Source organism: Equus asinus, chromosome 25 (assembly GCF_041296235.1).
Source record: "Equus asinus isolate D_3611 breed Donkey chromosome 25, EquAss-T2T_v2, whole genome shotgun sequence".
Lineage (NCBI taxonomy): Eukaryota > Metazoa > Chordata > Mammalia > Perissodactyla > Equidae > Equus > Equus asinus.
The window spans coordinates 35577960-35722138 of NC_091814.1; the positions used below are offsets into that span (position 1 = coordinate 35577960).

Sequence of the window (144179 nt, forward strand, 5' to 3'; positions counted from 1 at the left end):
TGAATTTTCATCTGTGACCATGGTTTCTACCTAGTTTAATTTTACCCATTTAAATTTTGCAGATCTAAACTTAGTCAAGAAGATTCTATTCTTCCGCCAAGTTTTAGGCTCTAATATATTTTACCAAATACAGTTTTAGAATCTGTAATTTTTACTTTGTAATCATTATTTTTACCAGGAATATCTACTATAAACTCAGGACTGATGATATTATAAACTCAAAAGACTGATGAAATGTACTTAAGTCTTATTTAATCTCTAAGAAAATTGTGGCAAATTCTCCTCAGATATTCCAGAATCTTTCAGTGTCCTGAATTAGTCTATTGCGTTTTTAACAAATTTCTTCTACAAGTCTCTAATCTATATAATACAAGTGTCCAGTGTTGGAAAAGCAAAGAGCAAAATGATAAAACTGGAGTGGTAGGCTTGTCATGGCAAGATCAACATACCTTGTGTCATCATTGGAACACAACGACCCTGGGAACTGAAACAGCTCTAAGGAATGGGAGTTGACTGCATCTCAACTTGCTTTGTCCTTGCTTCTCTCTGTGCTCCTGTTCTTGCCTCCTTGCTCTACAGAAATCTTCCTGTGATCAATCACGATTGTTCTACTCCCTCATAACCTCAGACCTCCCAGAGTCCAGTATGGCTGACCTGGCCCCTCTGTCTGTATCAGGACCTTTCAACTTTAATCCCCTCACCTTTTTTGATATAAAGTCTGGGTTCAAATTACCAAGGGAAAGAAGGTGAATAATCCATCATAATATGAAAGCTACAAGGGACCAAGTTCAGGGAATCTTGCTCAGGAATCTCTCTAACCCAGTATTTCTCGAAGTGTGATCTGCAGATCGCCTTCTGGTCTACATTCCACAGCCCTGGGTCTTTCCCCTGAGATACGTTTCCCTCGGCCATAAGGGAAACCAGGCAAGAGACTGCCAGGGCTCCCTGTAGCCCTTACCCACCCTGTACCACGGGAAAGCATCCTGGAATAGCTGAAAAAGCTCCAGTGTCAGATCAGTCTGGGTTCAAAACCCACTTCTACTGCCCATAAACTGATCCTGAGTGAGTTCCTAAATTCTCTGAGTCTTAGTTTCCTTATCTGTAAAATGAGGGTTCTATCTGCCTTACAGAAAAACATCACATAATATAGACAAAGAGCCTGACAGAAAGAGTACTCAACAAATATTAGTTCCTTTTCTTTTGAGGGCAAGTCTTGGGTGTCACCTTCAGACACAGAGAGGATAGCACAGTAATAGTGCGTGGCCGGAACCAAGCAAAACACATGAGATGAACCCAGGAAATAAATGAATGGATTTGCCAGCAAGAGACGTTGTTATTTGTTCTCCCTGCCAAGAATGATTTTCCCAGAGATACTGCATTTCTTTGGATAACTCAGCAACCACTCAATCCAGATATAGTCTCTCAGGCAGGCAACATGTTTACACTCAAAATGCTCACTTCCACTTCAAGTTTCCATCCCCTGCTGCTACTTTCGGCAAACTTAATTAATTAGTTGCAGCTAACATTTGTTCAACCTCATGCAGCAATGGGAGACTGAAGGAAACAGCCTCTCAAATTAAAACATTTCAAAATATTGCCTTCTCCCAAGAAAACATTTCTTTCCTTTTTTTTTTTTTCAAATTAACACTCCATTTGGATAACTTCAAGGTTTCAAAAGAAAACAAACAAAGGAGTTCCAATTAATCTTGATTGTCTTTAACTATTTCCCTGCCATCCGTCCAGGCTACCACTCTTATTTTTCTAAGCATTGTCATCCCCTTAACAGAAAAGCAATGGGTCTTCTCCCTATATCCTTTGTGATGCTTAGGTAATTATATCACATACAGTCCTGGTGTGAAAATGCCTGCCATACACTCTATCAGTGAGCAGATTAAGATGTGCCTAAATCCTAAGTGATAGTGTTGTCTTAGAAAATGAAAAGCTCAAGTGCCATATTGAAGGCAATGGTATGTATCAAGAGAGTACAGTAAATTTTTGTCCCTCTTATTGATTTGGCTGTTTCACTATCAAGACATAATTACATTGGCAAAGACTTAACAAGTTAGAAAATTGCCCTGCAAGCAAACGTCACCTCACCCCAACAGATTAATCCAAGGAGTTCAGACTGGGCATTCTAATCTGTTGGCCTGGTTGGTAGCTACTAGTTGAGTATGTGTAATCTGTGGGGAAAGCTTCTGCAATGACCAATGAGGATGAGATGGTGTCTCAAAGGCTGCTTTTCCACTACCTGCCGTGACTTTTGTATCGTGTTTCCTTACTTAAAAAAGATCAATGATATTTGCTCTGTCTTTAGTGCAGGATGGGTGAGGCACTCTGTCCAATTCTATAAGAATTTAAATTGCTGTTGTTGTTGCTGTTGTTAGGAATAACATAGCAGAAAGAGCTTTGAATCAGGAGTTAAGCGGCCTGAGTCCTAATCACAGCTCTGCTCACAAAATGATGGAGTCACAGCCTTAGGATACATGAGAGGACACAGTCGGGGGATGAACAGTGACATAGTATGAACAGCACCAAGTGGAAGGTATAATATTTGGGGATGCTTCTATAGGCTCTGTGAGACTCTGTTATAATGGTCGTGACTGTGGAGTTATCACTGACTTCTTTTTAGTTCATTTGGGTTTATTTTCATCTTTTCATATGTGTTGATAATAGTTATAAAATTCAAAAATATGTCATAAATACAGTTTAAGGATCACTGGTTTTATCATGGAAGTGGAAGGAAACAAAAGAGGAAACTTAAGAATGCAGAAACTAAACCCTTAATTACTGATTCTATACCTTTAACTTCTTAGAAATGTTAGGGTATGAAGGCTTAAAAGCCTTCAATTCCTATCAATGGTGTTGTTGACTATGGGCACAAAACTAATCAAAGCTACTATAACAATAGAAAAACACTTGGTTTACTTTTGCACAAATAATACAAATAGTTATATATTTAAAAATATCTCCACTTGTACCTAACTACAATAAGCATGGTGATTAGCACGATATTTAATTCATCAGATTATTTTTATTATAATCTTTATTTGGTTTTGCTCAGTTTTAACAATGTCTGGCTCATGGGTTTATGTATGTGTGTGTGTGCTCAAGTAGAGAGAGACAGAGGTAGCAAATCTCTCTCTGTCTATATACATACACGCATATAAATATATGTATAATATATATTCATTTATGTTTATATATATTATTCAAATAGAAAGATAGAGAGATATAGAATAATGTATCTCTCTCCGTGTGTGTATCTGTATCTGAACGAGAATTCATATATGTAGAGAGAGACAGACAGAGACAGAGCACAGGCAATTAGTTGCCTACAAGTTATCAATAGCACTTCTCTTCACTAAAATAACCTAGATTTTGTTGGGTATGGCAATACGTCCAACTAAAAAACCCATAATGGCAGCATTACTTGCAAATAGAAATGGCTATCTATCTAACTGCTGACCAAGGAAACGTAAGCAGAACTTACTTGTGGGGGGAGCTTGGGCAGCCCAAGAAAAGCAGGGCTGATTAGGTTGGCAAGTCTGCTCGCCCCTCGCAAGTCTCTCTGGAGCACAGATGCTCTTCTTGACCAGCCAGCTCGTGATTCGGAATTGACAAACCCATGCTAAGGATGGCTAAGGGAAAAGGTAGAGGGAGGCTGGGTCTCTGCTCTTGACAAGATTTGCCAGATCAAGTTTGCATTACCTGACTCCATACTTCTTATATATGAGAAAAATCAAACTCCTAGTTTTTTAAAGCCACTGTTTAGGAGCTTCTGTTCTTAGAAGTCAAATATAATTCCTAACTGATGCAAGGGGAACATTGGTCCTTACCCCCAAGGCATTTCTAGTTCTACTGACAAAATAAGATAGGCGTTCATGTTTGACCCGATTAAATAAGAACGTAGACATGTATATGATTGAGTGCTTTACAAATACTGCAAACTGTAAATGCTACAGGAGTTCAAAAAAGAGAAAGAAGGATGTGCCCTGGAGTTTTTGAAAAACATCTTCACGTGGAAAGGACCTGAGCTGGCCCTAATGCACAGAGAGATGTTAATAAATAGAGATTTAGAGAGTGGGTTCCAGACATGGAAAATAGTGAGAATTTAGACACAAAGACCAAAAAAAAGCATAATTTGCTGACTGACTGGACCAGAAGGAGGGGTACAGACTGTGGGGTAGCTGAAGATGCATTTGAATAAGTAGGATTGGGCTAGGTGACAGCAGCCTTGAAAATCAGGTTGTGGAATCTGAATTTACAGGCAGTGTGTAGCTGTTAGTCATCAATTCTTCATGTCTTTTCCTGGCCCCTTGGCTACTCACTAGTCTCATGTTTATAATTACCTATAAGATAGTTCCACTGACATCCCATTGACCCCAGATATAACCTGACTAAAAGTAGAACTCACCATTTTCCTTAATCAACAGATCAGTGGTGTTGTCAATCATCCAGCCTTCTAGAATAAAAATTCTGAAGCTATCTTTGACTTATTTTTCCTTTCCCAACCCCTATGTCCAATGCCACCTAGTCCCATCCATCCTTCCTTCAAAATGTCTTTTGAATTCATTTCTCTCTATCCATTTCCACCATCACCATCTGGGGTTGCCTTTCAACGCTGTCTCCTGCAAGAGCCTCTAACAAATTTCCCTTCTGACAGCCTTTGCCGGCTGTAGTCATCCTATAAATCACTGCCAGAAAAATCTTCCTAAATTACTATTTAAAGCACATTACCCCGCCCCCACCTCGAACTTCAAAATCTAAATTCCTCTGCTGAGCTCACAAGATCTTTCATATTATTGCCACTGGACCCATCTACCTTATTTGCCACCATACAGGAACCTGCAACCAGTGCTGTAGTCATCTGGACCTCCTCAAAGGACCTACTCACTCTAAACCCATTCCTGGTTCCCACTCATTTAAAATGTCCACTGTTTTCCCTTTTGGTTGTCTAAATATTATTCATTCTTAAGATTCAGTGAACTAACCTCTCTCTCAAAGGTCATTTCAATAAGCATCGATCTCCCTTTTTCTGAACTCCCACCCTATTTACAGTTTATATTACACAATGGATTATTTCTAATTGTTCTAATTATTTCTAATTGTTTCAAGTTTGCCAGCCAGGTAGACTGTAAAAGAGTGTAAGATCTCTGGAAAGTCGAACCATTTGCCACCAACCCTTAGGGTTGAGGGACCCCTATGCAACGCATCCTTAGTATTCCTTCTGTGGAAGTCTTCAGTCTTTGCCAGGACAAATCCAATTATATACTCTTCGATAGAGTAGACATTCAACAAATATGTATTCAATTAATAATTTGTGAAACTTTTCTGATACTATGTTAGGCCAATAAAAACTCAATAAATACTTGTTGATCATTTGATGACAATTAACCGATTGAGGTTTACAAGTGATAACACCATGAATGTATGCTTTAGGGAGATTAATCATTCTTGTTTTCCATATCCATGAATATTGACTCTACCGTAAGAGTTTTAGATACACTAAGCCAATATAGTTTACATTAATTCTAAAAACTAAAACAAGTTCCATTGTTATGTAGAATTTACTATGGTTTAATGACCACTGATTACAGTTTGGTTAATCTCCATTCATGGACAAATTTACCTTGAATTGCTGGACAATTAACCGTACCATTGTTCAAAAGGCAGTAATTATTTCTAGCTGAAAATTGAGAGGTATGGAACTGAACCAGCTGTGCCTATCCAAAATTCCAAATGAATTCTGAAAACCCATATCATCCTTTTGCATTTATCAGATCCACTTGATATTGTTGTAGTTTTCCCTTTTGATTCAAAGGAAACAATTCTATTAGCAGACACAAAGAGAGTACCTATTTGCAGGTGAATTTGAGCAAGAAGAATTATATCCTTAAAGAAACAATTCATTTTCTTCTTATAAATAATTGATGCCTTTGCTAATTTCTTAAAAACAGGAAAACTAAACATTCCATCAATAAATATATATCCTTGAAATGTATTATTACTAAATCAACTACATTGCTTTGTTTTAATAGGTCATATGATACATCAGAAAAAACTCTGGATAATGTGTTTTTAAAATTTTCCTTTTATCTTGACATCACTAAATGATTGGGAGTATTCACCATTAAGTTCTTTAATGACAATATCCTTTCTCTTACAAACGGCTTTGAAGTCTTCTACCGCCTATTGCAAGTATTTGGATACTTCCCCAGCAAGGGTGGGCAGGAAGCCAACACAAGCCACCAGGTGCCAATACTACACCTGACAAATTAGCCACACGACTGGAAAAGGGTGGGTCCATCCTCCTGTTAGAGGTTCATTTCCTCTCATTTTCCCATGAACAGGAAGTCATTGGAATGGGGAAAAAAACTTTCCTTAAAGACCAATATGACCAAAGGTCTGAACTTGTTAACTCCTTGCTAACAAACAACTTGGGAAGCAAGTTCAAACTAATCACAAGACTTAATTTATGTTGACTTGTTTAACCCCGTTGATAGCCTGGGTTCCAGAATGCTGTGATTTAGCGTTAACTCAGAGTGTTCATGGAGCAGGTAGGGAATGCCCTTGGATGTCATATAGAATAATCACAGCTGACAGAGAAGGCAGATCTACCTCAGCCATTGCAGAAACTCAGGAAAATCAAGACTGAAAGGGTCCAGACAAGATCCAACCGTAGCCATGGGTTAGGGCCAGACTGACCCAATTCAACAAGACTGATTTGAAGAATTTCATCAGAGTTGACTGAGATTCCATAAAATACTGCACTATATTCATATAATACTCAATTCAATTACACCCCCTGAACCAATGACTTGTAACTGCCTCCTAAAGATGAGTTATTCAGGTTGAGGAGTGTTAAATAAAGCATAACAAAAGGAACATTTTCCATCTGAAAAGTAATCCAAAGAATAGCGATGCATACTTATACTCATCCTAGTGCTATCCCAAGAGAGAACTACTGTCATGTATTTGTAATGCATACGTAATTATTAAATAACTATTAAAATATATCTTATATTCATATGCTTTTTAAAAAGTATTACAAAAACGATATAAGATAATGTACAATGTTCTACAACTTGCCTCTTCACCTAACATGTTACTGACATCTATCCTTGACAGTCTGTATTGTATATTTACTCATTTTAAGTGATATATGCAATCAACTCTCTTAATTTTTGGTCAATCTGATAGGTAGAAAAGGATAACATACTCTTTTATTGTACATTTCTTTTACCATTAATAAGGTTGAGCATATTTTCCAAATATTCACTAAATATTTGCAATTTCTCCAGAGAATTGCTTATTTTATATCTTTTGCCCATTTTTAAGTGGATTGTTTATATTTTTCTCATTAACTTCTCGGTGTTCTTTGAATAATGGGTAGTAACCCTTTTTTCTGTAATGTATAATTCAAATATTTTGCCCCAATCTGTCATTTGTCTATTAACTTTGTTTATGATATTTTTGTCAGGTTTTTATGTTTATGATATTTCATCAGGAAAATCTGTCAGGTTTTCCTAAATGACCTCTGGATTTCCCATCTTGTTTACAAAGACTTTCTAACCCAAGATTATTTTTTTTAAAAAGGTTCATTCATATTTCCTTCCAATACTTGTATAGATTTGATTTTTATGTTTAGAGCTTTACTCCATCTGGAATTTACTTTTGTGTATGGTGTGAGTCCAGATGGATAGACAGTTGTCCCAATACCATTTACTGAACAGTCTAGTCTTTAGCCACTGATTCAAAACGCCTCCACAGTATCTGTCAAATTCCTCTATATTCTTAGGTCCGCTTCTGGACTCTAATTTTTTTGGTTAGTTGATTTCTCTCTCACTACGCTTGTGTATTAATTGTATCATTACAATTTGTATTGCTTAAGATGTATAGTTCATTTGATAACTACTAGGGTAAATCCCCACTCATTTTAACTTTTTTGCTTGTTTGTTTTTCATGGCTATTGTCATGCACTGCTCTTCCAAAGGAACTTTAGAATAGGCTGCTCAAGTTCCATTAAAAATCCCATTGGAAATGGGATTGCATTTTAATTTATGGAAAAACTGAGTGAAATTTTACATCTTAAATGCATCTGATTTAAAGTACAACAAGAGTTTCAAAAAATAAAATATTTCATAATACTTTTAAAGATTAAACCATTATAAATAAATGGGATGTTTTGTCATTATTTTTGTTATGTCATGTCAAGACTTTCCTTTTGATTGGCTGCTTCATCAACCAAACAGCTATTCTATGCTAGGAAACTATAGTATATGTTATGAGTATACAGAGATGTATGCAATGTGGTCTCTGTCTGTGGAAACTTATAACCTAGTTAACCAGAGACATATATACAGGCACATATAAGACATACCGATATACACAATATACACATTGCTATAAGGTGCTTATATTAAGAAACAAATGCGTTACTGTAGACAATAAGAGCACCAAAAGTTCAAAGGCAGGAGATTCATGATGGGAAAGCTTAGAGGCTCTCTCTCATCTTACAGAAGAGAACATTAAGGCCCAGTCAGGTTAAGTCATCAAGCTAAGCAGTAACAAAAAACATCAGATCTGCTAATTTCTATTCCAGGGACCAGTCCACAGCATCAAGCTGTCACTCCCTTACACATTTATTTGTAGACCATTTTAGAATGATCTAGAAATCTGTATTGTGAAGCAGAAGAGTCCTGTGGAAAACTTACATTTATAACTGTGTCAATACCCACAAACTAGTTTCCCAAAATCAGTTAAAAAATGAAAAGGTTGCATTCAAACAACTCTATTACAGGGATTTCTCTTGATCTATATGACATCAAATAACAGATATTAATGATGTTTCACTTTTCAACTAGTGGTTTTGACATTAGAACACACAGCCTGTGTCTAGGTAACAAAGTGGGAGGAATTTTTTTGCCCCTTTAGGCAATTCATCCCCTTGTCACATTTGAAAGCCCTCAGGTAACAAACCCTAAGACCCACAGGAATCTTTACACCTGCGGAGAAGAGGTTTCTAAAACTCAACATCAAATCCACTTTTGATTTTCCCTTGAGTTTGTTTCTGTCAATGTTAGGCAGGTAACACATTTCAGCTTTTAAGCCATGAAGTGATCTTTTTTTAGAAAAAAAAAATTGCATTCACAGCTTTAATCTTATATTTCCATGCGTATTGAGTTAAATGTTGTAAAACTATCAATTCTGTCAAAACCTAGCAAAGAGAAAGCAGGACACCATGCAATCTTAATGTCCAAACTGACTAGTGATTATCAGGAATTAAATGTGCAGGAATTCCAAATCTTTTTTGATCTGAGATGTCTAGATAACTTTTGTTTTTCCATAATTGTATGAGCTTTCTACATAGTATTTAAGAATCAATTATATTGCAATTGATGTAATTAACTCTAATAATCCATTAAAAGTCAGTAGGAGGGCTATTCAAGTCAATAGAAAAGAAGGAGTATATTATGAAGGTGTTATTAACCTATACAGAATTTTACCAGACATTTTCTTTTCTTACATAATAAATACACAGTGGTTAGGAAGGCTGTCATTATAATTTAATGTGAACAATAGTCCATCACTCCTTTTCCTATGCAACCCTTAACTAATTCCATGTACAGTGCACAAGTAAAATGAAACCTTTTCTAATCAGGGTACAGTCATATCAATCATCTATTACTCCATGATTAAAGAAGAGGTCCTTCCCCAGCTAAGTGGAACAGAATTTGGTACTAGCAGAAGTGTCAAACCCACCTTCCCTTTTAGTTGACAAGTCTCAGTTTCTGATGGCTGTCTGTAGATTGCAACTAATCAAAGAGTAAACAGCCATCCAGAAAGCTCTGTTTAGAATACTCTAGCAACCACTAAATTGCCATGGAAAGCATGGCTACACGTTCCCTTGAGCATCAAGTGAACTTTGGAGCATTCTGAACCATTTGAATTAAATGAGAGGAGAACTACTCACCTTCACAGCATCCTACATGTCCACGCTACCGTGGACCTCACAGATATCTAAAACAACCAAACTCAGCAGAGCTGGCCTGGTCATCTCTGGGACTCCAGGTCACACAGCAAGTCCTCGGGGCTCAGCCTGCTTCCCATCCCCTCTCCATTCCCAGAAAAATGAAGTCAAGAGAGCACAGTTTAAAGCACAGGTCACCAAACAAACCCACGTCCTTCTTTGCAAGGACTCTCACCTCTCACCAGATACCAGTTCTGCTTTTCCAATTTGATAATGAACAAAACTGCTGTACTCCAATATTTTCATGAAAGGACACTTCGTTATTACTCTTATTCGTTTAACCTACTGTAGACTTCAGTAGGAATCCAGACTGTGTTAGCTTGGCTGGCTTCACCTACATATCACAGCAACTGTCCTCAGTTATGTGGGCAGGCATTATTAGGAAGAACACCTTCCGTACAAAGAACAGTAATGCCCATAAAAGTCTAGAGCCACAGGGCTTCTGGGGGAAAGAGGGCAGCACCTGGAATCACGAGACTTGGGATGGATAGAGGCTGTGCCACGAATTGGCTATGTGATCCAAAGACTATCACTCCTTGGTCTCCTCATCCGTAAAGTGAGTGGGAAAAGAACCCACATCATAGGGCTATTATTAAATTAGTCCCATTACACTAGGATTAAATTAGACAAGCACGTAAAATCAGCCTCGTGAATCAGAAAACACTACACGAATGTGAGATTGCGTTTATGCTTATAGCATTGTTCAAAGTCACCAAGAGTTCTCAAAGCCAAGGAGAAAAGGGATAAAACAATAATTCTCAAACTTTGGTGCACATGAGATTCATCTCGGGACTTATTTCAAAGTACATGTGCCTGTTTCCCAGGTGATTCTGATTCAAACTACAGGCTGAGAGACACTGGGATAAGGGGTTGGCTGAAAATGGATTCCCATTCATTCATCAGATATTTTAAGCACTAGGAAGCCTTAGAGGATACAAATAATTACAAGATATGGCTCAATGTCAAGCAACTTCAGCTCTACATGTAGAAAGAAGACAAACATCCAGAAATAGATAAAATAAAAGGCACTGTGTGTTAAAGCAGAAAGGCAGCCCGTAAGTAAGACCTCTTTGAGTTTCTCCCTGGAGCCCTGACAAGCATAAATTCATATTCCCTGGAAGGAAATTCTGGTTGTCTCTGACTCCTCAAGTGCACACTGTTAGTGCCCTGTGTCCCCTTCTGCACGAACTCACTCCTAGGCCCCAAGAGTCAACATGATTCTCAGCCAGGAATCAAGGAGAGAGTGTGGGTCCCATGTCCTCTCCTGGAAAGCCAGGCCTCCCTGTGAAGTGGTAGCTCCTACTCAAAGGGTTCATCTCAGAGGTGGAACAAAGAACCCTTTTCATTCTGGAGAACTCCTGTTTTATGTGGTATAGGCAAAGATTGAACAAACCCACCAGAGGCATGGGCAGCCACAGTGACTAGAATAGGAGACTTCCCCTCTGAAGGTTTCACTTTGACTCTCCTCCCTAAGGCCAGTCCTGGAGAGAGCATTTGGACACAGCAAAGCAGTGGCTTCAAAGTCACAGCGACTTTCTACGTGCCTGGGAGGAGATGGAGAATGTCACCTTCCTTTTTTCTGAAACTCCCATCGTCACTTTGTACAGGTCCCAAGAACACAGAGAAAAGAGACCTGGTCCAGGAGTCAAGAGACCTGGGCTGTCATTCTGCCCCTGCCAGTAACAAGCTAGGAAACCCTCTCTTTCTTTGGCCACATCCTTTTCCAAAGAGGAAAATTCAGAAGACTGACATCTACACTAGCTACTTCACAGGGTTAATGTGAGGGCTAGATGAAAAACTTCTTTGAAAAGTAAAAAGTGTCCTGGAAATATAAGAAATTAATATTAAATCCCCAAAGTAAAATTTCCAATCTCTGAATTATCTAATTTGATTACGAACATTGTCCCCCCGTTCACTAAGGTTCTCTCTGCTGCTTTGCTTTGAAGGTATAAGCCGGTCCTCCGAAAAGTCACCACCATTGATTCCTTTGCAGATAAAGACTTGCAAGACTAGCTTGCCAGTCCCACTGAATTCCCTCTGACTCTCGCAGGTGTGCTTTTGCTCTCTCTAGGCCTACAGAAGCTTGAAATGCCCTCACTCTGTGCGGTGCTCTCCCAACCCCAGCCTCAACCTGAACACAAGACCTGGAGGTACCCGAGAACATCTGACCCCCATCGCATTCATGTGACACCTTTGTTCAATGCTAAATTCACTTGAGAGGGGAAAAAAATACCTCAACCAGGAAATAAATCTTTTACGGCTATTTCATCCTCCCCTCACGTGGCGCTGGAATATCGCTTTAAAGAACATTCTTGTGGCCTTTCCAGTTCTTTTCCTTTAGGTCTGCAAACAGGAGTAGCCCGTCCAAGGGGAAACTACTCCCCAGCAGAGCAGTTCTTCAAAGGGGACTTCTTCGGGCAGGAAAAGGGAACGTCTGATACTGTGGCTGAATAAACAGACTCATCAAGCCCAGTGCCAGATTGGAAAACCAGGCCCTCCGAGCTTGCAGCCCGCCAGCAACGCACCTCATGTGCGCCCTCACTCTGGCTTTCTCGTCTCTCTCTGTCCTTCTGTCTCTGTTTTTTCTTTTCCATTCTGTCGTCTTCTTCACCAAATGCCTTAGTGTTCCTGGGTATATAACTATTGTTTTTATTATTATTAATTGACTAATCTAATAGGCTCCGCAGGTTTCAAAGCCCATTTTTAATCATAAACTCTTCCATCATCTCTACTCAAGTTCACTTTGCCTGTCAACATTCACATATTCCCGCAGTCACCACCAACCTTCCTCACAAAGCAGCTCCTTTTAAAGGCAGAATAGACGATTCACACACTTAATGTTGTAAACCTTGGATGGGCGGCTGATAGAATCGTAGAGCTTAATGGATCCTCCAAAAGTCATTAATTTCAGGAAAACCCTCAAATTTACAGATTCAGAAAGATAATTGTTTACTCTTGACTTTGAAAGAGTCCAGAATCTACCCACCCCATTCACGACTCAGTTCAGTGTCTCATAGTCTATAGTAGAAGTATTTCCAAATATTGAAGCTAAATTTATACTATAATTAGTTTTTCCACTTGAGTAGCTGGTCATAAGTGAAATTCCAAACCACAGGTCATAGCAGGGCATAGGCTTAGAAATTGGAATTTGTCTTTTCCATACTGGAAAATTGGGGTCTTTTTCTTTTTAAACAATTATACCACTAAATGTTATGGTTATTCAGATAATGTGGACACTAACTAGTTTTAGTTGTTATCTCTATATCTATGTATACTCACATAGACAGAGACAATTCTCTGTGAATTTCCCACAACATGTTATCAATCCTATCAGGAGTTTTTTCAACCATCCAAAAATTAGGCAGAGGGTCTCACTCTGATGGCTTTGTTCTTAATGTCTACACTCTTTCTTAAATATCTCTTTGAGAAAATAATTCTTGGGTGATAAATGTACTTGGAAAGAGTATATAAAACTTTCCAGTAGCTAATTTTAAAATGAGAGGTCAACTCTTTACTTAGCTTCTATCCATAATTGGCTTCTGGCTCATTCAATATCATACTTCATGACTGTCTTATATAAAATGCCACTTTACAAAAACAACAACAATAAAGGGTCAAAATAAAGAGAATGGTTAAATATCTGGTCAGTAAAAATCTCTGAGACCCAAAGCATTGTTAATTTTTTTCCCAATAAGTTCTTAACCTCAACCACTCAATCCCATCCCACTCTCCCACCAACATTTATGCCTAGGAAGTTATCTCCTAAAAGACTAGTTGAGCCCCACACTCTATGTTTGTCCATTCTGAACACTTGTCAGTAATTACTATAGAATAATCACAAGAACAATCCAATTGTCCTTGATGTCATTAATCACCACCAACCACAAAAGTCCAGATTAGCCATGAATTAGTAAACTTATTTTAGCATTTGCCTAGAGCTGTGTTGTATCTACCTTTGGGAAAGGAGAAAAAAATTCTAGGTCAGCCACTCAGATGCTGTCTGACAAACAACACCTGGATATTTAGAAATATCTCATCAACAAATAGATTTTTCATTTTTAAGTCATATTTTTAAAGGTATCACTATCAACTGCCTATCAAACTAAGAATAATAAAAGGCAGTTATTTTTATTCAGTAGGAGTCTGAAATGTACCTCCTGTCCATTTGACGTGCACAGATTAGGTTCTCAGTTATGCAATCATCGGTGCAAACATCCCCTTAGACATGCTGAAGGCACAAGGTGGGAGACATTCATTTCAGTTACCTTTGCCCAGGCTTTATTTGTTCTGCAGATAATAAACTTTGGACTTCTTTACCCAACCAGTCATCTTGCACAAACAGTAAACTACCTCAAAACTTTCTGTTCACATGGGATCCTTGAGAAAACAAAATGAAAAAAAGCATGATTAAAATCTACTTTCTTTGGTCAACATGCTAAAGTTGAGCAATTTCTCGACATCTTAAAAGGGACTGCCCTGGCGTCAGATTGAGAATTAGTAAACTCCCTATTGATCAAATAACTGAAATCAGTAATAACTGGAGTCAGAATTCTGAGATCACAAAAGCTTGTTCTGTAACTATTTCCTGTTCCTCTATGTGGCATCATGAAGACCTTATCCACAGTCATCCTTTGTAACCAGTGGTTTCTAAGCTTCTGATCTAAAGTTTTGATAGAGGTCACACTCCTCTATCAATAAAAACATTTGAGGCATATCCAATCTAGGTATTTCTACTTATAAATTACCCATGCATTATTGTATTGTGTGCATCAAAAATACACACACCAAAAAATTCTTTATTTAAGATGAAATAAAAAATTAAAATAAATAGAAGGTTTAATATCTTCTCTCTGCACTAGGTCATCTTGGATTCTCTATGGGGTCTGGATATCCTACTTCTGAACCCACTACTTTAAGAATGTAATGACCCACCATCGTCCCAAACTCAATCACCACCTTGCCCTAATCAAAACCTGTTTTCAAGAAATGATCTATGAGTCATTATTGTCTTATGTGAATAAGGATGCATCATTAATGCTTCCCAGAGGATTTTCATTTTAAGTCTATGTCTAATTGTGAGAAGTAAGCTTTATTTCATGTTAATGGAACATAAGGAATATCAAAATAATTCACAATATTTGGAGGATAGAAAATGTTTCCTGGTGGCCTGAAATCAAACAAGTTAGGATACCCCTTATCTAGTGGATATGCAGCTGCAGCACCAAACTTTGTATATGAAAAGGTTTTAGGGACAGCAAATTGGTTAGAAGAGGGAAGAGTAGGGATGATACATTGGCTAGGAGATTTTCCCTGAGGCCAACCCCAAGTTTCTTCTTAAATTGTATGTTCATTTAGGGAGTCAGAGCAGAAGGATACTCAGACAACATAGGTCCTCCAAGCTATGCTTGTGGCTCCCTCATGACCGATAAAAACAAACCTGGATAAACTCCCATAAGGCCGACACGGAAATTCAAAGCCTTGGTTGCCTCAAGTTGAGGAGTTAAAGACTTCTATAATTCATGAAAAAAAGCATTTTGCCCCAAATAATCAATCACAAATACTCGCACAGCTCAAGTATTTATGTTTGTTATAAATTGATGAAAAGAATTCTCCCAGAGGAAAAGATGAGCAATAATCTAAATTATTTTCATCTTTGTGAATATGAAGTTGAAGTGCTTTAAAAATATGAATAATCCATTAGGCATATGTATTGATCTAATTCAACAGGTAATTATAAGATAATCTACTTGATTTTAACCCATAAAAATAGAAGGAAAGTGGAGCATGAAGCACGTCTATTAGCTATGGAGAGAATGTCTCCTGTGTATGCATGTAAACATATACTACACACATAACATGTCTGAATATATATATGCATATATGTGTGTATAGAGAAGCTCCTGCTATTCAGTTTACCATCCAGTTGGGCAAATCAGGTGCCCAAGTTATAAAGCCATATATCTATCAGCAGGCATAAAATAACAATGTAACACAAAACACATCAAATAAGCATGTGTTGGCGGAATGAAGAGTAGGATATAATTAAAATCTATTGTGAATTTCCAGAGAAAATAGGGACAGCCATTTCAGATAAATAAATTGGCATGAGAAATAGAAGTTTAATATAGCAAATCATACCCGGGGAACACAGGATTCACCAGCGTGAGAGCAGTATCCATATTGATGAAGTATGAGCTATGAAGTTAAAGTTAATGGACTGCTAGAGGAGCCTTGTCATATGACAGTGAAACCAAAATTTAGTTTTGCCTGAAACATTCAGGTAATTAAGGTAAAGTACGTCTTATTGTTGTTGTTTTACTTAAAATATCCCCTATAATGTTCCTTCAGGCTACGAGAGATAACCTAGATATGCAGATGTAACATAAGAAGGCACTATATGATACTAGGTCCATAGTGGAGAATTAGACAAGTGTGCACAGGAATCCTGCCTGCTCTTGGACCTTTTCGGGCTTTGACCTTTGTTTCTGAAAGGTCAAGGTATCTCTTGTGTCATCATGAGCCCCCCACCCCCAGCCCTTCACAGCTGTCACCACTGAAATGGACATAAACTATGCCAAAAATGATAAGACCTGAGAATTGCTGAACAGCACCAATTCTTCTGTCAACATTCCTGTCCTGAAATCTCTTTTTACTTAACAAACCCAGATCACCTTCCTTTAATGACAAAAAGGAGAAGAAAACTGAGGCAAATAATCAATTACTTCTCTCCAAAAGATAATTCTCAGGAGGGAAACTGAAAGATACTGCCTATCTAGTTTCTCATATGTTTTCTAGGTTCCCCATCTTGCTTGTTATTGTCACAACTTGCTCCACCTGCACACGATCAGAACTGCTAAAAAGAATGGAAGCTCCTCAGGAGCAAAAGCTGACTTTTCAGCTTCTCTTATATTCCCTGTGACAAGTTCAGAAAGCTACTTGCAGCCTCCACACACAGCAGGAACTCAACATGTTAAGTGACAGACAAATACCCCAGTTTTACTCAGTTTATGTTTTAAAGAATGCCTGGATGAATCAGCTCATCGAGTTGGTCATCAAGTTATGAATTAGATAATCACAGAGTTCATTCAATCTGGTTATTGAGAATGCCAACAGGACCAGACAACAAATTATCAAAATATTGATTTGCCAGTTTCATAACCAAATACACTTGGTGTTGAGATTTACTGTTAGGCAGAGGATGTGAAAACTGTCAAGTTGAACTAAAGTTAATTAAGAAAGATTTTAATCTCCACAAGGGCAGAGACTATGCCTGCTTTGTTCAACACTTTTTCCCCAGTCCCTATCACAGTGCCTGTCACATAGTAGGTACTTGTGGTAGCTTGCCATTTAGATGACCACTATCAATTCTTTCCTTCCTTGAATGCATAAGCCATTCCCCAATTGTGAGGTGGAATCTAGTATTCCTCCAACTCCTAGAATCTGGGTTGGCTGGTGACTGCTTTGACAAACAGAAGATAGAAGTGATCTGCATGACTTCTAAGGCTAGGTCTTAAGAGATTTGCATCTTCCGCCTGGATCTTTTAGAACACTTTCACTGGAGGAAGCTGGTCACAATATAAGAAAGCTGATAACCAAGAGACCAACAGTCTCTGAGGAAGCCCAAGCTAACCACTTGGAAAGAAGGAGATTCCTGACTAGCCCAATGCAGATGTGAGTAAAGAAACCTTTAGATGGGTCTAGCCTAAGCTACTGCAACCTGCAACCATATGAGAAACTCCAAGTAAAACTGCCCAGCCGAGCCCATCAACCTCAAGAACCAACAGTGATGATAAATTGTTGCATTAAGTCACTGGGTTTTGGAACTGTTTATTACAAGCAGTAGATACCTGCAACAGTGTTCAATGTTTATTGAATAAGTAAATTAATTGATAAAAGAAGCCATTTGGAATAAAGGTTCCCAAATGAACCCAATGAAATCCATTAAATAAATTATTAAGGTGATGTCAACAACAGTAAAGACCATCAGAAAATTGGACAACTCTGTGGATAATTAAGGCCAAGAGGAAATCTGCTACAGAGCAGAGAAAGTAATTTTTTTGAGAGTGGAATTTTCCAGATTCACTAACCATCTTGACTGTATTCGTCAGATGATTGCTCAACGCCCTACTTCCCTTTACACAAAGTAAACTCATGATTGTGTTTCAGCCATGATTCTAGGTGCAAAGTAGGAGAAAATATACTAACCAAGAAGGAACATGAGTAAGCTAGGCAAATAGACTTTGTGAAGCCTGACTTTTCTATGAAGACTCTAACTCTTCTCTCTATTCTTTTAATTTTGTAAAGTAGACTTTGGTCCAGGTACACCGTGTAAAACAACTAAATATAGCCAGAGATCAGGGTGGGTGGGAATGGAAAAGAGAGACTAAACGCTGGGCACTAGCAGCTGTTACATCATCACATCCCCCATAATTGTGCTATTATGCACACAGCATTCTTCAGTTCGATATGGTCACCACTTTATAATGATAAGAAGATTAATTAGTGACAATCCATATCTTTCATTTCTTTGATGGTTGTAAATAAGTCTGAGTCATTCTACCATTATTTTTGTCATGGGCACAATAGTCTTACCCTTTTTTTGATGAGGAAAATAAATGTCAGAGGGTGTCTGTAATCTTCTGCAGTCTTAACTTTGTGCCTTTTCAAATGAAATCATACCAGGGTCTGGCCTTCCCTTTCCTGAGTATCCTTTTCTTATGGGTGCACAGGTCCTTTCTAACACCCAAGCCCACCCCACCTCCTCCTCACCTATGGAATACTCCTCACCCTGCCCCAATGTAAACTTATAGACCCCACATTTCCAAAGAGATCCTAACTCTGCAAGAGCACAAAGGTTGGGTTCAGAACAAAATGACTAAAACATAGAAATACTTTGACTAAGTCTACACAACCAACAAAAAAATATATATGATTGAAGGTCTCCATGGGTCCAATAAGCCAGAGTACTGTCAAATCATCCTCCTTTTGGCTACGCAGACAGGACCCAGAGCTCAAACTTAAGGTCATTTGTTGAGAAAGCAGCTCTTCACGGTCTCTCTGAGCAGGTCGGGAAGGAAAATGGTTTAAGTAGGGGCAGAATCTAGGGCAGTCATTAGGGAGAATTATCAGATTCCAGGGATAGGAGATCTTGAAATCTCACTTAAACACACGGGGATAACTTTATTTCCTATTGATTCTGTTGTCATTCCATTCAAATCAATTCAGAACAATTTTTTCTCTGGTATTGTCTGGCACCAGGGGATAGAGAATTTATTAAGATCTGCCCTCAAGAAAGAGTCAAGAGAAAATGGGTAAGGAGGGATGACCAACTTGAATTTCCCACGAGAAGGACAAGGAGCACTGGTACCAGACATTTTTTGAGACTCAGTAAATACCACCTTTGTCTTTCTAAGCTCCCCTCTGTACAACAAGGGCTGAAAGCCTGGAAACTACATTTCCCAGGCTTCCTTGCCAAGAGGGTTCTTGGTACAATCTGCCATTGAGAGGTGCTCTTGCAATCATTGGAAGGCGGAAAGAAAAAGCTATTTTCTTCTATCAGTAGCTACAAGCAGGTGTGTGGGCATTGGCAGACAGCAGACATGTGTCTATGTGTCAGCTTCTGAGCATCATCCTAAGACTCACCCCCTTGAGTGCTGCAGGCAGCTGAAATTATCAGTGGCAACTTGAGTTCCTGGTGATTCCTTCACTTCTGATTTCCTGAAAGTTAGTAACAACCTCCTTGACCTTCACTGCCTAGCTCTCCTAATGATTTGATTCTGTAAACCTCTAATTCCTTACCTTGAATTCCTTCCTTACTGAAATACTTCAAGCATATTATTCATAATGGGATAGGGACGTTTCGGTACTAAACAACCCCCAAAATCTGAATAGTATAACAAAATACAAGTTATTTCCTGTTCAGGATGTAGGCTGAGTGGCTTCTATCTTGTAGCTACACCATCCGGAACACACATCCTCCAAGAGCCCTGTGGAAGAGGAGGAAAGAACATAGAGAAAGCATATTGGCACTCTTAACCTCCTGGACCAAAGGTGGCACAGCACTTCTGTTTACATTCCGTTACAAAGAATTGGTCCTACGGCCCCAATTAAATTGCAAAGGGGAGGGGATTACGATCTTCTCCTGTGCCCAGGAAGAAGAAATGGTTTGGTGAACACATTACATTCTATCTGCCACAAGAGGCTTCTATTTTTCTGACTAAATTTGATTGTTATATTTGGTACCAGATGTGGTGTCCTGTAACAAAACCCTAAAATATGTGGCACTGACTTTGTGGTCAAGTTGCTAGAAGCAGATATATTAGGAGGGATGGCTGGAGATCCATATCACACAGTGGAAAAACACTTGGCAAAACTGTTGCCTTTGGTAACTTCAAAGTTAGACCACGTGACTCTTGAGCTTTTACATGAAAAATAGCACGTGTTGGTTGTTATTGGCTGCTTTTGACAACATAACAGGAGAATAAGAGGATATCAGGAAATAATTAACTGGTTTTTAAGCACAGATAAAAAGAAAAAGCAATTGCTTCTAGAACTCCCTTCTGGTACCAATTTCTGTTTTAGTCAAGGTAAGTAATGCTTGTTGATAAAATAAACAATCCTCAAAAGCTCAGTGGCTTAACATATGAAAGTTTATTTCTTATATGTTACACAAAAAGTGTAATGTGACTATTCCTGGTTGGGCAGCTGTCCCAGGCTGCTCTCCTCCAAGCAGTGAATCAGGAATCCAGATTCTTTCCAGATAATGGCTCTACATCTTCTATATACAGGTGACATCAAGGTTGTCCTGGCATTATCCGGCCAGTAGATAGAGAGAGAGAGAGACAGAGAGAGAACAGCGCAACTATGTACAATCTTAACTGAGAACAAAAGTGACATACACCTCTTCAATTCAGCTCACATTCCACTGATAAGACCTAGTCACCTGGTCCCACAATCACTGCAAGAGAGGCTGGGAAACACAGTCTCTGGCTAAGCCACTGCTTCCCAGAAACAACTTTACACTGTGGAAGGGGAGGATCAATCTTCATTGGTCAGCTAGCCATCACTGTCGCAGTACTAGAAAGTTCTTTTCTTTTTTGCTGCTGTGTAATTTCTTTCCCCCACTTTAATAACATAGCTTCCTCTTGTTTTTTCCAACTTTTCTTTTGACATGTACTCTCTCTCTCTTTTGTCTCTTGTTTGATCTTACTTCCCTCTCTTATTTTACTGTTAATGATAATTAATCATAGCAATCTACTCTCTTCTCTGAGAAATTTCTAAGCATGAGGTCTAGAGTAAAAGATGGGCTGTCATCTCATCAAAACTGCGAAAGGCAGTCATTTCTGTGCCTTTTCCTTCCAACTCATATCCCACCTTACTCTTACTGTTAGAAGTGATAGGCAGTGGAAGGGGGAGGTCAAAACAAATCTAATAGGGCAAACAAGATATCTGCAAGAGTGTTGAGGCTTTCTACACCTCCTGTTCCATGTTCTTCGTCTTTTTCAGGTTTCATGCTGTCTTTGGGGGAAAAGTTCCAAGTGTTCAGTTCTTAAGTTTTTATTCAGTTATTAATAGAGACCACGCATAACTGCTGGATGAGAATGGCAAAAGGGGTGTAGACAGTTGTCAACTGTTCAATAACACAACTATAGTGTTGAGAGGGTTTTCTTTCACTCAGATGCAACTTCCATCCATTTTCAGTTTAAGGGAAGAAATAAATATACATTTTTGAAAATCTGAATCTTTTATTTTTAGTTTTTTGAATATTGAATTTTTAAAATGTGAAAATGACACACTCCTCCATGAGAGGTAACCAGCACAAGTAACTAATTCTTCCCCACAACCTACCTCACTCTATGCCTTATTTTCTGGGCTTAAGACAGAAGAATAAGATTTCAGTTCCAATCCCGATAGATCCTGTTCTTTGAAATAATCCCCAGTGTAATGAGTTGGGACTGGCTTGCTCAGAAATTTGAGTTTTCTAACTTTAACTGAAATCTATATTGAGCAAGCCTCGACTCTCTCAATTCTGTGTCATTATTTGGCAAAGAGTCCCCATAAAGTCATGGCTTCACAGCATCTTTCTATTTCTGTGTCTGCCCTCTTTTCTGGTAGGGGAGCTGACATGAGGCTAGACCCCTGGAGCCTTGACAAGCTTCTAGAGGCACTTTTGAGTATAAGAGCATCATTCAGTATATTTAGGGTAGCAAAAATAATAACAATACATAACATGCTTTATATGCTTGCCAGACATTGTGCAAACATTGTCTCACTTAATCCTCTCAAAAATGTTATGAGGCAGGTACTATTATTATCATCCCCATTTTATAGATGAAGAAACTGAGGCTTGAAGAAATTAAATCCCTTGTTGAGGAGATAGAGCTGTTGAATGTTACTTCAAGAACTTCAGCTTGGCTCTGACTGCAAAGGCCCATAGCTTAACCACTCTACTACCAGTCTATTTCCATAAAAACAATCCAATGAGTTAGCATTATCATGATGGGAGTGGGGCAGGGTCAATCAGCAGAAAATAAGAAAAAAAATGCAAATTTACAGAGAAATTAATCATAACAACCATAACAATTAGTAACATTTCTCGAGCACTTCGTATATGCCAGGCACTGTTCTAAATCCTTTACGTGGATGAACTCATGGCATCTTCTCAACAATCCTAAGAGGTAAGTGTTATTTATTATTATCATCCTAACTTTTTTTTTTTTTTTGCAGAAACCAAGGCACAGAGGGATTAAGTTACAGGATCATACAATTAGCATTTAGCAGGATGTAGAGGAATTAAAATAAGAGCATAATGAATTTATCTGTCTTCCATGGAGAGAATAACGGACAAACTGGAAAGATAACTTTTGAAAGTTCTTCAGCGTAGCTTACCTTCTGTGATTTGCTCTCACAGTCAGAACCGTCCTTAGGTAATGAGAATCCAAAGGCCTGGCCCACCTCTTTCCTCAATCTGAACATAGGAAGTTTTGGATGGCGCCTGTGTATCCTCATTCCTCCCTCACCAGACCAGGAGGGTTCCAGTGCCAAGGAGCTCTTCTGTCCTATTGAAAGCAAAGAATGGTTGCCTCTGAAATAAGTACAAAGAGCAAGCAAATTTAGTCAGTTTATGCAAAACACAAAATGGCATCTGCCATCTGGAAAAATATACCAAAGCCGTGAGCTGTCAAGCCCCTTTCAAGACTTTGGCATGTAAAATCAACATTTTTTTTTTTTTTTAAGTCTGAAAGGTCCATGTGAACTCCCAGCTTCATTAAATGTAATTCCCGTTCATCCATTCCTGTCACTGGTCATCCACTCTCCCATCACACACACAGTTAAAAATATGTATAAATATATAAATATATTTATATGTCATATATTATTCTTTTTCCCTTCTCAGTGGTGCAAAGGTCTCTGAGAACAAGAACTTGACAACAGAGGGTTTTTAAAAAGAAGATAATAAAAAAATCCTTCATAATTATCTTCTTTTTTGCATTTAAAATGGTTTAAACAAACACACTTGCCCTTGTAATGCATACATATATATCTGGAATCTAGTTTGTCATTGACATTCCAGAGGCCCCAAATGGTGGGTTGATGTTGCTGCAGTCTTGATGATCACAAACTCCTAATATTGCCCCCAGCTGCACTCACTTGATGGACTTCAAGAGAGATGAGAACAAGGAGGGCTGCTCAGGCTTTGCCTTGGTGCCAGGCTGGATTAGCAGGGCATCCAGGCAGAAATGTGTCCATCAGACAGGAGTGGAAATAAGATGCTGGCAATGCTTATTGAAGAGTTATGGTTAAATGGACAGGAATTGAGACCTGGAAAATCACTAATGTGGTTTAAAGGGGAGGCTGGTCAAACCAAATGGACTGAAAAGGGACAGAATCAGAGCCAAAGATGAAGTTGTCTATGGTGTTGGAATCAAGGAGGCTGGAACAGGGTCAGGAATAGTAAGACGAGAACACTGGACCAACACATATGTAACAATAACTAAAACACAATAAGTGATTCCCATTAGATCACTAGATCGTTGTCATAACAACTCTATGAGGGAGATACTCTACATAGGAGAGAACTGGGGTCCAGAGAGATTAGGTTACACTGCTCTCTGTATTTAAGAAGACTGCCCAGCACATTATGTATAGCTTAGACTAGAAGGATACAAACCATGAGACTATCAATTTTCCCCTGGTGGTAGAATGAGAGGTGACTTTTATTTAATGTATTGCTCTATATTTCCATATTCTCTATTTTATAATCAAAATGTTTTGAAAGGTTACTGAGAAAAGAAGCTAAAACTTGCTTAATGAAGGAAAGAAACTGAAAATTGGTTAATGAAGAGAACTTGGTTTTCGCAGAAGCAGAAAACTACATGAGGCCAGAGGTGGCGTGAGGATCTGAGTGGCAGCCAGGACCGGTCCTGATGCTGTTCAGACCAGAGTCTACTGCTGTCTGTGACTGATTGGGATACACTTTTCATCTGCAAGCATTCAGCTCTTCCCAAGTCAATCCCCTTCCAAGGCTGAGGATCTGATTCCCAAGGTTAAACCTTGGGGAGAAGGGGATTGTAGGGGGCAGGGATGATGGGCTGGAGAAGAGTTCACATCACCAGGGCTGATCTGATTAGAGCATCAGATTCTCCACTTCCTTTCTTAGCACAATCTATCTATGTCTAGTTGACTCACTCAGTCATCTCCCACCTCCGTTTAGATGCACCTGATGACAAAGTATCTTTAAGTTGCATTAAAATGAAAGCTATTTTGATCATTTCTCTATTCTTTAAATTTAAGGAGACATGCTGAAGTTTCCTGGAAGTTGGTGTGACGTGTGTAGCCTGCTCCAATGGAAAGAGGCATAGGTTAGAGTCTGCCAGACAATTAAAATCCTAGCTCTGCTACTTATCAGCTGTGTGACCCTAGGCAATTTATTTAACTTCTTTGGACCTCAGTTTCCACATCGGTAAAATCCAAGATGCTAGTTAGAAGGATTGGATTGGAACAATAAATTATTATTATCAGCCACAGTGATAACACTAGATGCTATCACACATAAATTCCAGCAGAAGACCTATTCCTGCCACTTCTGAGAAGCTGCCAAGTTGCTAGAGAAATGATGTGACAGTGGACTCCAATATATTATTGAAATGACATTCTCCAACTCCGCGGGCTGAGGAGCTTGTTGCTATCACAGAACCCCCTTTAGGCCAGTCTTTTGAGTGTCACTTACACCAGTTTGGAAGTAATCTGCTTGCTCGCCCTTCCAGCAAAGGATGTCATGATCGGCTAATGGAAAGTGACAAGAAGGGATATAATGAATGAGAGGGAGTTAAAGTTTGGGATAAAAAAAAAAAGAGCCTTGTTCTTTTGGGGAATGCACAATGCTAAGCATACCATGTTAAATCGTGCGTGTCAAATAACGGACTAATTAAGAATCTTCATCCATTTTTTTCACATCTCATTTTTGTTGTCCTTTCAAGATGTATTTTCAAATTAGCTCTTAGCTCTTTAAATAAGTCCCAAGGGGGAAGAAAAAGAAAAAACAAACCTTGTCTATCAGAGAAGCAAAAGATAAATGTAAAAGAAAATACACAGGGAATGGAGATGGGGGCTTTGTGGGAGATGCTGGGAAGTTTCATAATCGTAGCAGCAACTTCTTGAATAATGGAATTTAATAACATATAATAAACTATGATCCAGGAGAACTCTGATTCAATCCCACTAATTGTTTGAGCCAGTGAAATGAAGGCAAAGTTTATCGTGCCAACACGCTGCTAATGCCACTGAACACCGCAGGGAACAGACAATTGTTCCCAGCTGCCTACCTCCTCACACCCAGAGGGCACATGGGCCCTGCCCTCCAAAGACCAGCCTGAATCTCCAACTTTCAATGACAATCCCAGTTCTAGGACTTTAAAGTCACAGAAATGTAATTCTTGCAATCAACAAACTATTGTATTAAGCAGAGAACAGAGGGGTAAGTAGTTACAAAGTCTCCAATTAGGTTATAAAGAATAATAACCAATATGCTTTCATGCTAATGCCAAAAAGTACAAAAACCTATAATAAATCTAATTGAGCACATGATCATAAGCACTGTTTTCCTACCTACATAGTTCTGCTATATTAAGATAGACTCCAAATAGAGAAACACATTCTTTTTCATTGTTATTGAAAGAGCTTTTTTTTTTTTCTTTTTAATTTGGATCATTTTACCAACGTCAAAAAATGGGAAGGTATAATTAAGAAAAAATGATTTTCTCTGTCGTTACTCATTGATTATATCTAAGCATAAAAATGAAGGGAGGAATTGAAGCAATTATCTGGATAATTCAGGTCTCCCCAAAAGATTAGAGGTTTCTAATAAAAACATATTGTTTTTTTACTGAATTATTAAGATAATAGCCTTAGTTTCCACTTTATGTGTGGACCTGTCTATTGATGAAAAGTCTTTTGTAATCATTTAAAAGGAGCTTTTTTTAGGTTTTTCTGACAATGAAGTGTATGATTTTTTTGTACCTAAACTTTAATGTATCTCAAAAACACACAGTCTAAAATTCTCCAGAACCTTTTGCAAAGCAGCTATTTAAATTACTAATCCTAAAAAACTGTTAAGAATAAGTATTACCTTTCCTTTCCCAAGAAGGTCCATGAAATCTTGGTTACAGTTGGGGGCATGAGGGGGAGTGAAATACCTCTGTAAACTGATAGTCTAAAAACAGGAAAATTAGCATTGTGCCACGGCTATGAGCAGCTAATAAAGAGAACATGGTTAAAAGAGATTAAGGTTCAAATTAAGGTCAGAAAAGAGACTGATTGAGGAAAACTGCCATGTTCCGTTGCATGGCAGTTTAAGTGAGACAGTTTCCCCCTGAATCAGTCTTAGGTTGAAAAATTACACTGTTGGGGTTAATAAAGAGGCCAGGCATTTGTTTGGACTGAGACTTCAATTAAAATGTTATTTGGGGCAGCCAGAGCTAATGTCTTGCTTAGAGGTAAACTGAACTGCCTTTTAAGAGGATGAAAAAAAGAAGAAGAAGAAGAAAAAAGACCACCTAATCTGTCAAAGACCCTGAATAACTGGCAGAAAGAATTGTGTTTGCTGGACCTGTGCCCAACTCAGCAGTGAGCATTCTTAAGGGTTTTGTGACATCATCTGAGGCAGCTGAGGTTTTCTGAGTTTTTGATTGTTGTATGAGGGGGAGGAATGTAACATTCAGCTGAGCCTTCTTTGAGACAAAGAAAAAAATCTGGTTGGTGTAATATGCCAAGGCTTTTTTTTTAATGCCACAAAAGGGGTGGGACCAAGAATTCTGGGTCTTACTCTCATGACTGTACCCCAGAGACAAAAATTGATGAATACAGTTAATTGAATTTCTCAGTCCATACCAATTTGCTCACAGTTAAACAAAAACCACCAAAGTTTGCTTTCATTTCACTTCTTTAGGGTGAGCGAAAATCCACCCTGAATAAGCTCCTTCTCCTCTATATTCACTCCTATATTCCACAGAGATTCATTAAACATGTTTATTTTGGCCAGCATTGGGCATAACTTGGTCAACAAAGCAGACACATTTCCCAGCCTTTATGAGGCTTACAGTTCGAGGGAAGGGGGAGCAGTCAATAAGTAAAAAGATAAATAAACACATAATTACAAATTGATAAGATTGAAGGAAACAGTGTGGAGATGAAGATCTATTCCGTTTCTCTCCAATCTTTTTCTTAACCAATCCCATGAGCAACAACTATTTGAAGACCTCATTATGAGTGCATGGGGTGGTTGAGGAAGCTGGGTAATGATAGATATAAAATATGTGATTTTCTGTTGGGGAGTTAGGGATCTGGTCATGGAGATAAACAGGGTGATGCACAGAGAGAGAGGGGTGGGACAGCCAAAAGAGCATGGATTAGAGCCAAAATGAACTTAGAGTCTGGACTTTGATTGGTGTTTCTTGTCCAACGAGTGGTACAAACAAAGCAACAGACTCCCAAAGAACTGCAGAACCAGAAAGGGCCCCTGGGGCAGGGAAAGAGGCTGTGTCATGTGAGAAGTGGGGCCAAGTGACAGCACAAAAGAAAAGGTGCACTAGGGTCCAGGGAAGAGGAAGAGAATGGCTCCTGTGGCTCATTTCCTTCACGCTGTTCAATTTTTTTTTTAAACCAAGTCTAGAGAATGGACCCAATTTGTCTGGATCTCACTGCAAACTGATGCCCGAAGTCCAGTTCTGTCATTCAAACTAAAGAAGATAATTATGAGAGCATGAATTCTCCTTCCCCCCATTCCGCAAAAATTAAAACAAAACAAAGCTAATGGAAGATGTTTCATCTTCAGAATATTCTTTAAGAAGATGTGTGGTTGAAAGAAAAGTGGTAGACAGTGCCTTAAGGCCGAGCCACACAGACGCATAATGCAAAATGGGACAGATAACACTTTGAAAACAAAATGCCAATAATGAGATCATTGCAATAGGAACAAGGGAACCAGCAAGCTGAGAAGTCACACAACATCATGAGTGCAACGTCTGTCCAAGTCGTGGCAAAATCTGCCAGGCCCAGATTGACTTCATTAGTCATTTAGAAGTACACAGATCACAGAAAAAATTATCCTCCTCCTCACTGAGAAATAGTTGATCATCAGTATAAATAGAAACTGATTAGAACACCAATTCTTCAAAGCATAAATATTTCATTCACCGACGAGTCGCAGTTCTGCCCATGGCAATTAAGAAGAAAGTATGCAACAATACCACACAAAAGGTGTGACTGTAATCAACTTTAACAGGGAATTAGGTTTGACGTGGATTCATACTGGACGTGGGGTAAACACACAGACGACATTATCCCAGATGCAGTCAGGGAACTTGGGGAGAAACAAGCATAGCTATATAGCCCCGTTAGTCCTCTTCACTACCCTTAGCTCCTTCGGGTCTTTTGGAACCAATATGCTTCTCATTCAGCAAATATTTGTTACGTACTTTCTAGATGCCAGGTGCTATGTTGGGGATTGGGAATTCTATACTGAACAAGACAACCACAAGCCCTTTCCTCTTATAACCTCCAACTCATTTTCAGTCTCCTTACCCAGCTTAACTTTTTTCCAGAGTATTTGCCACTAGCTGACATTTATCATATCTTTATTTGTTTCTTGTTCATTGCCTCTCTTATGAGCTCCATGGGCAGGGACTTTGACTGTCATACAGTATGGTATCCCTGACATCTAGGCCATATTAGGAGCTCAAAGAATATCTGTTGGATGAATAAGGCTTACGCTCAAATTACTTACTCATTTCACTTATGATAAGTAAAATAAAAGAAAACTATAGGTGGTATAAGCAAGTATCATTAGGGCTTCTAACCCAGGAAATGAGGGAGACCTTTCCTGGGCAAATGTCTTTTAAGTTAGACCCCAAATCAAGAGAGGGGTTTGTCTGGAGAAGGGGTTGGAAAGGCCTTTCAAAGAGAGGCAGCAACATGTATAAAGGTGCTTGTGGTGTTGCGATAACAGGAAAAAGGCCAGTGCCATGGAGCCGTGGACAGGAGGCAGATTATGTAAAATCTTGTAGGGCACATTCAGGATTTTGGACTTTATCCTAAGAGCAATATGAAAAGTTTTAAGCGGTGACATGATCACAATTCCCAATTCATGAATCTCCCTAATAAGCACAAAAGCGAGCATTTTAATCTGAGCATTCTGAAATTGACAGGGTGAAGAAACGGCTGAAATATTTCTGCATGTGGAGAACAGGGAAGTCTGAAGACTTATTTACTGAGTATATAGCAGAGGCATCACTTTATTAAGGCAACATGCAGAGGGTGGTAAGAACAAAAAGATGGGCGTCTCGGTCCCTGAAGAGAATATAACCTACAATGTGCATCCACGGAAAACTTGGAAGTGAGAAACTACAAATGAACATGTCTGCCTCTTTCCTGCTTGGAGGCCATCACTGCCACATAGGGCCCTTCTTGGTCTGCCAGGACAAACCTTTGCTGCCTCTTCCTCCACCAGCCCTGCCCTGGTGCTCTGAACTCCAGCAGGAAGAGTCCACCTCAGGCTCCTCCCGTACAGATGCGGTGTGTCCCCTCCACGCCTCGCACAAGCTGCCTGTCATTCTATCCCTCACTCCACCCTCATGGTGTCTCCTGACAAACTGTTGGTCTCCTGCCCAGGACCCAGCTCTAGGACATGACACACATCGTAGGTGCCCAATAAATATCTGTCGGATTAATGTTACACAGCGTGCTAAAATGTCACCCTTATTACACCTTTATAGCAAACACTAATTGAGTGGCTACTTTGTGCTAAGCACAGTGCTGAGGACTTTTCGTGCATTCTCACTTCATTTTCACAACAATCTGGTGAGGCAGATATTGTTGCTATCTCCAACTTGCAAACAAGGAAACTAAGGCTCAGAAAGGTAGAGTGACTTGCTTAAGATTTCTCTCACCATGCAACAGGGACATCAACTCACTTCTGTTCCTCTCCTAAGCCCATGGTCTGATTAATTACTTGCTGATGCTCACCTCCTCCCTGAAGGCTTCCTTGGTACTCCAAACCACCCCAAAGATAAGCCTCAGGGCTCCTAAAGTATTTTGTGGCAACGTATGATGTTCATAACTATCGTACCTAATGTCTTCCCAACAACACTCACAATCTGAGTGCCTCACATGGGTCTCATTTATCCTGGTATCACCAATGTCGAGAACAGTGTCTGGCACATGACAGGAGGGTAAATTAATATTTGTTGAGGAATAAATGGATGGACGAATAAGCCCAAGGCAATCTAATATAAATTCTAAATGCGCTCTTTGAGAAAACTCATTAAGAAAACACATTATACTCAAATCCAAACAGATAGCAGATAAATTGAAGAATGACCATTCGTATTAACAAAAATTCTACACTCCCCATCCTCTCCTCCATCTCTACCCACCACAATGTTCCTTTACTGGTTTCTCTGGTAAATTGAAAATCCGGCTCATTTTCAAAATGAGAGATACTCATATTGTACCATTGCATAAGGGAGAAAGGGGAATCGTGAAGACTACACATGAGTCATGGATTCCACGCACAAGCTGAGAGGACATGCAGCTGAGGAGCAAGCAGCAAAGGAACTTATTCACTGACACCTGATTGTCCCTTAGAAGCATCAAAAAAGCTATACCTCATTTAAAAAGGCAGAAAGATGAGAGATACTGCTTTTTAAACTCGGAATAAGTCCCATAGAAACATTTAAGACATACAAAAGCTGAAATATTCCAAACCAACCACAATTCAGAAGTTGGAATCTCCCTGATGAGATTACTATACTAGAAACAACATGTTTATTGGCTCATAAAAGACATGTCACCTAACAATTCATAATAGGGGGTCTGAGGGAAATAACTCACCCATGGTGAAGTCAATGTTCAAATCAATATCCCTTGGGGAGAAAAATATTGCCCATTGATGGAGATTGATTTTTCTTTTCCTTAAGAAATTCTCAAAGGGTAAACAACATCTTTTTCATAGTGAATGTAACTAAACATGCCAATGTCTAAGGTCTACATTTCAAAAATTATTAGTGTAATTATAAATACCTTTCAACCTATTACAAAATAGATGACAGTTCCATATTTAAAAATCTCCTCTTAATATCCAAGCAACAGGACCACACAGACAACTTGATGTATGTCCTCTGCTTTATTTACCAGCAGTCTTATTAGTGAGATAATTTGTGATCTTTTAAAAGAATCGAAAATTAGCATAAAAACTAAGAAAACTGGATCCTGGATTTGTTTACCTACAAACTCAATAACGCCTAATTTTTAAAAATTTCTCACTGTTTCTCTCTTAGCTTTCCCAATCCCACCTGGACCCCCAAATGATTACAGCAACATTAAATCTAGCCATTTACCTACTGCCAGAAGTTTTAATGCACAAAGAGAAAAGAAGACTGACTTTAATTGGTTTTATATTTAATATGTTGCTCCAGGCTGGTGAATCTTTTAGACTTGTTTACAAGGCTACAGTAAATTATACTGTCTAAGTCACAGATTATCTTCTTAGGCCAAACATGTGACCGAAAGAAAGCTTGCCTTCTACCTTTTTAAAACTCAAAAGTTGCATGAGAAGGGACAGATGGATGATTTGTGGAAAAAAGAAATGCCACTCAATTAATGTTTGCTGAAAAGGGTGTCAGAGATCATTGGCGGAATTTCTACACACTGGCAACTCCCTCAAGCAGCCAAAGATTAATTGAGCACCAAGACTACTGAGTTCTACGAGGAGAGGAGAATATGTGTTGGTGATTACAGAGACTGAGCTGTGAAACCAACAGAAGTGTAACTGGATGAACTATCTTTGACATGCCGGAGTAACACCACTGTTACCCCAGTAGCCAAACACACGATTTTTATTGTTTTTCTCCTGTGATGGTGATGGATTCATATCAAGCCACACTCTTGTACCCAACTCCTCCCATGTCCAAAAGAACATGTTTTTCAAGTAGCTTGAACATATAAAATTAGGAACAAAGTTCATGGATTGGCATATGGTCATGACCTACAACTTGACCTTAGGAAAAATTCAAACCACACTTAGTATACTGATTTTTCTCATCTAGCAGCATAACTACAAGCTTACGGTAACACACTAAATGCTGTACAGGAAAGTAACAAATCAAAGCAAAACAAAAACAAAAACTTGAAATTTAAAAAAACATGTAAGACCTAAGCTCCCCTTCCTAAAAATTTTCTTCCGCAGGAAGTAAAAAGAACTTGATCCACCAGAAGTACTGAAATCAAATACTTATTAGTCTTTTAATTTCCTGCTTATTTAAAATTCAAAAATTATTTCCATGCTTTGGTAGGGCTATGTGGTTGCTTATCACTTAAACAGCATTTCTGTTTTTATCACAAAGTGAAGAGGAGCCAACACCAAGAAACAAGGAGCAGGAATAGCTGCAGACACTGGGAATAAACTACAAACTAAGATGAGCAAAGGAGGGGAGAGAAAATATGGCCCTCTAGGAAAAATAAAGTAGTAACAATCTGAACACATCTGGGATTTGATTCAAACTGACCTGGAACCAGAATGAATCTCCAAGCTGTTCTGTACACAAAAAACACATACACACACACACACTGTGAGATTTCCAAAAGTGAAATTTCCAGCAGTTTTCCAAAAGAGTTAAGCTAAGCAAAGATTTCACTGGCAGGCACAGGAGTAACTTTACCCCTTTTATGGTGATCCATGAGCGGGGTCTATGGCAGGCTAAAGAGACCTTTCTACCGAAAGGTTCCACCTAACCCTCCCACTAAAGCAGGGTTGTGAAGGTGTCAGCAGGATTTGGCTGACTGGATCATTAATGGAGCTTCGGTTAATTATTGACTGATTAGGGATTTACCTTATCTTTCCATCAGGAGCCAGCTCAAGACTTAACGGTAAGCAATTTAGAGCCAGGGTGAACCTACCCATGTGCCTTTTTCTTCTCCTCCTGTGGGTCACTTTAGCTTGTCCTTCCCCATAATTCACATTCAGGTCAGAACTGCCAGTGTTTACAGTGTTTGGGAGTCCTCAAAAGGACTGGAAATGAGAGGGGCCAGGTGTATGCTAAGAAGAGTCCAGAGACACAGGCCTAGAGAAAGGCTGCCTTTGGCAAAACTTTGCTTATTGGTCCAGGTTTTCCCATTAAGTCTCTGGGAGAAAAGCAATGACTTTTTGTCTCTAAAAGTGTTGGTGAGACCCCCATGGGTGAGACTCAGCCCCCTACCCTGCAAGGCGGCCTCTCTGCTGAAGGCCTCTTGGCAAAGCCAGGGAACCAGCACAGGCAGCTCAGACCCAGCTGCCCCAGATAAGAGGTGGCCCGTGTTAATGTACAGGCTTCCTCTGCACCTCAGCAGGGCCTTCCTTTTCTAAACAGTCTCCCTTTAATGTTGGCGAATGTTGTTTTTCCATTGACTCAACATCTCGCCTCTGGTGGTAAGCCAGTGGGGAAAGTTGGAGCGGGGGAGGGAGGGGGAGAGCGGGAGAGAGCGATGCCAAGGCAAAAGAGAGGGGCACGGGTAGCCACGTTTCCAAACAAGCTAGACACCTGCTTTGGAAAGACAGGGACCAAGCCTAAAATTCTTGCTTCCTCTTGATTTAGATCAGCTTTTTGTTCCCTGTATGTCTGTGATGGGCCCTGGGACCCCTCCCCACGATGCTGCCCCCTGCGCCAGGAGCTAATTCAATGTGGAAACCACGGCCAGGGATTTCTAACTTTTCTGTATAAATATAACGGTCTTATCTGAAGGAAAGAATGAATAAGGGAGTTATTGGAGTATATTAAAGAGGGAAAAGAAATTCTAGGAAAGAGATGAGAGAGAGGATGAGAGGAAAGCAAGAGAGAAGAAGGGAATTAGAGGAAAACAGAGAAGAGGAAAAAGGGGAAAACGAGGGGGAAAAAATAAAGGCATGGAAATGAAAGGCAAAAAGAGAATAAAAGGATAAAACAAAAAATGAAAAGGAAAGAAGGACTGCAGAAAAACGAAATCTGAAATGAGACTTTTTTCCCAGAAGCCGGGTTTCTCAAGACACAGGGACTTTACCGGGTTGAAGACGGAAAGCAGTCGCTGCCCGGGCTTCTCCAGGCAATGCAAGGTCAAGGGGCATCTTCAAAACCAAATCTTGATTAGAGCCAGCTAAATGTTTTGACTTGAAGGAGACACGAAGGATTAAAAAGCGAAATAGACCAGCATGGGTAAGAATGAAACAGGAAAAGAAAGAAAATTAAAAAAAAAAAAAAAAACTCATGGGACACACAAAGGGAGTGATAGAAAACACTTCTGAATCAGCTAGTCATCTACTAACAAGCTGCAAAGATTTCCAATGACAAGTTGTCACATTAGTTTAGTGAAACTGAAGCAATGCTTATCCCCTTTCCTGTGCTTAATCTCTGCCTGCGTGCCACAAAAACATGCTACCACGTTTAATAGGATTAGTTTCGTTCACTTTCTCCCCCCACCCCTTTTATTTTTTACAATTCTATTTTCAGCAATCCAGGGACCCTTGAATTCATCGACTTCCTGCAGTGCACAGCAAAACCTGGCATGCATGGTTTTTACCCTTTAAAGACTTCATTTGAATCTGAAAAATGTAATTTTCTACCTTTTCTCCCCAATGAATTACTTTCTCCTCCTGGAAATCTCTACAGGTTGGGGGGTGAGGGAAGAGGTGTTGATGGTAAAAGGGTCAAGACAGAACCTGGGCTACAAAAATGTTGACAAAGCCCAAACCCTGCAGAGGCTTCGTGCCCTAGGAGAAACCGTCATGGCTCTGGCTGCACACAAACCTGGGTTCCGATTCTAACTGCTATTCACTGGCTTTGTGGCCTTGAGCAAGTGCTGAAACCTTTCCTAGCCTCAGTTTACATCCATACAGGCACCAAGTAGGGATAATTCCTCCCAGGACTGTTGAGAGAACTACATGGAATACACTTCGTTTCCTTACTTCTAAGATTCACTTTTTTCCATATTTTATTAATATTCCTGAAATTAATATGTCTCACAATTGATTGTACATTTACAGTCATAGTGTTTTCCTTTTCTCCCAAAGGCCATCTTTAAATAGATGGTGTGTCTTATAATCTACGGCATTTTAGAATTAAGAAAATGAGATGAGTCTACAGCATCTGGTATAGTTCTGACCTAGGAAGTCCTCAATAAATGCTAGAATTGTCTATCATGACTTATCACCAGGCCTGTTCACCTCCTTCCCATATTCTCACTGAAAGACCACTTTGGAATATGGGAAAAAAGAGGTGTTGGCACTCTTGCCCCTCATCCAGATTCTTCCGGACTAGTGCTCCTAACTGAGGTTTCAGAAACCCAACTACATCAAACAGAGAATAACTGTCCACCGGTGTTGGGTAAGAACCAAAATCATCCAGTTCACTCTGCTCCCTCAACAGGGTCATCAACTGCCATGCTTTGCAGAGTGTCGAAAAGAGTAATTATCTGTTGACTTGACTTACCCCATTTTCTTTGCGTCCACTTTGGGTCATGCACTCCCTCCTGCCCTCTCCCGGCTCCCCGAAGGTACCACCACCAGAAGATTAACATTGAGGAGATAAAGGGGTGGACTCGCCTTATCTAGGAGGGCAAAGGATGGGGCCTAGGAGGACCTGGGGCAGTGAGGGAGCAACACTGGGCCTAGGGTGGGGATGGAGAGGACGTGGAGCTGGGAGAAAGGAGGAAGCTGGCAGCCCGGCCGGTGCAGGCCTCTGCAGGAGAAGGCCCTGCAGGGGGGCGCCAGGGGCCAGGCCCCACAGTCGGAGAGGCGAGCGGGGGAGACGCCGAGTCCTGCGGCCGCCTACACATGCCCACATACGCACACACACAGCGCCCCCGAGAGGAGAACCTGGGATGCTCGCCCCGGGGAGGCAGCGGCCGCGAGCTGGGGTTCCAGGCCGTCCAGCGAGGGCCCGAGGCGCCAAGACGCGGGGCCCTCCCTTCACCCGGGCTGGAGCTGAGGCCAAATTCAGGCTCCCGCCGCGTCCTTTCTCCTCCCTCCCCCTCCGCCCCTCCCACCACCCTTCCTCACCCCGTCTGCCCAGAGGAGCCTCCTCGGGGTAGGGGAAGCGGAGCTCCTCGCCCACTCCCGCTCTCCTGCACGCCCCGCCCCCCATACTCCCCCCATCGCACTCCCACCCCGCCCTCTCACCTTCACTCCCTCGCCCCCCCTACACACTACCCTCATCCCCCACTCACCTTCTGCAGGACATCCACTCCCCTACTCCTGTCCCCTAATCGTACTCTCTCCTCACCCCCACCCAGCACCCGCCCGTCCCACCCCCCCACCTACACTCTACCTCTACCCCTCCCTGCCCCTCCATACTCTGTCCCCCACTCACACTCTTCCCTTCTCAGCCTCTGCCCCTGTCCCCCTCCCCTACAAGTGTTGCCGAAAGAGCCTCTTCCTCCGTGAGAGTGCCTGGGGTAAGAAACCGGAAATTGTTACCTGTCTCCCTACAGCTTGGCCCCAGATGTGTGTTTCTCTGTAGTTGTCTTGAGGTCCTTTGTTTTGTCCCCAAGAGTCACAGCGCACCCCCCCCACACACACACACAGAGTAGCCACAGAGCAGGGATTTTCCACATTTGCCCCAAGATATCCACAAACCCTGGAAGGACAGACATCTAGGGGTGATGCTCAGCCTCCCCCTCATTCAAGGAGTAGCCTGCTCCCAACCCCGGGTTCATTCACTAGAGGCAGGGCCCACAGATGCCCCAAGCCGCTGGCAATCTCTTCCTTACCCCTCCTCAGAAATACACGTGATTACTTATCTCAAGCCTTCCCAGGTACCAGCAAAACGCCTTTCTTGGGATGTTTAATTAGCCACTCACAGCTTTCTCCAGTTCTAAAATTGTCAGCCTTCTTGATCTGTTCTCTGCTGGTTCAGTCTATTCCGTTTCTCTGGCTTTCTTCCCCTCACACTACCGCAGAGTCACTGGCACCTTCTCCCCATCCTTCCTTCCCTTCTCACAGCTGTCTTAGGCTGGGCTCTCCCTTCACCACCTTGTCGTGTGCTTCTATTCACTGGTTTGAACATAATTTTATGAAGGGCTGTATTTTACATAGATTTGGGGGAGTTGTTCATTCAGACATGTAAAAACATATGACTGATGACATACGTTTGTTTTAGTTTTACTTAGGAATGTTGACCTTTTTTTGTCCTTCTTGTTGTTCCTTCCTTGAATAGAACTTTTTGTCCTGTGGTTTCATTGGTCTGATGGGTGGCTTCTGTAGAAAGGTTTGCCATCTATAAAGCAGGGAAGGCGAAAGGACCAAAAACAGAAAGAAAAAAGCAGACTTCAGATTGGTAAACGCCTCTGTCTGCCAGTGGGCCTGATGGACGGCTCTAGGCCCAAGAGCACAGGGCCTAGGTTGCAAACATGCACCAGTTCTATTTTTATGGCCTAAAAGGTGGGAGGTGAGCATATAAATGCCCAAAGTCACAACTATAATGAGCCAAAAAGTGCATACCTGTACATATCAAATGACAATCCAGTTGCCTTCACCAAAATATTGGGGGGAGGCCACCTGTTTAGGAGTACAGGTCTGCACAAATAAGCACACGTTTGTAGACAAAATTGGGTGCAATTATTGAGCACTCAGGTGCTGAGCAATTTTACTTGCGCAAAAAAAAAGTCTCTCAACAACTTTTTGAGTTGGATATTTTCCCCACTTCACAGATGAACAGAACTGAGGCTCAAATAGACAGATTAACACACCCAAGGTCACAGAATCAGTAACTGGCTGGGCAGTAATGGGAAACCCAGTATGACTCCCAGACTCCCAGGCTCTCCCTTGATTGCCTAGCTGGGGTGGGCGCAGGTATCTTTATTTTTTAAAAGTCCCCTTGGTGCTTCTTGAGGATTAGCCAGGTCTTGGGAACCGGTTCTCCACTTCAAACCATCCCGCTAACCCTGTCACCACTCAGTCTTGCCTCTGAACAGTCTTCTTCTCCACGTTGGAGAAAACGCTTAAAACATATTTAAATAGCAATTTCGAAAAACTATGCAGCATATGGATTTTTCCTTTTGATCTCAAAATGATGACAAACAGACACTTAGATACTTCATAAAAGAAATATTACCAGAAAAATTATAGAAATCTGGCTTTCAACTTTGTCTTGCTCTAATTTAAACAAAATGCAACTTTCCAGAGCGACTCTCCTCTCAAATAAATCTAAACTGGGAGCTTCCTTCTCTTTTCCCTCTATGCCTGGCCTACACCTATTTATTTCTACCCCGTTTGTCATCCTGAATAAAAGCAATGTAAGACAGACAGTAGGGCTAACTTAAGTCCTGTCATCAAAGCCCCTGAAAATAGAGCACCTCCTCCGAATTCACATCTTTGACTTGAAAGACCGAAGAAAGGGAAGCTGGGAGCAAGGGCCAAATATCCTTAGACCGACAAAAGAAAGGGGGTGGGCAGCAAGGGAGATTTCCAGCCCTTAAAAGGTCACCGCCCCTCTTTCGGTCCCTGGAGAGCCCCCCGCGCCCAGGTTAAGCGCGTCCCCCTGCTGTGGCTGCGCTGCCGCCGCGGCCCCCGCAGCAACAGGCGCACGGCGGGGAGGGGGCTGCGCGGGCCCGGTGGCGGCGGACCTTCCTCGGCCGCGTCGGACGTTCCCGGCTCCGCACCGTGCGAGGAGCAGGTGGCTGCCCTCTGCGCCCGGCGCACGCTGAGCCCAGGCCGGAGAAGCAGGGCGCTAGCCCCGGGGGGAGGCGAGGACCGCAGGGCCGGGCCGGACGGCCTGGACCCCCACGGGCCGCGCGAGCAGGAGGGGCGCGCCCTCCACCCCGAGCGCGGCGCCACCGCCGCAGCATCTCGCACTCGCGCTCTCTGGGCCGAGAGGCCGCGACACCTAGCGCGGGGCCGAGGCGAGGAAGGAAGGGCTGGGCGGGAGGAGGAGACCGCGAGGAAGCCCCGCTCCCGCCGACTATCAGGAGAGGAGCCTCCCAGTCTTCCCTCCCAACCCGAAACTTTTCCACCGCACGCAGGCGTGTTCCTCGCAGGTTTCGGCGGCCCCGAGTCGCCAGCCGGGAGGAGGCTCGGCCAACCAACACGTCCCCCGGCACCCCGGCGGAGGTACACAGGCACACAGGCGGGGACTGGGCCTCTGGGGAGGGGGCTGAGGGCGTGCAGGCAGCAGGCGGCCCCACAGCCGAAAGGGACTCCCCGCGAGCGAGAACCAGCGCTTCCAAACCTGCGAAAGCTCGGAAGTGTAGCGGTAGCCAGAGGCTTTTGCGTAACTTTGCCCACTGCGCCCCCGCGTGCAGAGGCGTCCCCTCACACTCACGCCCTCACCCTTCCCCGCTCCCCTTCGGCTGCTGCCCGAGCCTGGCTTTGTATTTCAGCGACCGAGAAAGATATGCTAATCTGAGCCAAAGAGGGAGGGGTGTGAATTGCGTGAATTCCACTCCCTGGCACCCCCAGATACGGAGGGAGGGCGCCCTGTTCTCCCCGAAAGTGTCCCCTCAGCTTCCCTCTGCCCTTGAGTCTCCAGCTTCTTCACTACTGTGCACGAAGAAGATACAGCACACCCAGATCGAGGCGTATTTTTTTCTGAAATCACGACCTCTCCAAATCCTAGCCCTCAAAGAGCTGGGTGGGGGTGTGGAAAGACAAGTTATTTCGGGGGGCAACAGCACCCCTCGGAAGGCGCGCCCGCGGCCTGGCGGCGCCTCGCCGAGCTCAGCGCGGCCGGGCGGAGTGGCTGGATTATGTAAGTAACAGCCCTCCATGTGCTCACCGCCATCTGTTAATATCTTGATATTGGAAAGTTCGGTGCCTGAGGCAAAGCCAGGGTTGGCGGCGCAGAGCTCCCAGCCTACTCCTTTCTACTCCAGGGCAGGGAACGTATCTCCCTTTGATTGTTTTCGCCTACTTGCATAAAATCAAGTAGTAGTGTACCCCTTCAATCACTGACAACCAGCCCCCTTCTCCCCGCGGGTGTGTGTTTGTGGGAGAAGAGCGATTTTCTTCGAGGTCACTTTATTGTAATGAATCCTTTCGATGAATTTATATGTTTTATGACAATTCTAGGCTTCTTTATGCCTTGTGGTGGACCCTTACTTGAGGGTGGGGACTTTATTATTTTAAAAAATTATTTTTTCTGCCAGCACCCCTGGCCCCCAATTCTTGTAAGGGTTATATTTCAACTTTTGGAGTGATTCGCTTCTGTTTACTTTGAAAGCTGTTGGTTAAACAAACATCACTCAGAAAGGCTTCTAAGCAGTGGGGTTCCCAGGAGAGAACCGACGCAGCTGCTACTTGCTACTGATCTTGTGGCATTTCACTTCCCCCCCCCCCCCCCATTCAGAACAAATCCAGGTTGGGCTTGGCGTCACACTGGGCACAGGGGATGAGAGAGAGAGAGACAGAATGGCGATCAGTGGCCTCTAGACAGCCTGAAGCAGGCCGGCCTGCACCCTGGAGCTGGTTTTTGTGTCTTTCTCTTCCCCTCTTCGGGGTGGTGGTGGTGGTGGATGGTGGACTGGGGTTATGCGTGTGTCCAGGCAGGATCTCCAGCATCCTCCCCCTGAAATCCACGCCCACGCCTGTCTCCTCACTGGATCTGGTTGAAATTCCCAGAATTGGTTTGTTTAGGATCCGATGATGGCTGTTTGTAAGATTTTTACATTAAGTATATGCAGTCTTCTCTCCTACCCCCACCTAACGGCTTAAGAAAAAACAGGAGGGGGAAAATACACCGAGGAAACATCAAGGCGAAGTGTGTTTAACCCAGAACCAGATGCATAAGTGATAACTGCAAGAGTTTAACTAAGAACGCACAGATCACCCTTTAAACAAATTAGTCAATGCAGCCTGCAAGGATGGGGTTTGTTGGAAGACCGATCAGAACTTCAGTTAAATTTCAAGTTATTGGGGTTGTGTTGGCAATGGGGCGAGGAAGGGACTGACCCTTGGCTTGGCCACTGGTTTCAGAGATGGAGCCAGTATCTAGGCGACTTCTCGTCTCCTGGCTGACTGATCGCTTCTCCCCTATCAGAAAACAAACCCCGAGTAGCCCAAGATAGGGGGCTTGGGCCTCACGCCTTGCTCCAGGGCGGCCCGAGACCCGAGAGCGAGCCACAGCTCTGGCAAGAGAGTTTGCCTGGAGCCTAGGCTGTATGTCGCCCCGACAGTAGGGGACGGGACAGGGCTCCGCGTACTCAGTTCGTGGTGCTGGGCTGCGGACCGAGCTCGCCCGCCCGCCCAACGTCGCGCGCGCTCCTATTTCAACAAGCCGCTCCTGCGCCCTAATGCGGGCTGCGAACTGCCGCGACAGAGCGTGGCGAGCCGCGAGCCTCCGCCGCCGAGACTGGGGGTGGGGGAGCTTCCTTGTTTGCCAAGCGGGTTACCCCGACTTCGACTCGGGCCTGCCTTTCCCCGGGAGTGATAAAGGACTTATTGGGGCTCGCAGGGAACTTTTCCCGCCGCCAGTTCCCGGGCATAGTCTATGCAAAACGTGCATCTGAGCGCTAGGTGCAACTGACATAAACTTGTGGGCTAAAGTTCAAGCCATTTCCTTCCAGAGTCTGAGTCTTTTCTCTCTCTCAGCTTCCTTTTTTCTTCCCCCTTCTCCCCCTCCTCCTTCCCTGCCCTCCTCCCTTTTAAATGTCAAAGTGAGCAGATGGTTTTAAGGTGTGGAGGGCATATATCCTTTACTTCTACCAGTTTATTTGTGGGCTGCCGGCTAACATATGTACAAACTGGGATGCTTAAAGAAAATAATAGGACGAAAAAGGAGGAAGTAGCCCTGATCCTTTCACAGAACCCAAATTTCCCCGCTCGATACACCCGCTTACCTCGAAAGACCCAACCAATAGAAGCATTATTCCATCCTGCTTCTGATGGGCACGTTGACAGATTATTTTTGTTCCCAGCCTAAACTGTCACATCTCGATTAGAACACTTGATACCATAGCCGATCATTGGAAGTGTGAGTGGTGTGTTTGCGCGCGTCTATGTTGTTCTGTAACGGGGTGGAGGGAGTGTCTGGGGGCGGCGAAAGCTGAGAAGTGGAGACTGGGGATGCTCATGCGAGTCCCTTTTCTTATCCTCGACACCTAACCTGGCCAGCCTGATTTTTTTCTTCTTTTTAATGTTTGAATTCTGCGCCAAAAGTTTCCTACAGGGTATAGACTGGGACATATTATCATCGCTATTCTTATTTAAAGAGAAGACTTCTTCACAAGTTGATGAATTCGGGGCTGCAACTGCAAATGTCCTAGGAAAGGTGTGTGTGAGTGTATTGCAGAAGACACGGTGGTAGTGGCCGGCCAGTGTACTTGTAACACACCTCGTAAACACCCTGTTGTCACGACGCAACATGATTCAACCTTTGATCTTATGAAATTCGAGGGGCACGCGAAAAATACTTGTCCCCATCCTACCTAAAAAATGAATGCCTAATCCACTAGGTATGAATATTTCTGCCTCGCAGCCCTTGCACGTCCTAGCCTTTACAGGATCTTTAAGTCATAAACGCCGTGGCTTTATTAAAAGCCGTTTACTGTGCCCGGCGAAAGAAACGTTCTAGCTGCGGCTGGAAGCTCTTTAGCATTTGTAACTTGCAAACCTCAAGGAGCTCTTTAAGAGCCACATTATTTAAAGAAATCTTGCTGGTTATTTTTCATCCAAGAAATGTCAAACCAAAGTGAATTTTCTACGGCTTTACATGGAAGCCCGAAATTCAGAGGTTTGAAATTTCTTACCTAATAAACTTTAAAGTTTGTTACCCAGGCGTCGAAACTGTGTAAATCCTGCATGAACCCTCTCTCTTTGGTCATTCTGGGGTGAGTGAGTGAAAGGTAATGGCGAGGTAGTTAGTAACATGTTTTTTTAAAAAGGCTGCTGTACCTACAATCCAAATAACGTTGTTAGAGGTAACCAAGGACAAGCATTCCTCTTCCTAATAATTTTGACGGGAAGTTGACTGGGACTCAGCCAATACTGGTCTTCTAATACCAGACAGATGCAGCGGAGCCAATGTGAAACCTCTAGCACCCATTCTTTTAATCCCAGACCTACCTGTATTTTATTGTCCACCTCCCCTTTAAAAGAAAGCAAGGGTGACCTGTATTCTCGATAACACCTATGATCATTTTTAAAGTGGAATGATTTGAGGATCCCCACTCCCTCCTCCTATACCACCCCACCCCTAAAGCCCCCACTTTTTCCCCAGTATACTTTTCCATGCCTTCCTTCACTCAAGTCCTAGGAGCGCTCACTCGCTCGGCCACTGGGCGAACTCGATCAGCTGTATCTGGGAAACGAAGGAAGAAAAAAAAAAAAGGACCTGCGTCCTGAAAGAGCGAGTGTGAGCCGAGCGCCGCTCGCGCCGTCGCCCGCTTTGCATAGTGCCCGCAGATGGCTCGCTCGGGCCCCGGCGCGGCGATCCAGTCGCCCCAAAGCAGCGGCTGGGCGGGGGTGGGGGGGGGGGCCGGGGATGGAGGCGGGGGAGGGGGAGCGCGAGGCCCCTCTCCCCTCCTCTCTTCCCAGCCCCTCACCCCCACCCCTTTTATATTTTTTTTTCCTCCCAAGTTCTCTTGCCTCGCTATCCCCCCTTGAATCCGAAGGCGCCTCGCGATTGGGTGCTGGGGCCGGGTACGTCAGTCAGACTGTGACGTGCAGTCTTCCTGTTTCCTTCAGCTGTGTCTTAAAGTAAATCTTGTTGTGGAGCGGAGCCCTCAGCTGAGGGAGCGCTCTGAAATAATACACCATTGCAGCCGGGGAAAGCAGAGCGGCGCAAAAGAGCTCTCGCCGGGTCCGCCTGCTCCCTCTCCGCTTCGCTCCTCTTAGCTCCTCTTCTCTTCTTTCCTCCTCTCCTCTCTTCTCTTCTGCTCTCTTCTCTTCTCCTCTTTTCTCCTCTCTTCTCTTCTCCTCTCTTTTCTTCGCTTTTCCTCTCCTCTCCTTTCTCCTCCCCACCCTCCTCTCTCTCTCCCCTCTCCCTCTCCCACTCGCCCCGCTCGCTCGCTCCCGCACAGACTCACCGTCCCTTGTCCAATTATCATATTCATCACCCGCAAGATATCACCGTGTGTGTGCGCGCGCGTTTTCCTCTCTCTGCCGGCAAAAAAAGGCTCGGTCCCACTGCTCTCTGCACCGCGTAAGTATCTTCTCCCCCTCGCGAGTCCCCTCCCCTTTTCCAGAAGCACTTGTCCTGGCTTGTTCTTGAATGAGAAGAAAAGAAAAGAGACTCCCATTACTCATCCCCGTGTAAACATTTTTTTTTCCAGGAGAAAATGGTGTTATTTAAATGAATCATAATAAAATAGCCTCTAAACAGTTTCTAAGCAGGAGCCTCAGTGGAACTCTGCGCTCCGCTCCTCCCAGTTCCTAAGAGTAAGTGATCCGCTTGGCTTTTATTTCTCTCTCTTTCCTGCTGCTGGCTGGGGGTGGTGTTGGCGATGGGGACAGGCTGTTATTGCTGGACTTGCCGCTGATCTTGTCACCTTTTGTGTACTGTTTCTGGGGTGTGAGGAGGCGTTTGCTTCCTTTCCTTCTTTCCCCTGCCCTCTCTTCTCAGGAGAGAGGACCGCCCGCGAGGGGACTGGGTCGCTTTTTGTTCGTCTGGATCCCCGCTTTCCGCCAAGCCTCATCCTTCCCATCTCCCCGGGTTAAAACTCCTGGGCTAGCCCCCTCGTCCTTTCTCTTTGTCTTGTTTATTATAGCTGCCTTTCTTCCAGGCTCTTCCAATTTGCTTGTCATTTGCATACCTTTCACTTCTCCTTTTTAACCCCAGCAGTGGGCCAGGGAGTGGGGAGAGGGAGGAGGGGGGCGCTCTATTACTTTCCTCTCAAAACGCTGTCGAAGCCGAAATGTTGAAATCGGGGTTGGAGCGCTGGAGAGATGGTCCCAGGAAAGGAGCGCGGCGCCCTTCTCCTGAGCTCCAAGGAACCGGGGCTAGGTCAAGTTGAGGGGGGTAAGGCGTCCCCGGGAGCCTCAGGGGGTCGTGCGGTGGGGGGATTGGGGCGCGAGCGCCGCGAGAGGACGGAAGGATCGCGGTCCGGTGGGGGGTAGGGGCTGTTCTTGGACAGCGGATATGCGAGGCGAAGACTCTTTACAGTCACCGCTGGCTGTGTGTGGTGTCGGGTTGCTTCGATCTTGTCTTTTCTGGGTGGTACCTACAGTTTTGCCCAGTTCGGAGGACTGGGGAGGGAAGAGAGGAGAGGTGAGAGTAATTGTTACTGCGAAGAATAGTGAGGAGGGCGGGAAGAGCTGCTATCTTGCCTGAACAGGCGAGGAGGGGGACGCCGGGGGGGGGGGGGGGGGCGGGGTTGCGGGGGAGACATCACCCAAAGTCCAGTTTAGCAAGTTGTTGGTTCTTCTGGTGTGCCAGCCAGTTACTCTTCTTGCTAAAGTTGAGCGTTGGTGGAGAGTGTGGATTGGGGTGGGGGGCGGGGAGGTCAAGGGGGAGCAGCTTCCAGGAGACTCATAAGTCTCCAGCCTCTTCTTGGCTTCTTGGGAAGTTGGGGGTCCTCAAGGCAGGTGGAGAGAAGGTCTCGGAGGAGGGGTTGGGCGACAGTCTTAAATAACCCAAGGAGGCAGGTTGGAGTGTGAAACTGCTGTTCTTGGCAATACAGAACCCTACTCCGCCTCGGGGAAGGCTGGGCACTCACCTGCTTGTTTTTATTTTTCCAAGAAGGTCTGTGTTGTCTCCTTGAACTTATAAAAACAGGGCAAGCACAGAGTGGCCTTCTCGCAAAGTCAAGGCTAGAAGTCTCTTTTCTTGTTCTCTCTCTCTCCTCCCACCTATACCATCTCTTACAAAAAAAATCATTTCCTTTCCTAAACCGAGTAGGCAGAGGTCTCTTAGCAGAGTGCGCATGGGCAGGGCCTGACAGGTGTGTTGTGTCAAGAAAGACAGGTGCAAATTTCCTCTGTGTCTGTGTGTGTCTGTACAGTTCCAGACCACAATGCGTGCTCCAGGGTTGTAGAGGTTTATGAATTTATGGTTGCCCTGGATAATAGGATTGTCTAGGCTAATGGGAACTGGGCTGTTATTAGGTTTTGAGCCCTGCCATGTGAGTTCTTTGGTTGGGGGTGGGGGATAAGTTGTTATGTGTTTGTTTATTTTTCTTAAGGATGTTGGCAGGCTGCTGCTGAGGCTGTCTCAGGCTCCTGTCTGAGGTGGCTCAAAGTACCCCCACTTCAGGCAGCAGGTGGAGGGAGATTGACCTTCCTTTTGCTTCTCTCCAGTTTATGCTTCTCTCCCAGGTCCATGGTGTTGGGGGTGGTGAGAACCATCTTTTGTGTGTGTGTGTGTGTGTGTGTGTTTTGGACAGCCATGGGTGGTACGTGTAACTGCCAAGAATACCAAAGTCAGTTTGAAAGTGTTACTGTTGTTAAAGCTTATCTTTTTAGCGTGCTTTCTCCCTGCCCAGAAAGAATAGGCATGTGCATAAACTCTTTCAAGTCATATGTTAAATACTCTCATAAAGTAGAATGAGCCTGTCATTGTACCAGACATGTGCCAGATGTCCTAGTTATTACTTTGATGGAGAAGGAAAATCTCAAGTACGTGCGAGGTAACTGTGCTTTTCTATTTGATGCAAGATGTGGGCAGTCAGTTCTATGAAGAGTTTCTTGCAAGAACTTCTGAGTATTTTCAAAATGAAATGGGCTGTGTGTGATGAGGAAGAAAAAGGGGGAGTATTCAGGTTGACCTGTCCATGCGCTACAGCATGGACATGTTTTTGTAAGGGTAAAATAGACCCGGGGAAGGACTCTGGCTTCATGTGTGAGGGAAGAGTTTGAGAATTCAGTGTAAGCACGGTATCTGGATTCTTAAAACTTGACCTTTTAAATTTGTCTTTAAACGGGCTACTTCTTGAGTTGCATAGAATTAGGTTAGATGGTGAATGGCCTTTGTTGGTTGGTTTTGTTGCTTTGGGGATGATCATTGTTTTATGAAAATGAGATAGTATGTGTCATTTATTCTTTAGACTTAAACATCAAAGTCCCTCCCGCCAATCGTCTCCTTGGATGCTTTTGAAGTTCTTTCATAATTAAAATGTCATCTATGGATATGTTCATTTGCTTTATTTGTAGTAGGGGTTATCTGTGCTTGGCACTTATTGATATTTTTAAGTGTCCATTATGCAGAATTCTATTTAGTTTAATCACCACCTTGTGGGAAAAAAAGTCATGCATACATAACATGCATCTTTGTTCTCACTTTATTCATTTCCTAGCATCATCCCTCTTTAAGTAGCGCTTGTAATCTTAAAACATAAGCTAGCTGCCAGGCTTGCTCTTTATTTGTTCAAAGTGCAAGTACATCTTTTTTCATGAATTTCTTGTATCGTTTTAGAGATTGTCTTGCATTTGCAACTGCTAACAGAAGGAATTTTTAGGTTCGGGCTTAACATGAGAAATTATAAAATGTTACTGATTTTATAATATGAAGATGGATTGTGCATGATATGTTATTATTGGATTCTAATTAAGTATTTGTATAAATTGGAAAGGACACATGCATAAGGAATTTCTCAAACCTTATTACCTAGTGTATTCTAAAGCTTCAAACGACATTTACAGTATTTCGGTTTTCTACAAAAAGAAAAAAGTGTAAGTGTTTTTTCTTGAGATTATTTCTGTCTCTTTTATTTGTTAATTTGGTGAATTGTTACTTTTTAAATAAGTAGAAATGAATATTTTAGGCATGTCTCAGAAAATGTTCTGTGTTCATTTCGCGGGTGAAAAATGTATGGGATTTTTGATAGGATGGAGGAATTTTAAATGAAATGGTTATGACTTGAGACCTTCATTATGATAAGAAATTTTAAAACCTAATATAAGATTTTGACAATACAATCTTAGCTCATTGAAGTATTACCTTATTCAAGTGGGTTCTTTAAAATAAACATCAAAGGCTTTCTTAACCTGATAGTAAGCTGAAACATCTCCAGAGGAAAAGTTGCTAATTAGCAGAAATGATCTCCTGAATACAGTAAAGGGGGCAGCTTAGTGATTTGGTTGGGGCGTGGAGAGGGGGTACCTCAATCAAATCATCTCACTTTTCCCCCTCAAATTACTGATTTCCACATGGATTTAAAAGGTTCTTTGTTAATGATATTCCATTTGAAATTTCATAACCCGAGTAGATTAGAGGCCCATCCCATTCACAGGTTGTTTTCTAAAAGAAGTAATGTGTAGGCTTGAGTAATTTTTTCAAATAATTTTATCAACAAAGACAGATAATCTAAATAATCCAAACAGGAAACCATGCCAGCCTTGCACTCCCCCATCTCATAAAAGATTTGTCTGAACTCTTTGGGTAATTACCATAATGAACACCCCTTTGTCCAGAATCTGGACTCCAGATAGACGTGTAAAAGTTGCAAATAACTTCTTTATTAAAGTAGAGCACTTAAGCACTTTCTCCTTCCCACTGCGGTGTTCTTTGAAATTCTTCACTGCAAATTCTTTCCTACTAACATTAAGTGAATAGCTTTCTTAGGCTTCTCCATGTTAAAATATCTGACATTCTTCAGATAATTCAGAATTTAATAAAGAATCTTTTGGAGTAGTTAAAATCTGACTTGATCACACCTGGATATTTGTTCTTATCTTTTGCTGGGACGAGCCTACTATGTTAAGATATCCATTGTATAGGAATTATTAAAGCATTTGTATAGTTAGGGGCCAAATGGTACAACAAAATATTTAATAATAAAAAATATTCTATATAGATTTTCATATTATTTAAAGAGGCGTTTACAGGACTAGACTGTGTATCTGATCAATAATACATTGGGGTTCAGATTCCACATCAGTATTTTTTGGCATACTTGCTGATATTCATGTTCACCAGCGCTGATCAAAAGGCTTTATATTGCCTGGTTAAACTCAAAATTAATGTTAAAATTAAAACATGATAATCAATAGTGACTATAGTTGAAACATTACTGTTTAGTACATATGTTGAGAAATAAAGGCATTTAAAAAAATCCTAATGGACAGGATGATATCAGTGTTAAAGTCATTCCACAACATTGTCTAAATTCTGAATTGGGAAATCACAGAGGCACCTTTGAAAATGTTTTCAAGTGATTTAATTTACATTATGATCATTTAACAATGCATTTTCTTATGTGCTAAAAATAAGTTCACATATGTATCTTGTTTTGGAACATAATGCTAATAAAGTACTGTATCAACCAGTTATAATTATTTAATCTTGCCTATAGCCTCCAGAGGTATGGTCCCGATGTGTACCACTATTATACTTTTATTCCTAAGTTTAGATCTAGGCTATGTGGAGAGAGATATTTATTCGTGCCTATTAATATAATGCCTTGTCTTGCTGGATTATATAATTTTTCCTATTTTTCCCATTTGTTTTGTCCTATCTATGTCTCAGCTGGACATTTTACAACAAGACCTAAAAGTATTTAAATTCTCTTAGCCCAAACCAAAAACAAATCATGATTTAGTCTAAAAATGCTAACCAGTTGAAAGAGAATTGCAAAAATCAGCTTAATTTGTAAATTTGGAGGAAGTTACAGGATATTTTGTTCTTAAAAGACCCAACAAGCATGTTTAGTTCACACTTACTCTCCACTGAAGATGAAAGTATCGTTTCTTTCCACCTTAGGAAGAGCGCAGCCCTCCTCTTGGCTCAGGCATGAGGCAGGGATGCAGCTGTTGGTACCTAGGCTAGATGAGAGGAAGTGCAGTTGACGCAGAGGTAAATGGCAGCTGGGAAAGGAAGGATGCCTGGGGATGACCTTGTGCTCATCTCTTACACCAGTGTGTCATTTCTGAGCCTCTGTTACAGAAATGGTCTTCCCATAGCAGAGAATGGTAGGAGAAAATCGAGATTGGGTGTTAAGATGAACAGGGGAAGGAAAAAATACCTTGGAAAGTTTGTTCAACATTTTGATTGGAGATCCATGTGCTTTTCAGGTGATGTTAAATAGAAAAGGATTTGCACACAAAAAGAAATGAGGTAAAATTTTAAAATAATGGCAATGAATTCTATTTTTGGAAAGCTGATATACGCACAAAATGTCCTCCTTGCAAAGATCTCTCGCCCCCAATATGCAGGTCTTTCTGAGCTTTGAAATAATTCATCCTCTCTCTTCTGTCTCAGTCTCTCCTTTTTCTTTCTCTCACCTGACAGCTACACCTGATTTATCAGATCTAGTGTGTTAGTGAAATATTTGCATTTTCGTATCCCTGAAACCAGTTTTATTATTAATGTGTGAGGGGTCATAATCATTGTGAATTTGATTTTGAACCCTCTATTGAAGTTATTAAGATCTATTTCCATTCCAAGTTCAGGAAATTTTATCCTCAGGCATACAAAAAGTATTTTATCCTCAAGCATACAAAAAATATGTAAAGAGGCATCATATTGTTTTCATACTCTTTTAAAAATGTTGTATCTTTGTGTAGAAACCAGGAGCATGATGAAATCTTTGTCGCTTAAAAAAAAATATGTTACCATCTAAGCATTGAGCATTTTCTTGATTTTTACAGGTTATTTCATGCTGAAATTATGCCTATTTGCATGGATAGTCATTCTTTAAAACTAGCCACAGATGCAGTCCTAGGGAGCACGTAGATGTTTTTACAGGTGAACCGAAAGAGATGGGAGCTGTTCCAAGCACACTGCACGCTGCCTTTGGCAATAGACCCTGTTATTGTGAAGATGTGCTCTGTTAAGCAAACGTGAAGTTTAATATTAGATAAACCCTGTGTGAAAAAAATATTTTCATTTTCTTCATAACATGTTAATTGTAAGCAAAATGATGTCACATCTTATATTTATCCAAAATTTGGGCTTAGCATCACTAGTAAATAAGTCACAAAATATGGCAAGTGCCTTTTATAAAATGCAAGGAAGGATGTTCTCTTTTTACATTGTGTTCCTAAGAAACAATGGAAGTTCATATGCAGAGAAGGTATTTCCCTATCTCACGTATTTCATTGATGTTTTTTCTTTCTTTTTTATTTATCTTCTCTCAGTCTTTTTTTTTCCTTTACTTTGGCATAAAAAATAAGATTCACAAATGGTGTATGTTAAAGAGTGTTAGGCATTGGAAGTATTATTTTGGCAGATTTTAGCAAAAGAAAACTAGTACTGAAGATGTATTTAATCCTTGCCTAACTCAATAATTTATTGTTCCACATATTGATTTCTAAAATGTGACAACGTCCTTCTTTTGCAATGAGTCACACTTTATAATAATTTGTTATCAAAAAGACATCATGAAAATTTATAAATATTCTCATACTTACATTAAAATAGAGCAACAGATACCATCTTCAAATGTGATTTTACTACTAAAAATGCATATCTATGCTAAATAAGCAGACTTGTAAAATGAGTATTTGTGCATTTATTTCAATGTTAAATTGACCATTTATGTTGGAAAGATGTTGATGGGGATGTTCTCCTTCCAATTTCACATATGACAAAAATATTTTAAAATTCAGTGATAAAGGGTGTGTGTTAAATATTTACATTTATTTTAGTCTTTTTTCTCTAGTAGCATTAAAACCACAATAATTTTAATGCAGAAATGGAATTTTTCATCCAAATTTCCTGCAGCCTCAAAATTTAACCTTATTTCTTAAGTATAGATCACTTTCATCTTCTTTTGTAATATGAATCTCAACGCCCAAAATTTAATCAATTGGTTGTCAGAGGCTGTGTTCTTATAATCTACTGTTTCTTCTGAAGATAAACAGTATCATTTTAGGCATTTGTGAAAGAGAATCATATTACTGGTGCTTAAGCAGTTTTTGCTTTTTTTTTTTTAATCTTAATCCATCTTAAACCAGTGGAGCAGAAATATTTAAAAATGTTTCATTTCAAGCAGAGTGCATAATAAATTGCAATAATTGTAATGTGCCATAAATCCCAGAGCCTATGCATTTTGCATTTGATTCAGGATTGAGGTCAGGAAATTTGGAGAAATTTAAAGAAAATGATTCATCAGTCCTTTTGTTCTGTTGGCCAGGGTCCCGGGATTCTTGAGCTGTGCCCAGCTGACGAGCTTTTGAAGATGGCACAATAACTGTCCAGTGATGCCTGACCATGACAGCACAGCCCTCTTAAGCCGGCAAACCAAGAGGAGAAGAGTTGACATTGGAGTGAAAAGGACGGTAGGGACAGCATCTGCATTTTTTGCTAAGGCAAGAGCAACGTTTTTTAGTGCCATGAATCCCCAAGGTTCCGAGCAGGATGTTGAGTATTCAGTGGTGCAGCATGCAGATGGGGAAAAGTCAAATGTACTCCGCAAGCTGCTGAAGAGGGCGAACTCGTATGAAGATGCCATGATGCCTTTTCCAGGAGCAACCATAATTTCCCAGCTGTTGAAAAATAACATGAACAAAAATGGTGGCACGGAGCCCAGTTTCCAAGCCAGCGGTCTCTCTAGTACAGGCTCCGAAGTACATCAGGAGGATATATGCAGCAACTCTTCAAGAGACAGCCCCCCTGAGTGTCTTTCCCCTTTTGGCAGGCCTACTATGAGCCAGTTTGATATGGATCGCTTATGTGACGAGCACCTGAGAGCAAAGCGCGCCCGGGTTGAGAATATAATTCGGGGTATGAGCCATTCCCCCAGTGTGGCATTAAGGGGCAATGAAAATGAAAGAGAGATGGCCCCGCAGTCTGTGAGTCCCCGAGAAAGTTACAGAGAAAACAAACGCAAGCAAAAGCTGCCCCAGCAGCAGCAACAGAGTTTCCAGCAGCTGGTTTCAGCCCGAAAAGAACAGAAGCGAGAGGAGCGCCGACAGCTGAAACAGCAGCTGGAGGACATGCAGAAACAGCTGCGCCAGCTGCAGGAAAAGTTCTACCAAATCTATGATAGCACTGATTCTGAAAATGATGAAGATGGTAACCTGTCTGAAGACAGCATGCGCTCGGAGATCCTGGAGGCGAGGGCCCAGGACTCCGTGGGGAGGTCAGATAATGAGATGTGCGAGCTAGACCCGGGACAGTTCATTGACCGAGCTCGAGCCCTGATCAGGGAGCAGGAAATGGCTGAAAACAAGCCGAAGCGAGAAGGCAGCAACAAAGAAAGAGACCACGGGCCAAACTCCTTACAGCCAGAAGGCAAACATTTGGCCGAGACCTTGAAACAAGAACTGAACACTGCCATGTCGCAAGTTGTGGACACTGTGGTCAAAGTCTTTTCGGCCAAACCCTCCCGCCAGGTTCCTCAGGTCTTCCCACCTCTCCAGATCCCCCAGGCCAGATTTGCAGTCAATGGGGAAAACCACAATTTCCACACCGCCAACCAGCGCCTGCAGTGCTTTGGCGACGTCATCATTCCGAACCCCCTGGACACCTTTGGCAATGTGCAGATGCCGACTTCCACAGACCAGACGGAAGCACTGCCCCTGGTTGTCCGCAAAAACTCAGCTGACCAGTCTGCCTCCGGCCCTCCCGCTGGCGGCCACCACCAGCCCCTGCACCAGTCGCCTCTCTCTGCCACCGCAGGCTTCACCACGTCCACGTTCCGCCACCCCTTCCCCCTCCCCTTGATGGCCTACCCATTTCAGAGTCCATTAGGTGCTCCCTCCGGCTCCTTCTCGGGAAAAGACAGAGCCTCTCCTGAATCCTTAGACTTAACTAGGGAGACGACGAGTCTGAGGACCAAGATGTCATCCCACCACCTGAGCCACCATCCTTGTTCACCAGCACACCCGCCCAGCACCGCAGAAGGGCTCTCTTTGTCTCTCATCAAGTCCGAGTGTGGCGATCTTCAAGACATGTCTGAAATCTCACCGTATTCGGGAAGTGCAATATCCTTTTATTCTCCCCTCAAGGAAAACAAAACAAAACAAAAAAGGCTTCCCAAAAGATCAGGTTTACACAATATATAGAGTAACGTAGATGAGTATCTTCTTAAGAATGGCAATCTTTCCTGCTATTCAGAGGAATGGGCTTTTTGTCAGCACGCGTGTGGCGCTTCTGATTGCACAAAAACTTCACAGGAAACCCACAACTTTGCAACTTTCACAAGTTGTTAATTTCCTCAGAGAGCTGGTCTTGAATATGTGCTTCTTTAGCAGTGTTTTTTTCTGCTGTTCTTCATAGTTATCTTCTTATCCTTTGTTTTTTAAAGGGTAGATTCAGAGATGGAAAAAAAACTCACTGTAATATTGAACTCTGTCAGATATATATTTTTAAAGATGGTAAGTTTTATAATGGAGTAAAGGGAAAAGTCAGTTTTCAGATCCCTAAGATTCCGTAAGAAGAATTCTCCCTTTAAACTGCCTGTAAGGCCCCTGGTCCATTTAGAGAAGGCCTGATTAAAGCTTATGCAGGGCGCTTTACTGGTGGGAGGCTGCGGTGGGGCAGACATGGAGGTGGGTGGGAGTTAGGTTCTCTCTTTACTCTTTAAGTGAGACATGGTTTTTTTAAAGGAAATATACAGGTACTGATTTATTCAGACGGCATCGGTCTCTCTCTCGTTCACCCAAGGTCTGTTCTTTGGGTCTGGTGCAGCTGCCTCTATGCATGATTAACCTCTGTTCAGCCATACACAGAAATCTTTTGTCCTAACATACACAAAGCAAATTATTTTGGAAAGCGAGAGAGCACAATTAAATATAAAACTCAGCTGTATTCGACTTAAAAAAATGGCTCTTTTTGTGACTCTTTTATATTTTGAATCTGACTTTTATGTACAGATGCTGCTTATATTTTTTATTAGACCTGTCCTGAACCCTAGCTATTTTTAACTGATTTTTTTCCCCCTCTGTAAATTGGCCCTTTCAGTAAATTTTTAAAAATCTTGTGGTCATTGGTGTTTTGGGGTAGTGGGATAGTAGCATTCGGGGACAGGTAGAGGCGTGTTTCTTTTGTAATAAATCGCCAGATGGATATAAAATTTAGCAATTAAGTTGGCTGTTGCTAAATTGAGGATTTTGAGCAATTGTCTTGATGACTAGAGATTGACATTTTAGTATCTAAACCCACTCCAGAGGCTGCCACGTAAGTGCAAAGTCCCAGCGATGGTGGAAATGTGTTTTCCTAGGTAGCAAAGGTCATCCTTCTAGCCAGCTCTCAGGATCATAGTGAAGATTTCTGATGAGGTGAATGGGAGGATGTCTCACCAGTATGAGACAAGAATGAGACCTACTCGGGCAGTTAAACAGAGTTTCTTTCCATAGTGAGGAAGAAAATAATGTCGTGAGAGAAAGAAAGAGAAAGATATTGAGGACTTAGATATAGAAATAGAAATTGAGTCTTGGTTTGGTTGCGGATTTAACTTCTACCTTTCAACAATCTAAAATTTAACACACCAGTCATAAATCAAAGCTGGGCCACCCTCTCTGCCTTACACATTATAAGCAGGCAATAAACACTGGTCAGAACGATTGGAATATAGCTGTTGGTGATGAGAAAGACAAAGTGAGAAGACGCAATGGCTTGAATGATTTTTCACCCTTTGCAGGAAGAGCATCTTCTGAGGTTCATACCAAGCTAGTGTCCAGGGCTAGTCACCCTTGCTCCTCAGAGATCCCTTACTTCATTTTGAAGCCAGTAGTAGTGATGGTGGATTGGTTCTCTCTCTCACACACACACACACTCACAGAAGAAAAGGGCATGTCTAGTTTGGTGGATATTTGAAGCCAGCTTTCCTAAGGACTAAGTCCATTCTAAACTCTTAAACTCAAGATCCAATTTATGTTTTTTTTAGAATTGATTAGACTTTTCATTATGACCAAATAATTATGCCTTTGCTTTTCTTTTTTAAAGTAGGTTCGATCTTCTGGGGAAAAAAGCTTTTAGATTGCTTTAAGTGTTGGCTATGCTCACCCTCTCACCCTCTCTAAATCCTCTGAGGAATTTTGAGGATTTGAATTGAAAGAAGTTCCTTTTATTTCTATACGTATCAAAGGCTTTAAAGAGAATATAGTTGCTTCTTCTTCAGATGAGTAACTTCTCTCTTCTACCAATATATCTCTCCTACCTGCTAATGAACAGTGATGGTTTGGAAACACCTATGTTCATATGAAATGTTAGTTACTTGCATCTGGAGTTGTTTCTTCCTTGGAGCTAAATGATTTTGGCCTCTTGCTACAATTAATGATTACATTTCCCACCTCTGGGCTTCTATCTTCTGTTTATTTCTCTTTCCCCTCTACTACATTGTACTTTTAGTCATTTATCTCATAGATATACTATTTCTCAGGAAGAAGATATAGACAAGTAACCTTTTCGATAGTCCACAGAATTCTAAAGCGTGTGAGGATCTGAGTGTTTATTGGGAGACTGGATCCACTTTTCTCCTCTCTCCATCCTTGTATGGCAGTGAATTCTTCCCTTGATTTACCTAATGGTGTTTAGGCAAAATTCTCAAGCTTTTATTTTAAAGGAATCGCTGGGAGTCACAGTGAGTGATGTCTTACTTCAGTTTTAGGCATCCAAGGCCATATTTGAACATGTTGTACAGTTCCTAGAAAAGAGCAATAGAAATGAATAGAAATGGGGTGAAATGGTACCACTATGTTTGTCGTTACTATGTTTTTACTTTTGGTTCATGGCTTTCCAAATAGTAATGAATAATTTAATTCTTAAGGAATGATTCTTTCCTACTCCAAAGGGCATCCTGTTTCTTTGAACAAAGTAGCCAAGATCAGAACTATTAAGAATACCAGCTTATCAGATAAATCCATTCTAAGTTCAGCCTGTTAAGCATATATGTTCTATAGAATAGAGCACACCACCTCCTTATACCTTCTACTAGGAGAGAAATAGTGAATGTATCCAGGTTAAGCTGAATGTCAGTGCACCTGCTCCAAAAGCTCGTCTTAGATATAAAAAGTGTGTTCAGTATCTTTGCAAATGAATCTATTTAATCAAATATTAAGTTTTATTCAAATTCCAAAAGAAACAGCCAGCCAATTGTTTGTCTTCATGATGTTCCTTGTCATTCATCCTCTTTGCATCTCAAGAAAAATAGCCTTGGTTAGGCCTCAGACATTTGCATGCACCCAATTAAAGCACAAGAATAGTATTATAGGCGGTTAAGACGCACAGGTGAAGAAGCCCAGCCTGTTCTCTGTGACAGCCAGCTTTCCCTGCTCCACTTTTAGGGAGAATGTTAAAAATACTTGAAGTTTATAGAGGAATATTGCTTAGTAACTTGAAATTAAAATCCAACTGGAAAACACAGATTAAAAATTAATTTCTAAAATGTGAGATAATCCATAGAAGTTGATCTTGCACATTTTTAGAAGTCTTATGGGGCCATAGTAATTCTATTAGCTATATTAACAAATAGGGAAACATGTATATTAAAGACTGAAAGACTCCTGGTTCCTACCATGCCCCAAATTATGAAACAAGTGAATTTTTAAAACAATTTCCATCAACTACACATGCCACCAGTTACACTGAACTTGTTAAAGGGGCGACAGCTTGCTCTGTCACTATCATTAAATGAGAGAGTTTAGATCCTGTCTCCCCATTTAAGGTTTCTAGGGGGCAAGCCTCTTAGAAACAGCAAATCAGAGCATAAGGAGAAGGCTATGCTTTGGGTTTCAAAGTATTGTAGAAAATGTGGTCCGAATCCATTTGGTTGGAACTGCAGCTTGTGAAATCTCCAGCCACAATTCAGAGTTCAAATGGAAAAAAAGAATTTTCTTCCTCCAGCCTCCACCACCTATTATTCTTCCGTCCGCCTTTTTGCTGCCCCCGCTGCTGCTCCGCTGCTGCTGCCTAGGTAAGGTTATATTGTGCTTGGTAAACAGACAACACTTGGAGTCTCAGGTTGTTTGAACACTGCTTTAGGTTCAGCTGCAGTACCCTCCTTCTCTGATCTTTTATGTTCCCCAGCAGATGTCTTTCATTAATTTATGGATTTATCATCTTTTCTTTTTTTTCTTCTTCTTTTTCTTTTTTTTTTTTTACACCTGGCAGCTGTCTCAAGTTTCAGCAGTTATTGTCTATTTTGCATTACACATAGAATTGAATGTCATCTGTCTTCACAAAGCTATGGCTAAGAGAATTGAGGCAAAGCCGCATGAGCTGCCGGGACAGATCTTGTTTGCGTTCCATCCCCCCTCACCCACCCCCCTGTACCTCCTTAATATTTATTTGTGCTCATTTTCTTTCCTGGCCTTGAATGGAGCTTAGCTCGTGTTCAGTACAGCTGTATGTTTACTGAATCTATTCCATCATGAGTCATTGTGCGTGTGTAAGTATCCTGGAAACAGCTAGTGCTTTCTTGGAAGAACAGTTGCTTTTCAGCACAAGCACTTAAAAGGGAAATTAACCAATTGGTCAGTTCAGATTTATTTTGAGGAGAAAAAAAAGGATTATCTAACTGTTGACTTTTAAATGTTTCATTAGCTATTTTTAATAGTTTATTAGAAACATATATTTTATGGGGATTTTATCTTAATTACACGATGAGCAAGAGATAAAGATTTATTCTGTGTTCCATTTCAACGGATCAATTCCAAGTATTACCAACAGGAAATGTTTTAAAGCAAAAATGAACTTGAGAAATTCAAATTAGAATAATTTTTTGATGAAATAAAAAGCCTCTACTTCCTGATCAAGTAAGATGGCTAGTTTTCTTTGTCTTTTAAATAAAAAGAACGAAAACATCTTACCCTCACTTAAATGTGTTGGAAAGCTTCAGGAAGTTTTGGTAGCTCTGTTACTCTCTGAGCACCACAGCAAAACAACTGGTTTTACATGAGACCAAATTTTAAAAGATTTGTGACTTTTCCCCCAACTAATAATTAAATGTGCAAGCTTGTTTTAATGTAGCCATCTGAAAGAAAAGATTAGAACCCAGATCTGAGAATGTTTGGCGAAGTTTGGACTTGCCTAAAACTCTTATCACGAGGCAATAGGAGACAGCTTGCAACTATTATTTCACTTATCCATTTGGACAGATGGTCCTGAAGTGTGCCCGACTCCTTTAGTCTTCTCTATCGGTCTAATGGAGGTTACTGGAGGGTCTTTCAGCTCTTTCCTTGGCACAGGAAGTATGTCAGTCATAAATTATCGTCTTTGTAATCATTAAGGATCCAAACAAAAACACAAGTTCAGTTAAGCCGCTTTGGCTTACACATGTAAAATCAAAATTTCTTTCTTCACTGTTTATCTTCAGTGGGGAAAAAAAAAAAGCACAATATTTAACTTTTCTAGTTACAGACCAAGGTGATCTTTTAAAAATTTGCATGATATTAAAGGGAATGCTAATTGATCATATTCTCAGCAGAATATTTGGTTAAACATGCTGTTATACGTAGTCAAGAGCTTATCAATATTAATTTGATTATGCTTCTCTGGTAGCTTTCTGGTTTCCCTCTGTTCCTAAGATTGGTCACGCTGTGCCTGATGGAGGCCATTGGAAACCTTTACCTTTCCTAAATAGCTGTGCTTATTTGACCTTTCTTCATAAGGTGTGGAATTTTTGTTGGGCAGCAAAGTGTGTGTGTATGTGCGTGCAATGCACATGCGTGCACACATGCATACATATGCACATATTTTCTTTTCTTTTCTTTTCTTATTTTTCCCGGACTCTCTTTTAAGAGAAAATCCTTAGAGAAGCTTCTAGGAAGGACCCTTAATTGACCTTGTGGGGGACCACATTGATTTTCTCCACGTGCATCTTCATTTCTGATAAATTATAAAGCCATTAATTTGCTGAGGAAATGGCAGGGCCAGGCTGCGGCACAGATGTGACCAGAGCCATCCCAGCTCCGAGTCTGCTGAGGAGTGCCAAGAATCTGGGGGAGAATCAGGAAGCCTGGATTGTTATGGTTAGCCTCACATTCTCTTGGGAACTGTTTTAGTTGCTGCTGTTTACAGATCTAAAAGGTAATGATGTTTCCAGATAAATAGGCCTTCTTATTTTGGGTAAGTGGCCATTTATTGATCTGCTAACCCACGTTTATTGATTTGTTAGCCTCAACCACGGTGCCACTCTCAAAGGAGTTAACTATAAATCCAGGAGAGGCAAATTGTATTTGGTTTTGGATCGTTGCTTTAACAAAAGGGACACCCCCTCCCTGCCCTCTCTGTGCCAAAATTACCCCTCCCAAGTTTTAGCTATTATTTAAAAGGAAACAATTAAAAAGATATAATAATAAGATAGGAAGAAAGTGAGTCAAGACGCTGCATTAGCTTAGCACTAAAAGGTAAGATGTGAAGCTTGCCTAACAGTGTTCAAAATAATGCATTTTATATTTTCACGTACATTAGTACAATAATTTGATGTAAACTGCAGAGCATAGAGAGATGAACAAACAACTGTAATTGTGAAGAAGAAAAAACTCTCATGATAAGAGTTGTGCAGTACGTGTTGGTGCATTTGTCTCCTTAGCAACAAGTGAACGTATAGATAGGACCTCATACAAGGGGAATATTTTGCCCTCCTCACCACGAAGTAGCCAAGATTCTGCAACTAAATTGTGCATCCTCACCATTACATTTGGCAGTTTCTGACAGGCAGTGGTCATTTTGAGCAAGCAGCAGCAAGTTAGCAAAGGATTCAATCCAAGGCCAGCACCATTTACCTTCCAGAATTCCCACGGCTGCTTGGTGGGCCTCCAGACTCTTGAGGGGAGGGATGGTGGGTCCTTGTGTTCAAAGAAATGTTTTCCTTAACCAATTGCATCCTACATGCAGGAAGGATTGTCACCCAATCACTTGAAAAAAGCAAAGCTCATGTTCTTTTATACCCGTTATCCCAGCTCCAATATGCTGAAGACCTACTTCTCCGATGTAAAGGTAGGGACATTTTGAATGATTCATTTCTTCATTTTCCATGCATGTGGTAGTGATTTGAAGGCCTGGAAGTTAATGGAGATGAGTGTGGAATCCGTTCGTTAATACACCTGTGTTGTAATTGATTTAATGCACTTGTCCTTTTGTCTAAAGCTGTGCCAAGTAAAGATGCCTCTTGCGTCTCAAGACCAAAGGACTGGGATTAATAAATCGCATGGGTTTCCAGTGTAGTCCGGAAAACTTAGCCTCGGTCTTTATGTCTTAGTAACTCCTTGGAAGAAATTTCAGCTGCTATTGGAGGGATGTGCTTTAGAGAGTGTTTTTCCCCTCCCCTCAGCAACAGTCAACTGCTTGTGTTTTTGTTTCTGTTGGTTTCCCCATATTTGTGCTTATGAAAGCAAACTCTAGCACCTCTCTTTCCCCCTGTCGAAAAGGAGCGTACATTGAAATTCTCTATGCAGTAGCTGCTTAAAAACAAAAGTGATGATTGTCTCTTATTTACAACTTAATTTGTTGTTGATGTGGAGTACACTGAGCATAAGGAGAATGAATAAAGTGACAGATTCAGGACACATTATTCAAATGAGGATATGAAAGCTGTCGGCCTACAGCTGCAGCCTCCCTCATTCTACAGAATATGGGGACCTCCTGGTTCTGTGTGTGTGTGTGTGCGCGTGTGCGTGTGTGTGTCTGTGTGTGGGTTTTAAGTAATTGTTTGCATCAACTTGATGTTGTGTTAATCATCTGTAACTTTTTAAAACATAGATTGGGTTTTGATGATGGTAATGACACACATGGTATCATTATCCAAGGCACTTGATAAACATTACATTAGCTGAGATTCGTTTATTAGGGTTGGGTGCTTTTTCCCCCACCCTCCCCTGCCCACCCCCATATGTACAAGTTCTTATTTCTGCCACTGAGAACTCAGGAGCTGCCAAAATATGCTTGTGCCTCCGCGGCTCCCCTCCACGCAATGTGTTTTGTGCCTGATGCCCAAGTTGCTTCCTGGGCCCCCTTTTGCAGGCCAACTCATTTCAGTTTCCTTCGCTGATGTTTTATTTGGCCTTATAAGAAAAGTTCTGCTTTCCCTCCTGTTTGCTTTTGAATTGTGTATCAACTTCAGCCTTTTATCTGTCTCCTTCTCTGGCTGAGCTCCTTAAGTGGAAGGCATGTTTTCTCCTCATTCAGTGCCAACACGCTGGGCAGGATGGGGAGGGCACAGAAAGGCAGTCACTTACATGGCTGGTTAAGAATCGTTAAACACAAAACAGGCTGAGTGACACAGGAGGCCAGGAAAAGGGTTTGGACTTTGTTGGGGACCGTCTAAAACAGACAAATTGAGGGGAATTTGTCAACTGGTTGAGGACGAGCCAGCTTCTAGAGCCTAGTAGAACCTGGCAAAGTTCTTTCAGGAAATCCTCCAAACACTTTAGTTCTAGGAGGGGGACACGGAGGAAAGGGAGAAAAGTGTTGTGCACACGTGTGTGTGTGTGTGTGTGTGTGTGTGTGTGTGTGTGTAGGTGTCCATGTGACCTCCTTCACTCCTCTTAGTGCAATGATCTGCAGTGTTGTGATATAATAATGACAATACCTTATATTATTTGTATAGCACCTTTCATCCAGAAGGAGGCCAAAGAGCTTTACAAACTGCATACATAGGGATCACTCACCTACCATTGAAATGCAGCCACCTGGAGGGTGGAAAGCAGCAGCCATTCTGAGCCAGCAACACTACCCAACAGTAGATGTAAATATTAGAAACATTCATGTTTTTGTATGTGTGTGCGTGTGTGTGGTGGGGGGAAGGGTAAGGGTGGGGGAGATTGTTGATCTGTAGCTTTAGAAATACCACGCAATGTAAACTGACAAGAAACTGCTCCCATTCCTTTAAAATATGTCTATTCATTCAGCTTTGCAAATAATCACTCTATGTAAATAACAAATACCTGGGTGAATATTTTATTTAAAAAAGCGCTAATATTCAGATTATACTGTATCCATACTGAGAGAGAAGGCTGTTAAAGTATATGTGAGTCTGGTTAACTCCCAATTATCCACTCTAATGGAGGGGAAACAGTAGGGGATATAAGGCAAAGCAGAAAATCACCGAAGGTCATTTCTCTTTTATTTTTGGAATGAATTATACATTTTTTAACTTTCCTAATTATGTTTTTCTTTTGTTAGTAATAAATGAATTTGTATTCCCTGAGCTTACACTGATGATAGTGGAAAGTCATGCATAGAAAGGAGAGGAGAGTCCAGGCAAGGTATTCCAGAAACTTTCTAGAAAACAATGGCAGATCATTCTTGGATTTTTTTAACAATAAGGAAAATCCAGAATTTGAATATGTATATGTATATGTATATTATGCTGTTTATATAGTGTGTGCGCCTATATATACCTACCAATCTGTATCTGGATATATAAATGTGGATACTTATTTGCAAGGCTGAAATAACTAGATGTTTCCCTGTAAATGACTGAACAATCCCAAATTTTATTTCAGTCTGGATTCAAGAAACCACGGTAGAATTAATTGAGAGGTCCCTGAAATTGGGGAAGGGACCTTAGGGTTTTATCAGAAATGGAACCCTGCATCATATACCTTGAAAAAGATATATTCACGTGTCTGTGGACCAAGTAATCCTTGCCACAATGACACAAGCCTATACTTGATAGTGGCTGCATTCATCCAAGAGAAAATTCTTAATTCTAGCAAAAGGTAACTTTCCAAATCATAAAGTGGTTTCATCTCAAATAGTGATCAGAAGTTAGTTTTGCGAGTAAAAACCAGGAGAAACAATATGACCAGAAAATATTTTGTTTCATGAATAAGGCATAGCCTCAGTGTCATTAAAGACACTCTTGGAAGATAGTTCTAGACTCAGTTAATCCTCCAGCTCGCTCCCGAAGGTGAGCCCAGCCAGGGTGATCCACTCTCCTTTGTGTTTTTCCTTAGGAATAGATACAGCACTTCTCTCCACAAGTGAATTGCATTTGGGTAGGAGGTGAATGCTTTTAAATTACCTTGGAAAGAAAGAGGTAGGGAGACATGCTCAATAATTCAGAGACGTTGGCTTGGTGAGAGAGGTTCTTCTACAGTGATGATGTGTACAAAGGATGAAACCAGGGCCAGCTTGGTTTTACTCCTAGAGTAAGACTCTAACCAAAGTTCCACATTCTCACAGAGAGTCCAGCTTAATTCCCTCACCACGACATTTAGCCAGACAAAAAGCTCAGCTCATTAGGGCTTCAAATCTTTCAAGAAGGACAAGGAGGCAAATGCGAGAGAGATGCCGAGGATCGATGGGCCCCACCGTCTTTTCCTGTGCACGACTGGGTGTTGATTTTAATGTATAAACTAATAAGTCTTAGACCACTAAGTACAACAGATTCAGTGTCATTTTAGCTTTGAAGAACAGACGCTCACAGCTTTTCAAGCCGGCAGTGTTAAATGATGTATCTTATTCCCTCCACCCCTTGAGTCAACTGCTGCCTAGCCAGATTAAGGTGTCAGATTGATTTGTTTTATACATCTTTTGACCATGCTCATTGAATATTTAGGAAGTTTCTTCAGCCCATATTGAGGCTGAGATGTCCCGTGGGAAGCATTAATCAAAGTCACAGAGACTCGTACACTGTGGAAACACAGCCTCTTTATTGTAGCGATTAGTTTTTGCAGTAACACATTAACACACTACAGAGCTTTCCTTTATAGAACAATTGAACCTTTTCTTGTAAGCCACTACAGAACTGGGGAAATTAACTCTTTAAAGTTTTCACACTTTTTCTCCCCCGATATGAATATCTGGAAAAGCAGGGGCCTGCCTTTGCTTTTAGCCAGCAGCTAAAAGCGAACAAATTTCAGTTCACTGCTGGTGGAGGGAAACCCTGTTCTTCAAGCTGTTGTGCTGGTCATTTCACTTGTCTCATGTTTGGGGAGTCTGTTGTTTTTGCCCATTCTTTCTCTCTGGTATTTCCATTCTCTAACAATAAGCTTTAAATCTCCCTTTATGTCCCATTCCTAAATAATGGCAAGTGCACTTACTTTTTTGTCCTCCCCCATTAGGTCATTCATGACCATTCTAGAAAAAAAAAATACCCTTCTATTTTTTTCCTCTACAGTACTCTTGTCCATATGAGACAATGTCTTGTAACAATGCAGAAGCCTAATCTCCATGTCAAAGCAATTTTCATTCCCCAGTGCACAGCCTGCTATCATTTTGTAATGTTTTGTTTCTTATTCTAAAAGAATTAAAAAGGAACAGTAAGCCGTCACGGGGGCCTGTAGTCCTTATCTCAGTGTCTGGAAATTTGGACAGTGTATTTTACTGCTGAGATAAAATGGAAAGAACTCCAAGTTCAGCAAATCGTAATGGGTTTAAGTTCTATTGAAATCGGCAACCAGAAGATCAGATAACGGGGGTCCTTCAGTTGTCTTTTTAATCGGGTTCCCCGCAAGGCTGAATAGAGACAGAGCAGACACACAGAGTGAAAATATAATTCTTGGATAGGTTAAGTACATGTTTGAACTCTTGCAAGCAGAAGCGATTTGCTGATGACTTAATCATTTTCTGGTCAATTATCTGTAAGGGCCCTTGCAACTCCATGGCAATTATGATGCAAGTTGGCCTTTTGGGGGAAACACCAGTCTCCCTGCTTCTGTTTCCTTGTTACTTCCATTCTCTGCCATAAATTTTCATTCATTTATTATCTTTGCTAGGATAGAAACAACTTTCTGTGTAGTAATTACAGCCCCAATACACACTTTAGCTGTCATCTTGTTGGAGTCTGGATGTTCTCATGGCCAGCGTTTGATAAGTGGTCTTTGTTGATTTTTGATGAATGTACATCTTTTTCTGGGGGCCCAGGGAAGGGAATGCCTGTAATGACAAAAGGCAGGGGGTTGTCTGTCAGCCCGCCTGATATAAAGCTATGGATTTATTGGTTTTGACTTGGCAAGTTGAGATGCATCTGTCCTTTACGTGAACAGGGGACTGTCAATAAGAATGGTATCATTTGCAGTGAATCCAGGAAGACATCTTCATTTAAAAGGTCATCGGGAAACCTTGGTAAACAAAGTTTTAAAGCCTAATCATGTTATAGTAACTTGGCATTTAAAAAAAAGTAATAAAGATTCTGTCTATGCCATCTGTATACTGTGTCTTAACCACACCTCCCAAGCAGCATAGACTCCAATGGAAGAGAGTGTGGGTCTTATCCTGTGCTGGCTGTAGGAAGTGTATGAACAGGCAAGGGGGGTCTCACCAGACAGCACCGGATGTGAGTACCATGTGCAAACATTAAGTGGAATCATAGCCGGATGGCCATGGGGATCACCCGTTACCAAAAATTAAGCAAACGCCAGATTCCTCCCTTTTTGTGTGAAAGGCATTTTCCAGCATTGAACAAGGCCGTCACGTGGGGACAAAAATTTTTATTTAAAAAAAAAAAATCAGGCAAGTGGGGAAGTCATGTGGTCCATCATCTGTGGTACTTCGAAGTAACTCTTCCCAGGATTCTATGGCTTGAATGAATTTCTATAGAGTATACAAATGCAGTTTGTTCTACTGAAAGTTGAGGAACAATGTTTAAAATAAGGAAAATCAGATTTAGAATGTGAGTTTTCCATTTTAAATGTGGAGGATTGTGATGTGATTACCACTGTTGATAGATTTTATAATATCCTGTAAGTATATCCTTGCTCTCACCTCTCTTGCCACCATTTTAGTGGAATTAAAAACATACCTTTCCAAGTAAAGAGGCAAGGGGAACTTTAAAAATGCTTCAAATGTTTAAAGAATGAATGAAGAAAATGGCAATGTTCTTATCCTTTTTAATGCTTCAATTTAACAGTTCAACAGATGCATTACCTCTCAGCTCATCAAGTGGTTTAGCAATTTCCGTGAGTTTTACTACATTCAGATGGAGAAGTACGCACGTCAAGCCATCAACGATGGAGTCACCAGTACTGAAGAGCTGTCCATAACCAGAGACTGTGAGCTGTACAGGGCTCTGAACATGCACTACAATAAAGCAAATGACTTTGAGGTAGGAACTCCTCTTTATTTTTCGGTCATCTCCCTTTTTTAAAAAAAATTTATTTTCTTTAGAAATGCCCCCAAATCTGTTTTTGCCTTGGTATCTCACAGACGCATCCCACAGTAGAGTAGGAGGCAGAGCAGCAATGAGGAGCTGCCCGTGGTTCCCGTCAGTCCTGGGAAGCTGCCCCACTTCCTTATCCTTTCCCATGACCGACTCTGCTGCTCATGTTTGGCCACAGACAAGGGAACTGGAGAATCCCAAGAAAATGGCAGCAAGGAACGCACACAGAGTGATTCCCTTTCCAGAGAAGAGTTCCCTGCTCCAATAGGCCATTTTCCTACTTAGGTTCTGGCATGTCTTTTGAGCTGACATATGCTATGTGCAGTGATAACTGCAAATGTTGTTTTCTAAAACAGTCTAGAAATGTTGATCAGGGAGTGATTCCATGGTTCTAACTTTAATCAGCATTTGTTTCTTTTATGGAAGAAATGGTATGAAAATCTACCAAGTACCTATTACAAGAGAGCCATCAACATCTTTTATTTTGTTCCATTTTTGTTCTTTTTTGGAGGAGAGACTTGCGTGTTTATTTCACTTATGTGTAGCTTCGCAAGCACACTGCTCCTTGTTCATGCACTCTTGTACACACTTACATATATCTACAACGTGCACATTCTAGATACACACCAAGCAGTGTAGACGATTCCCAGAAAGCAATATCCATGCAACAATGAGAGAAGTGTGGCTATGAGTAAGGCATTTCTTTACTGGTTAATGTGGTGCCTCAGCAAACATTTTTCATTGCAACCTGATGACTCTCTGTGAGACAACACTAGCAAATCTCCCAGTACTCACAAAGGCATTTTGCTGAGCCCTGCTGGCTGAAGCAACAATAGTTGGAGGTGGGAATATGGCAAGAGTTCTGCAGGCTGAACCCCCTGATGATGAGAGTAGATGGGCTGTGGCTTGACAAAGTTGGTCCTTTTCTTGTGTTATCATCTCAAGGATGGGAATTTTTTCTCCCACATCTGCTCATGCAGGGAGCTTGTGTTAATATCCTCACTTTCCTCACATAGATAGGTACCCAGAAATGCCCAAGAAGTTCTCAACTTCGAAAGGAAAAGGGGCACCTTGATCGGGCCTTGTCAATAAAAGGACCTGATCCCCACTTCCCTTCCTGCTTGCTCATCCCTTTTTGGGCCGTTCTCCCATTGTTCTTAGCAGGGCGGATCAGTTATGGTGGCTTATAAAGAACTGAATGTGGAAGCTTAGCAATGGGGAAGTCATGGTTTTTCCTTGAAAGTTTTGAGTGGTTATACTGCAAGCCACCAATTTATCTTTGCTATCCAAGACCAAAATATTTTTTCTTGCCAAACATGTTATAAACCTAGTTTTTCTTTGGTTGAATGCATTAAAAGTGGGGATCCTTCTTGTACTGCTTCGCTGTTTTGAAGTCTCTCTTGTAACAGAGCACTGGTTTACTGTATTGGCAGAACACTCTACCAGATTTCTTTTAAAGCTGAAGAATATAACTGTGGCTAAACATTTTAAAGAAATCTTATTCAGAGCTTCATTTCTCTTTCTCCCTCTTTCTGGCAAGTCGATTGCTCTAACTTTATGCAAACAGAATTCGCCTATGTGCTAGGGAACTATCTGCAGTTTATTATGACAAATATTCATTTGGCCGCATGCATGAAGCTTCATAAAAGAATCGCCCAAGGTTCATGGGATGAGTTCTGCATTTTTGCTGCGTAACATACTCAAGAGAACAAATCCTTACAGTGCACATTAGGATTTTAAGGGTTGTTTAAACCTTACCTGGTTAAGATTTAATCTCTTACGGCACAAGTGGCACAAACGGGACGGCTGGCATCAAGAGGGACCCAACAAGCTGCTCCATTTAGCATCATCTAAATCCTCCTTTAATATGATTAACATCTGATATTTCTCTCTTTGTGAATCATATCCACTTCCAGCCAGGCCACCTCTCCTTTATCTCCAGTGTCTATTTTAAGACTGCTTCAGTGCAAGGAGTATGGGGCCCTGGGAACAATTTTGTCGCTTCTCATGTGACTTCTGACAAGTTATTGGTCTATTCTGGGTCTTATTCCTCCTTCAGTAAAAACCAGGCTCTTTCTGGAAAAGCGGTAAGAAAGAAGCAAGAGCATGGATTCTGCCCTGCCCCCTCGACTCCCACGCTTACACATATATACGCACATACACCTGCCCACTGCTACATATGACCCTAATATCACTAAATAGCTTTTAATTTAGCCTCTCGGTTTGGTGCATTTGCTAACAAAAGCTTCAGATAAGATGATCCGTTCTTTTCTATGCCTTTGTGCGTGGAGGTCAGTGCTTAAGTGAGATGCTTAAAAAGCCACTGGTCTTATCGTTGTAGCTTTACCAGTGTGGGCCATGGCTGTGAGCCAACAGTGGACCTGGCACCTCAAGCTGAATATCTCCACTGATAGTGTGTGCACTGCTTGACTTTTGTATTTAAGTTTCGCCTAAGATGAAGTAAAATGAATCTGCAGTCTCATATGAGCAAGTGGAGAGGATGGCAAAGTATAGAACTGTACACCTTCTTTCTTTTTCAATTTTTAAGCAGAGATGGAGCATGGTAGAGAGTCTCTGAAGTTATGTCTATATGATGCTCAAAGATCCAGTCAATTCAAAGGCATATGTGAACCCAACTGAGTATTAGCTGGTCAAATAATCATACATCTTATGGATTACATTTCTAAATTTCTCCATCAGTTGTTTGTAGCAATAATAAAATAGCTAACATTTATTGACTGTTTACTCTGTCCTGGGAACTCTTGTAAGTGTTTTATCAATATTATTTAATGTGAGCAATAATAGTGAAATGGATATTAATAACAAGAAAAACTTCAGTTTGCCTAAAGATTTATACTGTTTTTAAAGTAATTCTAAATGAGTGAGGACAGGTAGAGCAAGAGAGAATCAGGCTGATACTTGCCCTCCTTCGCTATAACTTTCTTCTTCTTTCTTTTCTCTAACTGCTTGTCTTTTTGCAGCTTTCTGCTCCATCTCTGCTCTGTCACAGCTTGCTGGTGGCACCTCTGTCATTGCTTAGCACCATCCCCCTCCAGCCCCTGCTGCTGATGGCTCTCAAGGCTAGAGTGGTTGCTGACCCCTGGCCTACAGGAAAATAAAGCAGATGGGGAAGGTTTATCACTAGCAAAGAGGGAGTGGCTTGCATCTCTCTCCTCTTGTAGACCCTGCATTTCCTGGCCTTTATGAGTCAGGACCTTCTGAGTGACAGGAGAACTTGTTCTGCCTTTTGTATCAGTTTACACAATTGCCAAGATTCTTGGCACAGCATTCAGACTTAGGGTGGTGAGAGCTTGAGAAGACCCAGGGGATGTGGAAGAAGACACCAAAGTGGGGAAAAACATGAACTACACTTTTTGTTTGTGTTAAGGGGAATAAAGTTAGCTATATCCCATGGAGTGGGACGTCTCGCTTCTGAACATGAGTTTGTGAAGGTGTGCAGGAGAGGGGTGTTCAATTACAGGCTGCATCTTTCACTTTTACTTCTCACATTTAATGAGATTGGCAACAATAAATTTGTCTTTCCAGGTGTTATGGTATATATTTCCATGCTTCATTCTCACTTCACTTTGAAGAGCTTCCAAAATTTTTTTTATGGGGAGGGAAAGGAGGTTTGGGATTCCTTCCCAGTTTTTAAATCATACTGATACTTCTGACTTCAGGGGCATAGGAGTTGGATTGTATTGCTTTTTTGTTTCCTTCACAACCGTGGCAGGGAAAGGAGGCAATGATCACTGTCAATTTCCGAGGCTGGTTTACACATTTTTGCAAAGAACCCAACTAGGGCAACCAACCCGCGTAACTCACTAAGATTAATTGTGCTACTTAAGGAGCCAAAAGACATACCACCCTTGTTTGACTGCGTTATGGAGTCTAACAAGGTCATTTTATGTGGAGCAGCTAGGAAAGGCAGGATGATCCAAAGAGTAGGGGTTTTGGGATGGTCTTGCATGTAAATTGAGGAGAGAATGCAGCAGACACCTTCATGCAGGTTGATACTTCTGACTTTAGGGACATATGAGTTGGATTTTATTGTTTTTTTGTTTCCCTCACAACTGTGGCAAGAAAGAAGGAATGATCACTGTCAATTTCCAAGGCCAAATTGAGCACTCTTTCTCCTTCTTGAGTGCCATGAGGTAGCTCTCCCCACAACTGTGGTCAGCCAGGCATCCTTCATAAGCCCATCAGTGGCTAGCCATTTATCTGTAGGCAGAGTCCAAATTCCCAGTAAGGGTGACTAACCTTCCTTGCCCTCACTAAAGACCAAGGCTTTTGGCTGGAAGGCTTAGAAATAAATAGAATGGGGAACTTCATTCATTGATTAGCAGGCTTATAAATGTCATTTCTTAAGTTATTAATATCTTGCCAGGGAGGTGCTTCATCCGAGAGCCTGTGGGTTTGACTTTTTTCTAGGTGTCACATGACTGGCAAGAAGGGTACTCCTGCAGACCTCCTTCAGTGTTTGCTGTCTTCTGTCTTGGAAAGAGAAAAAATAAAAAAGCAGCACCTCTCACATCCACTCGACCCCCAACACCCACCTAAAGTCATGCACACTTAAATACGTGTACTGAATACATTCTCTCCACCGTGAATACATTCTCACCCCCATTCCCAACCCACTCCTGCTTTCAACACAACACATGTGTAAGAAGATTTAATCTCTTTGGAAATCTTTCATTCGCATTGTCATCTCTTTAAAGAAAAATGAGGACAGGTGGATTAGGAAGCGCTTCCCTCTGCTCCAAATAGATACTTAAATATGAGTGATCATTTGGAAAACTGGCATGCGAGTGAAAACCTTTTACTGCTGTTGGAGTCTTTTGGCCTCAAAGCCGCTGAGCCAGTTAAATGATCGCACAACACACTCTTGGTGGGTGGTGAGGAGGAAAAGAAGCCCTTCTCATTTCTTTCCTTGCCAGTCCCACCACTGACAAGCCAAATTGATCTTTTAAGAGACTAAATGAATGTTCTCTAAATATATGTACACACATGGCTGTCTGGGAACATATTCCTTGTACAGAATGATTGCCTGAAATTTGAAGGAGAGAGCGGTAAAGACACCAGGTTTGGAAGTGGGGTTGGAGGGTTGGGGGTGGGGCAGAGGTAGAATTGTGTGCATGCACAGAGCTTCATTTTTGCACCACTGTCCTTTTGGGATTCAAGGTGTTGATCAGTATAATGAAGTGGGCCCATTGATTTATCATCTATTTGGTAATGTCATTGCATTTTTAGCTCCCTGTGTCTTTTTTGTCATTGGGTTACATTCAAGCAAAGTAAGATCAACTTTAAAACCTCCTTACTCAACAGCTTTATTAGTTATAGCATTCCATGACCTTTCTCAACATTCTTAAAGAAAAAGATACAGTGTAATGTCGCTTTACTTTGCTTATTGTCCTTTGTTGGGGTGAACAAAGCGTTTTCTACAGTGGCTATAGCACATAATTATACAGCTTTCAATGGCAGTGTCTTGGCACATATCAAAGTTCAGAGGAGCCTTTAGAAAAAAAAAAGATGTTTTGTGGCAGCCTAGGGAGGGTCTCATCTTTCCTTCAGAAAATAGTTCAAGGCTCTTCTGTCAAGCTTCCCTACTTAGAGCTTTTTCTCCTCCTGCTTCATAAAGTTTAAAGCGGATTCTGTGGAGTTCTATGATCTATTTCCTTTGAAAGATTGTTCCTCGGCACAGAGAGGCCCTTTGACTTCAAGAGTTCACAGATTCGTGTCTTTAGGTATCATATGTCTGACCTTATCAGTTACTCCATTTAATGTCGGAGAAAAAGTCTCAACTCTTTGTGTTTGTCTGTTTTGCCTCTGTGAAATGATTTGGTGAAAAGACCATCCTTTTTAACACACCACTGAGAGGCCGTTTCTGTTGCAACCTACCCTGTGGCTTTTCTCTCTTTAAAAAAAAAAAAATTGTCCTTGTGTTTTGTGTATGGATGAGTTCACAGTGAGAATAGAATTATACAAGGGCAGGCGCACACACAAAAAAATCTTTTGCTTTCCTCTCTCCCCTCCCCCCCCCATGATCTGTTGGCTCTCTTGGTGGCTGTACCCCAACAGGCGAAGCCATTTAGCAAACACAGAGGTGGCAGCCGCGGTGCTGGGACGGCAGTGGGTTTTCCCTTGCTTCGACCTACCCCTAAGGCCTTCATAATTAATTGTCCTTCAGACATGGGGAAAGTTCAGAGACAGTGTGTGGAGTGATGTCTATTGTCTGAGATTCAGTTCTCCTTGCCTCGGCTCTTTCTCTTCGGCCCACAAAGGGTTATCAATAGGAGAAAGGGAGCAAGTTTTCTGCTGAGAGCCGCTGGTGGTGGTTGGGGCATTCAGTGGGATGTTATCATTGTGTTCAGCCCATCCTGGATTAAACGTCTGAAGAAGTTCTAACAACCTTTTGAAAACGAGCCTGTTTATTTCGTCTAGATTAAACAAACTCATTTAGCGAAGCAAAGCTGGTTCAAAAGTTGGTGATCCCTTTTCGCATGCCAGATAACATTTTAAATCAAATTTCCTCATTCCACCCCCTTTCAGGATTTTCTTTTCCTTCACCTCTTTGGATCTTTATCAGCCATAGGGCAGAAAATTTAGCAATCATTCACTCATTTCTTTTAACTACCTCAGTATAAATTTGCAAGAATAAGTATTTTTGCGAACATTCTTTTTGGTGAACCATAGGACTTTGATTCTTAAAATTAGTTTAAAAATATTCTTTCACCTTCATCGATTACCTTAAGCCAATCTTCAGCGCTATTTGGTAACATGGCATAAAGCAAATACAATCTCCCCGCCTCCCCCCTTCTGGCTGAGACACAAAATAAAGATGCAATGTGGAGACAGCTATTTGAGAAGTAAAGGAAAAGGAGAGCGATTAATGATTATTATACTACTGTTCCTGTTAAATAGAGTGAAGCCAAGAAAAACAAATATAATCGTTCTTCCAAGGAGCAGTTGAACCAACGCATTAAAAAGGTCGAAGATCACTTCGCCGCACTGTTCACGGCCACTTCAGGGCTGCCGGGCAGTTTCTTCTGGAGGAGGGGACCTATAGGATGGCCAGCATCAGTTCTGTCCCTGGGGCTCTTTGGAAACACTTTCACAACAGACCTTTCGGTATTCAAAGAGAACCTGTATATGGAAGTTGACACAACTAATATAGTCATACCAAAAAGGGGGTCATAAAAAATTAAAGTTATTCTTATGAATCTTTCATTAGAAGCAATGAAAAGGGACACTAGTGTAGTCTAAGTCCTTTGTGCTGCAAGCTCTTCTTCCGGGCTCTGGGCTATTGTTCTTTCAGCTCCTCAAACAGACTTTCACTTTCAAACTGACAAAAGTCACTTAAAAGCCAGACAGCTGTACTAACACACCCACCTTGGCGAGCAGGAGCCATGGGCAGGTGACGAGGCCGGCTGAGAGACCTTGTTTAAAATGGGCAGGGGCGGCTTCCTCCTGCCTTTGTGTCACCTTTGTGCTCCCTCTGAGAGGGACTATTTATGGTTAATTTGTGTCCCCCTTCAGGTTCCCCCAAATATTTCCTGCATTTTCTTTACGGCATGAAACATTGACATCCGTGATAATATTTATACCTCAGGTCATATGGCCAGGGTCAGGTTCGTGAAATTTTGAGCAGAGAACTTTGCAGAAGACAGGGAATTTGACTCCAAACTCTCTGCTTCTATTTCTCCCCCTGCTTCTCTTTATTCAGCCTTTTCCAACCAGTCCACATCTCTCTTAAGCTTTTCAGATTTCTGTTGCCTCATCAGGCGTAGCTGGGATTGGATGAAAAACATCCACCCACGGTGGGGACAAGCCACACCTTAGGATTTAAGATCAAGCTGGAGCTGGATAGGGAGGGAGTTCTGCCTGCATCCCAGGCCTCAGGGCAGCAGCCGCCATGGGCCATGGCGAGTCCTCCCTGTGTGTGTATTACAGCCCCCCCTCCCCTGTCACCTTGTGTATAGTCTGGTCTGTGACACTGATGGTGATTATGTCATTATTTTGCTCTGGGGGCCCTGGCACATCTGCAGAGCCCAAGCACATCTTCTTTGTTGCGCTGGCAAACGTCCCACACCACAAATGCTTCATTAGCCCTGCTGCCGGCCTCCTTGCCAGACGCGAGTGCCCAAATCCAGGCTTCTTTTTGCTCCGTTCTTTTGTGTAGCTGATGATCATGTATTCATCTTCCTGCTTCTTCCCCATTTTCCTCGACTTCTGAACTCCAGATGTCCCGGGTTTCTTGCCCAAATCACCCAAAAGTCTATACTGTGAAACAAGGTGACTCTTTACGCCTTAACCCATCCTCACCCTGGTACCCACTTCCTCCTTTTCCATCCCCCAAATGAATAGTGACTTTGAATAGCTGCCCCACATGAGGACTGACGTTTTCAAACTCGCAATTTGAAAAGATACCAAGCGATTACTCCCAGTGTATGATGGCAGATAGGGTTAGAATTTGGAGTTATTAGATATTGCTTCCTAGAATGTATTCCTTTCTCCTCCATACCCACCTCTCGCCACCCCTTCCCTCTCCTTGGCTCCTTTATTTGCTTCTGCACATTACCACATTTTACCAATTTTCAGAAAGCAGTCTAAAATGCGCATACAGAGAAGATTCTTCATGCCTCGCTGTGCATGTTATAGTCGTCTGAAGGTTCCTTTTCTCTGAATGGAATCTTCAATCTCCACTCAACCCCCTACCAAAGTCCCCTGCTCCCTCCTTCTGCTCTCATAACCTTCCCAGCCCCCAACAATGACCTGTTATTAGATATTTCAAGTGATTAACACCTGGCTATTTTGGAAATGAGCTAAAACATTTCTCAGAAGTTTTATTCTGTATATTTAACAGAGCTACAGCTTTTAAGATGTGCTGGTTTCTACATTAACTGCAGTAAATTTCAGAGCTTAATATCGTGGGCTGTGATGGGTACTACATAATTGGTATGTTTAATTTCCCCTTAAATTTGAATTAATTGATCTGTGTTAGCGTATCATGAGTGGCTTCCCCAATAGAGAGTCCAACCAGTTTTTATCCCCCAACCCCTGCAACATAAGGTGTTTTAAATGTCTCTCTCTTTGAGTAAAACACAGATTTTAGTCTTAAGGTCTACCTAAAGGAGTAAGATTATATTTTTATTGGAATCATGGGCAGATGATCGCCCTGAATTCTAATTCAGAATCCCAGGACAAAGATCCTGGTAAGCATTTCAGATTCCTCCGAGGAATGAGTTGCTGTATTGCGCCAGCTTCCAGAGTGCTCCAGTCACTGAACCCCGTTCTGAATATTAGGAACAATCTAACTGACAAACTGCGGAGAGAGGCGGTCAGATCAGTGGACTGCCCAGACCCGGCCCTGAGCAGGGAGCACTTTGGGAGAGGCCGGTGTCTGTCATTGATTGAATCATTTTCAAAAGACTCAGGATGTCCTCAGAACATTCCTAACCTCCCATTATTAGATCATTATGGTTTTATCACCCATGGGTTTATTTAAACCTCCTTTAAACCTGACTCCATTCTCAGAATATACCACTCCTCAAGATAATAATTCTCTAAATTTATTACCTGCTGTGAAAATAGTATCTTCTTTTTATGGCTCTTAAAGTGATTTCCCTGGAACTCCAAAGGGATATCCCTTGTTACAATATCCCGGGATTTGTGACCAGGACTGTGGCCATATTCTCCATTTCCTTTCTGATTTTATAGACTTTGATCATTACTCCCTCTTAATCTTCATCTCTCCAGATTAAGGAGCTCTAATCCTTTTTAAAAGTCTAATCTCATACAGTAAGTGGACTGCCCCTGATCACTTTCCCTGCCCTTCTGTAATGTGCTTCTGGCATGACTGTGTTTTCCTGATGGACAGTTACAGTTCCTGGACAATGGGGCAGAAGTCCAGGTGTGGGCAGCCACACCACAGTTTGGTGATTGTACCTCACACACACACACGCCCGATGGCACTGTTTTGATTGCCCCAAAAGATTATCCTCAGAAGCCGAATTTCTTAAGTAGCATCTCAGTAGCACTTATTGGTTAAAAATGATCCTATGAGACCAATTTATGAGACTCTTGGCAAGTATTCTGGCAAATCTGAATGTGTCTACAGGACATATCCAGCCAAATAAAAAAATGGGCAGATCCACCATGCTGTCCAGATGTTTTCAGTGTTTTTGTAGATAAAATATCAGAGTATCTGACGTCATGAAGACACAGCCTTAGTCTTGGGCCTGAGTCTGTAAAAATGACTAAAGCAAGAAGGCTCTGGTCTCTAAATTATTCTAAGGAAGAAAACAAAATGTTCATTTACAAGTAGATATAATTTTATATAAATTTTATATAAATTTAATATAAATTTTATATAAAAGCATCATCTTGAAATCCTAAAAGGGAATTCTTTTAGGGAGTCTTTCCAGTTTCAGTGGTCCTGGACTAATCGTTGTGCAGAACTTCAGAGAATGGGTTCTGGAACCAGCCCCTGGGATCAAATCCCAGTTCTGCCACTTTCTAGCAGTGAAACCTTGGTAAGTGCCTTACCCTCTGTGTGCCTTAATTTCCTTATCTAGAAAATGTGAAAAATAATAGCACCTACCTCACAGAGTTAGGTTAGGTGAGAATTAAATGAATATGCATGAATATATTGCACAAACTAAGTGCTGTATGAGCGTTTGCTTTTATTCATTTATAGAGCCAAGTAAAAGTTACCTTGTGGCTGCTATCAGTAGCCCAACTATTGCATCATTTCCTACTGACCCTAAATAGGAAAACAAACAAATGAGCAAACAGGGAGTTCTCATCAGAATTGGGACAAAGAGTCAATGCAAAACTGGTTTGAAAAAGAGAAGGTGATTCCTCTGCCCCAAGTGTGGCTGTAAAGGCGACACCAGTCTGGAACAGCTCCGGGATTCTGGAGTCTTGGGTTCCAGAGGAGAAGGACAGCGATGAGATGATAGGGTATGGTAGGAGGAACACCTCTGCTCTTGGCAACATCTGCCTCCTTGGGCTCCACTTTGCTCACCTGTAAAGTAATAAGATTAAACACAGAGCTTTGTTCTAGCTCTGAAATTCTGTGATTCTGGAATAGAAGACCTTCTCCATTCTCTAAATAAATCCTGGGCGTGATGCAAAGCTTTACGCAGTGATTGTGGAGCCCCTGGGAATCCAGACAGTGTCCACGGGGGCCACTTCCACTCTTGTGGTTTTGCTGTGGCTTAATTAGCCCAGTAAAAATCTCCAGCGTGCACATTTTAGTGTTCTCCCAAGGCCCTCTTTACAGATCTTAATCTCAACAGTGCCCTTGGAGATGTGGCAACTCCCTTGCTGGGATTATAGACTAATTTTTCAAATTCATAAACAATTTATTGACTGATTTGGCACTAGTCATTATACTTGCTGCTCACTTTATTTGTTGTGTTGGCTAGGGCAGTCAAACAATGAGGACATTTGTCCGTGAAGCCCTCATGCCTGTGGGTTTTCTAGGAGATGGTATGGACCTAAACAAACTACGGGAGTGACCATATACCTGTCCCCATACGCATTCCACTACGCCACACCTCAATGCAGACAATCAACAATTGTAATAAGTATTAACCTCTGTATAACATACAACATCTCCCCTCTTTCAGTAAAGAAATAGTTGTTTTAGGTTACCTCTGTATAATATACATCTCCCCTCTTTCAGCAAAGAAATAGTTGTTTTAGGTGGTATAATTACGTTTGCTACTAGGCTCGGTTGGTAATTTTTGCAAAAGCAACACCATCCTTTCCTTTAAGTACTCCCAACGTGCTAGTAATCTAGAGCATGAAAGTCTTTTCCATTGGGATTTTGTATGTGTGTGTGTTGTGGTTGGTAGGTATCAAATCCTCACATAAATTATTTGGATATGTATTTTTCATCTTTCTTATGGTTATTGTCGCCAACTTCTGGTTTTTTTAAGGCGACCTTAACATTTTAAAATGAAATCTGGTACTAAAAGTGACTTTTACTAAAAGATGATACATTCACCAAGAGCAAGTGTGGGGGTGAAGGCAGAGAGATGAGCAGAGCAGAAGTAGGTGGAAGAACATGCAAGACTGTGGGTTCAAGGCCACTACATTTCCTCTAGTGTAGAGACTATTTTCAAAGATTTATCATTTTAAGTGACCTGAAGGTGTACAGGATAATGTGTATGTAGACTCCTGGAATTGCCTTTCAGCAGGGCCAGTTGTGGGTCTTGACAGCATCCTAAGGCTCCCCGCTGCAAACGTTACCTCCAGTCCCATTGGTGTGGGTTAGAGGACTTCCAAAGACTCCTGGGGCCATTCTGGAATCTGTTTTTCTGCCTTTTCAAACTATTTACCTTTCTTGAAAAAGGAATTTCAAAGCCATTCATGAGCTCTTAGGTTGCTTTTGAAATACAGCTCACTTTTAGTTTTGCAAAGGGTAATTGTGGAGGAGAGACCAATAGAATTCCCTAGAAGTATAAAACGGAATTTCTCTGACAGAACAAAAATCTTTTAGTCAAAACCAAAAGATGGGATTGAGGCCTTTAAGCCCAGTCCTTTCCCAAAGCAATCAGATATTACTTGGGATGCATAAGCTATCGTCAGCAGAGTAGCAGTATCTCCCATGATCTGGTGTTCTCTGAAGCTCTGTTCGATTTTCATCTGGATCTCACAGTGCCTTCTTTGGGGCTTACTGTGAGCAATGCTATTCTCATCATCCTGCCTGAAGCCCGCTTCCTAACAGTTTCTCCCTAGGCTCCTCACTCACATTGCTCCATCAACATGAACGCAGGGCACGCAGACTGATGTTGGCCTAGGCAAAGCTTAATTATGAAGGTAAATCTGCTGTAGAAAACAATCACGTAATGCATTCTCGAACGAAACAGGAGTAACTGTGGATTATCTGTGCCCCAGCTTCCCTTCGTGCAATATTGGAGAGTTTATGCCCTGTTGTTTTTGGATAATCTCCCATCCAAGAATGGCACCAAGCTTGGCCCTATCTACTTTACCACCTCGCCCGGTAATTGTAGCAAAAGTTAAACTCCAACCACTATCAGCCTGTCTTGAACTTAGATATCCGTGGCACATAATTCATGGCTCTGACTTGCAGGGAATTTAGTTAACACGACTGAGTGACTGGTACAGTGCTTATTTTTCCATCTAGGCATCAAGCTGATTCATTAGATGTGTCGTGAAGGAGGGATGGATGCCTCCATTTAGTAATTTGAATATATAGTGGCAGGAAAGTTCCTAATGAAAAGCTTCTAATCAAGGCAGGGCAAGACTCAAGTCTTCCTGGTTCTTGACCATCTCTGCATATTGTTTATTAACGCTACTCCCATGGACAAGGACAGCCTTAAATGCATCTGCGGAATGGCATGACATTGCAGATTGAATCTGAGCGAGTCCATCCCCGCTACCCTCCAAGAACAATTAGTGTGCTGACCCCGTGAGGCACACAGGATTAGTAAAGAACCAAAGAGCAGGAGGGCTTCAGAAAAAGTGCTAGCCTCCAGGTTTGGCTAAGAGCAGAGATTGGCAAACTACGGCTTCCTGGCCAGATCTGGCCCTCAAACTGTTTTTTATGACTCTGAGCTAGGCAAGGTTTTTATAGATTAAAAGGTTGAAAAAAGAAGAAGAATATGCAACAGAGACTGAATGTGGCCCAGGAAGCCTGGGTATTTTACTATCTAGCCCTTTACAGGAAAAGTTTGCTGACCCCTGGCTAAGGTTGGTTCTCTCTTTTGTAGAGCATGAACTCTCTGAGATCCCTTCTAGTTCTCAAGTTCCAAAACTCAATGATTCTTTGATGGAATAGTATTGGTCCAGCTCTTACCTGAACAGCTCACCAGATGTACAATTCCAGCAGAGAGCTTCCAGTTGTTTTTAAGATCTGAGAGTATCTTTGTAGCGTCTCGGGGGAGAGGGATGGAGGAAAGTGTTAGATTTTAATACTTTCCCTCTGATTTGACTTTCATTTCATTTTATTTGTTTTATTGTTTCTTTAAACTTGGAGTCACTCTTTGAAAAGTGCAGAGTTTGAGAGGGAAGGAAAATTTACTCCATTACAACAAATAACACAACAATCATTGTGTATCCTAATACATAACACCAAGACTTCCAAGCATGAGCAAATTAACCAGCTGCTTTCATCATATTCGGTGAACCAGATTTCAGCCCCACAAAATAATTTTGACAGTCTCATTGAGTTTATTATGATGACATTTGTCATTCTGTTCCCAGCAAGCTAGTATCTCCTTTTCTGGCGCTATAGGAGAGATGGTTTTATTTATCTTGATGTGTGTATGCAGAGTTGCCAATGGAAGGTTCACATAGTTTAAAATGTATGCACAAATTATTAGCAAGTAGAGTAGATGTTAAGACATTCTTTTTTATTGCCAAAAGTCACAGTTATTCAAAATGTTCAATTCTAGCACGTTGTTGATAAGCATATGGTGTTTTTATTGATACATATGTTATCTACGTCTTAAAGGTGTAGGGATTCTATTGTGAATTCTCTATTTTCTAAATACCCACTCTTAAAAGACAAGGACTCAAATTCAGGTGAGGAGACAGAAAATACTGAGGGCCTGAGGGCACGTCTCTGCCCTTCCTTCATGGTGCTGTCAGAGAGGGCCGCATGAGGGGCGATGGCCAACAGCAGCCCCTTACTGCCTGCACTACAGTCAAAGTCCACTTCCTCTGATTCTTGCTCATGGAGTCCATGAAAGCTAGAGCCTTAACCTCCCTCCTTGCAGTTTCCATGTGACTCTTCATTCTTTTTATTACATTTCCTCCCGTGGACCATTTCCACCATGTCAGAGCCTGTCGCTACTCTGCCGGCATTGATAAGGACTGATGTGGCATTGGAAGATGTCAGGAGGTTTCTCTTGGAAGCTGAGTGTCAGTCCCTGCTGTGGCGACAGACGGAGAGACGAGCTTTCCTTTTGCCACTTTTTCTGATTATCCCTGTAGCTCTTTCAGGCTGGCTGAGAGAAACCTGGGGTCAGTTGTGTGGGTCTCCCTCATGTTCCTTCCCCAGCCCTGCCCTGGGTTGGCTTCCCCACCCCCACCCCTCGCGCATTAACATGACATTGCATGGTGAGCACAGAACGGGAGCAGCTTCCACCAGCTGAAACCTCTGATCCTAAACCCACTAGAGAGTTTGGCTTTTGGATTTTGGCAAGGAGGCCTGTTGCCCATCAGGTCAGCATGAATAAAGATTTCTTTCTTCCTTTCTTTTTTAAAGTTGAGCATCAACTGACACTGCCCCCAAAGCTTCCTTTCTCAAGACAATTTAACCCCTTCTCCCAAGTGCGGTTTCTATTCTGAATGCGTAGTATTTCCTTTTATTTATTCTTTTCCTGTGAGACAACCAAGAAATCTACTACACGTAAAATTTGAAAGCCAAATCAATTCTAAACCATCTTATCATTTTTAAAGTCTGTTTATCCAGCTTTGTAGTAGGAACAAGCAGAGTGTTTGAAGGCCACATACTTTTCAAACCTTGGTTGCAACACGTTTGCCCCGTTTTGAAACTGTCTTTATCTAGCCGAGAAAACGAAAATCTATTTGACAAAGTGGCACTCTGGCCAGTTTATCTTGCAATATGGCTTTAGCTCACTGAGTCTATTGATTTCCTTAAATTAATGTTTACAGAATGCTACTGAATTTTGCTCAACAGAACATTGTTCTTTTGAAGGTTTATTAAAAAAAAAAATGATTCAGACTGTCATTGCCATGTGTTCCTTTGCTTAAACCGAGGAAACATGGGGTTTTTTTGTTTTCTTGGGGTTTTTTTTAAGGACAGACTTGAACTCTAGCCACTTCCTATAAGCATTTACTCTTTACATATTTAAGTAGCAGAACCTGTAACTAGGAAGTGAGCCCATTCTTAGGCCTAAAACTACATGAGCATTGTACAATCTCATCCTGTAAGGTCCCCTAAAGCTGAATGCCACTTGGAGCATCAGAGTGAAAGAAACTTTAGTTTGCAGCCCAGTTGTGCCGCAGAATCTTTCTCTGCCCCATTTGGTGTGACCTGCCTGCCGCTTCGCAGCCAGTGCTCCCAGATAATGCCAGTTTTTCTAAACAGATTTGAGAATCTTAATAAAATTTAAATGCCATGTAGCCATTTGGTGGGAACTCTGAATATATAACACCTTGCTCCTTGACCAAAACCTAACCTCTAGAGATGATTTTACAGCTGGCCTTCTGCGGGAAGCACATATAGCCATTCAGCTCTCGACAAAGATTCGAGTCACAATCGCAAAGTGACCAAAATAAAGCTTAGGAAACACAAAGCAACTTTTCTCAACTTGTTGACTCAGCCAATAAAATCGCCCAAGCGAACCTCCTCAAAGCATCTCTCAAAACGCTGCCTTGCACACATTTATTAATCACAGTGAAACGCCTCCCAGGAATTGGGCTCTCCTTTAAAGGTTCAAACCACCACCTTACATTTGGATGATATTTTATGCTTTCCAAAGCACATTCAGGCTTGCTTTCCCATCTGATCCTTTCCCGTAACGAGAGGGCATTGGCATACAATCCCATGATTCACTCTGTGTAGCATCCTGCACCCTTTCTTCCCTTCTGAAGGGCCAGCTAGTCCTCGGCTGGACACACAGAATAAGTGCATGCATGACTGCAGAGGGGACCCATAGTAACAGCATCTTGTAACCATATTTCATAGTTCGGTGATTCCTCTCTTCTGCCTCTGGCAGGAGAATTCAGTGAGAGTGAGAGAGTGAGAGGAGCAGCAACAGCGTATCTGTTCTTGCCTTTTCATCTGATAATCTCGGTGAGGAGTTACTAAAGCATCTGAGTTTATCCATTTAAGTCCACTCTGTCTGCAGTCTAAGGCCCCAGCTTGTCCCACTGCTGTCAGGAGATATGTCTCTCCTTGATCAATATTTACTTAACAAACAGCGGGGATGGGTGAGTTTGCTTAGCGGAATCATGTGCACACCAGGGTGAATGAATCTTCGGGAAGGTACTTCAACTTTGTCTCCTTTCCTAGGATCTTTGCGTGCATGCGCGCGTGTGTGTGTGCACATGCACACGTGCAGATGCCTTTCTCTTTTTAACTTCTCCAAAGACACTTAGAAGTCATGTAGAAAAACGCCATGATTAGTTTATACCATAAGAGAGCTGATGATGTAAATTCAGTTTTGAAAAACCCAGCTCGAAGTTTGAGTTTTCCTTTTATGCTCCTACACAGGTTAAAAATTATAGAAAGGCTCTTAGGGTGAACTAGATGCACAAGCATCTTCCTTTGACCCTTTCAGATGAGTAGAAGGGAAGAAAACTCAGATGAAAACAATAAAAGTAGTTTGACAAGGCAACTCTAACTATACCTTTCTGATGGCATTACGTATTTTTTTTTAACAAAGTCCAAAGAGAAAAGTAGCTCTCCACATTTTCAAAGCCGCTCACCCAGTCTTTGGAATTAGATGTGTTTAACTCTGATAATAAATATGAATACCATGGAGCTGAAGTTTAGACAGCGCTCTTCTTTCAACTTCACTGAAACATTTGCTTCAAGGCTCAAGTCAGTGCCTTCAATGCCATTGACTTGGAGGCATCTGGGTCTAGTTGGAGGGGTTTTGTTTCTGTGTGTGGGTAGAGGCTGGGGGGGGCCGGGGGAGTTATTTATTTATTTGATTTTGTGAATCGGCGTTGTGAAAGCCATCTGAAATATTCATGCAGAATTGTCTGAGAAGCCCGTTTCTGTTTTATTTACTGCACGGTAGAACAGCCACAGCGGATTAGTTCTACAATACCCGTAACAAAAGCCCAACAGCTGATGCATGTGATGTTAGGAGGTGACAAAACAGTTAAAGTATGCTGCTGGCTACAGGCAAGCAGTCAGCAGATGCAGACAAAAGGGTTTGTGACAAGAATAACTCTCTCTCCAAGGCGAGCAGTGAAGAGTATCCAAAATACCAGTACCCTTTTCTCCTTGACATTGTCTTCTTACTGTCAGCATTTTATTGCCCTTTTATAGTATTAAAAAAAAAAAAATAGAGGAGGAGGAAGAAAGAAAACCCACACACAAACTAATTCCCCAAAATACTAGCCAGGATTTTACTTTTCCATCAGTTAGCCACTCCTGCCCATACGTATGTCTCCTTTTCCATTTCCCCATTGAAGTAAGTTTGAAACAACAAAAAAAGATAGTTTAAAAGATGAGCTGAAAAGATGATCTCCCTTGATAAGTTTGTAATCTATTGATAAGCTTGATAAGCCATTTGAGCCTTTGGTTATTGGGGAGGGGCTCGGGAGAGAGGTCTATGCCTGGTTCATTTTCTGTCCATTTCAGCAAAGATCAATTCACTGATCAAATTACTCCCGTGGACCAATTTTTAAAGGGGATCAAGGATGGAAAGGTGTCCATGGGGAACTGTGCAAGGGGCAAGGTTTAGGTCCTCTACAAGAGGCCGATGGATGAGCTTGTGGATGTTTCAAAGGTGTGAAAAATCAGCTTCTCTGTCTCCAGAAAATAGGAGAGGCTGTCTTCTTTTTAACCTTTGTAATTCCCTTTCTATTCTCTGTGACATTCATTCAGCTGCCAAGAGCGTTTGGCAAGGTTTGGGCCAGCAAGCACACTTCCAGTGACCGCTAACCTTGGTATGTCCTGACACTTATGATGAGTGTCTGCAGGACACAGAAGGCAGGCAGCCTGCTATGTCAGGCTTTTATTATGTACTGCAGAGGCTAGGGACAGTCAGTTTAATAAAACAAATCATCCTTGAAGGTAAAGCAACTGGGAAGAGGAGGAGGAAGACGGGGGGAAAATGTGTCTTTGCCACTCATTCCGATAAAAAAAAAAGAACAGCAAAATACCCACCCACCCAACACATCATTTGTGCGCGTGTTTGTGCGCACATGCACAACCCAGCCGCAGACTGAGCAGGCTGGAAAACATCCTCTCATTTTCTCGAAGCCCATAAGGCCCTCATTTGCTCTAAGACTCAAGTACAAACAATTGTGATGAAATTGGTAGATGCTGATAGCCAGCCCCCTTCAAATTTATGAGTGCATTCAAGTGCCTCATTGCAATTATCTTCTCCTCCAAATATCAAGGCAAGGAGAGGCAGGACCATTTGGGGTGAGGTTCCTATATTGGGATGCCTTTTTATCAAAGCAAAGTTTCCATTCTCCTCTCCTGAAGAACACTCGGCCCAGCAGCTCCCACAATAGCTTCAGAGTTCCAGCCAGAGACTTTGGAAGCCTTTTGTTTTTCCCCTGTGGCATGTCCAAAGGCATGGCCTTCCCTCCCCCCTCCCAGCAGCCTGCATTGTCTTGCATTCCAGGGACTTGATTGACTGTTGCCACCTGATGCTGAGGAGATACTCCAGGGTTCATTCTGCAGATTGTTGGGTTCTATTAAAAGAAACCTAGATAAGGGATTACTTGTCACTAAGGGATTTTCTGCAGATGTTTATTAGTGATTGGAAATCCATTAGGTGTGAAGAGGTACAGAAAAATATGGACAACATCATTCTCAGAAGCCTGAATTCTAAGACACCCCCCAAAAAATATCAGAAAGGAACCCCATTACTCTGTTAGAAGGAGTTGGGGAAACTTTTCAAGCAGAGAGGTAAGCGTATCTTTCATCATGGGTGGTATTTCTACCTGTGGATGGAATTCCTTGGCACTCTCTCAGAAGATCAGTTGCTACCATGAAGATCCAGTGCTTCTCTGGAGCCACCAAAAAAAGAGTAATTGCTTTAGTATTAGAGAATCTCATAACTTTCTTTTATCCAGCCCAATCTGTTGTGTGAGTATTGCCTCAAAGTAAGTGCTAAATTAGTAGACCATTTCATTTGTTCGCCAAGAATTCATTCCTTCCCAAGCATAAACTAATAACCAAAGTCTCCTCCCAGGAATCTTTTGTACCATTCTCATTTATTTTGAAGTTGCTAGCTCTTATGTGGTTTTTCTCAATCTCAGATCCACAGCTTGTCAAGGTTTTGATGCCTCCTATAAGTAGAAATTACTGAAAATGGGTTAAGAATGGAGCCAGCATGGTTTAATGGAACAACACCTGGACAAGTTATTTTTGTATAAGTCTCTTCATCTCATAGAATCTCATAGTTTCTTTATCTATAAAATGAATTCTGAAATCTGTTCCAACTCTTCAAATTCTATCTTTTTTATCGTTGTTTAAAAAAAAATTTTTTTTTTTTAAAGATTTTATTTTTTCCTTTTTCTCCCCAAAGCCCCCCAGTACATAGTTGTATATTCTTCGTTGTGGGTCCTTCTAGTTGTGGCATGTGGGACGCTGCCTCAGCGTGGTCTGACGAGCAGTGCCATGTCCACGCCCAGGATTCGAACCAACGAAACACTGGGCCGCTTGCAGCGGAGCGCGTGAACTTAACCACTCAGCCACGGGACCAGCCCCTAAAAAAAAATTTTTTAAGTATTGAGGGAGAAGATAAGTATGACTCTAGAACAACACACAGTAAAGCAGAAGGCAAGATCTCATTATGAACTGTTTATCAAAGACTATGCAAAAGAACTCTGCTAAGCATTGTGGGGATACACAGAATAGAAATCATGGCTTTTTATCCAAAGACGGGTTATGATAAATTCATTACCACTAGATACAAGTAAGTGAAAAGTTGAATAAGCTCAAGACACAAATACAAAAGATGTTAAAGGACAGCGCAAGATTACTACCAAAGAAATGAATGTTTAAAACACGATAAAACCTGCTAAAAACCATTAACAAGCATGGCGAATTAGAAGAATAGAGTGGAGGCTGCACACACCCCCAAAGAAGTTACTTTGATTTATTCTCAGGCAAATGCTAGAACTACGCTTCTCTCCCTCCTCTAGTGACGATGCTGTTCTAGATGGTTCTTCCGTCCTCTGACCACCTTAAACAAGTCCCTGCTCCCTTGGCCCCTGGCTCCCCAGACCTCCTGTGGGGTCCTTGGAGTGGACAGGGCTCCCAGCCTTCTCTAACTTCATCTGGAGCAGCTACCATACCCTCTTTTCCTCACAGCTCTCTGACATGCCATGCCACATCCCCGAGTGTTTAGGGAACATAGATCTTCATCATGGATCTGTTGCCGATGGCCGGTAAAACCACACTTCTTAAAATGTTTATTTTAACAAATGCCTATGATTATGTTTCTGTAGCATTTGGCTAACAGCTCCCAAACCAAGTAGTTAGGGAGAGCAGTTGTGCTCCCTAACTGTTCTCCAGCCAGATTCTCTCTCTCTCTCTCTCACTAATGCCCATTTGATGAAACGTGAAGGGTTATCTTTGGGGGAAGAGAGGAGGGTAATCAAAAAGGCTGCTAATGACTTTTTATTTTGTATAAGGTGAATAGGAGTGCTAATCGCTCCTCCAGGCCCCTCCCATCCCACAAATACTCATGTATTTGCAGGAGATTTGGGGGAAAATCACAAAAGTTCTGTAGAAAATCCAGATGAATTCTCAGCAGCGGGTGGCCATTAGGGTATATGGACTTGCACATCCGTGGGGGACAAGGTGGTGTCCTGGAAGATTTTTCAGGCAGTATTAAGAACTGTGTCCTGAGAAACTGTCCAGCATATATGTCTTTGGGAGGGGCTACTCAAAATTTTCACTTTTTCTAGATGCTGGCCCCACATGGGGCCCTTTTTTTTTTTTTCCTGGGGACTTAGGTTTCCTTACAAAGGACAAATGACTTTCCATTGGAAGCAATGAACTTCTTTGTCCTATTTTAAATGTGTAAACTAGGGATGTCTGGTGATCATTGCAGTTTTCTTTAACTGTTATGAAAATGTCCATTGCCCAAATTGAGAAAAAGTAGGAAGAAAGGGATCAACTATGTTCAATGTGACAATACCTCCCTTTTACTTTGTTAAGTAGCATGTCTGAACTGAGATGAAAATCTTTCCCTTCTTATATATGTATAGAAAGATCTGTATACACATGCAACTACAGCACATTGACTTCCTCATGTGTCTGCACTTACTGTAAAAATGAAACATTTCTGATGCATAACTACCCCACTAAAAGAAATCTACTGAGTTTTAGTGTGTACTTAGAATATTATGAATTCATGGAATGATTCTGTGAATCCATTGTCTTGGTGTGGGGAAGGGTAGGGCCTGCTTTACCATGAGTAACTTAAAAAGAATACTAAATAAGTTCATCAATAGCTACTCTTTTCCCTAGATAAGAGATCAAACTATTAAATAAACAAGTAAGAACACACACACAACACACATGTATATTAGTTGCTGCGGAAGAAAAGAATTAACAAATAAGGATTCTAAAAGGAATATTTGGAGAATTTTATCTTGGAATATGATTACTTTAAAAAATTCCTTTAATCTCTCTGAGCCACAGTTTTTTCACTGTAAAATGGGGATAATAACACCTTATGGAGATGTTGGGAGCATTGAATGACATAATTCACATTGAGTACATAACACATGACACATAATAAGCACTCCAAAAATGTTAGTTTTTATTATTTTTATCAGCTACATAAATCACTCTCTTATGAAGCAACTCTAATCTCAAAGTAGTTTCTAGTGTAGAATTTTAGGATTCAGTACAAATTTTGGATTCTGGGACTCAGTGTTAATGTCATTATCGTACTCCTTTTCATGTGTAGAGTACTTTATAGTACGTATTATTTCAATATACAGTTCAACGTTTGCGTCAACAATCCTCCGATACAAGCAGGAAACTGAGATTTTAGGTTTTCTTCATTTATAGTGGGGGTTTGATTTATATCAAAGGTCAACTATTTATTATTTTACTTTTCAGAACACATTTTGTTTTAAAAATGTAAATCAAAAGGAAATGTGACTCAAATTCTGAAACATTCGTTGGAGGCTTGCTTCTGGAATACACCTGTTTAACGAAGTGAGGAATCCCGACAGTATGTCGGCTTTTTCTACCCCAATGTTCACAATGGAATCCTAGTTTTTCAATAGATCTCCATGTATGCTTTGCACAAGTCTCTTTCTAAAACTCTACAAAGCTGTCAACCCCACATTACAATGCTGCTATATATAACGACTTTACATAAGAGAATAGAGGCTGGCCATTTTTAGAAAATGCAGGTGCCATGTAAGCCCCTTTCTGAAAGAAAGAACTTAGCTCAGTTTCCTTTGAAGAACTGGAGACTTGAAACTGAAAACTTTATTAATGCCATTGTCTCCTTGTATCAGCAGGTTCCAGAGAGATTCCTGGAAGTTGCGCAGATCACATTACGGGAGTTTTTCAATGCCATTATCGCAGGCAAAGATGTTGATCCTTCCTGGAAGAAGGCCATATACAAGGTCATCTGCAAGCTGGATAGTGAAGTCCCTGAGATTTTCAAATCCCCGAACTGCCTACAAGAGCTGCTTCATGAGTAGAAATTTCAACAACTCTTTTCGAATGTATGACTAGTAGCAGTCCCCGTTGGATGTCCAAGTTCTACGTGTCTAGATTTTGATTTCATGTATATGTGTATGGGAGGCATGGATATGTTATGAAATCAGCTGGTAATTCCTCCTCGTCATCTTTCTCTCATTTCCTTCTGTTTTCCATTGCAAGGGGATGGTTCCTTTCCTTCACCTTTAGTTTACTTTTGCCCAAGGCCCTTAACATTTGGAGACTTAAAATAAGGTTAATTTTTAGGGAAAAAAGAATGTTGACCTGTGTAAAGTCTGTATTAGCAAGGACGGGCATTTGTTAAAGATGCTTCTGCTTGATTGATGGTTTATTGCAAATGGCGGTTGGCGGAGGGAGACCCCTGACACAGCACAACTTCACCAACAGTGATGTGTCTCTTGTTCTCACAGCTAAGAGGGTGGGAAAACTCAATGAAACCACTTCATAAACTTAAATATGTTGTTTGGTTTGAACTCAATAAGTAGCTTTTTATTACATTTAAAAATAATGCCAATGGCAGGTGAACAGCTCACTTTTCAAAAGTGTCCCAAAAGGCCAAATTTAAAAAAGAAAAATCACTAACTGGCAAGCCTTTCCTAATAGAAGTGGTGAACAGCCCGAACTAGTACCACTTTCTTAGGGAGGAAAAGCAATTTTGCACAAAACTGACTCTTTCAAGATGAGACTGGAAATTCATAGATCATCTTCTAGTCACCTCTCTAAAGGTTCTTCTTCATAATAAGTGAGTATATATCATTCTTCATAGAGAAAAACCTCTAAAACTTGTTATCCTTTTCTATTTATCTTGCTTCACATATTCATAGGCACATAAGTTTCAAATTTACTTTTTGCTCAACTTTGTATGCTTAAAAGAATTATTATTTCTGTTTATCACTTTTTTTCAAAAAACACTATTGTCTGAATATCTTTCTATAGTAGGGAATAAAGGACATCCCAATTTGACCATAAAATTCCTGCTGACACTACAAGTTAGTTGACAGCTGTTAGCTGACTTGATCTTCACCTCCTGAGAGGAGGACATACGAAGATGACCTATTTTCATGGATAATTCCACACTACCCTGATGGATATTCAAAGTGGTGACAGTCTAATTAAGTGTTTCTTCACTTTAGATATAGCATTTTAAAGCAATTGATAAAGTCTCTTCTAATACAGAAGCTAGTATTGACCAAAATGTGAGAAGAGCGTATAGCGTAGGAAAGTTTAGGGGTTAACCCAAAAGACACAATTTCAGCACACGTAAGAAAGCTAGCTGCTATTTGATGCTTTCTTCAATGGTTCTCCTCTTTTTTCGTTTTCTCTTTTTCCAGTTTCTCAAAGGTGTACAACGTCCCATACTTGCTTTTAAGGAGTTGTTTGGCATTCACACTTGTTTTCTTAGGTGGGTTTTGTGTGCAGATGCAGTAAGAATTCCTTGTTTATTCTATTAGGCTTTTCCAGACCCTTCCCTCCCCTTAGGTAATTTGATAAACACCTCCTAAAATGACACAGTGACAAACCTGGTATTTAGATCATGTGGAATATAAATACCATTTTTCCTTCATTTTTATAAAAGTACATGGCTTTAGAGAATGCACATTGACCCATGTGACTGACTAGCTGACCCACTCACTGTAATTTAGCGTCATTTATAAATTCTGCTGATGGACAGGAATGTATCGAGGCAATTATTGTCAGCACAAAGCCTGAAAACCTGCTGACTTCAAATTAAACGGCACAGTCTTATGATACCCTGCATCATTCAGGAGACTAACAGGCTCTTGCAGTGTAGACAGAGTGCAGCGGCATGGGCTGGAACACCACCGGCTTCGCTCTGCACCCACAGCCAAACGCATCGCCCAGCTTGCACTCTCCTACACAATGCACTCAGAGCCACCAGATCCAATTTGTTCTTGTTCCAGCTTGCTTGAAAAAAAAAATGTTCAGATAATCATTACATCGGAATAAAATGCAAACCAAAAAAAATCCAATCAGCACAAAATAGGGAAGCAATCTCAATTTGAGGTCATACTCTTTTGCTTTGCTTCATGTAAAAGAGTGTGACATTCATTGTTCATGTCAGTATACAACTGGGTCTTTGCTGTTCCATGTAATTCATATCAACGTTGTGTTGCCATTTGCAAGGTAAAAGGAAAAACCGTAGCGTATTCACCTATGTAGACAGATTGCTAGTATCTTCTTGATCGGGGATAAATTCACTATTGATTCTAGACTTATTTGGATTTTTAGTGTTATTCTCCCCTGCCTTTCTAATTGAAATGGATAAATGAAGCAAAAGTTTGTGTTCACAACCAAATGTTGACGCGCTTATCTACGATAATATCCTCTCAATGTTCACTGAGGCATAGAAATTATTTCAGAGAAGAAATTACAACGTGAGGACAAACTCACCTCATTGTTCTGAAAATAGGACCTGATCGCTTTGCTTTTGGATGATTCTTTTCCCCTTTTACAATCATAAAATCTTGTGCCTCCCAGTGCATTGGAAAATGACAAAAGCCTGTCTCTCAAAACTCCTATTTAACAGTTTGGTTTTCTTTTTAATCACCATCTTTCAAATCTTAGCTCAACTCTCACCAAGTGAAAATTGGCTGCTTGACAGAAAGTTAACTTTCCATGGTGGGAGGGTGAAGAATGAGGGACGGTTTACATAGGGAAAAAAAGTCTCAAGTCCATGTTGAAATACCACATTACCACTTATTTTCTGCTAATCCTAAATTATTTTTGCATATACACTTGAGGTTATAGTCTGTGCCTAGACCTAAAATGCACCAGCGGGGGGATTTTTAAAAATCCTTCAAAATACCAGTTTTTTCCCACAAGTACAATTGTTCTTGTGCCTTCTGTGGCTTTCAATTTCATCTTTTTTGACTTTATTTCCAATTACTACAGCTGCAATAAACACTAGATTTTTTTTCTGGCTGTTTGACATAACGTTGATAGCTATGCATATTTTGTGTCTTTTTAAAACAAAGCGGGAGAATACGTTTTTGAAGAAGAGAATTTTTAGAACAGTTTGATACCGCAAATTATTTTTTCCTCAATTGTTTGAGCAGCATTCGAGTTTTGAAAATTCTTGTAGAGCCAATTTTTTGTAACTGTGGTGCAAATCTTGTGTTTTCTTAGCCTAATGAAGAGTAGTATAGAAGCAATATTTCATACCATGTGCTATATATGTGTGTGCAGATGTGTGAATATAAAAACACGTACACACATATACACACATGTAAAAATATACATATATATATGCGTGTGAAGTGGAAAGCTTACCTTTTCCTATCTAGATTTAAGGACCTATTTTAGACTTTTGTTATGTTTTGTGAAAAGAATGTTCTATTTGCAACAACAAAACATTTAATTCTTACTGTATCTCTGGCTGTTTAATGAGGACGTTTCACATTAAATGGTAAAACAACGTGGAAGATGGTAGAATGTAGTCATTATTTAAGGAAATGTTCACCCACATATTCCTGAAGTTTGCTTTGTGCCTCCGAGTATTATTTAATTCAAGTGTTTTTATGTTTGCAGAATCTTTGTTGCTGTGCTAGGGAGGTGGGTGAATATCATTTTTAAAAATTTTAAAAACAACAAAAAAAGCAAAACAAAAACACTAAAGCAAGAGGGGAACTTTTATAAAGCAATGTAAATATTTAACCTCATGGCTGTTGTTACGTAAGACATGAGATTTTAATAAATAACTACATTCTCACAACATCTGTTGGATTTATCAGGAACACTACAGTGACTGAATAGACAGTTGAGAGCATTCTCGAAAATCCTGTTCTCTTCTTTTAAAAGATAACAGTCTCTTTCATCAGATGTTAAGGGCGAGGGTAGTGCAGTTTCTGTAAATTTATGAAATTTCTTTTCTATGTACATGCAGACATTTAGTGAGTGACCCCCCCACATACATGCACACACATACATACACATACAGGTTAATACTAAGTCATGAAGCTAAAGATTTGGGGGCTTTAAAAATAGGATATCCCCCAGAAGTCATCATAAATTCATCAAAGAAAAAGTGTTTGACAGACTCCCCTAAAAGATGCAGTGTACATGTGAGGATAGAGCAAAATCTCTTTGCCATGTATATTATAGAATATTCATTGGTGTGAATAGTACAAATGTTTCCTTCTGGTACAAACTCTGTGTTTGCAAATTACAAGAAGCATTGTTTTCAAAAAGCTCCCCTTCAAAGAATGTAACTGGTTTATTATGAGTAAGCAGTTACTGTATTGCACTTAAATGTTACGTTGAAGGAAATGCAGTTTTGTTTTCTGTACATCTGTTGGTTGTGAACCATCTATAAAACTTAAAGCTCAAACGCTCATATTCGGAGCTGGGATCGAAACTGGTGTTTAACCTTTGCGTCTTCTTATAATTATCCTTCTATGAATTTAACGGCATCTGGAAGCATCTGGACTTTGAGTCTTTTCAACTGAGCCCTCTCTCAGATCTCACCCCCCTAAAATGCACAAACCTGAGCAGAAAAGGCAGACAGACCGGCCCTCTTTTGTGAAAATGTATTCATTCTGTATTTTAAAAATATTCTAATCCTCCACAGAGGGGGAAAAGGCATTTTAAAATTGTATATTACCACTTCAAAATTAGAATTAGAAAAACAAATGTATTTGGGGTTGGTCTCAGCACTACCTAGAAGAATCAAAGGTCGGGGCTTTCCCGATACTGTCCCAGCCATTTCTCATATGTATATAGTATAAAACGTGACAAAACACTGCCTTTATATTATTTAGCAATATGTTGTAAATAGCATTATTAAGCTCTTTTTTTTGTAATAAAGACCCTTTGATTTGAATATAGTACAATAACTGAACTGATAAAGTCAATTTTTGATTTTTTTTTTTTTTTTTTTAGCTAGAGGCAATTTCAATTGTGGATTTTTGTTGTTGTCTATTGTTCTGAAGACTTTGCATAATTTATTGGTTTAATTTATCCTAATTTATTTGATGAAGGTGTACAATTTTGTATTACCAAGGATGTACTGTAATATTAATTGATAAGATAAAAAATGAGACTCCCTGTCCATATTAAAAAGAAAATAAAAAGGTGCAGTAGACAATTGATTTTAAAGTAAAAGTAAAAAATTTAGTTTGGCAGCTACTAAATTTTAAAACAGGAAAAAAAAAATGTCGTTGGGGGGAGGGTGGGAGGGGGTTTTTCTTTGTGTGTTTTAAGCTTTTGTACACTCTCCAAACTTTTACCTTTTGCTTTGTACCACTTAAAGGATACAGTAGTCCAACTGCCTTGTGTGCCTTCCATCTTCTCTTAAACTGAATGTATGTGCAGTATATATGCAAGCTTGTGCAAAATAAAATATACATTACAAGCTCAGTGCCGTTTGATTTTTTTTTAAACACGTGACATTTAATTTTGGGGCCTGTGTCCCATTGTAGGACAACAGGCTAGTTGCAACTGCAATATCGATAATGGAGTTTTCCTTTCATTGCAGTTCTTATATAAACCTAACCGCCGTGCATCCACTCCTAGAAATGATCTTTCTTATTTCATTGGCTAGATTTCTCTCTGAAAATTCTTCTCACAGATTTACCCTTATTCAGCGCTCAAAATTTTAAACCAGCAAAAGCTTTGGCTCAAAACAACGTGGTGAACTAAATTCAACAATTGCTAATGTTTAATGATTCTAGGAACAACGAGAAATGTTCCCTGAAGCCACAGAATGGCAAATATATCGCTTGAAATATGGGGAGTGAGAGCGTGTATTGTTTTCTACGCTGGTTGGACTCAGAACTAAGTCCTAATGCAAATTTCCAGAAACCTTTCTAAAATGTTCCCTTAGACATGATTGGCAGCGTGTTTCATACTAACGATATTGGTTGTTCAGCTTTTGAAAATTTCCTTTACCTCTTTCACTTTGGTTTAAAATCAAGCCTCCTTTATCCTTGAATCAGGAATGTGAAGAATTAGCAGAACTCATTTGCCTACTTGAGATTGACTCTTACACACCATCCACAACGGTACCTCCCTTTCTGTCTTCCATATGGTTGTAGACTGCGTCTTCTTAATCTCTCAGATTTCTTTTGCTTTTACCTAAATGTTGAAAACTTTATATTTTAACCCTGTGTAGACACGAGGGTGCTTAGAATCAATGCAATATCAACACTATTGAATGATAAAAGTATTTTTCCACTTTCAGCTCTTTTTCTGTCAATGGCACAAATTTAAATTCCAGCCTTCCTAACTAACTAAATTGTACAAAAGAGCGTGCCTATATCCCTCTACGCCAAAATATTTATTTCCTGATGGGAGAAAAAAAGGAGTCCCACCTCCAACGACTCTTGAAAGAGAAGAGGCATTTGCGGACTATAATGACTCTTCCATCTTCTTGTGCTTATTTAACACTGATCTGCTCTAAATCAGATTGGATAATCCGCATAGCGACTAAAGGACTAAGAAGTTACAGCAGGTGGTATGTTTTCTGATAGGAGGTTTATTAAAAATATAGCTTCAAATCATTCCTTTTGTGACTTTAAATTATCTGAGCATTGGTCTAAAATAACCATCGTCAGCACTGATCTGAACCCTGATCACAAACCTTGTTCCACAAGCGTCTGTCTCGATGTCAGCCAGTAACCCTGTTATACTTGAAAGGATAAGCTTCACAAGCTAATAATAAAGAAAAGCCTGGTTTCATTCATTGCCATCTCCACTTTTCACCATAAATGATTTACAAGTTTCTCTTAAAGACTAACAACTAAAAATCATCACATTTTCACAATTAATTTACTACCGCATGCTGGGGTGAGAGATAGATGCCCCTGAATAAAAGTCATAGGAAAACATCAAATATTTGCCATGTATTGCCAAGTTCTGGGGTCTATGAACACTCCTGTGTTTTAAAAGGCATAAAAGGCACAGGCAAGTACATATAAAGGAGAGCGGCTGATATGCTAGCAAAACTGTGAAAGAATACTACAGAAATGAATTTATGTTGGTGTTACGCTCCCCTCACCAACAATATAACCCTTTGGAGGGAGAGTCAAGGCAGTGGGGAAAAACGTAACTTTCTAAACTAAAGGAAAAATAATCAAGAGAGCACTGTTTTGGGTGTCAGAAGACCTGGCTGCAATCAGTTTATTTCTAAAAATCTTTACGAGGCAAGTCACTATAGGCAAGTCATTTACCCTTGAGCGCCCAGAAGAATCGAAAGAATTATAAAAGGCTAAATGATTCTTAGAATCAGTGCAGCCACCATGTTGACTTTCTCCAAAGGATTCCTTCCTACGTGCGGGAAAAAAAAATGGTTTGTTAAAATGTTCTTGCTTCTCATAAAAAAGCCAATTTAAGTTGCAGGACGAGGCAAGGGCAAAATTCTGAAGTTGGTCACGTGTAGCTTTGGATCCTTTTCTCTCTGCTCACGATCCATTCTCCCTTCGGTAAGAGTCTCTGCCCCTTGCCAAGCACTCGGTGCTCTTGTGTTGCCCCTGCCCTCCCTCTGCATGAGGATAAGCCATCTAGCCCAGCTAGCACTAAGATACCACTGACTTGGTGTGTCTCTCTTCCCGTGGTATATGCGTGAAAAGATACATGGCGCCCAGGAATACACTTACATTTTCATATTAGGTCCAAGGACACCCGCATGCAAATGATTAGGAGCTGCAAGTCTTCCCCACCAAACACATGGCCAGGTCTTTTGAGGTCTTTTGAGTGACATCACCTCGCCTGAATGTAGTAACCTCTGTCAAGGCATTTCTGCCTCCCAAGCTTTCTTCCCTTCCCACTCCAGGACTTGTGTCCTGCCCATGGTCATAGAGTCCTTCCAAATGTCCCCAAAATTGTTCACAAGAACTCACAGAGGGAGGGACCCTTCTCCACTGGATATTGGTTTATTTTCCTGGTCCAGAGGAAATGAGTAGCACTAAAGAAATTTTAGAGAGAATCTAACTCAGTGGCTTTTATCCCTCGACCTCTAGGGTAATGTGACATTACCTCAGAGGCCAGCAGACTGAGACTTATTTTAACCAAAGGAGTTTCATCTTTATATTGGGATGCAATAAAGTGTTCATTTAAAAAAAGGAGTTCTCTGGGGCTGGCCCCGTGGCCGAGTGGTTAAGTTCGTGCGCTCCGCTGCAGGCGGCCCAGTGTTTCGTTGGTTCGAATCCTGGGCACGGACCTGGCACTGCTCATCAAACCACACTGAGGTGGTGTCCCGCATGCCACAACTAGAAGGACCCACAAGGAAGAATATACAACTATGTACTGGGGAGGGGCTTTGGGGAGAAAAAGGAAAAAATAAAATCTTTAAAAAAAAAAAAAGGAGTTCTCTGCTTCATACAACAATGATCTCATCACTTACGATAGAATAGATCTCTAAGCACAAACATGAGTATTAAATAACAAGTAAGTTCTGTTGAAACTTTATTTAAAGAAAGAGCTCTTTGGTAGACAACAACACAATACTCATTGCATAGAGTAAGAGATTTTTAAGGATGAATGTAAAAATTAAATAAATAATAGCTCATGTGAGTTCTATCAAACCTTCAGAAAAACATTATCTTGATACCATAGAAACAGCACAGAGCCTGGCACACAGGTTTGTGTCAAACTGGTATTAGTTCCCTTTCTTTTCTCCCAGTTGGTGGCTTTTGTCCTCTTACCATGTTGTTTTAAGTTGTGATCTAAGAATTATACCCAGACGCATCCCAATGGCCCAGGACATTTAAATTTGGGAAAACACAACAGTTCTCCAGGAACTGAAAGCTTCTGTCCCACCCTGATCATTTCCCCAGGCCCTTGCCCTTGGCCACAGGCATATAGCTGCTGTGGCCACACCTCCAGCCAGCCATGCTTGGGTAGGCCCCAGAATAGGAGTGGAGCAGCTTAGAAAGATTAAGGTGCCATAATAGACCGAAACAGAATCACTCAGGCTGTCTCTACCCTGGCAAAGGGGAGGGTATTATTTGCAAAGCCCCCTGCTGAGTGGCCCAGGTGCTAGCTAGACAGGCTCAGGAGATAGCTTGGCAGCCACCCTGGAAAAAATGCCTGTGTCTCTGCAAATAAATGTACCAGTGAAGAAAGCACTGGGTTTTCCCCAGTGCTTGTGCAAATAGTACTCTGTGCTTTGCCGGTATTGGAAATTCCTTGGTGTGAGTAGCTCTAGATGTGAAAATTGGAGCTATGGATTTCTTATTATTGTTGTTACCCTTGAACTGTTGGGAAATGATTCCAAAAATCAATGGTCCTATTTCCAATCATTCTCAACTGGAAAATCTGGTAACCAGAAGAAATGTTTTCCCTAGATCTTCGTTCACAGTTCAGGAACTGACGTAAGGTGGAGCAAGGGAGTCTTGAAGTCTGACACAGAGGAGGGTAAATGATCACGCACCCAAACATGGTTTAGGCATATGCAACTGAGCTTAGATATTTGCATTCTAGAATAATTATATATTACCAACAGTATTATTTGTGTCTTTTCTCCATTTGATATCCAAAAATGTATAGAACTGACACTATGGTTAGATATGTGAGAAATTACAATGAACTGTATGCCTTTCTAAGCAAAAAGAACGTATCAAAATTTACCCTAGAAATAAAAAACATTTTAAAGAACCAAGGCCATAGAAGAAATTGAAAAATTGGTCCAAAAAACAAAACGAAAACAAAAAAATCTCCTCTCCTCCTCCAAAGGCGCCTGGCCTCTATAGTTTTATGGGTGAATTCTATCAAATATTCAAAAATAGATCGTATCAAGTAAACAGTTCAGATCGTTACGTATATATAATCACTTCATTTGTTTTATGACGCTCCTATTTATTAATTCAAACTCAAAAATCCTAAATAAAAATATAAGCAAATCTAGTCCAGCAGTCCAGTAAATAAAAAAATACTATACTACAATCAAGTCTCATTATTTGTAACAAACTGGGATCAAGGAAGACCTGGACTTACTTCTGGGTGAAAAATATTCTTGATATGTTGAATTTTTTTTCTACCTTCTGCTGACAACGGAAACAAATATTTCTTGCTTGGGCTGTCAGCTAACTCAACCACTATGTGCTATTGCTTCCCAATTTTTTCTTTTACTAGAGCTAAGTAGCCTTTGCTCTTCCCGCGATTTTAGTTTGCCAGTTTGCCTGATTTAGAGGCCATGTCTCATTTTAATATGTCTTTCGTGGAACTCTGAGACTTGGGAAAAAGCCAGATCCATCTAGTAGACCTTAAAGGATTTCCCTCAGTAACTTAAAAAAACAAAGAAAGAAAAGAAATTCAGAGAAGTAATGCAAATTAAAGGTAGGCTATTCATTCTACATAAAAGGAGTCATGACATTTTTATGTTCCGGAATATGGACTTAAAATAAAATCCTCTATGTTTACGTTTTAAGAGGAAAGACTCTAAAGGAGTGTTGACCTGGGCAGCTCTGACCCAGACAATTTGTGAAGCTTAAGAGAATTGCCATTAGAAGCAACAGGACTTTGGAGAGGAGCTTACAAATATTCATAGTGTTTAAAAAAGTCCACGCTGGGCCGGCCCTGTGGCCGAGTGGTTAAGTTCATGTGCTCCGCTTCGGCAGCCCAGGGTTTCACTGGTTCGGACCCTGGGCACGGATGTGGCACTTGTCATCAGGCCACATTTAGGTGGTGTCCCACATGCCACAACTAGAAGGACCCACAACTAAAATATACAACTATTTACTGGGGGGATTTGGGGAGAAAAAGCAAAAACAAAAAAAGATGCCAGCTTTTTGCCTCACTGATCCACGTCTAGCAATCAACCTTTTAGAAATATTTGCACTTACGAGCAGATAGGGATCACAAAGGCATATATTAGATTAGGTTAAAATGTGTGATTTTTTTTCTTTTTCTACAACTCAATTTAATTTTTACCTCAAGCTCCTTTTTCTGTCTGGTGGTAGAAAACAATTTAGTCACTTTCAGGCGTGATCAACCCTTTCAGGCTAGGAGGTTCCATCCCTTTCTGCTCCTTTCTCTTAACAGTGTCATCTAAGTTCCTGGGTGTTAGTGAGGAGGCTTCTGGTTCTTGGCTGATGTTCAACAGAGGCTAATGTTCCCTCTGGTCCTTGAGCAGGGAGTCCTGAGGCACATGATTTCAAGCTGTCATCATGACACCATGCTTTGTTTGCTAAAATGGCTGTTTCTGCATTGGACTTCAAGGGTTCACACCACTTTCCACTGAGGTATCCTCAGGTCACCACTGGCTCACTTTCTTCCCCATCCAATTTGTCCTGTGTCCTGGTGTGGACACAGGAATGTTTGACTCTTTTCTCAAGCAACTTTGAGGCTGAAGTTCTGCCCCTGGTGCTCATAAGGTCTGTACCGTACTGCAGCCATGCCATGTTGATCCAAGGCATTTCTGCATGGCTCCCTTTGTGGGGACAGAGTCTGCTTAAGTCTCTCTTCTCTTAGCCATGTCGTCCCCTAGTCCAGGACGACTTCCAGCTGGTGAGGGTGACCTAGGCTGGTTCCTCATCTGCTATCTCTCTGTTCTTTGTTGTGAATAAATCTTTATACCTTGATTCCTTTGGTGCTTAACTTTTGAAACTAAAAATAGTCTTTTCTATCACAAAACAAGCCAGACTCTGGCAAATTAAAAACCTTGACTTTGGAGACTATTGTCTCAACACTGAGTTTTAAGACCCTATTTAGAAATGGAAAAGTCAAAACTTTGATTCTTTATTGTCTGCATTTGCCCCATGGGTTTCTCCTAGAAGCAGTGGTTGCCCCTTGACAAATAAAAATGGCAAGCAATAGGATATATTGGAGAATATGAGGAAGCCATTTGGTGTAAACCTCATTCAGCCTGACCTTGTCTTTCCAAAAGGGCCTGACCGCAGCCGTTGAGCATGCACTGTATATCTGCTTTAGATATTCCCTATGGCAAGAACAAAGGCCCTTGAGATAAAGGTGACGCTTCCCTCCCCCTCCCAACGTTGGCATTTCCTTCAGGATTAAGCATCTTTCCTTAGGCTAGGAAATGATTGCTGTGCTCACCTGTGACCACCCAGCTTGAGACAATAGACTTGCCTCCTGCTGCGCCCACCAAGATAGCAGACCCACTACCTGCTGTGTCCATCAAGGGCTGTGCCCACAGGGCAATCTTATGACTATTGTGGGAGGGACATTTCAATCATATGTAAAGCACCCTCTTTGGGGGTATATAACCACTCTGTGCACCCCACTTCTTTGGTGCCCTTTCTTCCTTTGGGAAGAAAGGCCCTGAGCCATGGTCCTCAGATTTCAGCACAGAATAAACTCTCCCAAATTTTCATTTGTAGATTGGTTATGGATTATTTTCGTCGACACCCTGATTGAACAGGGAGGAGTCACAAATACTGGTTTGCAGCTGGGAAAACCTCAGTTAATCTGTCTAAATTTTATGTGGCACGTTCAGGAATATTTATTGCAGAATTATATGTAATAATAGAAAATTGTCCATCGCTGTGTAAATTGTTAAAACAAATTTTGTTGCTTTACACCTCTTTAAGGTAAATTTAACTTGAGTAGAACTGACCCCAAGAATAACCGTTTCCCTCTTGTATTACCACAGCCACACAAAATTTTTTCCTTTTCTTTTTTTTTAGGTTTTATTTGTGCTTTTAGTTGTAAGACTTGTTTTTTAATTCTGTGGCCTGTGAAATATTACACATCCACTAAAAGATCAAGGTTGAGCAATAGCTATGTAGTGAAATGGAGAGATATCCGTAATATGTTGGTGAGTTTTAAAATTAAATATAGGAATATGTTTATATAACATGACTCCACTTTATTATTTTTTTAAGTTAATACATCTTTATCTATACAGTGTGTGCACACACACACACATACTTACACAATTTGGAGAACACACACTCCCACAGTAAATGTTATTTTTGAGGAGTGGAAATAGGCAAGGGCACATTTATGTGAGGGGGTAATTTTCACCTTTATTTTTTATACATTTCTGTAGTGTTTGAATTTTTTTCAGCGAGCAAGCACAACTTTCGTCTGTGAGAGGCATATACATTGAGACAAAAGTACAGAGGGAAAGTGTGCAGAGAAGAAACACAGTCTTGCCCAGGACTGATGCGTCTCTGGTCTTGTTCGTGTTCTCCCGGGGGCAGTCTGCACTGCCCAGCTAGCCTCAGCTGTCAGGGACTCCTGAAGAGCGTAGGAGGCCCAGAGCCAGACAGATCTGCATCTGAAGCCTCGTCCTTGACTTGTTAGGTTTTTGGTCCTTCTGAGTCATTGTCCTTTCATAAAATAACACCTATCTCTCAAACTGAGGGGTAGATGAGATGTGCAAAGCCAAGTGCCTGGTATAGATTGTGCTCAGTAAATGGTAGGTGGGAGAGGAAGTCCGGTAGGAAAAATTATTGTTAACCTTAGGAAGTGAGAAACATGGTGGCCCCACGGGTAGGTCATTGACATTTTAAGGTACCACTGGTGCCTTATTCCTTTTTATTTTCTTTTCTCAACTTAACAGCCCAAATGAACCTTCAGTGAGCACCTAGGAAAGGAAGCAAGCAGGGTACACAGACAGGAGAGAGCTATGTGCCCTGTCCTCAAAAGGGGCACACTCCTCCTAGTGGTATGGAGGCAAGCGTATTGCAGATGGGAGGGGGAGCATCAGAGACACAGGAGGCATATTCTGTGTGTTGCTTGGATAGTGTAATTACGGGTTTGCAGTTCCCCACCACCCGTAAGGAAGAAGCGAGGAACAGGCAGGGGAACTTTATTTAGGAAGACCAGAGCTCAGGGTGAATGATCAGAAAAGAAACCAACTTGCGAAACACATGGCACAAAAATCATGCTGGAAGGAGGGGTAGAGGGCAAAGTGGGGGAACAGCGGGAGATGGTGAAGAAGGCACACTCAGATGCTGAAACTTGCTCTGCGCTTAGTGAGGTTTAATGCTCATACTCCTCAGAATTGGAGACTCGGGCAGAGCTTGTATGAAGGGAGAGCTGGAAGGCAGAGGGAATCTAGGCCACCCACACCCCCACCTGCCCTGACCTCTCACCTTGAAGCCTCAGGAAAGGGAGAATCAATGGGCTCCCGAAGTGCAGGAGCCCAAGGCCTGGGGTTGGAATTTGACCCACGCAGAGTGTTTACTGATCTAGAGCCGGATAGGTTCAAATGAGCTCATCTTTATCTTGAGAGGAAATTAGGGAGCCCACACCAAGACAAAGCCACATTTTATTCAATGAAAATTTACTGTCCCCACCACCTCCCCCCTCCCCACAATGCACACAATATCTCATAACACATCTGCCTGAATAACCTGGTCTCCAAGGGTCAGTCCTGAAAGATTAACAAAGAAGGAATGATGAGCTTACAAAAAACCCAGAAAAGGTATTCCAGAATATCTTGCATTTATCCCTCTTGCTGATCTATATCCTCTTTTTTTTCTCCTGCAGTTTGCAAATATTGACTAAGTTCAAGGGCAGTGGTATAAGGTCTAACTTCAGAGTTAGCACGAGGTGAAATACTTAAGATGGTGCAATCCTGTTCTAATGAAGAACGTATTAGATCCCAAGGTTGGTTATGCGCAGTTCTTGTCCCCTGACCCAGTTGATATTTGTTTTATCAAGTCAGGGACTATTTTTGTCATCATTGTTAATCTCCCTCTTGCCAGATCTGTTTTGGCCGAGGGCATGCACTTGAGGTATGTTAGAAGAATGGAGTGCCGTATTGTGGGAAAGAATTACCGCTAATTCTGTCTGCCTACAGCTTCCTCAGCCCTGTTCATCTGATCTTAACACACTAAGCAGAATTGTAGATGGAAAGTTTTGCAAGTCTGTGACCTGGTTCCAAGAAGTAGAATTTGGAGTTGAAAGAGCAAGATAGCAGTATTCCCATAATGACAATAGGTCTTCATTCTGTTGAAAGAATTTCAACTTGCCCATCAAGGGAGAGCTTTATAGAATATTTGGCCAATAAAGAAACCCACTGCTCAATGGATAGGTCCAACTCATTTAGACTTATCTTTGGCCTCAATCTTATACAAGTCTTGTCTCAAGGATTCCTGGAACCCGGCCTAAGATCTCTGGTAGTTCTAGCTGGAACTCAGAATGAACTGTCACTTCTGACCCATAGGTTTTGGAGTTAAATAGATCCTGGCTCAAATCTTAATTTCTCTGAGCCTCAGTTTCTTTATGTGTGAAAATAATCATAACGATACTGTCCTTGCAAGATTGCCATGAGGATTAAATGTGGTATTGTATCTGAAAGCATTTAACATAGTGCCTGTTGCTTAAAATGGGATTAATATGTTTTAGTCTCCTTCCTTCCGCTCGGCTCCTCCAGCTGCTGGTGTATCCCCTTTCTCCGCTGCATACATTTGACAGAGTGGAATCAGGCCAGCGACACTGGAGGAGATAACATCATATAAGAATGAGTAGAGAAAGAATGTTCAGGACAGCAATATTCACTTTTAAATGATCTGAGCATAAACCAAGTGAGCTCTGTGGACATTTGAAAGAACGCAAATATATAAATAAACGTGTAGCCGTGTGATTGCTTCCTAGACCTGGACACAGCCAACAAAAACCTCCACGTGGAGGCCTTTGTTTGGGGAGATTTTTTATCTAAACACCATGGAGGTCATCATATTCTTCCTTTGGTATCAATGATGTGACTCACTTACCCAGTGAGCTGACAAATCTCCCAGAGAGTTTGTTCCAAGGGGAGGTGATAATATTTTAGACTCATAGCAACCTCAGCTGCTAAGTTCTACTGAGAGTTCCACACGCTATCTCTTGTTTGAAAGTATTGTATCTAAAAATTCTAGTAGATTATGTAACCCTCATCCACTTCCTCTCTTAGCGTCATGGGAACGGCTAGAATCCAGCAAGCTATATCCTCTTGTTGGGCATCCTGAGCTCTCCCAGGTGTCTCAAAACAAACTTGCTTCTTAACCTTTAGATAAAATGGCTCTTTGCAAAGTAGATGGTCAAATGTGTATTTTGTATAAGCCAGTATGCAAAGGTTCTGATGGCAATAATCACTTCCATATGCAGTAAAGTCAATTCTGCAATGTATCCAACCTGGTCAGAAGGAAGGTATAAACAGCTGAGCATTGAAAATTATTTACGTTTGATCTTAGAGTGATAGCACATCAAGCTTGAGAGAAAGTCATACAGTAACTCCTTAATCTGCCCTCTGTTTCTTCTCTCTTGGTTCTTCCTGACGTCACCAGAGTTAGGCCGGAGGATAGAACAAGAAGAGACCATAGAGGACACTCAATAAATATCTGGAGAATTAATGTATATTTCAATCTAGTTTTTGTAATGCTAGCAATAATCAACTAGAACATACAATGGAAATAATATAAAAAAACCTATAAAATATTTGGAATAAAACTATAAAACTGTACTCTAAAGACATAAAGAAGACCCCAAAAAATTGAATCAGACAATAATGGTCATAATAGTAACTAACATTTATTAGATTCTTTTAATGTGCCAGGAATTATCTAGATGATTTCTTTAATCTCAGAAATCTTGGGAACTGTTAATACTATTACCCTCATTTTTGACGAAAAGAAACTAGAGCACGTAAAGGTAAGGTAACTTTTTGAATGGAAAGAGACAAAACGATAAATCGTTTATTTTGCCTGATTTGCTCAATAACTTTACTCTGTAAATTAGTGCAATCTAAATCAAATATAGAGGACTGTTCATGGAACTTAACAAACAACTTTAAAGTTCACCTAGAAGAGAAAATGCTAAAAAAAAAAAAAAAAGCCAAGAAAGTCTTGATAAATAAAAAGAGAATCAATTTTAAAAACTATTAAAATTATATTAAAGATCAGTAAGGTTATTAGATACTCTCAAGGACTTATAAAAAGCCAAGCACATAGAGAAAACTCAATAAATATTTGGATAATTAATTAATGTATATCTCTGTTTTTTCTATGACTTGCCCCAATAGATATAAAAACAAAATATAAAGTCACAGTAGTTAAACACTATGCTATTAACACAAAGATTGAGAAAAATAGTTCAAAAAAGCAGATTAGAAAATCCAGAAACAAATTCAGGTGAACATAGGAATTTAGTCTATAACAAAGATTACTTTCATTAGGAGGAAAAGATAAACTATTCCACAAAGAACCACGGAATAATTTGCTAATGATATGGAAAAAGCAAAATTAGATTCCCATCCCATAATGTAGGTAAAAATAAATTATTGATAGACAAAAGGTTGAAATTCTATATTCATGCACACTCACATACACACACAGGAACATTCTGGAAAGCTGACTTACCATCTTGCAGTTTGGAAGACATTTTAAGCAGCACAAAATCCAGAAGTGGTAAAGAAGTAAAATAAAAGATAAGGCGACATAAAAAGTTGTATCTCAGCAACAATAACAAAAAAGCATGGAAAAATTAGAGGAAATAAACGAGGAGAAAATGTATATTACATACATATAGACAGTTACACTTATATGAAAATAATCTACAAATCAATAAAAAATTGCACCACTCAACGGTAAAATTGTCAAAGAACACAAATAATCAAAACATAAGAGATGAAATAAAAATTGATGAATATCTGAAAATATGCTTCACTTCACTGGCAATTAGAGAAGTGCAAATTAATACCTAATACCATGTTTTGCCAAGTAGATTAGAAAAATGGAAAATATTGATATTATCCACTTTTGACAAGGGCAGGGAAATGATCACTCTCAGATATGATTGCAGGATTATAAATAGATATTTTTTAGTGGACAAATTGACAGAAACTGTCAAAATTTGATATGATCTAGTAATTCTACATCTAGGAACTGGAAATATTCACAAAATGCACAAAAATATATAAGAATCTTCATTAAAGCATTATTTTCACAAGCAAAAAATAAATGTATCAGTAGATGAATGACTAAATAAATTATTTTATATCCTAATTTGGAATACTATAGAATGATTTTTAGGTTAAGATAGACTTTTACGTATCAACACAGAAAGATCTCCTACACAAATTACTAAGTTAAAAATGTCTAGGAGTAGAATAACGTAGTCCTGTATTTTGTTGATTCTGCAAATAATTTTTTCACATATCAACTCTTCTGAAATTGTAATGCATAATGCAGTCAACAGTGTCTAATGATTATAATAGGTAGCATTTTTTTCATCTTAGTAAAACATAAAATGATGGCATGCTTACAACTGATCTATCTCAGATTTGATGAAACACAGTAAATCATATAATTCCATTTACATTTAAAATTCCATTATATTTATTTATATATGTAACAGAATGAGTAATTGAGAACTTAATTGATACCTTCCTTGTGTAGTAGTCTTAAAGGGAAATGAAGAAGAGAGAGGAGGAAGAGAATTTTCTTCCTTTCCTTTTAGGGGCAATCTGGTCTTTATGTTTTTGAATTTGGCTCAGTTATTCCAGGAACTTTACAAGCCTTTAAACAGCAGATCTATGAGTTCATAGCACTGTCCCTGAGAAATAAGGGATGGAGGCTTTTGTGCCTGAAGGGGAAGAGAAGGATGTAGACCAACTCCATGCCCTGCTGACGAGGAAGAGATGGGAATTGGGGATTTGGGTTAGGAGGCCAGAAAACTGTTTCCCTTAAGTAGAAGGATGGGTGGAATTGCTACATGGATGCCTGTGGAGGACTGAGCGCTAAGCATACAGTGTTGAAGTCAGAAGGAAAGACGTCTGCAACCAGGCTTGTCATAGAGGCAGGGGTGCCTCAGCAGAGCCACCTACCATTAGTAGCCTTTAGCATTATAAGGAAAAAGCAGAGTACAGAAGCATAATTAACTGGAGACCCAAGGCCCATCCTCAGTCTTCCTGGATCCCAAAAGCCCTGGGGTTCTTGATCAAGCTCAAAGGAGAGAGAGAATTCCCACAGATAACCAAGATTAGATGTCCAGTCAGCTCTGGTGGATGGGAGCTGAGACACTTTATAAAAGGAAATGTCATATTGCTTGATTCTGAATGTGCTGGACCAATTTGTGCCAGAGATAGATTAGGTACATACATACATACATACATACATGCATACACACATACTTGGGATTGGAGAGGAGAGATGAATGGTAGCTTTTATTTTTTGTTGTATAACCTTTGCATTATTTGATTTTTTTACAAGCTTTATTGCTTTTATAATTTTAAAGAGAAGAATATTTACTTTAAAAAAAATCATGCTATGATGGCAGATCAGTAGCTCCATCTGTATGGATACCTTTGCTTGTTTAACACCTATGTATTGAGCTCATCTGATGTGCCCAGCACTCAGCTGGGTCAAGGGAGAAATCATGGACAAGACCCAGTCTACCCTTAAGGAGCTCATGGTCTACAGATGACAAACATGCCAGACGGGAGCCCTTCAGCTGCGTGTGCCCCCTTGTCTTATAGATAGAAGTGCAAGCTACCTGCTGGTTGCTGCCCCAGAGGGACCTGGCGGCAAGTGTGGCTTCCCCAACTCAGAACTTGAAGCGGTGCATCCTAGAGGCTTTGAAGTTACTGTGTTGCCTGAACTCCGAGCAGCGGCCCCACCGTGGCCTGTGATAAACTGCAGTCTGGGAATTAGCCACACGACTTCTCCAACAGCTGCTGAGAGTTGTCTGAGAATAGTCATTTCACTCTAAGGGCAGAGAGCCTCTGTGGTCACAGCCACACTAAGCTTCAAGGCATTCTTCTCTTTCATTCCTTCAATAAACATTTGTTCTAGGCTTCGTGGAAACAGCGATGAGTAAAGCAGACATAGTTTTTACCCCGATGGAGGCTATACTCTGGTGGCAGAGAGAGTTAGGCTCTCTGTTTGAAGGAAATGGAGAGCATTTGGAGGCCTGTAAAAAAAAATGACTGTTGCTCTGGAGCCGGGGGTGGGGGCGGGGGAGCGGCCAAAGAGAGGATATTTCCCAGAGAGGATGGTGTGATGGCGAGGATGCTTGTGAGGAAGAAAAACACTCAGCTCTTTTTTTTTTTTTTGCTTCACCGGACAGATAAAAGTGACTTATATTTGGAAAGAGAAGGAAAGCAATCCACACTTGACTGATCTTCTCCATTCCAGATTATGGCATTTTCCCCCCAAATTTTCTTCTCCTAAGTGAACAGTGTCATCATCTATCCACCCACTGGCCCAAACCAAGAACCCATAAATCATTCTGTTTTTCCTCTCTCAATTCTCACGTTTCTTATATCACTCAAATCCATTCAAGTCTCCCCATCCAGAGTATTTAATTCAGGTCCTCATCAACTTCATCTCTGGCTCTACAATGGCAAGAAGCAAAGAACACTGTGATTGGCCTTCCTACCTCCAGTCTTTCCATCCCAACATTAACTCATTCTCCTACACTGAATCCAGTGTTGATTTTTCTAAAGCATTAATCTGTCCCTCTATTCAAAATCTAGAATTTTACCATTGCTCCAGAATAAAGTCCAAACTCCTTAACGTGGCTGTTAACACTCCTATGGTCTGTCCCTGGCTACGCTCTACCATTCTCTACTCCCGCTATAATGAACTACTTCTTTTGTGCTGGTCCCCTTTCTTCCAATCTCATGGCCATCCTCCACACTACTATTATAAGCAATCCATCCTGCTATATCACATCTCTCGTATTTCTCACATTAAGACTAATCTGGGGTTCCCTTTCACTCCAGTATTATACCCAATCCCCTAAGCATGGCAGACAAGACCCCTTAGGATATTACCCCTTCCTTTTCCTTCTGCTATATTTCCCTTTAATTTCTCCCTCCCCTCTAATTTTTCCCCTTTATGCCCCTATGTTATTGAATTGCTTGTTTCATGTCTCAGTACATTTGCATAGATGCTCCCTCTGCCTGACCATTTTTCTTGTCTTATTTGCTGCTTGAACTCTATGTTACTCCCTAAAACACTCTTCAGATGTTGAATATGAAAACCTAGAATATAATATCAATACAAATCGTGAATCAAGTATAAGAATAAAAATGCCAATGTGCACCGCTTCAAAAGCTTCCTCTCCATGTACTTTTCCTGAAAAATTTACCTGAGATGTATTCCAACAGAATGAAGCTAAAAACCAAAAGAGACGAAGATGTGGAATAAAGAAAAAGTGAAACAGACTGGGAGTTATACAGAAGACAAGTTGACAGCTGGGCAGCAGGCTTAGAATACAATTAGTTCAAATTAGGACAAGAACTAAATAGTTCCAAGAATTATGTCTTTAGAAAAATTAAAAAGGTTCTGCAAAATAGGCAGAATGAGTAAGTAGCTGGAAAATATTTGTGAAATCATAATGAAATTACATGTTCCTACTCACAATAAGGGGGAAATAAACCAAATGAGAATCAAAAAATAAACAAAAGAAAAATACCAGAAAGTGAAATTAAAGAAAAATAAAACATAGCCCAGTTAAGTCATTGATAAATTATGCAAAGTAATTCATTTAAAAAATACATATTCCATGCAAATACTAACCAAAAGAAAGCTTGTGTAGCGATATTAATATCAGAAAAGAGGCTGATAAAACAGACAAAAAGAGAACTAAACAAAGAGAATACTTTTGAATGTACTCTAGAAACATTCTCCCATAAGGGACATGTGGTCCATAGAAGAAGGTAAATGTGAGCAGCGCAGGCAACCTGTTTTGTATAACGCTAGCACCCAAAATGGTGCTTGAGATGTAGCAGGGAGTCAATCGAACTATTTATTTAATGAATGACTTTGAGCCAGTAAATAAGGAAACACTCACCTGACACTTTGCCTGGCTTAACAATGTCCAAAATTTATACATTTGTAATAATATAAATGATGTTCATCATTTGCTACCACTAAGAATCAACATATGGATCTGAGAGAGAGGACTAAAAGGTGGTTACAGAGAAGAATGTAAATGTTATCAAAGTTGGCAACCTAAAAGCAAAGGTTTGGTTGGCCAAAGTTAGGAGGTAGAGGTAGAGAGAAAGTGGGCATATTAATATCCTCATCTGGGGAGTCAAAAGACAGTCTAAAGGTGATAGAACAAGAACTAGAGATTTAAAGACGATATTTAAGGTTACAAAGGTAACCAGAAGAACTCAAAGCACCCTAGAGGTGTTATCAGACTTCTCTCCACTATATAACATGCTTACATATTCTTATCGAGGCTAGTGGCTTGAAATACCATCTATAGACTGACAACTCCCAAATGTGTAGCTCCAGGTGGATGATCTCCCAAATGCTTACGTCCAATTCTCTATTCAACGTTTCCACTTGGATGTCCACTAAATATTTCAAGTTTAATATGCTCAGTCTATGTCCAATATCACCTTTAAAGAAATTCTCTCTTGAAACAATAAAGTAATTAAAAGCACTTCAAATCTTTACACAATCTCTGGATGAAATACTACAAGACAAAGTGAAATGTTAAAGCACAACAAACATCTAAAAGTTTTTCTTTCTCCATCTCTGCTCCTTCTAAAATCTCCCACTTGTCAACACCAGCTCCCTGAAACTCACCCACTCTCAACTCCTGCTTTCCACTCTCAACCTCCTCAGATTCTTGTACAAATATCTTTCCACCCTCCCCAATCTCTTACAGTGCTTTACTGTGTGGATGGTCATAACAGCAAATGCTTATATAGAGTTACAACATGCCAGGCACTGTTTTAGCTATTTTACATATATCAACTCATTTAATCTTCACAATTGTGTAAGATAGATACTATTATTATACCCCATACTTGAAGACTAAGATGTAGAAAGAAATTACTTGCCCGGGGTCACCCAGGTGGTAAGTGGTAAAAGTACGAGTTAAACCTCGTCTGTCTGGTTCCAAAGCTTACCCTTTTAACTATCACATTATCTGGTCTATGAAACTCTCAGGTTTCTTTCATATTCTCTATAATATGCCCATCACTTAGATTTTCTACAACAAAGGAGACCCTGAGAGCCCTCTACAAACAATAATTATGCCCTGTTAGAAATCAGAGGGAAGAAGGAAAATTGCAAATATTCATGATAAAAATTATTCCTGAAAAAATAGTAATAATTTTTGCCCCAATGAATAAGAGAACAAAATGCATGGAAGGAAATGTGTTATTGCAAACTGAAAATGTGCAGACTGAAAGAAAGGCCTCCCTTGCTCTGGACTAGGAGACCCCAAGCCATCAGGATTACATTTTGCTTTGGGGGACTGTGACATGCAGCTGGTACCATCCACCTGCAAGTTCCTTCAAGCACCATTAAGAATTATGCCCACTACATCCTAACCTCTCAGGGTCCTTTAGTCTTCAGAGATGGCTGTCCTCTCTTCTAATTCTGTGTGGTTGGCAATATTTGGGCAGCCCCTAAGATTGCCGTCCCTGGTGTACAGGTCTTGTACAGCCCCCTTACTTTGAGTGTGGGCAGAACCTATGAATCTGAGGAGCTCTCACTCCCATGATTAGGTTACATTATATGGCAAAGATGAAGGTACTTTGCAGATATAATTAAAGTCTCTAAGCAGTTGACTTTGAGTTAATCAAAAGGGAGATTATCCTGGGTGTGCCTGGCCTAATTAGGTGAGCTCTTAAAAGAGATTCTCCTGCTGGCCTTGAAAATGCAAATGCCATGTTGTGAACTGTCTATGGAGAGGGCCACATGACAAGGACCTGATGGCGGCCTCTAGGAGCTGAAATGGTCCCTAGTCACCAGCCAGCTAGAAAATAGGGCCTTTTATACTATAACCACAGGGAACCAAATTCTGCCAACAACTGGTGAGCTTGGATGAGAACCTCATAAGATCACAGTCCTGGCCCACACCTTGATTTCAGCCTGGTGAGACCCTGAGCAGAGGACCCAGCGAACCCATACTAAGACTCCCATTGCTTGGAAACTCTAAGATAACACATTTGTATGGCTAATAAAAATTTCTTTTTCCAATGAAAACGACTTATTCAATGTGTAATTAAATGTGACTTATTATCTGTAACTTTTCAAGCCTTTATAAATCAGTTCCCAAATCAGGAAACAATTTCAATCATAAAATATGTAAATTAGTAGATATATATTTCACTAAGGTCGTCAAGTGCACTTGACTCTGCTTAACTCCTCAAATGATCAGAAATATCCAAAAGCTCTGACAATGCTCCTCTGAACTCTTTCTTCATATTGGTGGTTTTCTCTGAGGAGTTGATTTGGCAGCACGTCTTCCAAAGACCACGAGTCAATGTGGAGGATCATTCTGCTGCCTGTCTCTATTACTCAGTCTCCAGGTCTCTAACACTTTTGGTTTCAAGTGGACAAAGCTGGTTCAATGCAGCTGTTCTTGGCTTTGAGTTTGCTGGGGTTACTATGACTTCTTAACTGGTTTCCAGAATGTTTCGGACAGTGTACTGTTAAGTCAGTGTCTCTGTCTGGGAATAAGGCCTGAGGCTTCCTATTCAGCTATCTTGTTGCCATGATCATCATCATGAGTATTTCTTAACTTCATTTATTTGCTTAACAAACTTTAGTAAGTATCTTCTACATGCTAGTTCTGAGCTAAGCGCTGGAAAATAGGAGGCTCGAGAAATCCAGAACTTAACTCCAAATACATCTGATTCAAAAGCCCTTCTGTTGTCTGCACTATGCCATGTTGTTGCACATTGCACCACTAAATTTGTGGTAACTTGTTACCTGGCTATAGAAAATGAATTCGTACTTCAACGTCAATGGCAATGTCCAGTAGGGGTTGTGAGCACCAGATACAGTCGCTCTTGTGAAAAAGTGCCAGAGCCTAAAGTGTTACAGTTCTGGGAAACTTGGCTCAGGAGGCAGCAAAGGTGACTCTCAGGAGAGTTCTGTCTGAGACATGCTCAGGGTGCTATGTTTCTCTGAATGATAGCTTGGTGCCCAGTGCCTTAGACTCGGTTTCTCAAGCACTTTACAGAAATGAGTGAAGAGGGAGAAATTCCAGCCCATGGCAGAATCTTGATATGTTACCAAACCAGAAGGGCAATGAATTGAATGGAGACTGAGAAAGAAAGGAAGAAATTACAATTATAAAAACGTGCCCTCCTGCTGCATTGGCATGAATTCTAGATAAGAAAGACCTGGGTTCTAATTCCTCACCCCATTCCTTATTCTGTGCTCTTGAGCAAGTTACTTGAACCTCAGGTTCGTCATCTCTAAAATAGTCTTTAAAGTACTTCCATCACTAGGTTGTTTTGAGACTTAAGAGAATGTGTATAAATACACCAGTACAAAGCCAAGTACACAGTAGATAGCCAGTAAGTGGTAGCCATTACCATACGATAATAAAATACTGCAATATGTATTGTTTTTCTAAGGCTGTGGAACAAATTACCATGCATATTGTGGCTTAAAGCAACACAAATTCATCATCTCATAGTTTCTATGGGCAGGAGTCCAGGCATAGGCTAGCTGTGTGCTGTCACTTTCACAGGGGCAATTTATCCCAAGAGCAGGACACACAAATCAGGCCTGTTTGGGAAGACTAAGCTGTTGACATCTCCCTTCCTCAAAGATAGTCCCAGCCAAGGTGATAGAAATAGTTTCCTGGGAGATTCTGACCCTCAGTGTAGAAGTGATGGTGGGTTGGGGTGGAGGGCGGTGGTGAAGACCTGATTAGTTCTCATCAAAAACAGCTTTTCAGAGAAAGTACCGGGAACAAGGAACAGGGCCTGAGGCAGGGGCAAACACCTCTCCCACCTCTCTGCTCTGGATTTGGAGCTATGTCTTGCTGCTTAATGGAGCTCTCTAATCGAACATCAGCAATTCATCAGCAGACAGATATTATCTCTGCTCATCAAATTCACTGACAGTTGCGCTTTTCATGGTTAACATAGCCTCTTCTAGAGCTGGTTTTCCTGCCCATGTGAAAATTCATGAGCGGCCTGTATACCTCCTAAGGACTTACGTACCTTCACTTGAATGTTCTTCCGAGGTCTGGGGATGGATAGTACTCAGAGAGGATCCATCAGCCTGGTTCCAAGCACCAACGTCTCCCCAGTTATCACTGTGTAACTATGGCACCCACCACAGTGTTGAGCACGAAGGCTGCCCTACAAATCCTACCTGGCTGGTTAATTAATCAACTCACCTCCCCACCACCCTCCAGTCATGTGGCCTGAACCAAGAGCCCCGACTTGCCAGCGCTCTGTACTTGAGGCTGACATTTACCTGGGAATTCCTGGAGCTCACAGCAACCCTAGGACACTCTTGGCGCAGGATGGCCTGATTAATCCTGAGTAGTCCTTTCTCATGGGTAAGTTTGTAAATCTGATTAGTAATAGGATTTGAGAGGAAATCCAGGACCTCTGAATCCTTGTCCAGCCTGCTTGCTTCCTCACTCTGTTTTCTTTTATGAATCTGTGGTCGCTGCCTTCCATTTTCCTCCTCGCTCTAGGGATGTTAGCGTCTCACAGTTCAATACAGTGATACTCAAGCCACAGGAGCCTCCCAAGTGCTGCAGACATTCTGGATGGGGGACCATCAGAGAAGTTTGCCTTTCCATCCCTCTTCTGCAATCAGGGCCACTTCATAGGCATCACACAGGGTCCCACACATAGCAGAGTGCCACATTTGCTTTGCTCCTTGGCTGTGACCTTCTCGAAGTTCTTAATAATTTTTAAACAAAGAGCCACACATTTTCATGTTGAACTAAGCCCCACAAAATATGTCACCAGTCTTGTCTGCAATGAAGATACAGTAGGCTTTAACATACACTTGCAAATTGGAGTGAAAATCTAACTCTCTTTTCTTACTGGCTAATCAAACCCCAGGCATTTATTATAACAGCATTGTGTCAGCTTGACCCTCAGTGAAACCAGGGTGATTTCTTTGACCACTAAACCAATAAAGTTAACAAAAAAGAAAGTTTTTGTAGGAGCAGCATGAAAATATCACAGGATGGCCCTCCACCCCAGGAGGATAGTGAAAACTGTCCCCTTATCCACCTCCATCCTGAGCCCATCTAGAACTAATCTCTACCCACACGCCTTCACACTGGAGCTCCCTTGAAATCTCCAATACATCTTGGCACGCTGGTTCTTTCCTTCATCTCCTGTGGCTCATCTGTGTTTGTTAAATACTATTTGGTGCATAGAAGCGCTTCAAAACAGGAGACTTGGATGGCAGGACACAAGCGGTAGGCTTGCGGTCCCGCAGGAATGAAGCTGTGCTGACACTGCCCTTGCCTCCCTCCTGTTCCCTCCCCAAGCCACATCTACACCGTAACTCAGACTGGGCACAACTGTGTCGAGATAGCAAAGTAATAGAGTCATTACAAGCTTTGGAAATGAAGCCTAGGAGCTTGCCTAGAATTAAAAGCTTGGATTCTGAATGAGGCTGGAATGGAGGCTGTTGAATCCACATTCTCATTTTCTAAGCTTGTGTGCTTTTCGGCACTACACTCAGAACCTTCACCAAGAAACTCTATCATTGGCCAGGATCTGATGGCACCATGATCTCTAAGTCACTGATCCCTAAAAGTCCCTAGTTTGAAAAAGCAAAATAACCATTTGGAGGGCATACCTCTCCAGCCAGGGGTTCTGCTGGTCTCACATTGTTTAATAGGCACAACTTCTGATACCACAGCGTTTTCCTAGGACCTACACGGAAGAAGGAGAGTGTATTCCCAGTTGAGAACTCCCAAAGTACAGGGCAATTTCTCCTTTCAATGTAAAACACACCCTCTCTTATTCTCAGACCTCGACAGTGAAAATCACATGGGTAGGAATAGCACTTTCTATTTTTCAAGACGCTTTCTAATCCAGCATCCTATATGATCTTGGCTCCCCTGAGAGATAAGCAGGGGAACTGTTGTCCCCATTTTACAGAAGGGGTAGCTGAGTCTCAATGATGCTCATGCCGTGCCAGCAGCAACCTCAGCACATGTGTGGCAGTGTGTTTAAGCCATAATCCTGGCTTCTGTTTAAAGATTGAGCTTTCATTGCAAAGTGTGAATGATGAGAAGTATTTTTCTTAGACTACGGGCACATTGGCGTTCCCTTCCTATTTCCCCCTAACTTTGGGCACTGGCCTGCCTCTGATGAGGCCAAGCATCCTCTGATTGACACCGTTATTGTAAAAGACATGAAGGCCAGATACGACAACGCACTGAAGGGAGAGAGGAGTTTTGAAGGTTGGAGTAAAAGAGGCTGGAAAGGGAGGCAGGACATGGAAGAGCAGAGAGAGGCCCTGATTGAAAAGAACAGGGAAAATTATCTCAATTCCAGCACTGCTGGAAAATGGGAAAGTTATTGCTGCACAAAGACCCTCTCGAACCGCCTGCCTTCCAAAATTTCTACTGCACTCTCTGCAGTTACTTGTGTATGGCAGAAGCAGCATCTTTGTATTATATGAACAGTCTGCTTCATAATCAAATACCATCTGTCGCTACATCTGAACTTGTTTTCAACATCTGTGCGTTCTGGTCTTAACAAAGCTTTAAAAACTAATTCAAAAACTTTCACAGATCACTGACTAAATATGTACATTGACCACCTTTCCACATTGGTTTGCAATGTTTCTTCTATACGTGCCTCCCTCCGCCTGCGAAGAGCGAAGACTTGTACACTTGGAGGCTTTATTAAGCTTATTTCCTAATGGCCTTGGGTAGCCAAGAGCAAGAGAGGGACACTTGCTTATGCACCGAGAGGACCCATCATATTCTTTCTTGGTGCCAATATGGTCCCTTTCTGCCAATGAGAAACCTGTAAGTTGATCAGCTACCATACCCCAATTACTCAAAATGACACTACAGATAAAACGGCAACCAAGGGGAGAATCAACTCTATGGCTTTTACGCAGCTAAAGTGTGTTTGAACAAATGGTGAAGTAAAACCATGAGAGCTCTCGGGAGGATAAGGACGCTGTTACTTTGCACATGCTTCAGAAATGTGAAGTACATCTTTACAGAACTTTTGGCCAACCCCCTGGCAGATGTTGACCAGTTTTGCTTATGTATACATCAGTTGCAGAACACTAAAACAGAGATTGGAAATTTTAATTTAGTCAAGGCAGTTGGGCTAAAATGATGGCTTTTGTTGAAACCATTAAATAGAGCTGCCTAATGAAGTACAGTACAGGGCTGGCACACAGAGGCCTGATGGGAGGCTGCCGCTTCCAAGCAGGAGAGAGGGACAGCAGCAGCCGCGCGGGTCTCAGAGTGCAGGCAGCATGGCGTCCTCGGACTGACAGAAAGGGCGTGGGGTGGTGGAGACAGAGAGGAAGGGGGGCTGGGAACCATGAGCAGAGGGGCATCTGTCCACGGCATCGACACTGGTGGAACCTCAGCCGCACGAGCGCGTATTTGTGTGTGAGCATGTATGTGCGAGTGTGTGCACGCATGCATGTGTGTGTATGCCTGCATGTGCATGCGTGTGCATGTCTGTGTGTGTGTGTTGGGCAAGTGAAGGCTTTATTTTGGAAACATGCTCTTTTACGTTTCAGTTGCCCACTTGCAAGGGGCTGGGAGGGAAGGGTGGTGTAGTGAGCAGGTGCGCGGCCACTTGAAGGTGATTTGGGTGAGTTTGGAGTGTGGAGAAGGGAGGGCCGTGGCAAGTTGTAAGGCGGGGGAGCTCGTGGGAGGGTGGGAGGCTGCAGGGTTAATGAGTCCAGTGATTGATTCCGCTGCTTCAGTACCCTTGCCCTTCCCACGGCTGCCTGACGGCAAGGAGCCATTAGGTGTGCCTGGGCCATCCTTCCTTCCCTACTCAGGGTCAGCGGAGGCAAAGCAAAGATAACCTCGGTATTGATAGAAACCCACTTTAGCATGATGGGGCTGACTGATAATTATTTAGAGGGTTGGACACTGACTTCTTGCAGTGATCAATATATTAAAGAACGCAACTTTGTGCATATTTTTCAACTGTTTTCCTGTTTTAGTGGTAATTTTTACCGTGTGACTACTTAAAACTCTAGTAGGCATGAATGTTTAAAATGATACAAACAGTATTATATTTTCATGAAGGTGACTATTATTATTAATGTATAATTATTTGCAGCATGTAAATAAGTGAAATTATTCTCAGTAAACACCTATCATAGGCCAAGTATTACCGAAAATAGAGGGAGGTTCAACCCGTGTTCATGTGGTAGGGAATAGCGTGAAACAGCAGTTGTTTTTCATCTAACAACTTTTATTTTGAAAACCACCAAAGGAATTAGTTAATAGTTGTTTGAAATGATCATCTGAGATTAAGTGGATGTTGATGTAATTTTTTTCAAGCTGGCTCAGATGTATAGACGTGGCCTAAGTACAAAACAAACAAAAACACATACACTAAAAAATGTTATTGCTGTTTAGTATTTAGTATATATTGTGGTAGCGTTTGATTTTTGTCAGAGAGAGGAACAGATTCCTAATTCTTCAAATGAACCCAACAAAAGCCCAGGATTAAACCCTGAAAGTTCTGTGTTCCAGAACATATTCCCAACCTTTTAGGGGTGAGGACCCCTCTATGATCCCCAACATCCTGTGACATTCATTCTGTACACAGATGATGCTTAGCGGACAAAAGGAGTCGCTAACCCAAAGCTTGTGACCACTGTTCCAGGATAGTGAGTTCTAACATCTACTGTTAGCCCCAATTAACTCTAGATCCTTTATAATTATAGAGACACATTAATCCCACCCAGTGAAATATGTAAAACTCAATTTTATTTTGTTAAGAAATATTCATGTTCCACTTAGGTAAATATTGAAATAAGTTTGAATTCTTTAAAACATACTCACTGACAGCCTGGGGGAGATAACCAAGAGAGTTCTGGGTGGGACAGGGAAATGAACGTGACATTAAATATTTCCTAGAATATTTATATTCTAGCTCTCAAAAATGGATTCATTCCCCCATCTAGGTGACTGAGATTTGTTGGTAATATTTTTCCCATTGCTTCAGTTAAATATCCAGATTTATCTCAAAACAAACAAATTTCCAGGAGCTAGCGAAAAGAGGAAAGAAGGAGAATTCCAATTAGATGCTGCATAATTTTTGTATCTACTAAAGAGAGAAGAGCAGATGCAATTTTGAAAGCCAAATTATTTGGAGGGGGGTGAGAAGAAAAATCAGGACTCAGTTGACATTGATGATCACCCTGATGTACAGTTTCCAGTTCATTTCTTTTTCCTAGGATGTAGTGTCAATAAATGCCACTGCTCTTAAAGGTTTGCCAGTATTTCTGTGAGAAATCTCCATCCTTTCTGCTGGGGGGTTGCTATAACTTGGCAATTTGTAAGCACATTGGGCTGAAGCGTGGTATACACATTGTCAGTCCAGATGCAATTTTCTGTTGCAATTACCAAAAATGAAATCAAAGAAGCTGCTTGGGATTTTAGTTTATGGGGACATTAGTGAAAGAGGAATATTTGTATTGCTATTTTCTTGCTGCACGTTTTTACTCCTTGATTTCATTCATCTTTATTTTAGGTTACCCTTATCTTAGAAAAACTAAAGTTTAAACACACATCAAAAAATTGAGGTAGGTTTCATTATGGAATACATCTTTGTTATGGCACAAATGTGGTTTAATTATGGTTTTTTACCACCAGAAGTTGAGAGCAGAACATGTACCCTCTTCCCTGGTATAAGATCTTTGGCTTCCCCCAGCTACTGCAGAACTCTCCTCATTACTGTGCTGTTTTCCCCCAAGTTTCTTGGGGTTCTTGGAGTGTGCTACATTTTAGTCTGTGTTGGTTAACTGGTGGGCAGGGACCATGTCTGCACAAACCATTCTGTACAAGACCTCACACAGTGTCACCCACCCTGGCCACATCAGTGTGCAGCCACAGCACCAGCTCTTGACTGAAGAATAACACTTCTTTAGCAATTGACTTAACAGACTTTTCAATTGAATCGAGCAGATCAACTGATTCCTGTGACTTTGGAGACTTAAAGACACACTATTTCAGTCATGCCAAATAAATATGTATTGAATGAAATACGAAGGAAGGGATTGTTAAAGCCATCAATAGTTCAGTAAAGACTCTGGACTAGCAGAAGGAAGAATTTTCACTGACTTCAACGAAATAGACCACATGGTAGAAAGGGAGCTGTTCTTCAAAGATAAAGCTCTAGCTTTATCACTGAGTCAGTTTTCTTTTTCAAACTGAGGATAAAAAATAACAGGAAAATGGATAGAAAGTGAGTTGTGAGGGAGCCTGGCCCATAGGCAGCACACAGTGAATATTGGTTGAGTGAACAAGGAGCCCCAAGAAATGGACTGTGAAATTAGGAAGAGCTCACTCACACTGTCATGGCTCCTCCCGAGACAAGAACTGTCATTTTCATGGATGTGTTGTCTGCCTAGGTCTCAAGATTTAAATACTTACAAGAAAAGACCAGAGTCCTACTTGAATACCTGGAAACTCTTGGTCGTCTGGCCTGAGGGGGAGTCTTTCATCAAGGATTTGTCCAATTTTTCATTGTTTCCCTGTCATCTCCTTTCGCCATTCTATTCTTCAAGAAAGGAAAAGAAAGGAAGAAAGGGAAAGGAAAACAGAGGATTGAAGGAAGAAAGAAAGGGAGAGAGGGAAGAAAGGAAGGAGGGAAGGAAAAGGAAAAAATCAGCTACCGTCGTACATCTACAGGGACTTCCATTTTTATTTCTGATTTCAAAGATGGCACCTCCAATCACCTTGTTCTCTGATGTGCTGAACTGAAAGGCATTTGAGGAGTAGCAGAAAGAGAAAAACTTTGGCATTGCTGACAAGACACGCTGCAGCATCTGGGGTGCTCCTGGGAGACCTGTGGCCGGGCTAACCTAGCCTCACTTTGCTGAGCTTGCAAAACCTAGAGGATGAGGTCACATTTGGCCATGACTATAAATAGACATCAGTGACAACTAAAACCAAAAGGGAGCTTTGCCTCTGATTCACAGGCTAACATCTCTGCACAAAGGAACTGGGCATCCATCCTTATCTAGAAAGCTCATGAAGAGCAAGATACACTAGAAGGGAATTTTTGTCCTCTCCCTTTTTTGCTTCCCTTGAAGCCCTTTGATCTTGGAAAGATATTCCTTGGATTCCAATATCAAGATGAGACAGGATTCTGAGGAATTCTCTATTGCCTGGGATTCCCTAGAAAAAAGTATCCAACTATTGCCTTACAGCATCGTGACACACCTCGAAGCAGCACAAAGACTTCATCACAGGAGCACCTTTATATACTACATTATCTATTCACGGTGGGACTCACCATGGCAGTCTACATCCCTCCTACTGCCTTCCAAGTTACTTAGATGACACATAACTCATTATCTTCTGAAAGCCCACCCTTAGCTAACAACTTCGCGGGGCTGAACGAGAGTAAAATAGCCTCCCTCACTTCCAACACAGCCTGTTAAGAACCAGGGTCCGGCCATCTGCAGCACCTGTTCATAGACAGCTCAGCAGAGGTATTTGTCTTCCAAATCACAGAGAGAGGAGAGCCAAGGTTCTTCCATTTTATGGAGCGGCGGGATCGGCTGCCTGGGACTCATCCTTTCCATTTCCCCAGAAGCACAAGCTGCTGCTGCTCTCTGAGACTCTGAACTCCCCTTCACCTGAACAGCAGTGTCAACCTGCATTGGCGAGAAAACAGGAGCCCAAGCCCCGAGTTCTAACACTAATAACAGTATCTGAGCAAAGTCTGTTCCATCAGAAAATGCAAGAAAAACTCTAAAAAACTGCCATCTGGACTAGGGAAATATGTCATCTTTCAGACTGTGCATAGCATCAGTGTTTTTCTTTTCACAAATTTAGCACTCTGCTCTCCGCGCCCCCCCCCCACTGCCTCGCCCCCCTCCCTCACTTCCTCCCCCTTCACCCTCTCCACAGCTCTGTCATTTGAGAAGCCCTGTCTTCACTTTCTTTGTATTTAATTTTTCATATCATTCGCAGGACATATCACATATTTGTTGTGATTTATTCAATACCCATCCCTCCTCTGACTTTGAAGAAGGCTATCACCTTCCCCTCCTGCTCTGGGAGAATCTGCCAAGTCCGCAGTTTATGATTTTTGTCATAATCCATGTGCTTAAACAGTCAGGGGAGCCTGTCTCAAGATTCTGCAGATCCCCAAAGCTGCCTTCCACTGTTATCTGCCCACTTGAGTTCAATTCTGAGGAGAAGCCAGCGTAAGCCTGGACTGAGGACCACATGATGTGACCTCAATGAGAATGAGAAACTCGTTTATTTCTTCTTTTTTATTCCCTAGGAATGAAGATATTTGGATTTGCTAAAACATGTATAACTGTATTTAAAATTTGCCCTAACATGCTGGGGACATTTAAGTATATTTGCATTTAAGCATGATGGGTCATTTAGTAGTAGGTATTGGCTGCATCTCCAAAATGGTGGAATATTCATATTTAGAGTGAGAAAGAGACAGAGAAAGAGAGGGAGGGAGAAACAGAGAGATGAAAAAGAAAAATAAATAGGTACCCAAACTACTGACATAGGTCAGTTATCTTTTAAGATCTTTTTCAGTAAGAGCTCTCAAGAAACCAAAAGGAAAAAGAAAACCATCATCTAGACGTTAGCAAATTTTTATGAGCATCAGCCACGTGCAGAATTCTACTGGGGAAACCAAAAAGAATAAGGCTCAATCTGTCCCTTATTAAGACCTAGATGATACCATTACAAGCTAGCATAGCAACAAGGGTGCAAGGCAAGCCTTTTTGGTTACAGATAGCCCCTTCTCTCTTGCTTGTTATTATACAGGCACGTGTTCTAGCCCTCTGACTGGAAGGTAAACTGCTTGGAGGCAGAATCCATGCATCACCTTAACCTCAATGATTGGGACCAACAGGAATGGATTCCCAATGAATTAAATGAATGAATGGTCACCTGGAATGGACAATCTTATCAGGCAGATCAGGCAACTCTCTGTGATCCTACAGAGGAGAGGCCACAGAGAGAGGAATTCCATCCACTGTTGTTCCTGCTCTTTCAGGGCATCACCACTTCTGTTGGCAGCTACAAAACGACTGACCCTTCATGGTCACATACATATAATAGTATTTTTTTTGCCAAGGTGATAGCATGATGTGCAAACTCAAGGCTTTCATGTACTCCTAACACTTGGGTTTGCAATCCATCTTAAGCCTTTGACCTAGATGAACTCCCAGCCCTCCTGTTCTTGCTCCTCAGTTTGGCTTCTCTGTGGCTTGTATTCCTCAGCCCTGCTCCTTTCTGCCAAGTCATTAGAAGCAGAATCTCAGTATCTTGAGGTTTCCTTCTGTCCTTATTGCTTAGAGCCACACCACTTCATTTCTCTAGAAGCCCTGTCGATCCACCCGGAGTGTAGAAAAATCAACCCCACTACTGACTGTATGATCTTGGGCAGGTCATTCAGCCAGTCAATGCCTCCATTTTCCTCTTCTCTAAAATGGGGAAAATACTGGTTCCTTTCTTACCCCCCTCATTGGATTTTGTGAGACAAATGAGACAAAATTATATGAACCTGTAGCAAAACTGTAGGACGTTTTCCAAATGCAAGGTGTGATTCTTCTCTTGGGCTGCTCAAGGATTTATTTTGCGAAACTGGGACTATCCCTAGACATTCACGCGGCTTCGTTTTGCCCACCTCTCAAGGCAGAAATTTGCTTTGAGATCTTGAGCAAAAGATACTGTCGTTCTACAAATTACCACGATCTAATTAGGCCTCCCTCCATAAATCTGTCATTTGAAAGCCATTCAGGCCTGCTCAGCCCAGCCCTTGATTTAAACTGCTCCAGGAGCCTAGCCGAAGATATGTCCAGGACAGAATCCAACACAATATTCCAGTCTCCTCCCACTGCTCCCTTGAGGATGGGCTGTTCACCAATTTTGGCCACAATAACAGTTATGTAGAAGAGAGATTCATTATAGTTTGGGCATAGATCTTAACCAGTGCCCATGCAACCTCGTGACAACGTTATTTAGCATTCAGATTGGATGTGAGCTCTTATTGGGAAAAGAATATTGCTAAAGATTAGCATTGCTGGGCCCTTGAAGCAAAGAGAGACAGACAGGAGAGGTGCATATTTTCTCCTTTGAATTGACAGGTGTACGCAGCATCTCCTAAGTATGATGAATACTTTGCAATGACATATAAAACAGGACTATGGTTTAAAAAAAAATTGCTGGTGCTAGCCAAATCAAATAATGTCCATTCCTGGTTGTTCTGGCTGAAGAAGATAAAAAAGAGGTATGGAAAATTCAAAGCAGTGAGTAATACAAAACTCATTTATCCTGGGCTTTAGAATGTGTGTTTATACTTATCTTTGATGATGGGCCTCTGAGGTTCTGGGAATCCATATGAACCAATGCAGCAGCACTGCTGGGTCCTCCCTCGGGAAAATCCGGGAAGCAGGAAAAGTTCCCCATCTTTCCTCTTCTCCTCTCCTTCTCACTACTGCTGTTTCTGCTTTCCTACCCCTGTTCCACCATACCCAAACACCCCCCCCCCCCCACACACACACACTTTCACTTCAATATCTTTCTGCACCTCATTCCGGGCTGTTTGGGTTTCAAAGAAATGCTCTGTGTGCAAAGGAAACAGAAAGAGGTGGAATATCAACAAAGCGTTATTAAACAGCTAATGGACTTATATTCTCTGGAGGAGCCGATTCTGGGCTGCAAGAACCCGACTCTACGCACACAAACTTATCGCGATGTGCCTCCTTTACAAGGCGGAACTGGGAAGGACATAGAATAATCATGTAACAGATGAAGATAGCATGTGATTGACGACAAGAGGAGGTAGGAGTTGTGGTGTGAGAGTCCCAGGAGACAGTCAGGTAATTTAGTCAGGTGCTGAGAGAGGAATCAGCACTTTGTGCAGCTGCGAAGGGACAGAGGGAATAAGATGTCAGAGCCCGTGGAACCGGCTAGGGGCCTCACTGGGCTTTGCCCACACGCTGATGGAGGTTTTGCTAGGCAGCCCTTGGTTCTAATCAGCTAAGGCCAACAGGAAGATCCCACTATTTGTCTAGTGCTGAGGGATGATGCGATTAGGGAGGAGGAGGGCAAGGAGAAATGAAGCAGAAGGATCAGAGGAAAGAAGAGGGAGAGGAATTAACCAATAAAGGGCCATTTTGGCGTCCCCTTTCACATGGGCTCAGAGTAATGGGGTAGGCGAGCGCCCACACACATCAAGGAGAGACAGAACCAAGCTTTTCAAGCAGAGCCTCACAGGAAGGAAAGTCTGAGGAAACGTGAGCAGGGGCTTGAAAGGGCACTAAGGAAAGGGGTCGAATGCATGTTTTCAAAATAAAAAAGGCTGAGAAGAGAACAGTGAATGGGGTGGCACCAGAGGTCAACCGGCACATTCAAGTGTTTTATTGTTGCTATCAAAAAGATGCTTGGAAAGGAAAAGGAAGAAGGAAAAATGCTTTTAAGTTTTGAGTTCCTTTTTCTCTCCTCAAAAAGAGGCATTTGAGAGATGGAGCTGAGGATTATTTTCGTCTATTTTGGGAGACGATGCTGGTGTCATTGGACTCCAACCAGCCGGGGAGTGGAGAGGCAAGCAGCCGAGTCCGAGCCTGAATTTCTGAGGCTGAAAGTGGCGGCGATTTGAGCACAGGAGCCAGGACAATTGCAGCCAGGACGTGTACTAGAGAGTGTGTGGCCCTTCTGCCCCTGGGCGAGCTGACCAAGACGCACACGGAGCTGCCATTTTTGTGGCTGTGTCCGTCAGCTCTCTCCAGTCTCCAGGGGGAAAGAAAACATTCAGGGAAAAAAAAAAAGAAAAACCCTTCCTGAAGAACCGCTCTGGACTCAATGCCAACCTGAGACAGCTGCTGATGTCGAACAACATCAAGGACCTACTGTCCCTTCCTGCCCCTCCTCCTCCTCCACCGCCACAGAAAGGACTGTGAAAAGACCAAGGGTTGGTGGGCGGCCAACAAGAAATAAAGAACTTGCAGCTGGTAAAACCACCTGTGCCTTGTCAAACTCCAGCCAAAACAATCCCTTCCCCCCAGTCTCCTGTTAGGGAGAAGGGGAGAAAATCTGATAATAAGATGAGAATCAAGGGGGTGGAAAGTGAGCGGGGTGGCTCCAGACCAAGCACTCAGCCAGTTGGGGAAGAGAAATATTGGAAATGGTGCCAATGGAGGTCAAAAATTCGGCACTGTGTTCTTGAGAAAGAAAGAGAGAAACAACTGTGTGCAACCAAGCCAGGCAAGCCACGCTCAGAATTCAGCTTTGCTGAGGGGCAACGCTTTGCAGCACCAAGGCTGATGTCTGGATCAGTGTGGCGTGTGGTGGAAAGAGGGCAGCATGAGTTCAAACACTGGGTGCCCATGAGAACATTCGAGAAAGGCCCCCTTGCCCTTTCCAACCGCAAAACCAAAAGCTGTCCAGAGGCTAAACTCTCCCCAGTTGCATTGCTTATCTGTAATGCGTGGTCTACCTGGGAAGCTTTTGTTCGGTAAGCCAAGGTCCCACGGCTAGGCTTCATAAAAGGTGTGTGAACAACAGTGATAAAGAAGCCATTCAAGGCTCCCAAAAAACAACACATCTTCCACTGAGATGCGTTCTCAGATTCAGTCTTTAGAGTGATTTCTTCCTCTTTCAACCCCATTTCTTTTCTTTCTTCCGCTCACTGCAAACGAAGCTGCCGTAAGTTTAGTTCTCATTCTTCTAGTGGCAGTGTTTAAAAGTCATCACCCATTCATCTGAAGCGCTAATAAAGGCTGGTTCTAAAATTAGAAAGTTCTCCTTGTCCTTTGAAGATTAGCTGAATCTCTAACTAATGTTATCGTTGGCCAGGTAATGTTGGCATGAGCCAGATTTGAATTTTTACTGGTATCCCCAGACGAAATCCACATCACAGTTGATAGCCATTAAAGATTAGTAGGTCATTCCCTGTGTTAAAACTTCATTTGCAAAGCATTTATTCATTTCACTGATGATTGCCACCCCCTGTCTGGCTTTTTCTTTAGCACATCCAAGAGAATGCTATGATCAGGATGGTGAGGATAAATAAGCCCGTGGTCAGCATCCATTGTAAACACCAAAAGCAATATCCTGTCATTTATCATGGGAAAGAGTGGCGCAATTGGTTGCAATGAAGAGAGGGCTTCTTTGTTCCTAGTATTAAAATCTTCTGATTTCTATGCAAGAGTAAATCGTCATTATAATAAATTCAAATAATATATGTTTATTAAAACCACAGTGATTTTAATGGTAACAATGCTTTTGTAGTATTCCTGTCAAAAGTGTATAACTTAAATCCAGTTATGAGCTAACACCAAGCAAACCCAAATTAAGAGATTTTCTACAAATAATTGGCCCGTACTCTTCAAAAAATGTCAAGGTCAAAAAAGACAAAGAAAGGCTGAGGACCTGCTCCAGGTGAAATGCGACTAAAGAGCCATGGCCACTAAATGAAATGCATGATCCTGGATTAGATCCTGGACCAAGAAGAAAAAGATGGCTAGAAAGGAATTCCTGAGAAATTTGGTGAAATTTGAATATGGATTCTGTAATAGTATAGTATTAATGTTTAATTTCCTTATTAATTTTAATATTTTACTATGGTTATGTAAGAAATGTCTTTGTTCTTAGAAAATAAACATTGAGATATTAAGAAGTAAAGGGACACTATATTTACAGCTTACTGTCAAATGGTTCAGAAAGAAAATATGCATACATATATGAAAATATAGAAGGAATGATAAAGCAGTGGGGCAAAATGGAAACAATTGGTTAACCTGGGTAAACGTGCATAGAAGAGGTCCTTGTGCAATTTTTGCAACTTTTCTTTAAGTTTGCAATAATATTAAACAAACAAGATTCTAAAATGGTTCCAAGTGCACCCAACCTCCCAGTATTTGAGCCCTTGTGCGATTCCCTCCCCTTTGTGTGTTGGCTGAAGCTAGTGACTTGTTTCTAATGAACAGAACACTGCAAAAGTGATGAATGGCAATTCCAAAATTAGGTTATAAAGAACTTGACTTTCCTCTTGCTTATACTCTCTCTGTCTCTCTCTCTGTCTCTCTCTCTTGCCCTCTCTGGCTCTTCTCACTTGTTCCCTCAAAGGGAAGCCGGCCACCATGTTTCGAGTTGCCTTATGGAGAAGCCTACACGGTAAGGAACTGAGGGAAGGCCTCCAGCCAACAGCCATCGAGGAACTGAGGCCCTCAGTGCAACAGCAGACAAGGAACTAAATCCTGCCAACAGCCACATGCGTAAGCTTGGAAGCTGATCTTTCCCGGGTCAAGCCTTGAGACAACTGCAGCCCCAGCCAACATCTTGACAGCAGCCTTTCGAGAGGCCCTGAGCCAGAGGACCCAGTCAAGCTGTGCCAGGAATCCTGACCCACAGAAACTGTGAGATAATAAGTATTTGTTGTTTTAAGACACTAAGTTTTGGAAAATTTATTATGCAGATGTAAATAACACATTCTCCAACTTTCTTCTCTTCTTCTATATATTTTTTATTTTCTTGTGGGGGAGGAGGTTAACAGTATCATGGACAGCCTTCACGTCATTATGTGAAACACTATTTCATTATCTTTAGTAGCCAGGGTTTCAGATTGGGCGTTGTAAAGAAACACCTGGCAGAGCAGGAGAATGAGGGTTAAAATCCAACCCATTCTCCATTCACCAAATTGTGCCTCCTGGCGTTTGGCTTTGTTCATACAGAGGAGGGGGTATCTTTTTCTAATTTACACAAAGGTGCCCTTTGGGCTAGTGGCATCCCTGTTAACTACTGCATAATATTCCATGGTGTGGAGGTACTATAATTTACTTAACTAATCTCATCTTGCTGGCCATTTAGGTTGTTTCCTGTGTTGTTATGGCAAACAACCCTATAATTAGCTATAGTGAACATTCTTGTATATAGATTTTTGTATTCCTTTGCAAACATTTCTGTAAGAAAGATTCTAAAATGGAATTCCTGGACTGTAGTTTGCATCCATCTTTAATTTTGATAGAGCCTGATAAATTCACCTTACTAAAGGTTTTTACCTGTTTATACTCCCAGGCAGTATAAAGAAGTTGCTTTTTTCCTTATCCCCTCATCAACACTGGGCGAGATCAATCTTTTAAATATTTGCCAATCTGATAAGTGAAAAATTTTATCTCAGTTTTATAGATCATTTGTAGAAAACCAAATATTTCTAACTTTCTCTTCTCTGAGTCAGGACAATTTCGTAGTAATACTGAGTCAATCTTTTCCCTCAGATATGCAAGCAATGTTGAATAAATCTGTTAGAGATCAGAGAATCAGACTCTACCCAACCAACATCCATTCACTCAACCCCATCTCTTGTGTGAAATGTGAGTAGGAGGGAGAAATACAATGCCAAGGGAGTGTAGTTAAGTGCACAGTTTCAGCAAAGGTCTTCCAGCATTTGACTTTCTGATCACAGGTTTCAATAAAAATCTTGTTGACTCTTCACCTGATTTGCTTGTTTAGCCACCACCACTCACTTCACAAATAAGATCACTTTCATTCAACTATTTTGATGTAGGGTGTGTGAGCAGAACCAAATGCTAGTGAGGATACTGAGGTTTAGGACCCATGGCATTGTAAGCCTTGCTGTTCCACTAGGTGTGTGTGTTAGTCCCAGTGCTCTGAGAAGCAGACATTAAGACAGGATTACTTGTGCAGGAATTTTATTAGGGGAAAGGTCTGTGGTAGAAAATGGTTAGGGACCAGAGAAAACTGGAAGAGCTGTCAAGCAGTGATACAATTCTGACCCCAAGGAAAGGAGAGAAGGAGGGTAGGTTAGATAGAAGCATCCTAGACTGCCACGCAGTCTAAGGAAGGTTCAGCAAGACCTCGAGGAGTCCTCAAACCAAAGTCGGCCATCAGAGGAGTCCGGTGTCTCCCAGGATCCAATCTGCCTTAGTCTTCCTGCCACACTCAGTCATTGGCATGGGAAGCCATGGACTTGGTGTGAATGTGGTGATAGATTTCAGAGCACCGCAGCTGGAGGCCTTGGTCAACTGCACTCCCTAGGGTGGGAGGCTTATAGGCTCATTGTCAAGACCACCACCGTACATTATCAATGAGCTAATCTGCAGACAGAGCCTCGGTAAAATTATAGAAATGGAAAATAGAGACGGAGTTTGAGCTTCATTTTTGGTTTCTTGCTTCCACAAGTTCTGTGCAACTGCTTCCCTTTCTTTCAAATAATGAAAGACAGCATTTCTACCTGGTTAATGATTGCATAACTTTCCTAAGTCCCACAGGTAAAAGATGAAGGCTTGTAAAACAGAGAAATAGCTGGAATTCTGTGTGCAAGAAACAAAGAAATGAACAGGAACTGGAGGATGTAGAAGACCAAAGAAGAAAGAAAGAAAGGAAGTCAGGGGAATTCTAGAAATCCTTAGGGGCAGGCGGCCAGGGAGAAATCTTTCACCCAACAAATGGCTGGGTGAAAGATATCAAAGAATAAGAATGTCCAGTTATCAGAATAAGGGTTACTTTTATGCAAAGCACCAGCATCAGATATACAAATTGCCAATTTCCTACTAGGTTTTTAAGTGCTAGATTTGGGGGAGAGGGCATTAAACACTAGTGCCTCTTTAAAATATATGTTTTGGATATTATATTTGAGTTCATTCTGCTTCATCTCCAGGGTGCTATTTTGTTATGTTGAACTCTAAGGAACAATCCAAATTTTTTGGCTAAATTTAAATTTCTTTTTCTCAAATATTCTTTCAGAAGCTCATAAGCCTGAACTTGGAAATATCTCATATGGTGAAAATACTGTCATACTTATTCAGTCTGTGTATGTGTTTGTACTGGTCAAATCTTTGCCTTACCTTTTAGATTGTAAACTCTTGAGGAATACCTTTAACAATATAAGTATTTTCTGTAGCACACCTGCATTTGTCACAACAGGATCATTATTTGATTACGAACATGTTGTTTGAATCCTGGAAGTCCGTAGACAAAAGTAAATATTTTCTAGACATATTAATACAAATCCAGTAGATTTCCCTTATCTATTTCCTCCATCGATCTTTGCAGCATTTGATACTGTTGATCGATCACTTATCAAATGACACTTCTTCCGGGGCTCCCATTATGTTAAATTCTTGGCTCTCTTCCTAGCTCCTGCTTCCTCTTTCTGCCCGTAACTATCTTTGGCTTTCTGTCACCTCTTAATTTTGAATATCACACTTCAATCTTTCTGAAGCCTTCCATTTCATGGCTTCCATTATCACCTCTAACCTAATACTCCTATTTTATATCCCCAAATCATGCTCAGCTCTTATCCTGTAGTTCTGGCCTCTTCTAAAATATTCTGCCATCATTGCTGATTCAGTTTGGTCCGAAGCATTCTCTTGCCATCACTTATCAATGGCACTACCACTCTCTTTTACTCCTGCAAAGGAAACTGATAATATCTTTGAATTATTCGTTTTATTGCTTTATCCACATTGACTGATTTACCAAATTGTATTTCACTTTTCTTTGTGAAATGATATATCAGCTACCTGTCACATTCCACGTCCTCAGCTTAATGGAGTTGCATGGCCTTTAAGCTTGGCTCCAATCGCCTTTCTCCATTTAAGAGAAAACTCAGGGTCTCTCCCAATGTTCCAGTTTTCTGGGGCTCTTACATTTCAGCTGTTCGTTCTGGTCCGTATTTGCTGCTTCTGATGAATTTCTGATCTCCCTCATAGCTCTACTTTGAGGCTGATCACGCTACGTTCATACTGTGTACCCCAAGTGAGCCCCAAAATGGGATGTGACCCTTTTGCTTTATTTTACCCCAAACACCTCTCACCCAAGAAAGCCCTAGATGGCAAACTTTGCTGAAGATCTCAGTACTAATGACAAAGACCATGTGATTGCCCTCAGAGCAGATAAAACTAAATATTCAATGTCTCTGTTCACTCACATTACCAGGAATATTCACTAACCATTCCCTCTACTGGGGCTCCAGCCTACCTCATCTTTCTGAGTTCTCTCTCTCATTTACTCTCCTGTCTTCTTCTCAGCTTACTCACTCTCAACCCACAAAGTTTCTGCTCTCTTCTTATGCAGATAAAGTGGGACCAAGTGTTGAAGACTCTCAGAACAGTTTAGCCATCGCTTTGTCTCCTAATATTGAGAGCTTCTTTATAAGTGTGTTTCACATCTGAGTCATTTTGTAATCCCTATGGAGTCTGGCCTGATGACGGCCACACAGTAGGCTCTTGATAAATGGCTAAAAAATATAATTTGGACTGGGTTAATTCTCTTTGGAAATGGGAATTTTTTTTCACTCTGTAATTTACCTGCCAATGCAAATGGCTGTACTGTGAAAACAGTTGGAACATGTAGGTCACTTGGAAAGGTGAAAAAAATCTGGGATATATATGATACCAAAGGACTTGTTGGATCAATTTTTGACATTGAAATAATCAATTCCTTGGAACTACGTAGTAGAAAGCTTTGATTTAATTCAGTAAATATTCACTGGATACTATCTGCGTGTAAAGGCCTATGCTAGGAGTTTTGTGGGATCCAAAACCAAATCACATATGGTCCTAACTCAGGACCCCTGCCATCTGTAGAGGTGACAAGGATATGGATTCAAATTGTTATAAGGCAAATGTACAGTGTACAGAGGGTTGTGTCCTCTCAGTTGGTGTTGTAAATATGTGACTTAAACTTGCAAGGGGATACAGGTTGCTGGAGCATGGTAGGAGCTGTGATGACTATCCCTTCCCCGTGGGCCCTGTGTTGACTTGGGCATGTTGTCATTAAGGGACTTATATCAACTTCATGATTTTGCTTTTTTTTTTTTTGTATTTTATCTTTAGGAGCTCCAAGTTTTAAATATTTTTATAGGGCAAATAGAATCATGACTTAGATTTCACATTTCCATGGCTTTTCTGAAAACAAATAATTTTTTTTCTGTCCACACAATTGACACTCTACTTCTGCCCACTGAGGGGATCAGCGATGGCTCTGAAATATAGTCAGGTGCACCATGTCCACTCACAGGCCACTCATCTTATGACCTCAATTGATCTAACCTGACCACCTCCAAGTGAGAAGGTGCCATTTGGGTGGATCTCACACAAACATTTAAATTGCCCCTGTAATGCCTTTGCCATTACAGTGACTGTGACCTGTGATTAGATTCTTCCAGTGAAAAAGACCTCACTGACTCTTGAGGCTGCCCATTCTAACTGAGTCCTTTTTCTAGCCTGCACACTTTCTTTGGAACATACTATACTTCATTTATTTCTTTTTTAAAGTTTAGCATCTGGACAGCATATTTCATATGTGTTCTAAATACTATGGAAAAAGACAATTATCTACCTAATTTTAAACATGAGCTACTATAATGCCTCTTAAAAGCATATTTCTTTTGAGATTTTTGGAGGGACGGTGTCATTCACAGTATTTTTTTATATTGAGCTTTATGCTAGTTAAAATCTCTAACTCTTTTTCACATATGCTATGGCTGAGCCATATGTATTTGTCATGTAGTTAGAGCTTGATAAAAGTTAGCTATTACCATTAGCAGTTATCCTTTTTTTGTGACAGTAAATTTGGTAAATATGTTCTCTGCAAGTTTGTCTAAACCATTGATTTAAACTTTAAAAAATAAATCAGAGTATGATTGAAGGTAGAGTCCACAGTACACTTCTCCAACCCTCTCTCCTGACTGATGTAGTTACACTGCTTTGGGCACGGACATTCACTAGTTACTAATCTACCCTGTTATCTTTAGAAAACAAAACTTTCCTCAGTTTTCCTCAGCTCTGCATGTGATGAGGTTCCAGAGAACACGAATATCCCTCCCTGTTTTGCCTTTCTCTACCTCTACAGACCCTCCCAGGCCAGCAGAACTGCTCCCTCCTCTCTTTCTCCCTCCACCTTCCCTTCCAAGTACAATTCTTCTGGATGTCCCCAAGGGAGTCTCATATTTCCACCCACCAGCCACCATTGCCAATTCCACTGGTACCATTGCTGTTGGTGAGCACAGCGCCCATCACCATTGGATGTACCACCCGCTGCCTCTGCCAGGAGCCACTACCATATTCCATGTGGTGTGATGGTCTCCCATAAAGACTTTTTTCTGATGTTTCTGCTTTTTCCAACTCTTGTCCACTCCTATTGCTACACTGGAGTCCTCAACTGGCCAAAGGGGACTGTGGTTTGTGGCAGACCAACTTTCTCATGCTTTTGAACTACACTCTGTTGAAAGGACCCAGTGCAGAGCTCCTTGGGCCCCTGAGGTCTTAATAAATGTTGGTGTGATTTTTTTTTTCATCTTATATGTATAATCTCTCTCTCCAGGTCCCAGACCTGAGCTCCTGTGCTGGACCAGGAATTGAGTCAGATTTGCTTGTCCCCTCCCTTTGTTTTCTTGTCGAGTTCATACCCTGTCGCTTCTTCCTTTTGGATGAATTCTCTCTCAGAGACTACCTTGGTCTATTTTTAGAATTTGTCAGACAGCATAAACTTCAACCTCAAACATCCTCAACCTGTGATCCCTCCTAGACACACATATACACACAACTACCATCTATGGATTCCTTTCTGTGCGTATGTCACCATGAAAAACTTTGCCTATATTACCTTGTTTCAATCCTCACAACAATCCCTATGTAGATGCAAATATTACAATCCTTACTTTATGGATGAGGACACTAAAATTTCAAGAGCTTATATCATTTGCTCAAGGTCACATAGGAAGATACTGACAGAACTATGATTCAATCTGTGCTTTTAACTGCCACATTATGCTCCCTCTCTCCATTCAGGCCTTCTTTCTCCATCTTATGCCCAAGTATCAAGTAATGAGGCACTTTATCCAATACCTCGGTTGCCATACCTGCATCCCTTAACCTAGTTTCCCTCCCAAAGACAGACATGGGATTATTCCAGTATGACTTGCTCTTTGTGAATGCATCCTGGCTCTTGGTGAACATGACTTTTATTTTCAGGAACTTCTCAAAGATAATCTGTTATAGCACCACATTGTCAAACTCACCAGTCTACAGTTTCCCTAATCCATGTATTCTTTTCAAGTTAGGATAAAACTTGCTCAAATGAGGTATCTACTACCTCTCATTCCCTCCCTGGTTAAGTTTGCGTGCTCTGCTTCAGTGGCCCAGGGTTTCACCGATTCGGACCCTGGGTGAGGACATGGCACCACTCATCAGACCATGTTGAGGCAGCATCCCACATGCCACAACTAGAAGGACCCACAACTAAAATATACAACTGTGTACTGGGGGTATTTGGGGGGGGAAAAAAACATAATAGTAGTCAGTGTGGTCAAGGTAGAAATAAAATCGATGGGCATAGAAGAGAGCCCCAAGAAGACTCATGGGTTAATTCTAGCCTGAGAAGTTAGGGGAAGTTAATTATAGCCAAAGTTTACTATGCTGGGTCCAGAGGATGACTAGAAACTTACTGGCTAAGAATTTAAATGGAGAAAAGACAGAAGGAAGAGCAGTTATTGAAGTTACCAGCATAAATCATTTTCCTCAGATAGTACAGTCAATGAATTCTTCTCCTCAAGACCTTCCATGGATTCTCTCCCACTGTCCTAGTTATTTCAACCTACTCAGCTTAGTCTTCAAGACCTCCACTAGTTTCATTCATTGATTCATTCAACTGTGAGCCAGGCACTGTTCTAAGCACCAAGAATACAGTAGGAAACAAAAGAGAAAGTTTGAACCTCAAACATACTCCCAAACTGTGCCTCCGTGGGGCTCACCTGCTAGTAAAGAGAAACAAATAAGTAAAATATAGAGACAATTAGGTATGTGCTGTTGAGAAAAGTGGAGAAGGGAAGATGGGTCAAGAAATGCCTGGCAGGGGAGGAGGAGTGATCAAGGCAGCCCTCCCTGAGAAGATGTCACTTAAACAAAGGCCTGAAGGGGATAAAGGTATCTGGGGGAAGAGCACTCAAGATCAAGGAGGCAGTCAGAGCAAAGGCTCTGTGGCTGGAGTGTTGGGATGTGTCTGAAGAAAAGTTGGGCACCAGCTGGGTTGGAACCAAATGGGTGAGAGGGAAAAGGGTGAGAAATGATGTCAGAAGGGTGAGGCCTTGTAAGGACTTGGATTTTATTCTGAGCAAGATGGAAGCTATTACTGGATTTTGAGCAGAGATCAATATGATCTGTTTTCATGGGATCATTCTGGCTGCAGAGCTATAAATAAACTGAGAAAGAAGTAAGGGCAGAAAGAGGAAGAATGGAGCTGAGGCTACTGGACTATCCCAGGTGACAGAAGATGGAGTTTGGACCATGGTGGTGGCAGGATGGTGGCATAAGATAGCGCAGTTTGGATATGATTTGAAGGTAGAGTTGGAAATATTTGCTTGTGAATTCAATATGGAACATGAGAGGAGGGAGAGAGAGAAAGTCATTGGAGACTTCAAGGATTTTGGCCTAAGCAGTAAGCTAGGAGTTATTTACTAAGATGGGGAAGACTGTTGGAGAAATAGCTTTGGCGGGAAGGTCATGTTAAGCCTGAGATGCCTATTAGATATCCAAGTGGATATATCAAGTCGGCAGTTCCAGGCAGAGATCTGAGCTAGATATGTAAACGTAGGAGTGTAAGAATTGGCTTGGGCTGCCATAACAAAATACCACAGACTAGGTGGCTAAAACAACATAAATTTATTTTCCTACTGTTCTGGAGTCTAGAAGTCCAAGATCAATGTATCAGCAAGTTTAGTTTTTCCTGAGGCCTCTCTCCTTGCTTTATCGCCGTCTCCTCTGGTGGTCGTTTCTCTATGCATGCACATCCCTGATGTCTCTTTGTGTATCAACATTTCCTCTTCTTATAAGGACACTAGTCACAATGGATCAGGGCCCACACTGATGGCCTCATTTAACCTTAATTACCTCTTAAAAGCCCTATTCTTAAATATAGTAACATTCTGAGGTACTGGGGGTTAGGGCTTCAATATATGAATGTGGGGAGGATACAGTTCGGTCCATGACAGAGTCATCAGCTTATTGAAAGAGATTAGATGAGATCGTTACGGCAGCAAACCTAGAGAAAGGAGAGAAGAGTTCTGAAGATGGAGCTCTGGTGTTCTCCGATGTTTAGAGGTCAGAGACATGAACAGGAACCAGCAAAGAATGATGAGAAGGAGTGGCCAGCAAGTTGGAGGAAATCCAGAAACTTATGGTATCCTAAGAGCCTAGTGAAGGAGACACTCAAGGAGGAGGAGGTCACGTACACTGTTAAATCCTTCTTACAGACAAAGAAGATGAGGACTGAGAAGTGACCGTCAAATTTAGAAACATAGATGTAATTAGTGACCTTGATGAGAGCGGTTTTGGTGGTTGAGGGAGAAGAAAGGAAGATTGGAGTGGAATGAGAATTCAAGAGGAATCGTGACACTGAACATCAACTCTTGAGTTTTGTTATAAAGGAAATAAGAGAAAGGGAGCAAAAGGTAAAGGGAGATAAGAGGTCAAGGCAGGGAACTTTTTAAGATGGGGAAAAATAGCAATGTTTGCATGCTGATGGGATTGATGCATGACAAAGGAAGAAGTGGATGACACAGAATAATTGTTAATGTGATCCCCTTTAACAGCAAGACTCAAGGCTGCTTTAGTATCAAGTAGGAAAAGTGAAGGGGGTTTCCTTATCTGGGAACCTCTATATTGAAGGTAGAGCCCATAGTCCAAAGGCAGGTGGGTGGGTAGACGTGGTTGGAAAGTTTATGGAATTTCCCTTCTGAGCATGGATGGAAGGGGAGATATTGAATATTTGAGGAGGGAGGAGAGGGTGTGAAATAATTGTCTAGGGGAGAAGGAAATCGAATGGACTAGGGAATTGTAGTAGAATTGGCAGCCAACACTGAGAGCCAAGTTGAAGTTAGTCATCCTGAATTTAAACTGAGGCCAGTCACCATAGTTGTGTATTTTTCTCCAGCCATAGTCAGCTAGAAAGGTGTGGTGTCTTGTAAGTTTAGAGTTCAGTTTAACCTGGGTTCAGGTTTTGCCTGAGGGACCAACTAAGGAAGAAGAGAAACAAGGATCTAAGTCAAGTCAGTGATGGTAAATGGTAGCAGGATGAAGGGGTATACATCCAGGTGGGGTAGCTGGAATTGTTGGAGCCAGAGTACTAAAGGCAGAGAGCTGGAAGATAGAAAGGGTTGGTCAGAAAGCTCTTTTCTCAGCTCTGTCCTAAATGCCAGTTCTATTCCAGAAGAGGGTAAATGATTTTTACTTATTTTTCTACCCCAGAAATGCCTTTTTTAAAAAGTTTATAAAATAGATATCTCTTGATGACTGGACCACTACCGTTACCAATTTGACAATTATTTTCAGGAGACAGTGTGAGAATAGTGGAACTGTCCTAAGAGAGGGGCGAGATCATCTGGGTTCAAGTTCAGACTTTGCCTCTTAGTCTCAGTTTGTGGGCTCATTTCTTAACCATTGTGAGCTTTACTTGGCTCATCTGTAAAATGAGGAAAATAATAACTGCCTGTGGTGATTGTGAAGATCAAATGCAATAAAGTATGTGAAAGTGCTTTGTAAACTAAAAGGCCAATTAACAATAACCTGAAATAGCCACAAGATCATGAATCACTCAGGAGAGGGAGAAACACAAGCCTCCAAGGACTTTTGGGGGGGACCTTTGCTCTCATTTCCGACCTCCGTGACTAAGCCTCGTGTCATGCTTGTGGGCCCCCACACTCTGTGTGCAGCTTTCTCTTTTACCACCCCCTTTTCTTGTGCTCCAAAGCTCAGCGTCTTATCAAGAGGAATAGAGGAAAAGGGAAGGGAAGGGAGAATATCAGAGAGGACTGGAAGAGAGTGGGATGGCACCATTTTCTGAGTGCCTACTGTACACCTGGCACTTTGTAAAAATCTCATTTAGTCCTCTCTCCACTGCTATTTGGTATTATCCTCCCCATAATTCGGTATTATAGATGAGTAAACAGACTCATGAAGTCTACATTGTTGGACCCAAATTATATAATCAGGAAGCAGTGGAAGAGGGAATCAGCCCCTTCTCCTTCTGAATCCAAAGCTCGGGGCCTTCCTAAGAAACCCTGGGTGCACAGCTAACCCAAAGCACTCTTCTCCACCCGAGAAAAATGACCTTTTGGGAGAGTTTTCTGAACTCAAGCCCTCATTTGCTCTGTGATGCTTAAGCTCCTAGAATAAGAGGAGTGTTTAAACAAAGAAGAGAAGCATTTTGGGATATTAAAATGCTTGGGGCAAGGAGTTATTCACATCAAAGTGAAAACAACTTAGATTTTGAAGGTGGGTTGTCTTAAAAGCCCTTCTTAGCTTCTCATTGGTTCAGAACGTCTCCACTAAGAGACGTTCCCTGGCAACACGATAGAGGGGGAAAGATAACTGGACTAGCATGCCAGACTCATGGTATAAGAGCATCCCAGTGTTAAATGATTATTAGTCTGGATATCTCTTCCTGAGTAACCATCCACCCCAAAACATAATGGCTTGAAACAATAATTTGTTACTATGTCTTGTGGTTCTGAGGGTTGATTGGTTCTCACTTAGGATTTCTCCCTGCACTTACAGCCAAGTGTTGGATGGGCTGCAGCCATCTGAAGGCTCAATGGGATGAGACATCGGGCATGCCTCCCCCTCCCCGCTGGCAGTTGATGCTGACTGATGACTGGAAGTTCAGTTAGCACTGTCAATCAGACCACCCACATGGGGTCTCTTCATGTGGCTTGGGCTCCTCATAGTACAGTGGCTGGGCTCCAAGAGAGAGTGTCCCAAGAGTGAACATTCCAAGAAACAGGAAACAGAAGCTGCCACGCCAGTTGAGAGCTATGCCTAGAAGTTGCATAGCATCACTTCCGTTGTGTTATATTGGTCAAAGCAGTCACAGATCCCACCCAGATTCAAGAGAGTAGAGAAATAAACTCCAATTTTTGATGAAAAGGAGGCAAAGTCACATTTCAGAAGAGGGTGGGGGAGGGGAGGTACTGCTGCACTTATCTTTGGAAAATACAACCGGCCACAGTCACTAGTCCAGTGACATACCGAAAGTTAGAAGGCCTCTACATCAGTCAAACTCATTGCCTTGGAGCTTGACCCAGCCCCTGCCAGACTTTCTGCCCACATCTCATACCACTGCTTGCTATGCTACAGCTCTACTGTCTTCTCTCTTTTCTTCACTTCTACCCCAGTTTTGGCACTTGGGCATGAAATGCCCCTTCCCTCAGTTCTTCCCGTGGGGCTTCCCTCTCATCATTGAGGTCTCAGCTCAAATAGTACCTCTTCTGGGAGACCTTCCCTGACTAACACCTAATTCTGTTTATGTCCCCCGTTTGCTTCTCATCCACCATCTCTGTCCCACCACTACAACACAAGCTCTGTGAGAACAATGACCTGCTTTATCTTGTTCACTGCTGTAGCCCCAGTGCTGACACCAGTGTCCACTGCATAACGGTCATTCAGTCCATTTTTGTTGAATGAATGAATGAATGAACAAAAGAATATCCCTGTCGAGTGGCAGCCAATGACTGCTTAGACTCCCCTTATGACAGAGAATTCTGTACTGCTTCTCCAGGAAGTTATTTTATCTTTGGACACATCTTAGACAATTCCTACATAATGTTATGAATTTACCTAACTAATCAAAACCTCCATTATTTATTTACTAAGACTAATTCAGGGATTTTCAAAACATACCTCTAAGTGCCGTAGCTCTGTCACTCCAACCCCCAGGAAAAGGCTAAGGGAAGATAAAGGAAAGAGGAAAGGCAAGGGACCCCATCATCATCTTAATCACAGCGATCCTTTTACTTGTTTTATCTATTGGGACTCTGTCTGAGACTTAATTTGAAAAACAATTCCACTGCTAAAAATAAGACAAGATGGTCTCTTTGACTCTGTTCTGTACCTCCCTGATGCTATCTCTCACAGTGTGGCCTTCCAACCCCCTGAGTCAGAATCAACACATTGGACACTTATGAGACAAGCAGATTCTCTGGCCAGTACTGAACTACAATTTCTGGCCCTGGGACCAAGGAATCTGAATGTTAACAAGAACCACAGGGGCTCCTCAGGTGCTCGAAAATTTGAGAACCACTGCTCTATGACATGAGAACAAGCTGATAAAATACAGAAATCAGCTGTCAAAGTAGAACTCTTTTTCGTTTGGGATGACTTCTGGCAAAAAGTCATGTCTTTTCTCAGTACATACAGAATTTTTTGGAGGAGTAGGCATGGCTGGTTGACCTCAAGATATCCAGAATGCGGATTTTTATCTCTTTACTGGAGGCCCTGATTTCTCCCACAAATGTCTGTCTGTGGCCCAGTGACCAAAGCTAGAGCATATATATGTGTGTACACAGAGACACTTACACAATTGCCAGTGGCCCGTGTCACAGCCAACCTACTACCTCACTCAGCTTAGTCCTGCCAATTAAGAGTTTCTCAAACGGTTTAAGAGCAGGGTCTTTAAAATTCCAAGCATAAAACAGCTAATAAGAGTATCTTGTTTAACAAAGTAATAAAAAAAAAGGCAGAGACAAAAAAAGCTGCAAAGTTTTCTTTGTGATCATTGTTTAACACTGTATGTAATTAAATATTAATGAAAGTA

The 144179-nt window shown here is 41.4% G+C and overlaps 1 protein-coding gene and 1 long non-coding RNA gene across 11 annotated transcripts; one reads left to right on the top strand and one right to left on the bottom strand.

Moving 5' to 3' along the window:
* Positions 1 to 20657: 20657 nt before the first annotated feature.
* Positions 20658 to 44685, bottom strand: LOC139041961 (uncharacterized). The gene is made up of 3 exons (XR_011498062.1): positions 44549 to 44685; positions 22919 to 23088; positions 20658 to 20834 (listed from the first exon to the last, which is right to left on the bottom strand). It is a non-coding gene; the product is annotated as an uncharacterized lncRNA (long non-coding RNA).
* PROX1 (prospero homeobox 1) lies at positions 39165 to 96149 on the top strand. Of its 10 annotated transcripts, XM_044758088.2 has the most exons (7): positions 44528 to 44664; positions 44795 to 44900; positions 52532 to 54323; positions 61174 to 61281; positions 62891 to 63028; positions 67139 to 67333; positions 90566 to 96149. In XM_044758088.2, the coding sequence occupies exons 3-7, from the start codon at positions 52599 to 52601 to the stop codon at positions 90752 to 90754; spliced, it is 2355 nt and encodes a 784-aa protein (XP_044614023.1). In that variant the 5' UTR covers positions 44528 to 44664; positions 44795 to 44900; positions 52532 to 52598; the 3' UTR covers positions 90755 to 96149. The 10 variants fall into 10 exon arrangements, with proteins under 10 accessions (XP_044614026.1, XP_044614022.1, XP_044614027.1 ...); XM_044758091.2 differs by lacking the exons at positions 44528 to 44664; positions 44795 to 44900 and adding an exon at positions 39165 to 39638; XM_044758087.2 differs by lacking the exon at positions 44795 to 44900 and having other exon boundaries at positions 44525 to 44664.
* Positions 96150 to 144179: the final 48030 nt, after the last annotated feature.

Excerpts from the sequence above, each read along its gene's own strand:
- PROX1 (XM_044758091.2), top strand. The coding sequence starts at position 52,599 with ATGCCTGACCATGACAGCACAGCCCTCTTAAGCCGGCAAACCAAGAGG. Across the intron at positions 54,324-61,173 it reads CACCGTATTCGGGAAGTGCA|ATGCAGGAAGGATTGTCACC; the intron begins ATATCCTTTTAT and ends ATTGCATCCTAC. Across the intron at positions 67,334-90,565 it reads ATAAAGCAAATGACTTTGAG|CAGGTTCCAGAGAGATTCCT; the intron begins GTAGGAACTCCT and ends TCCTTGTATCAG.